We start from the raw sequence: 144,179 nt of genomic DNA on the forward strand, positions 1-144,179 counted from the left end.
ACAGTGTCAGATTTTATTTTCCTGGGCTCTAGAATTAATGGACAGTGACTGAAGCCATGAAATTAAAAGACACTTGCTCCTTGGAAGAATAGATATGGCAAACCTAGACAGCATATTATAAAGCAGAGACATTATTTTGTTGACAAAGGTCTGTCTGGTCAAAGCTATTTTTCCAGTAGTCATGTATGGATGTAATAGTTGGACCATAAAGAAGGCCGAGCACCAAAGAACTGATACTTTTGAACTCTGATGCTAGAGAAGACTCTTGAAAGTCCCTTGGAGAGCAAGGAGATCAAACCAGTCAATCCTAAAGGAAATCAACCTTGAATACTCATTGGAAGTACTGATGCTGAAGCTCCAATACTTTGCCTACCTGATGTGAACCAACAATTCATTGAAAAAGACCCTGATGCTGGGAAAGATTAAGGGCAAGAGGAAATGGGGATGACAGGGGAGGAAATGGTTGAATGGGAAACCTGGCGTGCTGCAGTTCATGGGGTCAAAAAGTGTTGGACATGACTTAGGGACTGAACAACAACATATCAATTGAGCAGTGGTTGTTAAAAGCTAAGCACTCAATATAGATAATATATAGTGCCCCCTCTGAAAGGGCCACTTATGCAGAATAGGTTAACAGACAAGTCCATAGATAAATATATTTCAGTATTATGTGGATAAAAATGTAGGGGCCCCAAAGTGATAAGCAGTCACTTCCACCTGGGAACCATGAGGGATTAAAAGAATCTTGACAAATATGGTTCTTAAACTCAACATTAAACTATAAATATGTATTCAGCTAGTGGTGGAGGGGAAAGAAACCTAGTAAAAGCATAGGAATATAAACAGTACTGCATAGTTAGGTGGTTTAGCATGGGTTGAGCTTAGGGTAAAGGGGAAAATAAATAGGGGCTGATGCCTGGAGAGAATAGAGAGGTTATACCATAAAAGATATTTTGAATGTCTTTCAAAATAAATGAAATGAGTTTCGAATGAATTCTCTAGGTTAAGGACACTATTGGAAGAATTTATCAGAGGAGTTAAATGATCAAATTTCAGTCTCTAAGCTCATTCTGGAGCAAATAAGGATGTGGGATTGTAGGAGTGATCAACCAGAGGTGGGAAACCAGCTCTATGATTATTTCAGGCAAGATCACAGCTAGAATTTAGAAGTAGAGGAAATAATGCTACAGGTGAAAAAGCCATAAAATATGATTATCTGCTTGTGAAACAAATTAACAAGTAACTTTCCATATCCAAATATTAAGCATTAATATACATGACATTAAATAACTCTTTCAAAACCAACGGCTCCTTTTACTGAATTTTTGTTCCTGAAATGTCTAGAGCATGCTTTATATTCTCCCTTGGTAAACAAGGAAATATTCAGTATTTGGTCATGAAAAATACACTCCAAGCTTGGTCTATTTTATATATTATTATTTTACAGCTTCACAGAACTTAAAACACCAAATGACAGTAAGATAAATTACTTTCCACAATTCAAAATCTACAGTTATACTTGCTGACAAACATTCAAAACTTTCTCATTCTTTTGGAGATATATGTAAAACTAACCAGTATGTATTACTGGAAAATGACAGTACTCTCTGCTTATTTTTACTGTGTAAACATAAATGAATTATCCCAACCGAATGGCTACCACTATGTGAATAACTAATGCCTGTCTTTGCTACTTTGTCTTGTCTGAAGCTGTTTTTCCACACAAGGGAACAAAAACTTGAATACCTAAAGCTACAGATGGAGTCCAAATGACTCAATAGACAAGAAAAAAGTTCCAGTCCTCTTTCAACAAATTCTATTACAGTAAGTAGTACTATAAAATTTACATGTAATTGGATACACACACATACAAAGACCTGTGAATATTATTCAGTATTTTAGCTTACTTTGATATAAAATCATGAAACACTGATTCAAAGTTTACATAGCAATACAAGCAAATACCACAAAGAAATATCTAAGTGAATGTTATAGATTTCAGAAGATAAATACATTATGGTGACCTAAAATGATTATTCTAATGACTACATATCCTATAAAAAGCATATTCTGTATACTGTACATATATCATATATATTAAATAATAAATAATTATATGTAATAATATATAATTATAATTATATTAAAATGTTACAATTATTAAGCTTCTAAGAATAAAATTTTAAGAAAGGGTAAGATATAAATGGATCTGTAAAAGCTATAGAGAAATTGATCACAGAAGAAAGTGAGAAATAATTTATAGCAGAAAGAATAGTCTTAGCAAAAGGACTTTACATAGGCTGATGATAAATAAAATGTTCATTATGTAAATGATGTTTTGCTCTTTCCAGTGATACCAAAGCTAAAATCATTTTGATAAACTGTAGTAAAACCCATAAAATATGACAGAGTTCATTTTAACAAGAAGACTACTGGTACTGGAAATGGCATGGATGGCTAGAGAGTAATCCAAGAAGTATTAATGGGTCTTGGCCTAAATATTAGTTTACAGTGGCTGCTTCTGTAAGTTTGGTGGTCACCAGAAACATGTCTATATAGAGATGCTTCATAATTGCATACATTTCCTATAATGGAAGAACTAAAGAAAATGTAAGTGACATCTCTAGTATGGTATTCCTGATTACATAAGAATGTCTAAGATATTACAATGCTATAGATATACTGAATGGTCTAGTGGTTTTCCCTACTTTCTTAAATTTCAGTCTGAATTTGGCAATAAGGAGTTCATGATCTGAGCCACAGTCAGTTCCCGGTCTTGTTTTTGCTGACTGTATAGAACTTCTCCATCTTTGGCTTCAAAGAACATAATCTTTCTAATTTCAGTGTTGGCCATCTGGTGATGTCCATATGTAGAGTCTTCTTTTGTGTTGTTGGAAGAGGGTGTTTGCTATGACCAGTGCATTCTCTTGGCAAAACTCTTAGCCTCTGCCCTGCTTCATTCTGTACTCCAAGGCCAAATTTGCCTGTTACTCCAGGTGTTTCTTGACTTCCTACTTTTGCATTCCAGTCCCCTATAATGAAAAGGACATCTTTTTTGGGTGTTAGTTCTAAAAGGCCTTCATAGAAACATTTAACTTCAGCTTCTTCAGTGTTACTGGTCAGGGCATAGACTTAGATTACCGTGATATTGAATGATTTGCTTGGAAACGAACAGATAGATCATTCTGTCATTTTTGAGACTGCATCCAAGTACTGCATTTTGGACTCTTTTGTTGACTATGATGGCTACTCCATTTCCTCTAAGGGATTCCTGCCCACAGTAGTAGATATAATGGTCATCTGAGTTAAATTCATCCATTCCAGTCCATTTTAGTTCACTGATTCCTAGAAGGTTGATGTTCACTCCTGTATGACCACTTCCAATTTGCCTTGATTCATGGACCTAACATTTCAGTTTCCTATGCGATATTGTTCTTTACAGTATCGGACTTTGCTTTTATCACCAGTCCCACCCACAACTGGGTGTTGTTTTTGCTTTGGCTCTATCCCTTCATTCTTTTTGGAGTTATTTCTCCACTGATTTCCAATAGTATATTGGGCACCTATCCATCTGGGGAGTTCATCTTTCAGTGTCATACCTTTCTGCCTTTTCATATTGTTCAAGGGGTTCTCAAGGCAAGAATAATGAAGTGCTTTGCCATTGCACTCATCTCATACGCTAGCAAAAAAATGCTCAAAATTCTCCAAGCCAGGCTTCAACAATACGTGAACTGTGAACTTCCAGATGTTTAAGCTGGATTTAGAAAAGGAAGAGGAACCAGATCAAATTGCCAACATCTGCTGGATCATAGAAAAAGCAAGAGTGTTCCAGAAAAACATCTATTTCTGATTTATTGACTATGCCAAAGCCTTTGACTGTGTGGATCACAACAAACTGTGGAAAATTCTGAAAGAGGTGCGAATACCAGACCACTTGACTTGCCTCTTGAGAAACCTGTATGCAGGTCAGGAAGCAATAGTTAGAATTCGACATGGAACAACAGACTAGTTCCAAATAGGGAAAGGAGTACATCAAGTTTGTATATTGTCACCCTGCTTATTTAACTTATATGCAGAGTACATCATGAGAAATGCTGGGCTGGAAGAAGCACAAGCCTCAATCAAGATTATCGGGAGAATTATCAATAACCTCAGATATGCAAATGACCCTACCCTTATGGCAGAAGGTGTTCAAAAACTAAAGAGTCTTTTGATGAAAGTGAAAGAGGAGAGTGAAAAAGTTGGCTAAAACTCAACATTCAGAAAACTAAGATTATGGCATCTGGCCCCATCACTTAATGGCAAATATATGGGGAAACAGTGGCTGACTTTATTTTTCTGGGCTCCAAAATCACTGTAGATGGTGATTGCAGCCATGAAATTAAAAGACACTTACTCCTTGGAATGAAAGTTATGACCAACCTAGACAGGATATTAAAAAGCAGAGACACTGCTTTGCCAACAAAGGTCCATCTAGTCAAGGCTATGGTTTTTCCAGTAGTCATGTATGGATGGATGTGAGAGCTGGACTGTAGAGAAAGCTGAGCACTGAAGGATTGATGCTTTTGAACTGTGGTGTTGGGGAAGACTCTTGAGAGTTCCCTGGACTGCAAGGAGATCCAACCAGTCCATCCTAAAGAAGATAAGTCCTGGGTATTCACTGGAAGGACTGACGCTGAAGCTGAAACTCCAGTACTCTGGCCACCTGATGCAAAGAACTGAATTATCTGAAAAGACCTTGATGCTGGGAAAGATTGAGGACAGGAGGAGAAGGGGACGGCGGAGGGTGAGATGGTTTTATGGCATCACCAACTCAATGGACATGAATTTGGGTAAACTCCAGGAGTTGGTGTTGGACAGGGAGGCCTGGCGTGCTGTAGTCCATGGGGTCACAAAGAATGAGACATGACTGAGTGACTGTCTGTACTGAACGATAGATATACTTGTGCCATAAATTATCCTTGCTTACTAACAATAATGTATGTATTGTTCTCAGCTCAGCTCAGTTCAGTTCAGTCACTCAATTGTGTCCCACTTTTTGCAACACCATGGACACCAGGCTTCTTTTTAACATGCTGTTTAGGTTGGTCATAGCTTTTTTTTCCTCAACAGATTTGCAAAGCACTTTTCAAGTGTATTAACTCAAATGATTCTCATAGCAACTCTCTGAAGCAAGTATAGTTGTTACTCACAATCATCACCATCACTATTTACCACTGATAAACAGTTGCCCAGAAAAGTAGAAATATAAATTTTGTAAAATATATTCATATATTTTGTAAACTGAAGAGACAGAACTCCAGTTTAAGTTTTCACACAGTAAGTCTTATGTCTTTATTATGTCATGAATTTTAATAATTTACTAAAATTTAATTGAAAAAATCCTGAAATATAAACACACACACTGGCTATCTAGGGAATAATTGTTTTCTCATATATGATAATCAAGCTCCATGGATTACTATATATGGTCGAAAGCACAGAAATTTGGAAGACAGGAAATCAAATTAATGTTGAGAATAAGCATTCAGATTTTCTGAACGCAGGATATTTTAGAAATCTTGGAGTTTTAAAAATACATCTATAAATAAGTCAGATTGAAACTAACATGCATGTACCTCTGCTATTCATTTTCATTTCACAATAAGCTTATTAACTGTGATATATTATTGAACTGTACAACATTCTGATGATCATGTAGTAAGTGCCTAATTTGATTAAGAAAACAGATATGTGATAATATTTGATTAATAAAATTAAAGATTATGTAATTTATACTCAGAAATTTTAGAACACCTGCCTAATATTTCACAGTTAGGCCTTAAAAGAACCTCAGCCTTGGAGGAAAGGCTGAGCCAAAGGACCCAGCAAAACCATGCACAGATTCCTGACCCAGAGAAGCTGTGAAAAAAATGTGTTGGTTAACTACTAAGTTTTGGAGTAATTCATTACAAAGCAATACAAAAGTAATAAATAAGATATAATAAAAGCTTGGATAAATGTTTAAATCATAAAGTATATGTTCTAAGGTCAAAGTGGAAATAAAGCAGATCAATAACAGAAAAACAGCTAGAAGTCACCAAAGTTTGGAAAATAAACAACAAACTTATAACCAAGCCTCCAGTCAGAGCAGAAAAAAGAATAAAAATTAGAAACACATTAAAAACAGCAGCAGCAGCAGCAAAAACATTAAAGGTTTGCATGGTATCAACCCATCAGATTTGGATGCCAAGCTCTCCCTATGTAAGTGACAGAAATGTGCTTGTTTGTGCCTGAAAATACGCACTAGTAATATTTGGAAAATTTGTGGACAATCTCATTTAAATTACCTGGAGTGGGCCTGGTACCAAGGGAAATAATGCATACACCCAGCCTGACCCTATTTACTCTTCTTATGAGGCAATATGTCTTTGACTCAATGTTGATTTTATTGTCATTTATTAAATAATACTTCTTTTTTTGCCATTTACAAAGAGGAACCAAAAAGAAGATAAGTATAACTAATAAGAGGACTGACAGACAGGTCATTACTACAGGTACACAAAGATGTAAAAGCTACTATTAGGAACCTATGCAAATAAAGAACTGGTTTAAAATGTTCCCCTAGGGAAAACATCAGGCACAGATGGCTTTCAGACTACATCTACAAAATTTTCACAGAACATATTGCTCCAATATTACACAAACTCTTCCAATCAATAGAAAAAAATGGAACATTACCTCAGTCATGCTGCATTTTTATCAAGATCAGAACTAATCAAAGACATAAGAATAAAACTTAAAGTCTATTTTATCTATCAATATAGATACAAACATCTTTTAATAATTTGCAAACTAGTGAGCTAAATAATGGATATAGATGTGTATATGTATCTTAAATACATATATAAAACATATATACATATATATATTTCTAATACTTGGCTTATATACATATTTCTAACATGCAACCAAAGGGACAGTATTTTACATCAAAATACAAATTGAAAATATTTATAAATATCCACATTTGCCAACATGCAAACTAAACATCTGTGGTCAAGTCATAAACACCCACATATATTTTTTTATATTTGGCAAAGTGTCTGGAACCATTAGAAAAAAAAAATAACACTGAGATTTAAATTATGTCATTATTAATGCTGGTATAAATATAAATTTGAAATTATTATTTATAAATACATCTAAACAACCTCAAAAGTCATTTTAATATTAACATTTCATAACATTTAAAAGATATATTAAAACCAAAAATTTAATTATAGCACCAAATAATAATCTATTAGCTACTTATAAAAAGTAGATATTACTGATAATGAAATCTACCAAAAACTTAAGAAAGCCAAGATTTTTTTACTTTATCTCTAGACTTTGTCTCACTTTTTTGTTGAGAACAGCCCTTAATAAGAACAATGGAACACCAATTTTCCAGTACTGATAAAACATTTGTGTATAGCACAAGTTGAAAGTGCTGACCATATGTATAGATCAGTCTTTGGGACTCTGTGGGAGAGGGTGAGGGTGGGATGATTTGGGAGAATGTCATTGAAACACATATGTTGCCATATGTGAAATGAATCACTAGTTCAGGGTCAATGCATGTTATAGGATGCTTGGGGCAGGCATGCGGGGATGACCCAGAGGGAGGATAAAGGGAGGAGGGAGGTGAGAGGGGGGTTCAGGAGGGGGAACTTATGTAAAACCGGGGCGAATTCATGTCAATATATGGTAAAACCAACCAATACAATATTGTAAAATAATTTGCCTCCAATAAAAAATAAATTAATTACAAAAAAAAAATCAAGGTTAAGAGGAGAAATAAGTGGAATGAGTTCAACTAGTGCACCAAGTTTCAAATAGTAAGAAAACAATTTGTCATTAAAAGGTTTGAAAATATTCCTTCAAATACCTAAAAAAAAAAGAAAAGAATGTACAAAACAAGTTATTGAGTTTCTATTAAATATTTAAAATTTTAAAACAGTAATAGAAATATCAAATAGACATTGCAAAATATTTACAGTTTCTGAAGCCCATGAAAGTCTAAAAGAGACAATATTATTTCAAAAAAAAAAAGAAAGTGCTGACATAAAATCTTGATAACAGTATATATTTCTGAAATGATACCTCTGTACTTCCAAAAAATATTATTATAAAGCATCTTAATATAAAGAAAATAATAATAATTAATTGGTAAATATTTTTTGAAATTTTAATCAATTAAAAATATGAACAGACAGATCTTGGAGACACCACAGGTTGTTTCAGACCCAGTAAAACAAATATTGCAAGAAGTGAGTCACATGAATGTTTTTGTTTCCCAGTGCAGATAAAAGTTATGTTTATACTACATCATAGTCTATTAAGCGTGCAATAACATTATGTCTAGAAAAAGTACATACCGTAAAGAATATCTTATTGCTATATAATGCCAAAATAATTATAATAGTAACATCAAAGGCCACTACTCACAAACAATAACAAGTCTAATAACTAACAGAAAAGTTTGAAATATGCAAGAAATAAAATGTGAGACTGAAAGTGAACAGACACTGTTGCAAAAAATGGTGCTGATTGACTTGCTAGATGCAGGGTTGCCAAAAATCTTCAGTTTGTAAAAAAAAAAAAAAAAATGCAGTTATCTGTAAATCTCAGTAGAGTGAGGTTCAAATAAACAAGGTATACCAGTACATGATCGTTAATCTGCTGAAATTATAGGCAGTCGAATAGAAAGCTCCATTCTCTTGGGGAAACAATGAGGATTTGGTCTCTGTTGAGTGCTTCCCAGTTTTACAGTGGCACAGCTTAAAGAAAGCACCCAGTTCCTTCCCTGCCACCACCCACCATCTCGAGGAAGGGAAGAAGTTTGCCCTATGCTTGAGAGAGTTTAAGGACTCCTGCTAGACTATATTTTTAAGAATCTTCTAGTTTTAAAACGCCTACACAAGACTCTTCTGCTTGTGTCCTCTGTTTTTCCCTTGATGTGATATTCTCAGACTCTTTCTTCCTAATCAGAAATGAAAGATACAGAGGCTGAGATATGGGTGAGAAATTAGAGAGAAAGCATAAAAGATAATGCTTGGTCTATTTTAGTTGTAGGCCTTAGGCCCACTTTCTAACCCTGAGCTCAACTGAAAACTGCTTTAGGTTCTACAGAGCAAAAACAGTCAATAAATAACATATCTCTTTGTATAGCTTTACCCTCTATACATATATCCCTTCGAGAAAGTCCTGAATTGTAGGCAGACAACCATTTCAGGAGAGGATTCAAACATTAAGGGTTTTTATATCCCAGAAATATCCCACTTAATCTTCCCACGTACTTTCGTAGCAAGAGACAAGTGTGTATAAATAAAAAGTGCCATTCAGAATAAGGGTCAATATAAGGACAGATTATAAAGTTAAGAGGAGCATCTTAAAAGAGATGATAGTCTGTATAACCCAACAGAAGCACCAAATGTTGCCATGTGATAGCAGTATCTAACTTGATTCACCTATTGGTAATTCATTTGTTTCTAGAGCCAAATGAAATAAGACTTTGTGGGATAATGTGGGGTTTGAAGGGGGAGATGAGGCATACCAAGAGGAAGGCAGTAGAATTAGAGTGTGTGTGTGTGTGTGTGTGTGTGTGTGCGCGTGTGTGTGTGTATCACTTTGTGATATGTTAGCATGGGAGTTAATTTGTCTCAGCGTTTCTTTTTTTATAATGAGTTAATCTACTTGTTTACAAAACTATGAATGATGACTCTAATAGCTCCATACCTGACCCTGCTTCCCCTTGCCCCTTGTCCCTGAAAGAACTCTGGGAAAGCAGTTGCTTGCACTGCTACCCTTCCTGTTACACCTGAATCTATTCCAACATCATCCATCCCCATGTCTATAATGCTTCTCCCAGTGAGAGCCACTAGCAACATTCATGCTGCCAAATCCAATGAAAAGTTTTCAGCTTTTATTATTCTCAATTCTTCAACAGACTGTGACACAGTTGCTCACTTCTTGAAAATATATTCCTCACTCCCCATCCTATTTCTTCTAAATGCTTTGGCAACTGCTTTTCAGTTTCTAGTTCTAGATACAGCACTTTTGGCTAACTCTAAATGTTGGTGAATCCAGGCTTCTGGGATCTTTTTCTTTATTTCTGCACTCACTCTGTTGGTACATGCATACCAACCTCTGGGGTCTAAACACCATCTATATGCTGACATTTCCCAAGTTTATGACTTTTCCTGACCTCTCTCCTATGCCAGTTTATAGAAATATTTTTAAATGGATACTTAAATAGAAACCTGAAGCTTGTGTTGTTGTTCAGTCACTAAGCTGTGTCTGACTCTTTGCAACCCCATGGACTGCAGCACACCAGACTTCCCTGTCCTTCCCTATCTCCAAGAGTTTGCTCAGATTCATATCCACTGAGTCAGTGATGCTACCGAGCCATCTCATCCTCTGCTGCCTGCTTCTTTTGCCTTCAATCTTTCCCATCACAGGGTCTTTTCCAATGAGTCAGCTCTTTGCATCAGGTGGCCAAAGTATTGGAACTTCAGCATCAGTCCTTCCAATGAGTATTCAGGGTTGATTAGGACTGACTGGTTTGATCTCTTTGAAGTCCAAGGGATTCTCAAGAGTCTTTTCCAGCACCACAATTTGAAAGTCTCAATTCTTCGATGCTCAACCTGAAAAATGATATGTCAAAACTGATCTTCATTTCTATGACATCACCTCCCCACAAGAAAATGTTGTCTAGTATTGTCCATTTTGAATAATGGACTCACACAGTTGCCCAGGCCTAGAATCTTGACTTTCTTCTGTTCATTTTTTATGAGTGCCAGTAAGTCACAGAAAAGGTGCTCCCTAAATAGCTGTAGTACGAGTGATTGAAAGACTTGCAGGGAATCATTTTTAAATATTTTGAAAACTTCTGTAAATACACAAAAGTTAAAAGTACAACAAATGTCCATTTACCCTTAATCAGGCTTAAAGAACTGTCAACATTTTGGAGAGAGTCATTAAAAATAGACATCTATTATTTTAATTACAGTTCATTTTATCAACTTTATTTAATGTGAGCAAATAGTCTGTAGAACAGACCAAAAAAAAAATCATGTGGCAAAATGGCCTACATTGCATTAATATAAAAAATCTATATAAACAAAATAACTTCAGCCATTATAAAACACTATATGTAAGTATACTAAAGCATTCTTAGATTCTGCCATGTCAACAACAAATAAAACAGCAGATTAAACACAGTTCAAAAAATTTCTCCTGACTTGCTATCCTTCTTTTTTTGCATGCATTCATTCTACTTACTTCAAGGCAGTAAGTACTTTTATCTTCATCCTTTTCAATTTCTCATATCTCTATGGCGTTCTGTTCAAAGGCCTCCTGGTACCTGCCTCTTTGGGACTATTTCTGCCTAAACAGTTTGACCTTTAGTTCTCAGCTTTTTTAGTTTATCTTATCAGCTAAGCTTGTGCCTCAATGAAACCCTTTCATAATTGGTCTAGGGACTATCAATTTTTTACAGTCATGCCCTCTCATGTTTTAAAACATTTTTTGCAGCTTTAAAATATAATGCACAGAAAGAATATATAAATGGTACTCTCTTTTTGCCTGCGTGGTCGTGGAGGTGCTTCAAGAATGAACTTATCTACTACAGTACCTTCTCTTGTTTACAAAATTATGTTGAAATAATGTCTATATTTCAGATATTCCTACCCAGTATTTCTGAATGACATTAAGCTCAGGGACCCTAGTAATAATTTGCTTTGGTCAACAAATATTTATTCAATTTGCATTTGTGCCAAGCATTATTCTAAGCAACAGAGATATAATGGAAAAGAGAGCAAACAAGGTCCTTGACTCATATTCCAACAGATTATCGTGTAATTTCACCAAAGTTAAGTAACTAGCCTCAACAGCCTGTCCTGTTACCTAAAACACTAGCCATATATTTCTTAAAATATTTTGCTTGGTCCTTCAAATGGGTATGAATGAAGGAAAAAGCAAATTCTTTCATCTTTACATATCAAATTGCTATCATTTATTGCTGGCCATAAAGAAGTGTTATTGGGAAATCCATACCAGACTATTTTCTTTGTTCTAAAACAGTCAATTAGACTGAGATTTAAGAACTTAGGTTTGAGTTGGGAGGGAAAAAAAACAACAACTAACCACCACAGAGTTTCTAGTCATTGCAATAAGACGAGAAATAATAAACAAAAGTATACAGAGTAGAAAGGAATGAAGAATGTTCTTATTTGTATGTAAGACTGTGCTGATAAAGGATTTGAAGAAATCCATTAAAAGTTACTAGAACATGTGAACTGAATTTAAAGAAGTTCAAAATTATAAAGTATATATAAAACAATCATATTTCTATATATTAATCAAAAACTGTTGAAAATTGAAATTTTAAATATCAAAAACATGGAATAATTATATTTAACAAAGTATAGGGGTAAGATCTGAAATAAAAATAAACTACAAAATATTGCTAGCAGAAATAATTTTTTTTATATGAAGCATAGATTTATTAGAGGAAGAAATAGGAGGGAAGCTCATGGATGGGGAATTGGGAAAGGGAATGAGACAGAAGCTCATGTCCCCACGAGTCAAGGTAGAAGACCCAGAATCAGCCCAGATATATTTCTTGCTTTAGCACATGGATGGGGCCATGGCTGTGGCCAAACTGGAAGCTGGAGAAGCTCGGACCTCACTCATGCTCATCTAGGAGAGAGTCGGAGTGGGGAATAGAAGAATACTGGGAGCAAGGGGATGTGTGAGACAAGGGCTTCCATGGGAAGAAATCCTGACAATGCATCCTTGGACCCTGAGTAGGATAAGGTGGGAGAGGAGGGCAAATCCCGGAGCTGAGGATCAGAAAAGGAGCAGGGGGAAGAGAAGGCTGCCTCTGGTAGCCTGGTTGGCGGGCAGGTATTTCTCAGTCCATTCTTACTTCTATTTACTCTTGGGGGCTTTCTGGGTTGCAGGACACTTCTGCAGGGCTGGGATTGCTGTGTCCTTGGGCATTGCTTCTTGGCCTGGGGAACACATGGATCCTTGGTTTTAGGTGCACACGCCTCTTGACATTTGCCAGGGGGTGGCTGACAGGGCTGCTTGTCATCCGGGGCAGGCACTGCTGCTGCTGGGAAGACATGACTTCAGGAACAGGTGAGCCAGAGGCACAGCCAGACCCTAGGAGATTCAGCTGAGCACAGGTTCCAAGAAAGAAATTTTAAAGCCTGTAATAAATGGAGAAATACACCAAGTTTATGAATTGGAAAACTAAATATTGTTAAGGTATCCAGTCTCCCAAGGCTGATCTATAGATTCAATGCAATGTGCAGCATAATTTCAAAAGGGATTTGTTTGAGGGGAGGAAGTATAAATTGACAATCTGATACTAATACACACACACACACACACAGAAATGCAAAGAACAAGAATAGTCAAAACAACTCTTAAAAAAAAACAGATTTAGAAAACATATACCCACCTGATCTGAACTTATTATAAATCAAGCCAGTGTAGTATAGGTGTAAAGACAGACATACGTATCAAAACAGAGCACCCAGAAGTAGATACGTCTGTATGTGGTCAGCTGTTTTCTGACAGAGGTGCCAAGGCAATTTCATGGTAAAGAGTGGCTTTTCCATATTTCAAATGTTGCTGGATCAACTATTTATTTGATTTTTTTTATTCACATGAAAAAAAAAAAAGAGGCCTCAATCCTTATCTTAAATTAAACACGTTATCCCAAAATAGATCACAAACCTAAATATAAAATCTAAAACTTCAGAATTTCTAGGACCAAGTTCAATTTTGCTACACCAATAGATATCTGACAATATCTAGAGAAAATCCCAACTTAGAACATCTGGCCCAAAATGTCAGGGAGGTTGATGCTGAGAATCTCAGGTCTGGAAAGAAAATAATAGAAAAAAGTGTTTGTGATCTTAGGCATAGAAAGTTACTGCTTACATATCACACACAGAAATCATTACACAAAAAATAATGACAATCAAAATCAAACACTCTGGTCATTAAAAGAAACTGCTAAGAAAATAAAAATACAAGTCAAACAGATTCACAGAAATCTTTAATATATCATCCAAACGTATGTATCCCCAATACACAATATGAGTAACTTCTACAGATCAATGGATATAAGATTTGAACAGATATTTCAAAAACAAAATATATGAAGGTCCAATAGCATATTAAAGCAAGATTGATAATATTAAATATTAAAGGTATATAAATTAAAATAATAATGTAATATCAATAGACACACATCAAAATACCTAAAATTTTAAAACTGACCATATGAATTACTGGTGAGGATATGCAGCAACTAGAATACTCACTGGTAGCTCAGTCGGTAAAGAATCTGCTTCCAGTGCAGGAGACCTGGGTTCAATCCCTGGTTCAGGAAAATCCCCTAGGGAAGGAACTGGCAACCCAGTCCAGTATTCTGCCTGAAAAATCCCATGGAGAGAGGAGACAGGTGGGCTACAGTCCATAGGGTCACAAGAATTGGACATGACTTAGAGACTAAACCACCACAGAATACTCACACTTTGGTGGTGGGATATAAAACAAGGCAGCCACTTTCCAGAACAGTGTATGAGTTTCTTATACATTTAAACAAACTTTTTTTTTTAACTACAAGACAGTTATTTATACAAGGCAAATAAAAACATATACCCACACAAAGACTTTAAAAAATATACATAGCAACTTTATTCACAGTAACTCAAAACTAGAAACCAAACTGTCTATCGATAGGAAAGTGAAAAGTGAAAGTGAAAGTCGCTCAGTCATGTCTTACTCTTTGCAACCTCATGGATTATACAGACCATGGAACTCTCCACGCCTGAATACTGGAGTGGGTAGCCGTTCCCTTCTTTGGGGGATATTCCCAACCCAGGGATCTAACCCAGGTCTCTCACACTGCAGGTGGATTCCTTACCAGCTGAGCCACCAGGGAAGCCCTATCTATAGGAGAATGGATAAATAGCTCTGGTATGATCTATACAATGATATTATTCAGCAATAAAGGAAAAACTCCTAATCTACATATCAGTATATGTACGTAAAGAAAACTGTAGTGAGTAAATACCCTATCTCAAAAGAATGCATAGTATATGAATGTGTTAACATAAAGTCCTAGAAAAACAAGCAAACAAAGTTTAATGAAAGAAGGTGGGTCAGAACTTGCCTCATGCCACGTTCTAAAGGAGGCTACTGTTTTTAAAAAAGAATTTTGGGGAATGATAGGCATGTGTTCACAGCAGAAGCAAGTATCACACTTATCAAAATTATTTTTACATTTTAAATGTTTATGTTTCATTGATTATAAATAAGATCTCAATAAAATTCATTTTCAAACTCCTAGGCAGTATAGATCAATCTGAGACAGACAGGAGTACCCGGCCACCGGAAAAGAATATATAGAACCATGCAAAACTCAGTAGGACAAAGGAATTAGGGGGAAAATCAGAAGAGTTAGTAGGACTGGACCTGCCCTGAGCAGTTGGGGGAACTGAAGCAGGGGTCTGATCCCCACATTGGGGCAACTGTTTGGGTTAAAAGACAAATATTTGAGGCTGTGAGTGAAGCAGCTGATCTGTGGCAGCCTAAATGGAATAAGAATCACACAGACAATGCCGGCTATAGCCACAAGTACCTGGGGACAGGGACATGGGTCCCCTAGAAGGCACAGCAGCTGGGATCTGGAGCACAAGGATTGTGGCGCAATCCCAGGGCGAGGTCTGCTGTTGACTGTGGGGAGATGGCCCAAGGGGACTTGAGGGAGGAGACTGCAGTGGGAAATGCCGGTGGAGGAAAACCAGGAAGCCATGGAAGCAAGGCGATACTGCTGAGTCATGCGTAGGAGGTGGAGCCATCACCACAGCCTATCTCCCCACATGCCAGCACCCAGCATCTGAACAATAGTGAGGCTGGCCCTTCAAACACCTGACATGCAGGACAACAGAGAAGCCCCAGTCAGGGCACCCCTTTAAGTGCCTGACACACCAAAAAACAGAGAAGGACCCCAGCCAGGGGGAGCCCTTTTAGTGCCTCATGCACAAACCAAAAACAAAGGATCCCTCTAAGTGCATGAATGGGCAAAGCAAGGAGAAGGACTAGCCAAAGAGGCCTTCTAATCACCAGCTGCCAGAGGCTAGAAAAAGACTCTGATAGGGCCATAACTCCTGCAGCTGAGGCAGTCCATGCCCCTGCACACTTGGCACCACCAGGGTCCCAGCAACCCAAGCAGCTGTACCACATTCATGCTCAATCCTCCCTGGGACAGAGCTTCAAAAGGCTAGAAAAACACCTGCGTCTGAGAACATGGGGTTGTTTCCATTGTATGCAACTCTTTGAGACCCTGTAGACTGGTCTGCTGGATTTTCTGTCTGGGGGATTCTCCAGGCAAGAATACTGGAGTGGGTTGCCATACCCTTCTAGAGCACCATATTTCCTGCTACCCTAACTGCCATCTCCCCTGAATACCTGGTGCTGCGAGGGCCCCTGCCACCAAAGCAACTGTACCACCTTCATATCTGGCACTCACTGGGGCAGACCCAAGTCCTGCAGGGCCTCAGGAGCAAACCCCAGTGGAAGACCCACATGCAGAAGTGGAGATAAAATCACAGCTGAAACCCAGGGGCAGTATGCTAAGGAAGACGACCCAAAACTTCGCACCAGATTAAATCCACACAATCAACTAGGCAGACTCTGTGTCTATGGAATATATAAAAGGACATTGAGAGTGCTCACCAAAGAAAACACACTAGTTCTGACATCTGTGGATATTGGAGGAAAGAACACACAGGAGTAGGACCAGATTATAGTCAGAGTTGCCCCCACAGCATATCCAGAGACCAGCACGGTGTGAGAGAGCATCCTAGGGAGGCAAGGTGGAATGTAACTCCCAACAAGGGAAAGATGTTGACAGAAGAGACTTAAGAAAGACATTTATTATTCTTACATTTTGACTTGTTCTGTAGTTCCTCCTGGATTTATTTCTCATTTTTCTTTTTTTACCTTATTTCCCCCTCTGTTGTAGTTCTCGATTAGTACTATTTAAGCTTTTGAGAAAATTTTTTCACACACTTTTTATTTCTGTTATAAATGTCTGCCTCTTCATTGGCCTTTTGCAGTTCTGTGGAGTTTTCTTTTTTATTTTCTCAGTATTTTTTTTAATTTATTATTATTTTTTCTACATTTATTCCTTTGTTTGCTTTTCCTACTGGTCTTTTCCCTTCACAGTTAATCTTTAATATATATAAATTTCTTTATCTACCTCTATTTAACTTTGCATTTCTATTCTTTCCTTTCTGTTCTTTCTTTTTCTCACCATATTAGTTTGTTTTTGTTGTTGTTGCTTTATTCCCCAGTTGGCACTTTGCTTTAGTTTTGTATTCCAGTTTGTGCTTTAGTTAGTTTTGTTCTTAACTGGTGGATGTAATTTTTGGTTTCCTTTGTTTACCAGTTCAATCTATTGTACATTTTTTTTTTTTGGACTGCCTTGATTTTGATTATGGAGTATATGTGTACATTCCATTATTTTAGGTATTATTTATCTGATATTCTAATTGCCATTTGTCTGGGTGCATCTTTTGTTTCTGCTTTTGGGTATTTCTTTTAATCCCATTTAATGCCATAACAAACCACCTGTGAATCTCCACTGGTGCCAGAGATCAAGGTCTGAGCCTTTGGAGTGTGAGTGCTGACTCCAAGACCCTAGATTACCAGAGAACTACTAACCCTAGAGAATATCAAATGGTGAGAATTCCCACAAAGGCAACCACTTGCATAAAAGACACAGCATCACCAACTTCCCAGTAGTACCCTGTGCAAGATGCCTCATCCAAACAACAAACAAGAAAAAAATACAAACACAATCATCAGCAGACAGTATTACCACCTCACCCAGCCCTGCCCATCAGAGGAAAACAAGAACAACTCAACTCAACTCAGTTCCTCCCACCAGAATGCAAGCACGAGTCACATCCTACACAAAGCTTACACAAACCTTAGGAGGGCAGAAACCAAACAGAAGAAAGAATCCAACTTTGAAACCTGGGAAAAGGAGGCCTCAAACACAGTAAGTTAAAAAAAAAAAAAAAATGAAAAGGCCGAGAAATACTGCGCAGACAAAGGAACAACCAAGAAACACAAGTCCAAATAAATAAAAAGGAGATAGACAAACTACCTGAAAAAGAATTCAGAATGATAGTAAAGATAATCCAAAACCTTGAAAATGGAATGGAGAAAATGCAGGAATCAATTAACAAAGACCTAAAGAATTAAAGAATAAACATACAGAGACAAACAACACAATTACTGAAATTAAAAATACTCTAGAAGGAATAAATAGCAGACTATCTGACGCAGAATAAAGGATCAGTGAGCTGGAAGACAGAATAGCAGAAATAACTGCTGAAGAGAAGAATAAAATAAAAAGAATGAAAAGAACTGAGGATAGTCTCAGAGACCTCTGGGACAATATTAAACGCATCAACATTCAAATTATAGGGGTCCCAGAAGAAGAAGAGAAAAAGAAATGGTATGAGAAAAGTTTTGAAGAGATTATAGTTGAAAATTTCCCCAGCATGGAAAAGGAAATAGTCAATCAAGTGCAAGAAACACAAAGAGTCCCATATAGGAAAAAACCCAAGGAGAAACAGGCCAATACACATACTCTGCTGCTGCTGCTGCTAAGTCACTTCAGTTGTGTCCGACTCTGTGCGACCCCATAGACGGAAGCCCACCAGGCTCCCCCACCTGTGGGATTCTCCAGGCAAGAACACTGGAGTGGGTTGCCATTTCCTGCTCCAGGGCATGAAAGTGAAAAGTGAAAGTGAAGTCGCTCAGTCGTGTCCAACTCAGCGACCCCATGGACTGCAGCCTACCAGGCTCCTCCGTCCAAGGTATTTTCCAGGCAAGAGTACTGGAGTGGGGTGCCATTGCCTTCTCCACTAATCAAACTAACAAAGATTAAACACAAAGAAAGAATATTAAAAGCAGCAAGGGAAAAGCAATAAGTAACATACAAGGGAACCCCATACGTTTAATAGGTGATCCTGCAGCCAGAAACTCTGCAGGTCAGAAAGTAATGGCAAGATATATTGAAAGTACTGAAAGGGAAAAATCTACAAACAAAATTACTCTCCCTGGCAAGGATCTCATTCTAAATTGAGGGAGAAATCAAAAGTTTTACAGACAAGCAAAAATTAAGAGAATTTAGTACTACCAAACCAGCTTTACAACAAATGTTAAAGGGATTTCTGTAGTCAGGAAATAAACGAGAAGAAAAATATCTACAAAACAAAAAAGCACAGTCAACTCAGAAAATGGCAATAGGATCATCAGTTCAGTTCAGTTCTGTAGGTCAGTCATGTCCAACTCTTTGCAACCCCATAGAATGCAGCATGCCCTACTTCCTTGTCCATTATCAACTCCCAGAACATGCTCAAACTCATGTTAGTTGAGTCAGTGATGCCACCCAATGAGCTCACCTTTTGTCCCTTTCACCTTCTACCTTCAATCTTCCCCAGCATCAGTGTCTTTTCTAAGACTCAGTTTCACATCCAGTGGCCAAAGTATTGGAACTTCAGCTTCAGCATTGGTCTTTCCAGTGCATAATTCAGGAATGATTTCAATTAAAATTGACTAGTTTGACCCCCTTGCAATACAAGGGACTCTCAAGAGACTTCTCCAACACCACAATGGAAAAGCATCAATTCCTTGGTGCTCAGCTTTCTTTATGATTCAACTCTCATACCCATACATGACTACTAGAAAAACCATAGCTTTGACTATACAGACCTTTCTCAGCAAAGTAAGGTTTCTGCTTTTTAATACCCTGTCTAGGTTTCTCATAGCTTCTCTTCCAAGGAGTAAGCATCTTATAATTTCATGGCTGTAGCCACTGTCTGAAGTGATTCCGGAGCCCAAGAAACTAAAGTCTGTCACTGTTCCCATTGTTTCTCCATCTATGTGCCATGAAGTGATGGGACCAGATGCTGTGATCTTTCTTTTTAGAATGTCAAGTTTTAAGCCAGTTTTTACACTCTCCACTTACACTTTGATCAAGAGAATATTTAGTTCCTTTTTGCTTTCTGTCATAAGGCTAGTGTTACCTGTATATATGAGGTTATTGATATTTTTCCCAGCAATCCTGAGTCCAGCTTGTGCTTCATCCAGCCTGGCATTTCGCACAATGTACTCTGTATATAAGTTAAATAAGCAGGGTGACAATATGCAGCCTTGATGGACTCCTATTGCAATTTGCAACCAGTCCGTTGTTCCATGTCCAGTTCTAACTGTTGCTTTTGACTGGCATACAAGTTTCTCAGGAGGCAGATAAGTGGTCTAGTATTGCCATCTCTTTAAGAATTTTCCACAGTTTGTTGTGATCCACACAGTCAAAGGCTTTAGTGTAGCCAATAAAGCAGAAGTAGATGTATGTCTGGAACTCTCTTGCTTTTTCTATGATCCAACAGACATTGGCAATTTGATCTCTGCCTTTTCTAAATCCAGCTTGAACATCTGGAAGATCTGATTCATATACTACTGAAGCTAAGTTTGGAAAATTTTCAGCATTACCTTGCTAGCATGTGAGATGAGGGCAATTGTGCAGTATTTTAAAAATTATTTGGCATTGCATTTCTTTGGGATTGGAATGAAAACTGATCATTTCCAGTCCTGTGGCCAGTGCAGAGTTTTCCAGATTTGCTGGCAAATTGAGGGCAGCAATTTCACAGAATTATCTTTTAGAATTTGAAATAGCTCAGCTCAAATTTCATCATCTCCATTACCTTTGTTAGTGATGCTTCATAAGGCCCACTTGACTTCACAATAGGTATGTATATACATCAATAATTACTTTAAATCTAATTGGATTAAATGCTCCAACTAAAAGACACAGATTGGCTGAATGGATATAAAAACAAGAGCCATATATATGCTGTCTACAAGAAACCTACTTCAGACCTAAAGACACACATAGACTGAAAGTGAGAGGATGGAAAAAGATATTCCATGCTAATAGAAATCAAAAGAAACCTGGAGTAGCAATTCTCATCTCAGACAAAATAGACCATAAAATAAAGAATATTACAAGAGATAAGTAAGGACACTACATAATGATCTAGTGATCAATCCAAGAGTAAGACATAGTAAATATCCATGCACCCAACATAAGGAGCACTTCAATACATAAGATAAACACTAACAGACATAAAAGGAGAAATTGATAGTAATACAATAATAGTAGAAGACTTTTACACCCCATTTATACAAATGGATAGATCATCAAAGCAGAAAATAAATAAGGAAATACAAGTCTAAATGACATATTAGACCAGATGGATCTCACTGATATCTTCAGGACATCCTATCCAATTGCAGAAGAATACCTTTTTTTTCAAGTGCACATGGAACATTCTTCAGGATAGACCACATCTTGGGTCACAAATCAAACCTCAGTATATTTAAGAAAATTGAAATCATATCAAACAACTTTTCTGACCACAATGCTATGAGACAAGATATAAATTACAAGATAAATAATGTAAAAAATACAAACACAGAGAGATTAAACAATACATTTCTAAATAACAAACAAGTTACTGAAGAAATCAAAAGGGAAATTAAAAAATTCCTAGAAACAAATGACAATGAAAACACAACAACTCAAAACCTATGGGGTGCATCAAAAAACAGTTCTAAGAGTGAAGTTTAGCAATACAAGCCTACTTCAAGAAACAAGAAAAACATCAAATAGACAACCTAATTTTACACCCATAACAACTGGAAAAAGAAGAACCCCAAAAACGGCAGAAGGAAAGAAATCATAAAGACCAGAGCAGAATTAAATGAATAAGAAATGAAAGAAACAATATTAAGCATTAACAAAACTAAAAGCTGCTTTTTTGAGAAGAAAATTGACAAAATTTAGCCAGACACATCAAGAAAAAAAGAGAGAAGAATCAAATCAACATAATTAGAAATGAAAAAGGAGAGGTTACAACAGACAATGCAGAAATACAAAGGATCATAAGAGATTATTATGAGAAACTATATGGCAATAAAATGGATAACAGGAAAGAAATGTAGATTCTTAGGAAAATTCAATCTTCCAAGACTGAATCAGAAAGAAATAGAAATTATGAACAACCCAATTTCAAAGACTGAATCAAAACTGTAATCAAAAATCTCTCAAAAAACAAAAGCCCAGGACCAGATGGCTTCACAGGGGAATTCTATCAAACATTAGAGACAAGCTAAAGCCTGTCCTTCTAAAACTCTTTCAAAAATTTGCAGAGGAAGAAACATCACCCTTATACCAAAACCAGACAAAGACAACACAAAAAAAGAAAATACAGGCCAATATTACTGATGAACATAGCAGAAAAATTCTCAACAAAATTCTGGCAAACACAATTCAACAACACATTAAAAAACTCACACACCATGATCAAGTTGGGTTTATTCCAGGTATGCAAGGATTCTTCAGTATACACAAATCAATAAATGTGTTATACAATACTAACAAATTAAAGACAGAAACCATATGATAATAGAGGCAAAAAATCCCTTGACAAAATTCAGCACCCATTTATGATTAAAACTCTTCAAAAAATAGGCGTAGAAGGAATCTACCTGAATATACTAAAGTCATATATGATAAACCTACAGCAAACATTACTCTCAAATGATCAAAGACTGAAAGCATTCCCTCTAAGATCAGGAACATGACAAGTGTGGCCACTCTCACCACTATTATTCAACACACTTTTGGAAGTCCTAGATATGGCAATCAGAGAAGAAAAAGAAATAAAAGGAATCCACATGGGAACAGAAGAAGTAAAGCTCTCACTGTTTGCAATGACATGATACTATACATAGAAAACCCTAAAGACACTATCAGAAAATTGCTCTGGTTAATCTGTGTCCGACTATTTATGACCCTATGGACTACAGCAGGTCAGGCTTCCGTGTCCATCACCAACTCCCGGAGCTTGTTCAAATTTATGTTCATCAAGTGGGTGATGCCATTCAACCATTTTATCCTCTGTCTCCACTTCTTCTCCTGCCTGCAGTCCCTCCCAGCATCAGGGTCTTTTCCAATGAGTCAGTTCTTTACATCAGGTAGCCAAAGTATTGGAGTTTCAGCTTCAGCATCAGTTCTTCCAATGAATATTTGGACCAATTTCCTCTAGGATTGACTGGTTTGATCTCCTGGTGGTCCAAGGGACTTCTAAGAGTCTTCTCCAACTCTATAGTTCAAAAGCATCAATTCTTCTGTGTTCAGCTTTCTTTATACTCCAACTCTCAAATTCATACATGACTACTGGAAAAAATATAGCTTTGACTAGAAGGATCTTTGTTGGCAAAGTAACATCTCTGCTTTTTAATATGCTGTCGAGGATGGTCATAGCTTTTCTTCCAAGGAGCAAGCATCTTTTAATTTCCTGGTTGCAGTCACCAATTGCAGTAATTTTGGAGCTGAAGGAAATAAAGTCTGTCACTGTTGCCATTGTTTCCCCATCTACTTGCCATGAAGTGATGGGACTGGAGGTAATGAATTAGCTTTGTGAATGTTGAATGTTAAGCCCACCTTTTCAGTCTCCTCTTTCTCTTTCATCAAGAGGCTCATTAGTTCTTCTTCAATTTCTACCATAAAAGTGGTGTCATCTGTATATCTGAGGTTATTGATATTTCTCCTGGAAATCTTGATTCATGCTTGTACTTCATCCAGCTCAGCATTTCACACAATGTACTCTGCATATAAGTTAAATAAGCAGGGTGACAATATACAGCCTTGATGTACTCCTTTCCTGATTTGGAACCAGTCCATTGTTCCATGTCTTGTTCTAACTGTTACTTCTTGACAGGCATACAGATTTCTCAGGAGGCAGGTCAGGTGATCTGGTATCCCCATCCCTTGCAGAATTTTCCAGTTTGTTGTGATCCACACTGGAGAAGGCAATGGCAACCCACTCCAGTACTCTTACCTGGAAAACCCCATGAGGAGCCTGGCAGGCTGCTGTCTATGGGGTTGCTAAGAGTCAGATGCGACTCAGCGACTTCACTTTCACTTTTCATTTCATGCACTGGAGAAGGAAATGGCAACCCACTCCAGTGTTCTTGCCTGGAGAATCCCAGGGATGGCAGAGCCTGGTGGGCTGCCGTCTATGGGGTCACACAGAGTTGGACACGACTGAAGCGACTTATCAGAAGCAGTGATCCACACAGTGAAACGCTTTGGCATAGTCAATAAAGCTGAAGTAGATTTTTTCCTGGAATTCTCTTGCTTCTACTAGGATCCAATGAATGCTGGCAATCTGATCCGAGTCCCCTGCCTTTTCTAAATCCAGCTTGAACATATGGAAGTTCACAGTTCACATACTATTGAAGCCTGGCTTGGAGAATTTTGAGCACTGCTTTGCTAGCATGTGAGATGAGTGCAACTGTGTGGTAGTTTGAACACTCTTTGGCATTGTGTTTCTTTGGGATAAGAATGAAAACTGACGTTTTCCAGTCCTGTGGCCACTGCTGAGTTTTCCAAATTTGCTGGCATATTGAGTGCAGCACTTTCACAGCATCATCTTTTAGGGTTTGTAATAGTTCCACTGGAAAACCATCACCTCCACTAGCTTTGTTTATAGTGATGCTACCTAAGACCCACTTGACTTCACATTCCATGATGTCTGGCTCTAGGTGAGTGATCACATCATCGTGTTTATCTGGGTCATGAAGATCTTTTTTGTATAGTTCTTCTGTGTATTCTTGCCACCTCTTCTTAATATCTTCTGCTTCTGTTAGGTCGATACCATTTCTGTCCTTTATTGTGCCCATCTTTGCATGATATTTTCCCCTGGTATCTCTAATTTTCTTGAAGAGATCTCCTGTCTTTCCCATTCTCTTGTTTTCCTCTATTTCTTTGCATTGATTCCTAGGAAAGCTTTCTTATCTCTCCTTGCTATTCTTTGGAACTCTGCATTCAAATAGGTACATTTTTCTTTTTCCCCTTTGCCTTTTTTGTTTCTCTTCTTTTCTTTGCCTTTAGTAAGGCCTCCTCAGACAACCATTTTGCATTTTTGCATTTCTTTTTCTTCGGAATGGTCTTGATCACTGTACAATGTCACCAACCTCTGTCCATAGTTCCTCAGGCACTCTATCATATCTAATCCCTTGAATCTATGTGTCACTTCTACTGTATAATCATAAGGGATTTGAGTTATGTCATACCAAATGGTCTAGTGGTTTTCTTCACTTTCTTCAACTGAAGTCTGAATTTGGCAATAAGGTGTTCATGATCTAAGCCACAGTCAGCTCCCAGTCTTGCTTTTGCTGACTGTATAGAGCATCTCCTTCTTCGGCTGCAAAGCATTTAATCAATCTGATTTCTGTATTGACCATCTGGTGATGTCCAAGTGCAGAACTTCTCTTTTATTGTTGGAAGAGTGTGTTTGTTATGACCAGTGCATTTTCTTGGCAAAACTCTTTTAGCCTTTGCCCTGCTTCATTCTGTATTCCAAGGCCAAATTTGCGTGTTACTCCAGGTATTTCTTGACTTCCTATTTTTTCATTCCAGTCCCCTATAATGAAAAGGACATTTTTTTCTGGGTGTTTGTTCTGGAAGATCTTGTAGGTCTTCATAGAATCATTCAACTTCAGCTTTTCAGCATTACCTGTTGGGGCATAGATTTGGATTACTGTGACATTGAATGATTTACCTTGGAAACGTACAGAGATCATTGTGTCATTTTTAAGATTGCACCCAAGTACTGCATTTGAGACTCTTTTGTTGACTTTGATGGCTACTCCATTTCTTCTAAAGGATTTTTGCCTACAGAAGTAGATATAATGGTCATCTAAATTAAATTCACCCATTCCCATCGATTTTAGCTCCCTGATTCCTAAAATATTAATGTTCACTCTTACCATCTCCTGTTTGACCACTTCCAGGTCATGGACATAACATTTATTCATGGACATAACATTCCAGGTTCCTAAGCAATATTGTTCTTTAGAGCATCGTAATTTACTTCCATCAACAGTCACATCCATAACTTGGCATTGTTTTCACTCTGGCTCTATCTCTTCATTCTTCCTGGAGTTATTTCTCCACTCTTCTACAGTAGCATATTGGGCACCTACCAACTTGGGGAGTTCATCTTTCAGTGTCATGTATTTTTGCCCTTTCATACTGTTCACGTGGTTCTCAAGGCAAGAATATTGAAGTGGTTTGCCATTCCTTACTTTTGTGGACCACATTTTTGTCAGAATCTCCACCATGACCCATCCATTTTGGGTGGCCCTACAGGGCATGGCTCATAGTTTCACTGAGTTAGACAAGGCTGTGTTCCATGTGGTCAGTTAGATTAGTTTTCTGTGATTGTGGTTTTCATAAGGTCTGCCCTCTGAAGGATAAGGGTAAGAGGCTTATGGAAGCTTCCAGATGGGATAGACTGACTGTGGGGGAAACTGGGTCTTGTTCTGATGGGCAGGGCCATGATAAGTAAACCTTTAATTCAATTTTCCACTGATGGGTAGGGCTGTGTTCCCTCCCTGATTTTTGACCTAAGACCAAACTATGGTCAAGGTAATGAAGATAATGGCGACCTCCTTCAAAAAGTCCCATGTAAGCACTGCCACACTCAGTGCCCCAGACCCTGCAGCAGGCCCCTGCCCACCTACATCTTCACTGGAGACTCCTGGACACTCGCAGGCAAGTCTGGGTCAGTCTCTTCTGGGATCACTGCTCCTTTCTCCTGGGTCCTGGTGCTTACAAAGTTTTGTTTGTGCCTTCCAAGAGTCTGTTTCTCCAGTCCTGTGTAAGTTCTGTAATCAAATCCCACTGCCCACCAAAGTCAAATTCCCTCGGGGGTCGCAGTCCCTTTGCCAGATCCCCAGATTGGGAAATCTGTTGGAATATTACTCAGCCATAAAAAGGAATACATTTGAGTCAGTTCTAATGAGGTTGATGAAACTAGAGCCTATTATTCAGAGTGAAGGAAGTCAGAAAGAGAAAGATAACTATCATATATTAATGCATATATGTGGAATCTAGAAAAACGATACTGATGAATTTATTTTCAGGGCAGCTATGGAGAAACAGACACAGAGAACAGACTTATGGACATGGGCTGTGGGGAAGAGGAGGGTGGGATGTATCGAAAGAGTAATGTGGAAACTTACAGCACCATATGTAAAATCTATAGTCAATGGGAATGTGCTGTATGACTTAGGGAACTCAAACAAGGGTTTTGTATCAACCTAGAAGGGTGGGATGGGGAGGGAGATGGAAGGGAGGTCCATGAGGGAGGGAATATATTTACATATGACTGATTCATTTTGATATTTGACAGAAAACAACAAAATACTGTAAAGCAATTATCCTTCAATTAAAAAATAAATAATTTTTTAAAGTTATGCTGACAATACAAGGGAAACTCTAGGCATTTAATTAGCTTTTAGTATGAGAAGATAAGCAGAATTATTTTGTATAAGTTTATACATTAGTACATTTATAATCAGTATAATAACTACACATTTCATGCATTTTTATTTTGGCTTATGTGTTTATCCTTTTATATATTTAAGCTGAACTTGTCCTGATTCAACTTCTCCAGGATACAATAAGAAACCTTTGTGTACAAGTAAGTTTGAGAATCAGATCCTTGTAATAAAACATACCTACACTTTTTGAAACTTTATCTTTGTTGTTTTTTGTTATTCCTCATCAAAAATATTTTTGTTCCAATTTAAGTAGAAAGACCTGTGGTTCTGTGACAGGCAGCTGAAGTATATATGCTTCTAATCTTATTTATTCTCTGTACTATATGCATTAAGGTACAGTACATGCATTAGAGTAGTGGATTTAGGATTTATGGAAGAAATAATTTGACCTCAGTAAAAATGCCCACATCAGGGATACTAGCAAGTAATAAATATGAAGCACCAAAATAATTTTATAAAATTGTTAATTCATTAATTTGAATTGCACCTTGTCTTCAAAAACATTGATGGCTTAAAAACACAAAATAATGTATAACTTAACAGAATAAATTAGAAGTAGGTAAAATAATGAAAAAAACAAATGTAGGAATATAAGGGACAGATAAGAATCATCACATCATCAAATCCCTCACTCTCACTATTGGGGGAATCCACAAATTGGATTCTGATTTCCAACTGTCAAAAAAGAAGTTATTGATCAGATGCATGATTCACAGTGGGTTTGCAACAAGTCTCAAATCATGTTTTCAAAAGAAGACAATTATTCCCAAATTTAAAAATTAAAAACATTAAAGAATACTGCAACAAGGAAAACTGAAATGAGTACAATGGACAACACGCATGCACTAGGCCTCTTAGGAGGGCATTAAGGTGATCCTCACTATCTTTATACCAAAGAGCAATGTGCTAGCAGCAAGAATATACTCCAAAGTGCAATGCTTATTCCTCAATCCATATTCTACAGAAATACTGTAAGATGATTAGTCAAAAGGTATTATGTAGTATTATTGGCTTTGAAGATATGGTCCCTGACCAGTAAGAACTCAGCATCCAAGTATTCTTAATGCTTGTAGAAGCTTATGACTCGTGTTTTAAGTGGCTATGAATGTGGGGTACATGCTGCTTTTTCCTTAGAAACTTTGTGGGGCAGTAAATAAACAGGTTATCTCCAGCAGAAGAAAGGAAAGAGATAGGAGAAGGAATCCCTATGGATGGTCTGACCCTTTGGGAAGCATAGGCCTAATACAACCCTCTTTATCTCGTTATCAGTGGAGGGTAAATCCCTCCAAATCTCACATAATCTCATCAATTCAATTTTAAGTAATTGTAGGGGCCTGCTGATAACATAAGATACTACAACTTGATTTACCTAATATCACACATTTGTAATCTTACAAGAACTGAATCAAATTATTTATAATTTTATGGCCATGGAGTCCTAAAAAATAAATTTTCTAGGGTAGAATCCAACTGCTATTTACACTCAGAGAAAACAGTTTGATTATTTCATTACATCCATTAAAATTTTATTGTTACTCTCTAAGTCTGCCTTGCTAATTTTCAGATATCACTAGTTGAGTGTTGATTTTAATTGAATTCAAAATCTCTATATAATTGCTCTACATAGCTCTTTCTATTGCTCACATTTTTCAATTTTGTTAGTTATAAAATATAAATTGATACTCTTTTCTAGTAATACATCTAATCACAGCAGGACCAATGAAAGCAGCCTACTAAATATCATTAATCTTTATTACTGAAAATCATAAATACTGTAAGAAATATGAACTACTTCCACAAGAAGCCAATTCTAATATTTTCTGAACTACAGAAGTACCTGAGTTTAAAAACTGAGGCATATATTTAATAATATATATTATTAAATATATATATATTACATATAGCTATATGACCATATGTATAGCAGATAATTAAAAAATCACCTTACTCATAACAACAATAGGCTTTATTTATTTACAATTACCTGCTAGACTTTATATTAAAGAAGAAAAAATGAAAATTAGATAGCAAAAAAAGGCAGAGAAAATGAAAATTAGATAGCAAATTTTCTAAGAACAAAATAGTATTTATTCAGACTTCAGTGCAAGTAGATTTTTAGACACAGTTTAAAAATATAGACCAAGTGATTTAAATAAGAGTTAGGGGTAAATTCTATGGTTTTTAATTTCTAGTGCATTATTTCTCTATTAAATGTTTGTGTGCAATTTGCTTATTCATTCACTGATTCGTTTCTTGTTAATTACTTTCTCAAGAAACATTTATGGAGTACCTTCTATTTTTTTCCAAAAAACTGTGTGGGGAAATTAACTGATGACTGATTGGAAGTGCCAAATAAGTAAAGAGGCAAGCATGACTTCTTCAACAAACACAAGACTGTTGGGAGCAGTTAGAACACTTGTGTTACTCTGGACAGTACCCAGGATGGTGCTATTTTCCTATTGGTATGAAAGATGAAAACCACATGTGATAGGAAAGGAGCAACTTGTACTTGGCAACACGGAAAGGCAGTGAGAAGTTGGGAAGTTTGGTTCCTTATAGGCAAAAAAATGAGCTTTCCTGGTGGCTCCATGGTACACAATCCACCTGACAATGCAGGAGACTAGGGTTCAATCCCTGGGTCAAGAAGACCCCCTGGAGAAGAAAATGGCAACCCACTCCAGTATTCTTGCCTGGAGAATCCCATGGACAGGGAAGACTGCTGGGCTACAGTCCCTGGAATTGCAAAAGAGCAGCACATAACTTAGCAGCTAAACAACAAAGGCAAAGAAATGCATGGTAATATTGAAACATAAGAGGCTCAGTCAGTATGGATGGATTAGAGATGGATTTAAGGAGGGATAATGAGGTATATTAAAAGATGCTTACTCCTTGGAAAGAAAGTTATGACCAACTTAGATAGCATATTAAAAAGCAGAGATATTACTTTGACAACAAAGGTCTGTCTAGTCAAGGCTATGGTTTTTCCAGTGGTCATATATGGATGTAAGAGTTGGACTGTGAAGAAAGCTGAGTGCCAAAGAATTGATGGTTTTGAACTGTGGTGCTGGAGAAGACTCTAGAGAGTCCCTTGGACTGCAAGGAGATCCAACCAGTCCATCCTGAAGGAGCCCAGTCCTGGGTGTTCATTGAAAGGACTGATGCTAAAGCTGAAGCTCCAATACTTTGGCCACCTCATGCAAAGAGTTGACTCACTGGAAAAGACTCTGATGCTGGGAGGAATTGGGGGCTGGAGGAGAAGGGGATGACAGAGGATGAGATGGCTGGATGGCATCACCGACTCAATGGACATGAGTTTGAGTAAATCCCAGGAGTTCATAATGGACAGGGAGGCCTGGCGTGCTGCAGTCCGTGGGGTTGCAGAGTCATACATGACTGAACGACTGAACTGAACTGAACTGCACTGAATGAGGTATATGTCTGGAAAAAGTAAATAAAGAACAGATCGGTCATTATTAAACTTTATGTTTAGGATGTTTCAGTTCAGTTCAATTTCGTAGCTCAGTTGTGTCCGACTCTTTGAGACCCCATGGACTGCAGCACACCAGGCCTCCCTGTCCATCACCAACTCCCAGAGTTTACTCAAACTCAAGTCCGTCGAGTCGGTGATGCCACCCAACCATTTCATCCTCTGTCATCCCCTTCTCCTTCCACCTTCAATCGTTCCCATCATCAGGATCTTTTCAAATAAGTCAGTTCTTTGAATCAGGTGGCCAAATTACTGGAGTTTCAGCTTCAGCAATAGTCTTTCCAATGAATATTCAGGACTGATTTCCTTTAGGATGGATTGGTTGGATCTAGTAGGATGTTCAGTTACATCCTAAAATTTTGAAAAGATATGTACAGCTCATATATTTTTAGATGGCCATCTAAAACTTCTAATCAAATTTAAAAAGATACAAAGCAAATACTTTCTTGTGAATATAAATTATGATGTTTTGAAACAAAATAGTAGTACCTAACAGAATCTAAATATCAGGGTGAATCATCATCTATTTAGAAAACACATGAATAAGCCCTTCTTATGGGAAGTCAGACATCATTCTATTTTTCTCCTTGAAGTTGTTTTTCATTTACTCTGTTCACAGATTTTCTATTTAATATAATAGTTTTTATGTTCAAGGATTTCTGTTGATCATCTACCATATTTTTCTGAAATAAATATGAAATCAATTAAAATTATTCTAAATTGTTTCTTACTGTGATTACAAGACTACTATAGGAAATACAGTTTTTGGATATATATAATTATCACAAATTTATGAAAATAGTAAATATTTTATTTAATTTTTAAAAAGAACTAAAATTTAATTAAAATTAGTTTAATGTTGTAAAGTATAAATTTGCTCAATTCACTTTCTCTAAGTGAATTTTATTGAATGCTAGAATGAGATAGAAAATCAAGTCTATTTATCAATTAATAAAAGTGGATATGAGGCATTTTGCATATTTTAATTTATTCAAAAAATATGAGAACTAAGAGTTTGTTAAATTTTAATACATTATTACCAATAAAATAATTGTTGATAAAATGCCTTAATCTTATTGGGCAGTTTAATTGACAAACCACTAGCCAGACTCATCAAGAAACAAAGGGAGAAAAACCAAATCAATAAAATTAGAAATGAAAAGGGAGAGATCACAACAGATAACACAGAAATACAAAGGATCATAAGAGACTACTATCAGCAATTATATGCCAATAAAATGGACAACTTGGAAGAAATGGACAAATTCTTAGAAAAGTACAACTTTCCAAAACTGAACCAGGAAGAAATAGAAAATCTTAACAGACTTATCACAAGCACGGAAACTGAAACTGTAATCAGAAATCTTCCAGCAAACAAAAGCCCAGGTCCAGACGGCTTCACAGCCGAATTCTACCAAAAATTTAGAGAAGAGCTAACACCTATCCTACTCAAACTCTTCCATAAAATTGCAGAGGAAGGTAAACTTCCAAACTCATTCTATGAGGCTACCATCACCCTAATCCCCAAACCTGGTAAAGATCCCACAAAAAAAGAGAACTACAGGCCAATATCACTGATGAACATAGATGCAAAAATCCTTAACAAAATTCTAGCAATCAGAATCCAACAACACATTAAAAAGATCATACATCATGACCAAGTGGGCTTTATCCCAGGGATGCAAGGATTCAATATCTGCAAATCAATCAATGTAATACACCACATTAACAAAATGAAAAATAAAAACCATATGATTATCTCAATAGATGCAGAGAAAACCTTTGACAGAATTCAACATCCATTTATGATCAAAACCCTCCAGAAGGCGGGAATAGAAGGAACATTCCTCAACATAATAAAAGCTATATATGACAAACCCACAGCAAACATTATCCTCAACGGTGAAAAATTGAAAACGTTTCCCCTAAAGTCAAGAACAAGACAAGGGTGCCCACTCTCACCACTCCTATTCAACATAGTTTTGGAAGCTTTGGCCACGGCAATCAGAGCAGAAAAAGACATAAAAGGAATCCAAATTGGAAAAGAAGAAGTAAAACTCTCACTGTTTGCAAATGACATGATCCTCTACACAGAAAACCCTAAAGACTCTACCAGAAAATTACTAGAGACTCTGTGGACATGAGTTTGAGTGTACTCCGAGAGTTGGTGATGGACAGCGAGGCCTGGCGTGCTGTGATTCATGGGGTCGCGGAGAGTCGGACACGACTGAGCGACTGAACTGAACTGAACTGAACTGAATCAAAGAATATAGTAAAGTTGCAAGATATAAAATCAACACACAGAAATCCCTTGCATTCCTATACACTAATAATGAGAAAATAGAGAAATTAAGGAAACAACTCCATTCACCATTGCATCGAAAAGAATTAAATACTTAAGAATGTATCCACCTAAAGAAACAAAAGACCTATATATAGAAAACTATAAAACACTGGTGAAAGAAATCAGGGAGGAAACTAATAGATGGAGAAAGATACCATGTTTATGGATTGGAAGAATAAATATTGTGAAAATGAATATATTACCCAAAGTAATTTATAAGTTCAATGCAATCCCTATCAAGCGACCAACGGTGTTTGTTACAGAGCTAGAACAAATAATTTCACAATTTGTATGGAAATACAAAACACCTCGAATAGCCAAAGCAATCTGAGAAAGAAGAATGGAACTGGGAAAATCAACCTGCCAGACTGCAGGCTCTACTACAAAGCCACAGTCATCAAGACAGTATGGTACTGGCATAAAGACAGAAATATAGATCAATGGAACAAAATAGAAAGCCCAGAGATAAATCCAAGCACCTATGGACTCCTTATCTTTGACAAGGGAGGCAAGAATATTCAATGGAGAAAAGACAAACTCTTTAACAAGTGGTGCTGGTAAAACTGGTCAACCACTTGTAAAAGAGTGAAATTAGAACACTCCCTAACAACATACACAAAAATAAACTCAAAATGGATTAAAAATCTAAATGTAAGACCAGAAATGATAAAACTCCTAGAGGAGAACATAGGCAAAACACTCTCCGACATAAATTACAGCAGGATCCTCACAGACCCACCTCACAGAATTTTGGAAATCAAAGCAAATATAAACAAATGGGACCTAATTAAAATTAAAACTTCTGCACAGCAAAGGAAACTATAAGCAAGGTGAAAAGACAGCCTTCAGAATGGGAGAAAATAATAGCAAATGAAGCAACTGATAAAGGATTAATCTTCAAAATATACAAGCAACACCTGCAGCTCAATTCCAGAAAAATAAATGACCCAATCAAAAAATGGGCCAAAGAACTAAACAGACATTTCTCCAAAGAAGACATACAGATGGCTAACAAACACATGAAAAGATGCTCGACATCGCTCATAATCAGAGAAATGCAAATCAAAACCACAGTGAGGTACCATTTCACGCTAGTCAGAATGGCTGCTATCCAAACGTCTACAAGCAATAAATCCTGGAGAGGGTGTGGAGAAAAGGGAACCCTCTTACACTGTTGGTGGGAATGCAAACTAGTACAGCCACTATGGAGAACAGTGTGGAGATTCCTCAAAAAACTGGAAATAGAACTACCATATGACCCAGCAATCACACTCCTGGGCATACACACTGAGGAAACCAGAATTGAAAGAGACACATGTACTCTAATGTTCACTGAAGCACTGTTTATAATAGCCAGGATATGGAAGCAACCTAGATGTCCATCTGCAGACGAATGGATAAGAAAGCTTTGGTACATTTACACAATGGAGTATTACTCAGCCATTAAAAAGAATACATTTGAATCAGTTCTAATGAGGTGGATGAAACTGGAGCCTACTATACAGAGTGAAGTAAGCCAGAAAGAAAACCACCAATACAGTATACTAACGCATATATATGGAATTTAGAAAGATGATAAACATAAACCTGTATATGAGACAGCAAAAGAGACTCAGATGTATAGACCTGTCTTTTGGACTCTGTGGGAGAGGGCAAACGTGGGATGATTTGAGAGAATGGCATTGAAACATGTATATTATCATATGTGAAACAAATCACCAGTCCAAGTTCAATGCATGATACAGGATGCTTGGGCGGGGCTGGTGCACTGGGATGAACCAGAGGGATGGGATGGGATGGGGAGGGAGGTGGACGGGGGGTTCAAGATGGGGAACATATGTACTCCTGGGGCAGATTCATGTCAATGTATGGCAAAGCCAATACAATATTGTAGTAATTAGCCTCCAATTAAATAAATTGAAAAAAAAGAGTCAGACACAACTAAAACAACATAGCACGCACATGGATAGATATATAGATAGATAGACTGGATGAAAGATTTTTAAAATAGCATTCCTAACTTCAAGTAATAACCAATTAAAACAATACAAAGCATGTGTGGAAAGACCTCATTCACATGACAAAATGAAATAATCAACAGAAAAAAATAAACAAATATAATATTGTCAACAACTTTGGAGCTTCATAATCAGTTCTTTCAATGTACATATAATATCTGACATATAAATTAAGTAGCAAAAGCAGTCCTCCAATACATAAATTAGTTAAATCAGATTTCCATCAAAAAAGCATAACCTCATGTTTCAATTCAAATATATTTTACAAGTTCTTTCAGTTCAGTTCAGTTTAGTTCAGTCGCTCGGTCGTGTCCGACTCTTTGTGACCCCATGAATCACAGCACACCAGGCCTCCCTGTCCATCACCAACTCACGGAGTTCACTCAAACTCATGTCCATCGAGTCGGTGATGCCATCCAGTCATCTCATTCTCTGTCGTCCCCTTCTCCTCCCGCTCCCAATCCCTCCCAGCATCAGAGTCTTTTCCAGTGAGTCAACTCATCACATGAGGTGGTCAAAGTATTGCAGTTTCAGCTTTAGCATCAGTCCTTCCAATGAACACCCAGGATTGATCTCCTTTAGAATGGACTGGTTGGATCTCCCTGCAGTCCAAGGGACTCTCAAGAGTCTTCTCCAACACCACAGTTCAAAAAAATCAATTCTTCAGCGATCAGCTTTCTTCACAGTCCAACTCTCAGATCCATACACGACCATGGGAAAAACCATAGCCTTGACTAGACGGACCTTGGTTGGCAAAGTAATGTCTCTGCTTTTCAATATGCTATCTAGGTTGGTCATAACTTTCCTTCAAAGGAGTAAGCGTCTTTTAATTTTAAGGCTGCAATCAACATATGCAGTGATTTTGGAGCCCGGAAAAATAAAGTCAGCGACTGTTTCCACTGTTTTTCCATCTATTTCCCATGAAGTGATGGGACCAGATTCCATGATCTTAGTTTTCTGAATGTTGAGCTTCAAGCCAACGCTTTCACTCTCCTCTTTCACTTTCATCAAGAGGCTTTTTAGTTCCTCTTCATTTTCTGCCATAAGGGTGGTGTCATCTGCATATCTGAGGTTATTGATATTTCTCCCAGCAATCTTCATTCCAGCTTCTGCTTCTTCCAGCCCAGCAACTTTAGGGTATTACAAATGTAATGAAAAAAAAAAATGAAATACTCTTATAAGGATATATTGCAAAAATCAATCAAATCAAGATTAAAACAATATGCTGCTGCTGCTACTAAGTCAATTCAGTCATGTCGGACAGTGTGACCCCATAGACAGCAGCCCACCAGCCTCCACTGTCCCTGGGATTCTCCAGGCAAGAACACTGGAGTGGGTTGCCATTTCCTTCTCCAATACAAAAAGAGATAATAATATTTATTCTATATGCTATTTCTTACTGCTTATTTGCAAAAAGCAATATAATACACAGCTAAAATCATTTTATATACAATAGGAGAAGTCTGACAAAAAGGCACTTTTGGTAAAAGTGTGTGTATACTGAATTCTATACATAATTTTAAAGAAAATTAAGTAAGAACCATGGATGCAACAGAGGATGAGATGGTTGGATGCCATCACCAACTTGATGAACATGAATTTGAGAAAGTTCTCAGAGTTGGTGATGGACAGAGAAGCCTGGCATGCTGTAGTCCATGGGGTCACAAAGATTCAAACATGACTGAGTGACTGAACTGAACTGAAAATATTCATAATTAATTTATTTAATGCTTTATGACTAGACTTTTCCATAAGCTTAATAAACCAAATATATATATATACTATTAAAAGTAAGTTATCCAAACTAATTAAACTTAAAGGCCTCTTCACAACAAAGGAAACTATAAGCAAGGTGAAAAGACAGCCTTCAGAATGGGAGAAAATAATAGCAAATGAAGCAACTGATAAAGAATTAATCTCAAGAATATACAAGCAACTCCTGCAGCTCAATTCCAGAAAACTACACGACCCAATCAAAAAATGGCCCAGGAACTAAACAGACTTCTTCTCCAAAGAAGACATACAGATGGCTAACAAGCACATGAAACGAAGCTCAACATCACTCATAATCAGAGAAATGCAAATCAAAACCACAATGAGGTACCATTTCACGCCAGTCAGAATGGCTGCTATCCAAATGTCTACAAGCAATACATGCTGGAGAGGGTGTGGAGAAAAGGGGACCCTCTTACACTGTTGGTGGGAATGCAAACTAGTACAGCCACTATGGAGAACACTGTGGAGATTCCTTAAAAACCTGGAAATAGAACTGCCATAAGACCTAGCAAGCCCACTGCTGGGCATACATACTGAGTAAAAAAGGATTGCAAAGAGACACGTGTACCCCAATGTTCATTGCAGCACTGTTTATAATAGCCATGACATGGAAGCAACCTAGATGTCCATCTGCAGACGAAAGGATAAGAAAGCTGTGGTACATTTACACAATGGAGTATTACTCAGCCATTAAAAAGAATACATTTGAATCAGTTCTAATGAGGTGGATGAAACTGGAGCCTATTATACAGAGGGAAGTAAGTCAGAAAGAAAACCACCAATACAGTATACTAACGCATATATATGGAATTTAGAAAGATGGTAATGATAACCCTGTATGCGAGACAATAAAAGAGACACAGATGTATAGAACAGTCTTTTGGTTCTGTGGGAGAGGGTGAGGGCGGGATGATATGGTAGAATGGCACTGAAGCATGTAAATTATCATATGTGAAACGAATCACCAGTCAAGGTTCGATGCATGATACAGGATGCTTGGGCGGGGCTGATGCACTGGGATGACCCAGAGGGATGGGATGGGGAGGGAGGTGGGAGGGGGGTTCAAGATGGGGAACACATGTACACCTGGGGCAGATTCATGTCAGTGTATGGCAAAACCAATACAATATTGTAAAGTACTTATCCTCCAATTAAAATTAAATAAATAAAAAGTAAATTATCCAACATTTAATACATAACTTTAGTTTTGATAACAGGTGTAAGAAAATATCAATTACTTAAATCTAATATTAATCACTTGAGAGTCCCTTGGACTGCAAGGAGATCCAACCAGTCCATTCTAAAGGAGATCAATTCTGGGTGTTCATTGGAAGGACTGATTCTAAAGCTGAAACTCCAATATTTTGGCCACCTCATGCGACGAGTTGACTCACTGGAAGAGTCTGATGCTGGGAGGGATTGGGGGTGGGAGACGGGGACGACAGAGAATGAGATGGCTGGATGGCATCACCAACTCGATGGACATGAGTTCGAGTGAACTCCGGGAGTTGGTGATGGACAGGGAGGCCTGGCGTGCTGTGATTCATGGGGTCGCAAAGAGTCGGACACGACTGAGCTACTGAACTGAACTGAAGGCTAACAAGAGGAGAGTGAAAAGGTTGGCTTGAAGCTCAACATTTAGAAAACAAAGATCATGGAATCTGGTCCCATCACTTCATGGGAAATAGATGGGGAAACAGTGTCAGACTTTGATTTTTTGGGCTCCAAAATCACTGCGGATGCTGATTGCAGCCATGACATTAAAAGACGCTTAGTCCTTGGAAGGAAAGTTATGACCAACCTAGATAGTATATTAAAAAGCAGGGACATTACTTTGCCAACCAAGGTCCGTCTAATCAAGGCTATGGTTTTTCCCGTGGTCATGTATGGATGTGAGAGTTGGACTGTGAAGAAAGCTGATTGCCGAAGAATGGATGCTTTTGAACTGTGGTATTGGAGAACTCTTGAGAGTCCCTTGTACTGCAAGGAGATCCAACCAGTCCATTCTAAAGGAGATCAATCCTGGGTGTTCATTGGAAGGACTGATGCTAAAGCTGAAACTCCAATACTTTGGCCACCTCATGTGAAGAGTTGACTCACTGGAAAACACTCTGATGCTGGGAAGGATTGGGGGCAGGAGAAGAAGAGGACAACAGAGAATGAGATGGCTTGATGGCATCACTGACTCAATGGACATGAGTCTGAGTGAACTCCGTGAGTTGGTGATGGACAGGGAAGCCTGGCGTGCTGTGATTCATGGGGTCGCAAAGAGTCGGTCACGACTGAGTGACTGAACTGAACTGAAGGCTAATAAAATGATGACAATAGTAGAATAAGATGTCATGATATGCTTGACAAAATAGGCTCTTAGCTGACTGTATTTAGTGAAGCTTCAACAAGGAAATAGAAGCTTTAGAAGTAATGTCAGAATGAGGAAGTTACTTATGTAAATGTGGGATAAGTATTGAAAATGAGGGTTTGGAAGTGAAGAGTCAGAGGTCAAGATTAGAGAAACCTTCACTAACCAGCCCTCCTAAAGAACTAAGTGGGTGGACAGGTCCGAGCTTCCTGGAAATCCAAAAACCTGAGATGCGTGACTGCCTGAGTGGTCCTGTGAAGGGGCAGCTGATGGAGACACCCATGAAAACTGCCATCCTGGGGAACTGTTGTGTCTGTGCAGTAGCTCCCTGGGCTGCCCGGTCCGGGCACCTCCGTGTGGGCTGGGCTGCTGGTGGTTGGCAGAGCCAGCAGTGGAGGTGCTGAGCAGAGGAGAGCAAGGACAAGGTGAGGCTCTGGGGGTCTTTCTCTCACCTTGTCAGGCTAACAACCTTCCAAGAGCAACAGTGTCTGCTTCACTTCAGCCTTTAGATTTGTGCACAGGTTCCTCTTTTCGCCAATCTTACCTTGAAATATACTGTGAGGGATTTCCTGAAAATCTAGTTCCCAGCCTTACCCAAGCAGGCATTTCACAATTCAGGATACTGCCCACTTGTAAGAACGCACACTGAATTGACAAAAAAACATGCATTCTAATATTTTAGTCTGTGAATCTTCTCCAGTAGTAAGTTGAAAATTCTTGCAGTCCCTGAAAGCTTTCCAGTTACTCTGAAATACATCAACGCCAATAACATGTACTTCATGATCTATTTGAAGATATTTTCCTTTACAATTAAAGCACATCTTACAGGTATGAATATATTCAAAATAAGCTGCATATATATGATAGGTGGGAGAAAGGCCATTTTCTCATTTAATTTTTTGAAGCAAATACTCCTTTTGATTTGTCTCATCAAACTCTCCTCATAAGATCTCTGCCTCTTTTTCAAATTCCAAGATAAGAAGAGACAGTAAGTCTCTGATGGGGAAAAATCTTCCATTTTTAAGTGCCCTAGAATATTTTACACAACTAAGGAATGCACCATAATAAAATCTGACATGAGTGAATTATATGCATTGTTCCTAAAAGTAGGAAATGAGTAATTATGAAATGGAAGGTGAAAAACAAAAATTTACATGAAGTTAGTAAAGAACGTATATGCAATTTGAGGATCAGGAAGCTGATTCTTTTAAAATTATTAATGCTCACATACCTTTTGAAAATCCTTTAAAGAGTTTCAAAAAGAAAAGCAGAGTTCAAGAAACACAGGATATAGATGAAAAATAGTGTGTACAGCAAGATGCAGACTCCTTTAAAAAGTGCTTGTCAGAGCATATGAGAACTACATGGTGCCTACCTGAGGTAGATTTCTGTAGTTTCTCTCTCTTCTTCTCATTTTTTCTTAACCTGGAACAAGACAGGCACATTGTCACGTTAAAAGCTTTACTGAGAACACATGAATGGACATGATACAAAAAGATAGGCAGGTGGTCAACCAAGAGATCAAGATGCCTCATTATGTCTCTCTACCAACTGTACCTAGAAACAGCAAGAGAAGGAAAGAAATTCTTATCTTTCTGTGGCCTTTGTCTCTATAGCTTCATATTTAACATCATCAGTACTGACACCGGCAGTGGCCACACACACATACACACACATACATATGCACACACCCCAGGATAATGATGTCCTAAGGCTGTGGCCACAGACCCCACTTGAAGGAAAACTTGCTTAAAGAGTTACTCTTTTTACTTCTAATGACACACTTAGCACCCACTTCTGGTAGTATTGATGACAAACCGTCCTTACTGTGAATTCCACCATCTAAGTCCACGATGTTAGTTGAGGCCCCTCAGTCCACATGGCACAGGCATGACATAACGAAGGACGGCAGTAGAGGATGAAATAGGATCCTAGAAAACTCAAAAGGTAATTTTAAAGACATATTTCTAGCAGTTAACGATCTTGCTTCCATAAATTTGCTTCCTTTGTGTCTACAAAAACATGAATATGCTTGCAATTTTAAATATATTTCAAAATCATCTTAATCACAAATTTACAATTTTCAGTCCCATTTATAGTGGTTTAATTTTCTGTTTTTCTTTATAATTCTTTTCCCCTCAAAAAAATGTGTAATATAGCAAAGACACAGAGTACATCCGATTTATATGAATAGTGAACGACCAACCTGGATTAGGATGGTCTTTCCAAATAAGTGTAACAGAGTACACATGACATCGACAGTATCTTACGTCTGCTGCAGTAATCACATTAACAAAAAATATGACAATAAGATTTTTTAAAAAGACTCACAAAAGAATTTCATTCACTACTGAACTTCATTAAACCACTAAGGATTTTACGGGAAAGATCATTTGAAAAATTTTGGATTGTATTTTGAGACAATGGGTTTCTATGGACCCACTAACCAAGAGACTGATAACATTCCACAGTGCGAAGGATGAAGCAGAGTGTTCAAATGCACAAGAATGTGGATGCTTTAATAAGACATTTATGTAATCCAAAATAAGAGAGAATGGTGAAGGTGATAGCTTATGGTCAACAATCTCAGATTCATGATCTCTGAAGAAAAAGAGTTAGCTTTGGGACCAGGGACCAGGTTTGATCACTCAAGAGCTGTTGTGTAGCAGAGTTTTACTGAAGTATGAAAGGGACAGAGAAATCTTCTGACATAGACATCAGAAGAGGGACAGAGAGTTTCCCCTCACTAGCCTTAGCAAGGGGGCTATATACTTTTTAAATTGTTTATTACAATAAATCAAAATAACGTCTCAAGGTTACAAAGATCTTACTAGACCCACTTCCACAATTTACATTTTAAGAGGACAGAATTAGAATTAACAACAGAAAGATCTTACCAGACCCACTACCATAATATACATTTTAAGATCACAGGATTAGTCAGAAGGTTCTCAAGAAGGAGAAACATGTCCTCAAGGATAAATTGTTATTATATAATCACTGGTACAGAGTTTAAGGAAAAACCTATCCTTGAGCAAGATGAGTTGTTTTGTTGTTTAATCATCAGCTCTAGGATTAAAGAAAAAAACATTTGTCCTTTTCTCCTCCTTGAGAACCCCAGCCCCTCTCTCTCCTGCTCGGGGACCCCAGGCTTCTTATCAACCTACCTAGGAACTGACTCTCTCAAAGGGAAGAGGCAGAGGACAAAGAGTAGAGTAAATACACAAATTCACATTTGTGATGTGCAAGTTAAGATTTGGTAGCTGATTTAATGTATCAATTAAGTGAAGTATCATAGACAATTCTAAATTTCTGTCTTAGGCAACTGAATAAGTAATGCCAACCACTAATCACTCATAGAAAACAGAAAAAATGGCTCATAAAATGCTAAGATAGAGACCACTGGGCTGTGACAAATGGTATATATTGGTTCTTGTCATCCAGCTGCATATTTGCAGGTTTCAGGGGGATCCATATGTCCCAGGAACAATACTGTAAAAATATGTCGATTAAAATGGCTGCCAAAGAACAGCTGAAAGACAAGCATCAAAAGGGGTCTTTTTTAAAGTACAGATTTTTGTTTTTAGTAAATCTGCTACAGAAACCTGAAAATCTACGAATTATTTTCTAACATAGCTGGATGTGGAAACCATGGCACTGAGATAACCAATTAAAGAGTTTTCTGACTGGTGCAGCTGAAGTTTACCTTCTCAGCCTTTGTTTATTAAATGGGAATTCGTGGTGATCAATCTCTGGGGAGAACTTTTAATACCTGGTGGAAGTCGAGGCAGGCTTCTTTCCCAGCTCAATGTGCAGTTCTGTCTCTCTTTGAATGATCTATGCTGAAATTCAAAACATAATCAAGTTAGGCCAAGTCTTGCCTCTTTTATGGAAAGTATTTCATAGAAAAAGTTGTCAAGACTCTCTTTATTATGTCATATCCACATACTACTTCAAATTTAATACTTTGGTATGAGTTTTGCTGTATACTGCAAGGATACTTAACTTTTCACTAATGTTCAGGATGGCTGCTACCGTGATTCTTATAAATGATTGTGTCAGGTACCATTGTTTCTTCTCTTACTGGTGAGTAGGAACACCAGTGAATTGTATTAAGATCTTACACCCTAAATTATCTGGAAACTATATTGAGAACTAGTGGGAAACAGGAAAAGGTTATATATTAGGCCCTCCTGTGCTTAAACTGTGCTATGTCCTAATTATTCCTAGTTTTTCCACAAAGAAAGTTTCATAGGCAAGAGAATGTGTGGATCTACTGCTCAAAGGAATGGGTTAATATTTAACTATAAAAATGGTTTCATGATAGACGAAATCCTAGGATTTCAAGAAAGACTGTTTCAGACTGAGTATCTGTGTTCCTCCAAAATTTATATGCTGAAATCCTAATCCTGAAAGTAATGATATGAGGAGTTGGGGCCCTTGGGAGGTAATCAGATCCTGAGGGTAGAGCCTTCATAAATAGGATTAGTGCCCTTACAGAATAGACCTCTGAAAGAGCTCTTGCCCCTTCTGCCACATGAGGACACAATGAAAAGATAGCCATCTAGAATGAGGGCTTTTGCCAGACACCTTGATCTGTTGACACCTTGATCTTGGACTTGCCAGCCTCCAGAACTGTGAGAAATAAATGTCTGTGGTTCACAAGCCACTCAGTTTGTATTTTTATTACAGCAGCTCAAACAAGCTAAGACAAGCAACAAAGGAAGCAGCAGCAGAGAAAGAAGGCCCAGAATTAAAATTATTAAGTATTAGTCGCTCAATCATGTCTGACTCTTGGTGACCCTGTGTACAGTAGCTCACAAGGCTCCTCCATCCATGGGATTTTTCCAGGCCAGAATACGGATTGAGTTGCCATTGCCTTCTCCAGGGGATCTTCCCAATCCAGGGATTGAACCCTGGTCTCCCACACTGCAGGCAGACCCTACCGTCTAAGCCATATACATTTAAGGAATGGGCAGGGGAGACATACACGTGATATCGAGACATGTTGGAGGAAGACAAGGAGAACATGATCCAATGAGAGGCAAAGACGAAAGAGTTTTAATAAGGTTTGCCTAATTTAAGGAAAAGCTTATTATCAATATATGTAGCAACTAAATGGGATCTATTATCTTGACTGAAGCATGTTCAGTGCAATAGTGACAGTATAAATCAATTTCACATTTTTCTTTTGTTTTAAGAAGTAAAACTACAAAAGTAAAAGCAGTTAGTGTTTTAACCCTGCAAAAATATTTGCAAGTTTACATTGAGAAGACATATAATAGCTAAACATATGGGCTATGGGTAGGTTCCTGTGGCAGCATTATTGCTGTTTCCTGATAAAGAAAGACTTGAGTTCTGTTAAGACATGCTAATACAAAAGAACCAGTGATAAATACACTGCATGCTCAGAAGAGGAAGCATAATTAATGGGGTGATTTTCTGAGGAGAAACTAAACAAGTTGTGAGAATTTGATATTTATTTCACACGTGACAGAATTATAATGAGTTACTAATCTGTTATTACCTCTCCCTCTCTCATCTCACATGTGTCTCAGTGGCTATTTTCATCTCCTCCAGCCCAAAGCAGAAATAAACACTCAAAAACCCATGGGCCAAAAGGCTCTGGATGCATGCTTACACGGCAAGATTTTTTGCTTTGCATTTTTGTTTTCACAACTATTAGGCAGCCTGAGTCTGGAGAAAAGAAAAGGAAACCAGGACTTGAGAGAATCTTTTATACCAAGACTTCGGGCCATTGAAGTGATTAAAAGAAAGAAAAAAGAAAAAACACTTTTTTTTTTTTTCTTCTCAAATTCCTGGGAAAGGAGTATAAAGAACTCAGTACTTTTGAGCTTAGATCAAACATGAAACATGCTAAGCTACCATTTGTGGACCACTACCACCCAACAGACTTGGACACTTGGAATCTCTTAACTAACGGGGTCAGGGAAATGGTGGGAAAGCACAATTAAGGAAAGACGTTGCTCTTGACCAAGGTGAAACTGTCAGGGGGAGCACACTGATTGAAACCGCCCACCCTGGCCAGGCACCATAGTACCATTTGCATGAGTTATTTTAGGACAGGAGGTCCTGGTAAGGAACAGGGAACTAATAAGCCTTCACCAACTTGAAGAGTTCGGGAAAGGTCAAAAGGAGACACCACATGTCCGACCACCTCCCAGAATCTTCTCTCTGGCAACTATCTTGGCTGAACAAGGCATGCACCACCAGGAGGACTCAGTCAGAATGACTGGCTGAAGACAACCCAGAAACTAATCCCATCACCATAAAACCCGAGAGCTGTTCTCCTGGCTTTCCTTACCCTACTTCACTCCACCTGGGTGCCCTTTCCCAACAAAATCTCTTGCTTTGTCAGCACATGTGTCTCCTCGGACAATTCATTTCTGAGTGTTAGACAAGAACCTAGTTTTGGGCCCTGGAAGGGGTCCCCCTTCCTGCAACAAAATTATACCAAATCAATTGGGTTATGAGCTACAGCAATGGTGAGACACACCATTACCCACAAGGAGATTTAAGCAAATGAGATCTAATATAACAGCAGAGACTGCTGGTTCACAGAAAAGGCAAACAAAGAAAACCCTAGGGTATCTGTGAAGTGAGTTCATCAACATTTTTGAAAGAACTTAATATTTCAAGTAGAGAACTGGAAGAATTTCTGCAGCATTGAAGTCTTATTATGAGTCAAGACCATGAAGTTGTGGAAACTCTAACAATAATCAGTAGCATGTTAGTGCAGGAGAGGAAAGGGAAGTACCAGCATAATTAAGTACTATAATACCTTACCTCTACTTGATCCAAATAAGCCCTAAATAGACAACCTCAATCATCATGTCCCATTCTTTTTGTTGGAGACTGCCTTAGATAAGGTCAGAGAGATGTGAAGGAACTGAGGTGATGCAGAGTGTTGGGCATCTGAGAATGTTTCTTAATTTTTAAGAAGAGAAAAATGATGCTTGTCTTTCTGCTCTTTTTAGCTGTATCTGCAGGTGATACCTAAAACCACAGTCACTGTTTTGTGACTAGAAGAATATGCTGAAGTTGACAAAGAAAAAGGATAAATGGGGCCATATCTTTGATGAATCACTAAGCCACTGAATTAATCAACTCTCCAGTCCCTCTTTCTTCGGATAGCTAGTTATGTGAGATAAGACAGTCTCATTCCTTAAGCCACTTGGGCTTTTCATTTTCTCACAGAGGAAAACATCCTAGAAAAGTCATTTTTCCAACATTTTTTTTTCATCATGGCTTTAAAACACTATGACTAAAAACACTATTATGTAAGGAGATTAAAAAATCATCTCTGGCTATGATTTAAGCACTCAATGTTTTTAGAGAACTTTATTGTGAATTTATTAGCAACTCTTCCAAACAGAGGTATGATAAGGTCAATGTTCTCATAATTTTAACTACTAAGAAGCCAAGATGAAGAGAGATAAATGGTTGATTTCAAGTGGCCCAGCACATCTGGGGAGTAATTTTCAACTCCCAGGCAAGAACTCTCAGAACCAAGCTGCCTTGCCTCTTTTTCTTGCTCTGGTTCACCTGAGTGTTAATGGCCGTGCAGCAGACAATGTGTCTCCTCTCACAATTAGTAATTTGGGCTAAAATCAAAAAGGTGCCAAAATCACATTTATAATTCAGTGTATCCCTAGGCTGAACACTCTGAGGAATCAGCCAGTGCCTTAGTCTGGGTGAGCTTAATGCCCCTGTTTAACATTTATATGATTCTAATTACTGGAACACCCCCACCCCCACCCCACCCCTGCCTCGCACTTCTGCTGACATTTTGACTTGAGTTTAAATGGATCTGTGAGGGATTATTTCAGCTCTGATGAAAAGACAAAGAATTCCACTAACTGTAGAGGTATTTTAAATATAGTTTTAGCATTGTACTCTCTTAATACTTTCAAAGCTGTCATTAAAAAGAAAAAATTCCAAAAGATTATGTAAATAATCTTTTTTTATGTTTGTTAATACTGCATTAAAACAGGTTATGCAATTTTATCCTTAGGTTATCCCCTCATGAGTTAGATTATTTCTCTTTTTAGTTCCTCTCTAATATTTTTATATTTCTGTCATTTTAGGACATTTAGCATCTTTGCCTACTTTATTTTTTTCATTTGTAATTTATTTTTATAAATTATGGAACCAAGCAGAACCCTTTAGCCTCCTCCCCGTCATCCCAAATACAAAACCAAACAATTAATGGTTAGGACAGTATAGTCACAGACTCAGTGTCCGATGCACATTACTGAGTCATTTTACTGATGCCCTAACTGCCATGGGGGGTGGGGTGGGAACTGACTGCATAATGACCAGACTGTAGCCCTGACATAAACTGCTCCAATTTGAGCAACACTTAATCTATGGCTAGCACCAGTTCTAAGAACTGGTTCAAAAGAATGGGATTAGTATTACTGCTCATAATAATATGCATCCTTAATGCCCATTTCTCTCCCCCTCAGAGCTTCAAAGAACCTAATGATAGGAATGAAATCACTAGTTAATGTAACCAAACTCCTGAGTTATGCTCTCCTGAATGTACACCATGCCTTGTCTAACCTGAGGATCCTTTTTCTAGATAAAAACAAGTTAAAATGAAGAATTAAAGAATGATTAGCTCTCCCTCCCCAAAGGCCTCCTAAGGAATCCTGCAGGCAGATCACACAAGTAAGATAACAATACCTGAAGAAACAGTCAGCCAGTCTGCTCTCTGCTCACAAGGGAGGACAATGCAGAACCCAACCTCCTGCCTCAATGATTCACTGAGACTCTTCCTCCCATTTTTCCCTCTAAGAGCAGAATCATCAGAGCTGGTCTCTGGATACAAGTCCACCTTCTACCCAGATGGCCAGCTTTTATGATTAAAGCACTTTTCCTTTCTACTGACACTTGCCTCTTGAATGAGTGGCTTCTGAGCTCAAATAGCCAAACCTAGGTTTGGCAACAATTACATCCTGATAAAACTTAAGGCTTTCTTATGTGAAATATTTCTCTTTAACAATTTATAAGTTAAACAAATGCAAATCACAATAGATTTTTGTTGCTGTTTAAATAGGGTATTTTTATGATTTCACTACTATACAAATTTAAGACCACAGTCAGAAATAAGTTTAGGGAATAGCCTTACAAAAGACTAGGAATGAGTAGTAAAAAACCAAAACAATAAAAGCCCATGCAGGACTGCTATATAGTAATAAGGATCCCTCCATGCTTCTTCAGGTAATCAGCTTTGGGGAAGAGTTCATCATTGATCAATCTTTGGCTACTTTAAATGGATTCAACTAATTTAAATACTCAGTTTAAATCTAAATTATGAAAACTCCATTAGAAGTACTGCTAGTTAATGTTTATTTTCACCAATAAGCATTTAAAGGAAAAATCAAATTGTAAACATTTTAAAGTAAATTCCAGTAAAACATTAAATAAACTATTTTTAACTGACTAAGAAAATGGGATAGAGAGGATTATCTTAATAGAGATTGGGTGAAATACATCACTTTAGCGCTGCAAAAATACAAATGCATCAAGAATATCTAAAAAGAATACTGTACAAGCTGATCTCTAGAGTCTAGACTTGTTATTATGAAAAAAAAAGGAAGAATTCATTGTTAATTTGAGCCCACATCTACATTTTAAAGCAAACTAAGTGCAAATAACCCACGAGAAATTTATCTTTTTCTGAAGTAATTCAGATGATGAGGGGATTCCACAAAATATATTGTGTGATAGTTTTATCATTTACTTTTATCTACTGGTGGTAAAAATATCTACAGTTAGTTTAATTATCTTAGTGTAGCACTGTGATTAGTCTTTTACCTAAGTCTCTCATTCCTTCTGTGATTTTAAATTTCAACAGGATATTATTACATATTTTCACTATTTTTCTGTATACAGCTTAATTTCTTTTTGAGAATCAGTTCAGTTCAGTCACTCAGTCATGTCCAACTCTTTGCAAGCCCATGGACTGCAGCACACCAGGCTTCCCTGTCCATCACCAACTCCCAGAGCTTGCTCAAACTCATGTCCATCAAGTCGGTGATGCCATCCAACCATCTCATCCTCTGTCATCTCCTTCTCCTCCTGCCTTCAATCTTTTCCAGCATCAGGGTCTTTTCCAGTGAATCAGTTCTTTGCATCAAGTGGCCAAAGTACTGGAGTTTCAGCTTCAGCATCAGTCCTTCCAATAAAGTGCAGCTATAATTGGATTTACAGATTATATTTTAATAAGGAGCATCAATACATTGTAATTATAATTGGAGGACAGTTGTTATTTTTCTACAACTGTAAATATAATTTGAGACAATTATTACATCAGTTTTTCTATTTTTATAAACTCCTATATGGTCCAAAACCTTACATGAAGATGGTGTTCAATAAATGCTTACTAAACAAATTAAGAATAATAATTATAGTTATTTTTGATTAAATAAACATGCACTTTAGGAGAACTTGTTTTTGAACAGTAGCACATTAAAGAGAAAATTTGTTTTGAATTCAGACAAGCCCTGGCAGAGTCTTATGCTTGCCAATTGTCATCTATGTGATCTCAGGCGAGTTGTATCACCTCTATGTACTCAGTGCTCTCATTTACAAAAAGTGCTGTGAAATCACTAATGAACATGTATATAAAGCACCCAATGCATGTCCAGGACATGGTAGACATTCATCAAATAGTAGCAATTTTATTATTATTTTTTTAACTTTCTGAAAATATAGGATTTTATAATAGTCAAGCCTGATATATGACAGGCAAATTTTCATAATAGGTAAGATTAATTTTTGGCCTCTTGTACTACTCCTTTACTTCTTCTATACTCTTTTTACTTCTTCCTGCCAGTAATCAATACACTCATGATAGTGTACTATCGGTGTGGCTAGTCTAACACGCATGGATTTTCCCAGCCTCCATACCAGATTTGTTTCAATGACTCCATATTCATGTTTCATCTCCTCTCTCCTTTAAGTTGGGTCCAAATTCAAGAGATTTAAGCATTTCGAAGGCATCATGGGGAAACTGGAATGTTTGATTTTCTGATGCATTTGTCCTTGCTGGTATCCATTGAAACATCGAGTTTCTTATCTTTTGACACTCGAAACTAAAGAATTCCCTTTTTATCACTTTCTGTTGCTGTGACATAATTTTCTAAGAGTACTGGCCACGAAGGGCCTGGCTGGGATGGAAGTGTTTATATGTAAAAAAAAAAAAAAAAATCCTGAAAAATAAAAGTTAATACTTCAAATATATTAAACTCCTATATACATTTAAAAAAACAAGGAATATTCAAACAACAATGAATAAAATGTTGTTATTAGCTGAAGGAGAATCTTAGAGTCAGAGAAGAGTCTCCTACTGGTACAGGAACTAAAATCAGACTTTGATACATCAAAGTCAAGTCAGGAAAGAACACAGCAGTTTGAAGGGCTCGGCTATATCACTGTTGCCTGGTAACCAAGGGCAAGAATGAGGTCACACAATATCCTGACCAGGCAGCATCTGTTACAAGGTGAGGGACAGGTTTTATCCAGCTCTGAAGCAAAAATGGGTTAGGGGGAAAAAAAAAAATTAAGCTCTCCCTGGAAACAAAACATTACCTGAAAAACATATAAATTTTACTTTTGTATTGCTTACATATTATTTGCAGCATTAAAAACCCAAATTTAACCAAGGAAATTTGAAGATAAAATTGGTTTTATTAAATGACTGAGGAATTAGCATTCTATCTAGCAACTAAAAGGGTTCTTAAGGGGTTGTACAAAACGGAAGGGTTCATATGCAGGAGGATAGGGCAAGAAGGTATTAATAAAAAGAAAGCAGGCAACTTTTGAGCCAGGGCTACTTCTTTTTAGGGGGAAAGAAATCACAAGATTTTATCATGAAGATTGCCTCTTCTTCCTCTGGGTGGATGAAGAGGGCTCATATGATAGATTATCTCACTGGTGTTGACCAGAAATTTTCAGTCTGGTTAATTAAAATTATATTTTTGGGAAAGAGAGAAATTGCAATTAGATCAGGTATTAAAGTTAGGATTTGTACCATGGGCTTTAGCATCAGTGATGTCATTTTGCGTCTGTGGTTTTATTTTAACAGTAGCTTAGTGAAGACAAATTAGGTGATGAGTATATATTATGTAGTATAATCTATTGGAGATATATATTATTCTTAAGTCATACTATTGTGAGTTTTTTAAAGAAAATTACAATACAAAGTATTTCTAGTATCTCAAAAGACACTCAGGCAAAAGTTAACATCAAGATTTAAACAAATTCTTTAATAAACCAACTACAAATAGAGAAGTTAAAATATACTGATATTTATTTTTATCCAGTTCTGATCCCAAAAGTCACACTTTGCTACTGATGGTCCTGTTGTAAAATGAAGCTTGGTTATCAGGAAAGTTAGGAATGTAGAGGGGGGATAAAAGTGCAGAACCAGGAAGAGATAGGAGATGAGGACTTAGGATAGACATTGTAACAACAAATCCTATCTAAATATAGCACATTAATCTGATTAAGAACTAGGCATCAGAGTTCTATCAGGAAAGCAAACACAGAAAAAGTGATCTGAATACTGATATACAATATTATAGGAGTGAGACCACAAGCTACTGTGAGCTGGTAGATCAATCTATGCAAGTTACTGTCTGTTGCTCTGGCTATAAGTCAGCCAGACTAGCAGTTAGGAAATAAACTGGAAAAGCTAAGGCCTGCAGGAACAAATCAGAATCCATCAGGAACATACAAGGACAAAGCAGAATTTATGGCATCTCTCACTATCTACAACCCTGATGCCATGATGGCTGCAGGAGAGCAAGGCTTCCTTTAACAGGTACTTGGCTCTGTGCTTGGCCTGTAACTCAAGGAAGCAGGAGATGTGGGAGTAGAAGAGACTGAGGGTACCCTGTCACCCCACTCTATCAAAGTGAGCTAGGAGAACAGAAACAAGATAAACGAGTTTCCACACTGATTGGGGGCCTACATCAATCTTCAGAGCTTAAGATCTGCCTCCCAGATCTTGTATAAAATGTCTTGTGCCCAATGCCCACAGGGAAGGGAATTCTGGAAAATGTACTTCCAGCTTAGGTAGGCAGGCACAGGAAAAAGTAACTACAGATAATTAACAGTGAACAGTTACTTTAATTATGAATGAGTATAATTTATAACTTGTTCTGAATCACTCTGATATTTTTAAACTATTAAAAAGTTAGTTTATTTCATAATTTGAAGAATACCAATGGTAGATTGTATGATAGCAAAGCATATGCCTAGGACACCAGCAATGTGGAGGGACCAAAATTAATTATTTTGAATCAATGTGAAATAATTTGATATTTCTACAAATGTGCCAGACATTTGGATGTTATTGTTATTTTATATTCTGGTTTTGTTGTATGTAGAGCTGTGTATTACTGGATGGACAGTAGGTACATATCATAATATCATTAGTTCTTAAGATCTCCAAAGGATTTAAACTAGTTTTGAGTTCCACAACTGTCAAAGAATAACTGGGCTGTTTACATAAATTCCCAAAACAAACAAGTCCTTTTAGGATCTAAAAAGTAAATTTTTAACAGACTAAGTCCAACTAACGCTTTATGTAATCTTCCTGGTAGTGCATCTGAAATACCCACTCAGCAGTGCTCCATGTAAAATGAAGTCTCAGGAGGTGCCATTCTCTAACTGTTCTGAATTTTTCATATATTTAATAGAACTTATCGGAGAAGGCAATGGCAAGCCACTCCAGTACTATTGCCTAGAAAATCCCATGGATGGAGGAGCCTGGTAGGCTGCAGTCCATGGGGTTGCTAAGGGTCGGACACGACTGAGCGACTTCACTTTCACTTTTCACTTTCACTCACTGGAGAAGGAAATGGCAACCCACTCCAGTGTTCTTGCCTGGAGAATCCCAGGGACGGGGGAGCCTGGTGGGCTTCCGTCTGTGGGGTCGCACAGAGTCGGACACAACTGAAGTGACTTAGCAGCATAGAACTTATGGTTTACTTTATATTACTCAGTAACAAAGCATATCAAAATGAACTTCCATAGAAAATGCAAAGTTTACTGATACCTTTTAATTTATGAGTAAATAAAACTAAGTGGTAAAATGCCATCTATCACAATTGCATTCAGACCTCAAAACTGAATTGTGAAAATTTAAAGATTTCAAATTCCTTGTATATATAATCCCCTTTCTTTTATGTTGTGTGTCCTCACAGAAATTAATGGTAATTCTACATAAGAAACTGAAAGAACTCCTACACTAAGATTGTCAAACAAAATACAGGACAACCAGTTCAATTTAACTTTCATATAAATGATACTTTTTTAGTGTAAATACTATAGAGGCCATATTTAATACTAAAAAAATAAAGTACATCTGTTATCAGAAATTCAAATTGAACTGCGTACCCTCTATTTTCATTTGATTTATCTGGCAACTCCACCCTAAGCATATGGTAGAAAACTAATATGCAAAAAGTTTACCTGAAATGTATGAATGATATGTACAGGGGATTATCAGAACAGCTGTCAGAAGGCTGGAAAGAAATCTTCTTGGAGATCATGTGCAAGTGTTCATGATGAGAGAAAGTCTCCTGCCTCCTCCCCATCTCTGCTCCATCCCAGAGAACATGTTGTCTCCCATCCATTTTAGCCAGAGGGGCCTGCTTGAGTCACTAAAAATGAATTAAATTGACTGTGTAGCTCCCCTATCCCCCAAGAAAGTGTTTATCATTGTTATCATCTTCCTATTTCCTCTCAATGCTTCTTGGTAACAATCTCTGCTGCTAATGTCAAAAAGGAACAGAAAATATTTCACTGTCATAAAGTGCTTCTAACATTTATTACACTCCATGGCCATGCAACTAGCTTAAAAAGTAACCTTTCAAACCACCATGAGAGGAAGGCAGGGCTGTTGATACCCCCAAAGACAAAAATAGAATGTTAAAACTTCAACTGATCCCATTCTGATTCTTTTAACAGCTTCTTTCCTCTTTTAGAGTTTTGAAAGCATACATTTAAAGACGTCTCTGAGAGAGGACTGAACAAAGGCTTAAGACAAAGCAAGTCTATTCTACAAAACAGATGAATAAAAAATAAGAAACAAATATCAAACAAATAAGTTGCTTTTAAGCACTGTCCCCTCTCCATGCCCTGTAAATAATTAATCATAAAATATATAAAATGAAAGCTATCTGAATTATTCCAAAGGTCTATTGTCAACTTTTTTAAGTGATTTTTCCAACTATATTGTGTCGACACTAATAGTTTTAATAACAGAAAGATGAAACTAGGAGATTTTAGGATAAAATAAGTATAATATAGCACTTAGAAGAACAGCTTTTATAATTAGATAGGTTGAAATCAAATATGGATTCTGCTTCTTTCTAGCTAGAGGATGATCAGATAAGCTACTTAACCTTCTGAAGCTCTAGTCTGGTTTCCATTTGTAAAATGGTGTTATTAATGGTACCTTTCTTACAGGGGTCTGTGCAATTATTAGGTGAGATAATGTTTATAAAGTTCTTGGAAGAGAATCCACCAAATAATTTGTTCTAAAATAAGTATTGCTTATGATACAGCTCATTATTTTCTGATAATTTCATTTTATAAAGTGTCACAAAGAAGCACATGAAGTTTTGTTTTGAAGCTGGTTAAAGGCTTCTCTGGGGGCTCATATGGCAAAGAATCCGCCTACAATGTGAGAGACCTAGGTTCCATCCCTGGGTTGGGGAGATCCCCTTGGAGGAGGGCATGGCACCCCACTCCAGTATTCTTGCCAAGAAAATCCAATGGTGGGCTACAGTCCGTGGGGTCACAAAGAGTTGGACAGGACTGAGCAGCTGAGCACAAGTGATGCTGAAGGAACACTGAACTTCAGGGTGGGGAATGCGCAGAGGAAAAAGACTGGTTCATTCGTTCATTTATCCAACAAAACGATATTGAGTACCTACCAGGTACCAAGTACCATGGGACACAAAGGTTACAGAGTGGAATAAAAATTCCCTTTCCTCAGAGACCATACAGTCTAATGAGGGAGGCAGGTGGTGGCACTTCTACTGTGTTGACTGCAGTGATGCAAACACTCCTAGAGAGAAAGGCACTTACCAAGGCCGGGGGTGAACAGAGAGGAGTCGTCCTTGAGGACAAATGTTTCTGTTTGGTCATGAAAGATATATGTAAATTAATCGTATAACAACAGGAGGATAATTTAAAAGTAGATTTTTATAATATAACCACAACTTGAAGATTCACTGTAGCATATTACAGGAGCTACAAGAGCCACAGGGAGTTTTAATATGAAGTTTAAAACAGGAGTGTATCAGGACACTAATCTACAGTGGAAGGTCTCATACAGCAGAGTTAGGTGTTTAGATTTTTACCATGAAAGTAGGAAGGGACTCTGGGAGGACTTTAATCAAGGTAGAGATATAATCAGAGTTTTCCTATTTAAAAGATCACCCTAGAAGCAAGAAAATATTATACTGGAGAGAAATGTGTACAGAAGCAAGAAGATCACATCTGCTGTAGCAATCAAGGTGAGATTTTGATTAAGAAAATGGAAATTGCAGTAGAAATAAGAGAGGAAGGAAAGGAATCAAGAAACATTCAGGGGAAGAATTAGAAGTCTTAGCACTGAGGAAAAAGGATAATCCACAATGACTCCTAATGTCTGCTACAGGACAACAAGTGAGAGTGTGTTGGCTGGAAGAAGGGCAGGACATTAAGTTTCTTTAGTCACTAAGTAATTGACTACATCAGCCAGATAACCTATCTGAAGCAGTTTAACTGATATTAGAACAACATCATTTTAACATGTCCTTACATGTCAAGCTTTAAATTTTTTCCAAAAGTATACAAGTAGTGTATTCTAGTTTTAAAGTGAAAGTGAAAGTCACTCAGTCGTGTCAGACTCTTTGCGATCTGTATAGTCCATGGGATTCTCCAGGCTAGAATACTGGAGTGGGTAGCCTTTCCCTTCTCCGGGGATCTTCCCAACCCAGGGATCGAACCTGAGCCTCCTGCATTGCAGGTGGATTCTTTACCAACTGAGGTATCAGGGAAACCCTCTGGTTTGAAAATTCTTGGCAAATACAGAGCTTATGTTCAATCAGCCCTTTTGTATTTCTAAGGAGAGTTTCAAGTGACAACTTGCTTTCTTGTAATAAAAAGAAGAAAAAAGAAAGCATTCAGGGAAAGGAGACACTTGTTAAATTTTACCTTTTTTGGACAGCAATGCATATGCCATCAGTTAAGTTCAGTCACTCAGTCATCTCTGACTCTTTGTGACCCCATGGACCGCAGCACTCCAGGCCTCCCTGTCCATCATCAACTCCCAGAGCTTGGTCAAATTCATGTCCATCAAGTCGGTGATGCCATCCAACTATCTCATCCTTTTCAACAGAGTGAAAAGGCATATACCATAAACCCACACATACAAGGAGTTACTAAAAAAAAAAACCAGATATTTCTAAAGCATTTTACCCTAAGAGTTCTAGTAAAACCAGATTTAAATACGGAAATGGGGTCAAAACATAGAAGAGAAATCTGCATAAGAGGAAAGCAACAGTAAAAAGCATGAAATATAAATAAAATCTAATGGGTTTCCAAATGATTAGACTTAGGAGAGTCTTTATCTCCAGGAAGTCTAACACTCGCCATACCATACAAGTTTTATAATAACATCAATATTATTTATTAGAATAAGGGTTTTTATGAGACACTGGTGGAATATATTAGAATGGCAGATTAATGTGAAGTCCCAATTTTCAGTAGTTTATAACTTTGGCAGTATATTTAATTTCAAATGGAACTTGGCATGAGTTTACTTTGTCAGACTTTAGCCCTTGCCAAGTTTGACAAGCATCCAGTTCAGCTGTTTTGGGCTAATGTGAATGCCAAAGTAAAGACTTTTTTTTTCTGCATTCAACAACATTTTTCATTATAAAAAGCAAAAATGAGTAAATGAGTGTTTATTGTTGGGCTTCTTAATTAATGTAAAACAATTCTCACACAAAGCAAAAATGCAAAGTGATTCAATGAGCAAAGTAATGGACTGAGGACTCCACAGAAGTAAATTTTAGTTTTGTGACTGACTCACTATGTAAAGTTGGATAAGTAACGTTGCCTCTTTATGCCTAAACTTATTCCACAGTAAGATTAGGAGATTAATACAAAGATGCATAATCATAATGAAATGACAGTAAAGCAGTTTTCAAGTTTAAACATATAACTTCCCTTTTCAATACCTTTTCACTATAGGGATTTTTAAGGAAATAAATAAATTTGGGCATGTAATGATGACCTATCTAAACTTGTATAAAAAGCTAGTCTATTAATATAAGTATACCCTGGGGATTAATTAGGATCTCTGGGAAGCTATTTGTTCTTTTAGGTAACTGAGTATCATTTAGTGAATTAATGATTTGGTTCACCATTTTGGAAATTACTGTTTCATTACATAAAACAATGCCCAAGTGGCTTGAAGAAGTTAGTACAGTCTACTCCAAAAAACAACTAATTTTCTATTAAAGATAGTTTAGGCACTAGAACAAAAATACAAACTAGCTTGATAAATCCGTGAAAAGGATGTAAGTTTTTTCTATGTGTAATGAGTGAAATCACTATTTTCTTGGTCACATTGAGGACTGATTAGTAGGCACTTTTAAATGTCACAGTCAACTGAATTACAGCTTGAATTGCCTCTTAAGTCAACCTAAAATACCAGAGTAATCCAATAATTTTAATTCTATAGACATACAAAAGATTATATCCAATGTGTCTTCCATTCAGTCATGCTTGGATTGCATAGGGCCACACACATTAAAGAAAAGAAACAATAATTACATATTTACAAATGTCTAGGTATTAACTTTTCTGTAAGAATAAACACAGAGAGTGACAGAAGAGGAGACCCCAGCCTCCATTCCCTGATAAAGATCAATAATTAAAAGTTACACAACTATCCACAAACAAAAACAGCCTTGGGAGAGCTCTGGAGTTCATGTAAGAAACTGCAACGATTTGGTGGAACAAAAACCTTGGAATTTTTGGTGAGGATAACTGCACCAAAAAAAGAAGAAAAAGCAATTTCAATTTGCCTGCATCATCAAATCCCCCAAGTTATCAGTGCTCAGTGCCAAGAGGAAATTATGCTGCTAGAAACATTTCTCCTCACAGAGTTAGGAAGAATGGGATGAGTGACCAGTTGCCCCAGCCTTCTGAGCACCATGGAAAGGCCCTGCTTTGGATTCACTCCGTTAAGAGATAAGCAAAGCTGAGATACATAGTGATAGTTGGAAACAAAGAAGAAAAGCGGAGACTACCAATATCAGCCATGGAGCATAAGCAACCACAGTTCCAATGAGCTTGTTTAAGACTTTAGCATCTTTGTCTCTGAGAAATTGATGGTGAGCACAAGTGCCATGAACTTCTGCAGATGTTGCCTGCTTTTGCCCCACAGGTATTTGTGTTTCCTGATGCCAAGTACCTGATTCCCTGCCTGCTCCCTAACCTCTCGTATCCCTGTCAGAGCCCAGGACCTACACTAGCAGCTGCCCCAGGTCTCCGCAGCTACACAAGTGCAAGATGACAGTCTAGATCCCCACAGTTGATGCCCCACTGCCATGCAGGCACACAGAACTCAAACTTCTAGCTGTGCATGTGTACACAGCTGGACTTAGGCCCATCACCAACCTCCACTCTCAAGCATTTATTGCAAAACCCAGCAGTGACAGCAGTTTATGTTCACAGAAAGGACCCCTGTGGCCATGAGTGCACCCAGAGTCGGCTCCAGCCTTTGCTGCTTGCTCTGGCCCCCATTACTGTATCTATTTGCAATCAGCCTCTACCACTATACAGACACTTGCAGCTGGTTTCTGCAGCTGGGTTTCTGCACACCACAGGTTCCAGTCACTTATGTGGTTTTCCCTAGACCATAGACCCTTAACAGCCCTTTGAGTATCTTCAGACCCCCTGCAGCAAAACTATGTAGCAGTTGATGCTGTGAACCACAATGCCCTAAGCCAATAAGCCACAACAGCTCCCACTCCAGATCTAATGCAGTCATATGCTCCCACACTTGATACCCTTCACCACTAGACTCAGAGGTCATACTGTGCTCCAGCATGCCCCCACTCACAGGTCAAAGTATTCCATTACAAGAATCAGTCAATAGAGCCTACAGGAACTGACTGCTTCTTCAAATCTGCAAACACCTGCACAAAGCTACAGGGATCACAAAGAATCAGAGAGACATAACTAACCAAGGAAATACAGCAAATCTCCAGTAACTGGTTCCAAAGAAATGGAGATTCAAAAACTGCCTGACAAAAAAAAATCCAATAATCCTTCTAGAAATGTTCAGGAAGTTAGAAAAGGACACAAATACATAACTAAACAATATTAAAGAAACAATACAAAAACAAAATGAAAAGTTTAACAAAGAGATAACAAAAACTGAAGGAATCAAACAGAAATTTTGGAGCTGAAAAATATAATGACTGAACTGAAGGATTAAATAAAAAGCTCCACTATAGACTAGAATAAGCTGAAGGAAGCATCAGTGAACTTGAAGACAGATGATTCACAAGGTCAGAGGAAATGTTTTCAATTTTTGCCATTGAGGATAATGTTTGCTGTGGGTTTGTCATTTATGGCTTTTATTATGATGAAGTATGTTCCTTCTATGCCTGCTTTCTGGGGATTTTTTTTTATCATAAATGGGTGTTGAATTGTCAAAGGCTTTCTCTGCATTTTTGAGATAATCATACGGTTTTTCTCTTTCAATTTGTTAATATGGTGTATCACATTGATTTGCAAATATTGAAGAATCCTTGCATCCCTGGGATGTCATGATGTATGATCTTTTTAAGATGTTATTGGATTCTGTTTGCTAGAATTTTGTTAAGCATTTTTGCACCCATGTACATCAGTGATACTGGCCTGTGGTTTTCTTTTTTTTGTGGCATCTTTGTCTGGATTTGGTATTAGGGTGATGGTGGACTCACAGAATGAGTTTGGGAGTTTACCTTCCTCTGCAATTTTCTGAAAGACTTTGAGGAGGACAGATTTAGCTCTTCTTTAAATTTTTGGTAGAATTCACCTGTGAAGCCATCTGATCCCAGGCTTTTGTTTGTTGAAAGATTTTTGATTACAGCTTCAATTTCCATGCTTGTGATGGGTCTGTTAATATTTTCTATTTTTTCCTGGTTCAGTTTTGGAAGGTTATGCTTTTCTAAGAATTGTCCATTTTTCCAAGTTGTCCATTTTACTGGCTCAGAGTAGGCTCTTATGATCTTTTCCATTTCTGTGTTACCGGTTGTGATTTCTCAGTTTTCATTTCTAATTTTAATGATGTGATTCTTCTCCCTTTTTTTCTTGATGAGTCTGGCAAACAGTCTGTCTACTTTACTTACCTTCTCAAAGAACCAGTTTTTAGTTTTGTTGATTTCTGTTAAGGTATCCTTTATTTCTTTTTCATTTATTTCTGCTCTAATTTTTATGATTCTTTTCCTTCTACTAACTTTGGGATTCTTTTCCTAGTTGCTTTAAGTATATGGATAGGTTGTTTATTTGATGTTACTCTTGTTTCTTGAAGTAGGCTTGTATTGCTGTGAACCTCCCTCTTAGCACTGCTTTTACCAAATTCAATAGGTTTTAGGTGCTTGTGTTTTCATTTTCATTTGTTTCTATGCACATTTCTGTTTTCTTTTTTATTTCTTCCATGATCTGTTGATTATTCATAAGCATGTTGTTCACCTCCATTTCATTTACAATCAGGAACAAGACAAGGGTGTGCACTCTCACCACTACTATTCAACATCATTTTGGAAGTCCCAGCCACAGCAATCAGAGAAAGAAAAGAAATAAAGAAAATGCAGCCTGGAAAAAAAGAAGTAAAACTCACTGTTTGCAGATGACATGATACTCTATGTAGAAAATCCTAAAGAGACCACCAGAAAATTTCTAGAACTAATCAATGAATATAGTAAAGTTGCAGCATAAAACTAATACACAGAAATCCCTTGCATTCCTATACACTAACAATGAGAAAACAGAAAGAGAAATTAAGGAAACAATCCCATTAACCACTGCAATGAAAATATTTAAGAATAAATTTACCTAAAGAAACAAAAGACCTATATATAGAAAACTATAATAAACTGATGAAAGAAATCAAAGATGACACAAATAGAGGGAGAAATATACCATGTTCATGGACCAGAAGAATCAATATGGTGAAAATCAGTATATTACCCAAACCAATCTATAGATTCAATGCAATCCCTATCAAGCTACCAACAGTATCTTTCAGAGAACTAGAACAAATAATTTCACAATTTGTATGGAAATACAAAACACCTCGAATAGCCAAAGCAATCTTAAGAAAGAAGAATGGAACTGGGGGAATCAACATGCCTGACTTCAGGCTAAACTACAAAGCTGTAGTCATCAAAACAGTATGGTACTGGCACAAAGACAGAAATATAGATCAATGGAACAAAATAGAAAGCCCAAGATAAATCCATGCACCTATGGACACCTTATCTTTGACAAAGGAGGCAAGAATATACAATGGAGAAAAGATGACTTCTTTAACAAGTGGTGCTGGGAAAACTGGTCAACCACTTGTAAAAGAATGAAACTAGAACAGCTTCTAATACCATACACAAAAATAAACTCAAAATGATTAAAGATCTAAATGTAAGACCAGAAACTATAAAAGTCCTAGAGGAAAACATAGGCAAAACACTCCCTGACATAAATCATAGCAGGATCCTCTATGACCCACCTCCCAGAATAATGGAAATAAAAGCAAAAATAAACTAATGGGACCTAATTAAACTTAAAAGCTTTTGTACAACCAAGGATACTAAAAGAAATGTGAAAAGACAGCTTTCAGAATGGGAGAAAATAATAGCAACCAAAACAGCTGACAAAGAATTAATCTCCAAAATATATAAGCAGCTCATGCAGCTCAATGCCAGAAAAATAAATGACCGAATCAAAAAATGGGTTCAAGAACTAAACAGACATTTCTCCAAAGAAGACATACAGATGGCTAACAAACGCATGAAAAGATGCTCAACATCACTCATTATCGGATAAATGCAAATCAAAACCACAATGAGTACCATTTCATGCTAGTCAGAATGGCTGCTATCCAAAAGTCTATAAGCAATAAATGCTGGAGAGGGTGTGGAGAAAAGGGAACCCTCTTACACTGTTGGTGGGAATGCAAACTAGTACAGCCACTATGGAGAATAGTATGGAAATTCCTTAAAAAACTGGAAATAGAAGTGCCATACAACTGAGCGATCCCACTGCTCGGCATACACACTGAGGAAACCAGAATTGAAAGAGACACATGTACCCCAAGTGTTCACTGAAGCACAGTTTACAATAGCTACAACATGTTAGCAACCTAGATGTCCATCAGCAGATGAATGGAAAAGGAAGTTGTGGTACATATACATAATGGATTATTACTCGGGTATAAAAATGAACGCATTTAAGTCAGTTCTAATGAGGTGGATGAAACTGGAGCCTAATATACATAGTGAAGTAGGCCAGAAAGAGAAACACCAATACAGTATACTAACATACATATATGGAATTTAGAAAGATGGTAACAGAAACCCTATATGCAAGACAGGAAAAGAGACATAGATGTAAAGAATAGACCTTTGGACTATGTGGAAAAAGGCGAGGGTTGGCCGATTTGAGAGAATAACATTGATACATGTAGATTACCATATGTTAAATAGAGTTCAATGCAGTTCAATGCATGAAGCACAGCACTCAAAGCTGGTGCTCTGGGACAACCAAGAGGGATGCAGAGGGGAGTGAGATGGGAGGGTGGTTCAGGATGTTGGGACACATATACATCCGTGGCTGATTCATGCTGGCGTATGCAAAAACCACCACAATATTGTTAAGCAATTAGATTCCAATTGAAATTAAATAATTAATTTTTTAAAAAGTCAGAGGAGGGCAAGGCCACCCACTCCAGTATTCTTGCCTGTTCCATGGACAGGGGATCCTGGTGGGTTGCAGTACATGCTGTCACAAAGAGTTGAACATGACTGAGCAACTAACACACACACATACACACACACACGGAACAAAAATAAAAAAGAATAAAAAGTAATGAAACAAATCTGCAACTCCTATGCAGCACAATTAAGAAACAAAGTTTGTGTCATGGGATTCTGAGGGAGAAAACGTAAAAAGCTTATTTAAAGAAATAATGGCTGAAATCTTCCAACCTAGGGTACAATTTGTACATCCAAAGTTATGAAGTTAATACATCATCTCAAAATTATAATTAAAATTTCTTCTCTTCAAGATACATTATCACAAAAATGTCTGAACTGAATTTAATGAAGCAAAAGATTAAAAAATTATCTAAATGATATTACTTTGCCAACAAAAGTCCATCTAGTCAAGGCTATGGGTTTTCCAGTGGTCATGTATGGATGTGAGAAAACTGTGAAGAAAGCTGATCGCTGAAGAATTGATACTTTTGAACTGTGGTGTTGGAGAAGACTCTTCAGAGTCCCTTGGACTGCAAGGAGATCCAACCAATCCATTCTAAAGGAGATCAGTCCTGGGTGTTCATTGGAAGGACTGATGCTAAAGCTAAAACTCCAATACTTTGGCCACCTCACGCGAAGAGTTGACTCACTGGAAAAGACTCTGATGCTGGGAGGGATTGGGGGCAGGAGGAGAAGGGGACAACAGAGAATGAGATGGCTGGATGGCATCACTGACTCGATGGACATGAGTTAGAGTGAACTCCGGGAGTTGGGATGGACATGGAGGCCTGGCGTGCTGTGATTCATGGGGTCGCAAAGACTCAGACACGACTAAGTGACTGAACTGAACTGAACAGAAATGAATACAAGGGAAGCTCCTTAAAGCTTTCAATGGATTTCTCAGTAGAGACTCATGCCAGGAGAGATTAGGAGGATCTATGCAGGGAGTTTAAAGAAAAAAACTGCCAACCAACAACATTTCACCCAGCAAAGTTGTTTAAAAATGATGGCAAACTAAAGACTTGTCCAAACAAACAAAAGCTAAAGAAATCTATTATCATCAGACCACCTAAGGAATGCTTAAAAAGGGTTCTTTAAGCCGAAATGAAAGAATGCTAAATAGTGACATGACAACATACGAACATTAAAAATACACTGGTAAAGGCAAGTATATAGTCATATCCGAATACTATACTACAATAATATGGTGGTGTATTAATGGTGGTGTTTTCTAATATAAATTTAAAAGGACAAGAGCATTAAAAATAAGTTACCTATAATCATTTGTTAATGAATATACAACTCAAAAAGATAGATAGTGTAACATCAAATATGAATAAATGTGTGAAGGAAAAAAAAAGGTAGAGTTTAATTACTATCAGCTTTAAAAGAACATATTTCAAGTAAGTTTCTGGGTAACTATGAAGTGAAAGCTTTCAGTAGACACACACAAGATAAACAGAAGAATGTACAACTATTGTTGTTGCTTAGTCACTCAGTCATATCCGACTCTTTGTGACCCCAGCACACCAGGCTTCCCGGTCCATCACCAACTCCTGGAGCTTGTTCAAAATCATGTCCATTGAGTCGGTGACGCCATCTAACCATTTCATCCCCTGCCGTCCCCTTCTCCCTCCACCTTCAATCTTTCCCAGCATCAGGGTCTTTTCTAATGAGTCAGCTCTTCTCATCAGGTGGCCAAAGTATTGGAGCTTCAACTTCAGCATCAGTCATTCTGATGAATATTCAGGACAGATTTCCTTTAGGACTGACTAGTTTGATCCCCTTGAAGTTCAAGGGACTCTCAAGAGTCTTCTCCAAAACCACAGTTCAAAAGCATCATTTCTCCACTGTTCAGCCTTCTTTATGGTCCAGCTCTCACATCCATGCACGACTACTGGAAAAACCACAGCTTTGACTAGAGAGACCTTTGTCGGCAAAGTAATGTCTCTGCTTTCTAACATACTCTCTATGTTGGTCATAGCTTTCCTTCCAAGGAGCAAGTGTCTTTAATTTCATGGTTGCAGTCACCACCTGCAGTGATTTTGGAGCCCAAGAAAATAAAGTCTGTCACTGTTTCCATTCTTTCCCAATCTGTTTACCATGAAGTGATGGTGCCGGATGCCATGATCTTTGTTTTTTGGATGTCAAGTTTTAAGACAGCTTTGTCAGTATAAAAGTCATCATTCACAAAATATTACAGCAAGAAAGGAAGAGGGACATCACAAAACAGCCAGAAACAATTACTTAGATGGTAGTAGCAAGTCCTTCAGTTCAGTTCAGTTCAGTTCAGTCACTCAGTTGTGTCCGACTCTTTGCGACCCCATGAATCACAGCACACCAGGCCTCCCTGTCCATCCCAAATCCCGGAGTTCACTCAAACTCATGTCCATCGAGTCGGTGATGCCATCCAGCCATCTCATTCTCTGTTGTCCCCTTCTCCTCCCGCCCCCAATCCCTCCCAGCATCAGAGTCTCTTCCAATGAGTCAGCTCTTCACATGAGGTCGCCAAAGTACTGGAGTTTCAGTTTCAGAATCAGTCCTTCCAATGAACACCCAGGAATGATCTCCTTTAGAATGGACTGGTTGGATTCCTTGCAGTCCAAGGGACTCTCAAGAGTCTTCTCCAACACCATAGTTCAAAAGCATCAATTCTTCGGTGATCAGCTTTCTTCACAGTCCAACTCTCATATCCATACATGACCACTGGAAAAACCATAGCCTTGACTAGATGGACCTTGGTTGGCAAGGTAATGTCTCTGCTTTTTAATATGCTATCTAGGTTGGTCATAACTTTCCTTCCAAGGAGTAAGCGTCTTTTAATTTCATGGCTGCAATCAGCATCCTCAATGATTTTGGAGCCCAAAAAAATAAAGTCTGACACTGTTTCCACTGTTTCCCCATCTATTTCCCATGAAGTGATGGGACCAGATGCCATGATCTTTGTTTTCTGAATGTTGAGCTTCAAGCCAACCTTTTCACTCTCCTCTTTCACTTTCATCAAGAGGCTTTTGAGTTCCTCTTCACTTTCTGCCATAAGGGTGGTGTCATCTGCATATCTGAGGTTATTGATATTTCTCCATGCAATCTTGATTCCAGCTTGTGCTTCTTCCAGCCCAGCGTTCCTCATGATGTATTCTGCATATAAGTTATATAAGCAGGGTGACAATATACAGCCTTAACGTACTCCTTTTCCTATCTGGAGCCAGTCTGTTGTTCCATGGCCAGTTCTAACTGTTGCTTCCTGACCTGGATATAGATTTCTCAAGAGGCAGTTCAGGTGGTCTGGTATTCCCATCTCTTTCAGAATTTTCCACAGTTTATTGTGATCCACACTCAGTCATAAAAAGGGAATAGAATTAGTTGTAGAGACCTGGATGGAACCAAAATCTGTCATATAGAGTGAAGTAAATCAGAAAGAGAAAAACAAATATTGTGTATCAACACATATATGTGGAAACAAGAGAAATGGTAGAAATGAACCTTGTTCTAAGGCTGGAATAGAGACACAGACATAGAGAATGGAAATTTTGACATGCAAAGGGGCAGGGCGGGAATAGGAGGGTAGGAGAAACTGGGAGATTAGAATTGACACACATACACTTCCATGTGTAAAACAGATAGCTAATGGGATCCTGCTACAAAGCACAGAAGCTCAGCTCAATGCTTCCTGATGACCCAGAGGGGTGGGATGGGGGTGGAATGGGAAGGAGGTCCAAGAGGGAGGGAATATATCTATACATACAGCTGATTCACTTCACTGTACAGCAGAGACCAACACAAGCAACTATCCTCCAATTAACAATAATGTTTTTAAAAGGCTTGGCAGGTGCTGCCTACAAGTACTTGCTTCAGTTTCAAGGACATATAGAGGATCAAACTAAATGGGTAGAAAAATAAATTCTATGTGAATAAAAATGAAAACAGAGCAGGAACAGCTATACTTGCACCAAACAAGATGTAGTTTATTCAAATATATCAAAGTTTTGATATAACTATATATCAAAAATATAACTATTTTATTCAAAACATATTAAAAAACTATAACAAGAGATAAAGAAGGTCAGTTTATAATTATAAAAGAGTCATATATGGATGTAAGAGCTGGACCATAATTAAGGTTTAGCACAGAAGAATTGATGGCTTTGAACTGTGGGTGTTGGAGAAGACTTTTGAGAGTCCCTCAGACTGCAAGGAGAACAAACAAGTCAATCCTAAAATAAGTCAACCCTGAATATTCAATAAAAGGACTGACATTGAAGCTGAAGCTCAAATACTTTGTTCACCTGGTACGCAGAGCCAACTCACTGTAAAAGAAACTGATACTGGGAAAAACTGAGGGCAGGAGGAGACAGAGGCAACAATGAGGATGAGTTGGTTGGATGGCATCAGTGACTCAGTGGATATGAGTTTAAGCAGACTCCAAGAGATGGTGAAGCACCGGGAAGCCTGGCATACTGTTGTCATTGGATCACAGAGAGTTGGACATGACTGAGTGATTCAAAAACAATAATTTATTAAGAAGAAACAATAATTATAAATATATATGCACCTAACATCATAACATCAGTGTACTAAAAATATTAAGAACTAATAACATATTTGAAGGAAGTGATAGACAAAAATAAAATAATGTAGGAAACTACATACTCACTTAAAACAGTGTATATATATCCAGACAGAAAATTCATAAAATAAAAACTGAATTTGTACTATATTTAGATCAAACTGATCTGAGACACATATGTAGAATATTCCACCCAATGGGAGCAGAATTTATAATTTTCTGAAACACACATGAAGCACTCTTCAGCATAGAATATATCTTTGGTCATAAAACAAGTCTTAGCAAATTTTAAAAGACTAACATTTTACTAAGGATCTTTTCCAACCATATAGTATAAAATTAGAAATAGATAACAAGAGAAAAACTGAAAACTTCACAGATTTGTAAAGATTAAACACTATAATCTTGAATAGCAAATGGATCAAAGATGAAATCAAAAGGGAAATTAAAAAATATAATGAAACAAATAAAAATGGAAACACAACATACCAAACCTTATGAGATTCAGCAAAAGCATTGCTAAGAGAAAACTTTATAGTGATAAATTGCTACATTTAGAAAAAGAAATATATCAAATAAACAACCTTTCATTTCAAGAAATAAGAAAAACAAGAATGAACTAAGCTCAATTTTAGAAGGAAAGAGATAATTAAGAACAGAGCAGAAATAAAATAGGGACCAGAAAAAGCAGAAAAGTAAAAGAAAAGATAAACAAAATTGATGAATCTTTATCTAGACTTACCAAGAAAAAGAAAGGACTCAAATGAAATTATAAATATCAGTAATAAGGGACACATTACAACTGATACCATGGAACTACAAAGAGCCACACATGACTACCATGAACAATTAAACACCAAAAAATTGACCAGACTAGAAGAAATGGATAAACTCCTATATATATACAAACTACCAAAACTGAAGGTAGTTTGTTCCTTCCATTCATGAAGGAACAGAAAATATGAATAAACCGGTAACAAGAAAGGAGACTGTATTAGTAATCAAAAACTTCCCAACAAAGAAAAGTTCAGGACCAGATGGCTTCGTAGGAGAATTCTACCAAACATTTAAAGAAGTGGTGGTGGTGGTGATTTAGTTGCTAAGTCGTGTGCTACTCTTGTGACCCCACGAACAGTGACCCACCAGGCTCCTCATTTAAAGAAGTAATGCCAATTCTTCTCAAACTTTTTCCCCCCAAAAATGAAGAGGACATTACACTTCTAAACTCCTTTTATAAGGCTAGCATTATCCTAACATCAAAGCCAGATAGGAGAAAATAAAATCTATAAACCAACGCTGCAGCTGCTGCTGCTGCTGCTAAGTCACTTCAGTCGTGTCTGACTCTGTGTGCCCCCATAGACGGCAGCCCACCAGGCTCCCCCATCCCTGGGATTCTCCAGGCAAGAACACTGGAGTGGGTTGCCATAAACCAATAACCCTGATAAATAGAGATGCAAAAATTCTCAACAAAATATTAGCAAATCCAATTTAACAACACATTAAAAGGATTATTCATTATCACATGGGATTTACTGTTGGGATGCAAGGATGATTCGTCATTTATAAAACATGCTGCTGCTGCTACTAAGTCACTTCATCGTGTTCAACTCTGTGCGACCCCATAGACAGAAGCCCACCAGGCTCCCCCATCCCTGGGATTCTCCAGGCAAGAACACTGGAGTGGGTTGCCATTTCCTTCTCCAGTAAAACATGCTACACCACATTAATAGAATAAAAGACAAAAATCATATAGTCATCTCAATAGATTCAGAAAAAATCATTTGACAAGAGTATAACATCATTTCATGACAAAAATTCAAGAAACTGGGTAGAGAAGCAACATATCTCAACATAACAAAAGCCATATATGACAAACCCTCAGTCAGCATCACATACAATGGTGAAAAGCTGAAAACTGCAACCAGAAACAAGACAAAGATATCCATTTCCACCAATCTTATACAATATAGCATTGGAAGTCCTAGTTAGAGGAATTAAATCAGACGAAGAACTACAAGGCATCTGAATCAGAAAGGAAGTAAAAATATCTCTGGTTGCTGGTGACCTAATTTTGAAAATACAAATTCTCAAGACAAGACCAAAAATAGACCTAAAAGCAAATTCACTAAAGACTCAGAATACATGCATAAAAACAGACACAGAGACCAACAGAAAAGAATCAAATGTCTAAAACTAAGTCAAAAACTTTTGCGTTGGTCTGAAAAGTGTGTTTGGGCTTTTCCATAAGATGTTATGGTAAAACCCAACCAAACTCTCTGGCCAACCCAATACAGGATCAATAAACATTCGACAAGATAGCCAAGAATATTCAGCAGAGAAGGGCTGCTGCTGCTGCTGCTAAGTCACTTCAGTCGTGTCCGACTCTGTGTGACCCCATAGACGGAAGCCCACCAGGCTCCCCCATCCCTGGGATTCTCCAGACAAGAACATTAGAGTGGGTTGCCATTTCTTTCTCCAATGTGTGAAAGTGAAAAGTGGAAGTGAAGTCGCTCAGTCGTATCTGACCCTTAGCGACCCCACGGACTGCAGCCTACCAGGCTCCTCCATCCAGTGTTTTCAATAAGTGGATTTGGGAAAAGAATATTTACATGCCAAAGAATGAAACTAAAACCCTAATTTATGTCACTTACAAAAATTAACTCAAAATGGATTAAGGACTTAAAGGGAAGACCTGAAACTGTAAAACTCTTAGAAGAAAACAAAGGAAGAAAACTCTTTATTAAAGGTATTGATAATGATTTTTTTTAACTATGACACCAAAAGAACAAACAATAAAAGCAAAAATCAACAAGTGAGACTACATCAAAACAGTAAACTTCCGTACAGCAAAAGAAACCATCAAAATGGCAACCTTCTGAATGAGAAAATATATCCAACATACATAAGGAACTCATAAAACTCAGTAACAAAAACCTAACAATCAGATTAAAAAATGGGCAGAGCACTTGAAGAGACATTTTCCCAAAGAAAACAAAGAAATGGTCAATGAGTACAAGAAGAAGAAGAACTGCTCAGTATCAATAATTGTCAAGGAATTGCAGACCAAAACCACAATGAGATTTTAATCTCATACCTCTTAGAATGGCTATTATCAAAGCAAGAGATAACAAATGCTAGCTGGGATGTGAAGAAAAGGGAAACTTGGTGACTTGTTGGTAGGAATATAAATCAGTACAGCCATTATGGAAAACAGTATGGAAGTTCCCCAAAAAGTTAAAAATAGAGTTACCATATGATCCATCATTCCCCCTTTTGGTTGTATATCTGAAAAAGATGAAATCACCATATTGAAGAGAGAGCTGCATCCCCATGTTCACTGAAGCATTATTTACAATAATCAACACATGAAAATAAGTCAAGCACCCACTAGCAGATGAATGGATAATGAAAATGTGAGATGCACACAAGCATGCAGACTGGCACACACACATTGAAATGTTCAGTCGCTCAGTCGTGTCCGACTCTTTGCAACCCCATGCATCACAGCACACCAGGCCTCCCTGTCCATCACCAACTCCCAAAGTTCACTCAAACTCATGTCCATAGAGTCGGTGATGCCATCCAGCCATCTCATTCTCTGTCGTCCCCTTCTCCTCCCGCCCCCAACCTTTCCCAGCATCAAATGTTATACTTCCATAAAAAAGAAGAAAATCCTGTCATTTGTGTCAACATGGATGAACCTTGAGGGCATCATGCTAAGTAATAATAAGTCAAACAGGAAATACAACTACTATATGACCTCACTCATATACAGAATCTAAAAACATCAGACTCGCAGAAACAAAGATTTGAATGATTATTGGCAGAGGCTGAAAGGTGGGGTAAACTGGGACATGTTAGTCAAAGAATACAAACATTCAGTTATAAGATGATTAAGTTCAAGAGATATAATGTTCAGCATGGTAACTATACTTAACAATATAGTATTGTATAACACAAAATTTGTTATGAGAGTAGAGTTTAAATGTCTCACCATAACAGCAGCTACAAAATGGTAAATATGTGAAATGAAGGATATGTTAACCAACTTTACTGCAGTAAACATTTCACAATTTGACACATGTAAACATGTTAAATCACATTTACATGATACATGTAAACATGCTAAATCATGTTTAACATATTCATACAACATGTTAAATCATTTCAGTCGTGTCCAACCCTATGAACTTACGGACAGTGGCCAGGCTCCTCTGTCCATGAGATTCTCCAGGCATAAATACTGGAGTGGGGTGCCATGCATTTCTCCAGGAGATCTTCCTGACCCATGGATCAAACCTGTATCTCATAAATCTCCTGCATTGGCAGGCAGGTTTTTTACCACTAGCACTGAAACGAGAACCTAAGTTCTTGTTTGTGGAGTCGAAGAATGAACTTCATGAACACACAAACACCCACAGGTCAGTTCAGTTCAGTCGCTCAGTCCTGTCCGACACTCCGCGACCCCATGAATCATAGCACGCCAGGCCTCCCTGTCCATCACCAACTCCCGGAATACACTCAAACTCATGTCCACAGAGTCGGTGATGCCATCCAGCCATCTCATTCTCTGTCGTCCCCTTCACCTCCTGTCCCCAACCCTTCCCAGCATCAGAGTCTTTTCCAGAGAGTCAACTCGTCGCATGAAGTGGCCAAAGTATTGCAGTTTCAGCTTTAGCATCAGCCCTTCCATTGAACACCCAGGATTGATCTCCCTTAAAATGGACTGATTAGATTTCCTTGCAGTACAAGGGACTCTCAAGAGTCTTCTCCAACACCACGGTTCAAATGCATCAATTCTTCAGCGATCAGCTTTCTCCACAGTCCAACTCTCAAATCCATACATGACCACGGGGAAAACCATAGCCTTGACTAGACGACCTTGTTTGGCAAAGTAATGTCTTCGCTTTTGAATATACTATCAAGGTTGGTCATAACTTTCCTTCCAAGGAGTAAGCGTCTTTTAATTTCACGGCTGCAATCAGCATCTGCAGTGATTTTGGAGCCCCCCAAAAATAAAGTCTGACACTGTTTCCACTGTTTTTCCATATATTTCCCATGAAGTGATGGGACCAGATGCCATGATCTTTGTTTTCTGAATGTTGAGCTTCAAGCCAACCTTTTCACTCTCATCAAGAGGCTTTTGAGTTCCTCTTCACTTTCTGCCATAAGGGTGGTGTCATCTGCATATCTGAGGTTATTGATATTTCTCCCAGCAATCTTGATTCCAGCTTGTGCTTCTTCCAGCCCAGCGTTCCTCATGATGTACTCTGCATAGAAGTTAAATAAGCAAGGTGACAATATACAGCCTTGACGTACTCCTTTTCCTATTTGGAACCAGTCTGTTGTTCCATGTACAGTTCTGACTGTTGCTTCCTGACCGGCATACAGGTTTCTCAAGAGGCAGGTCAGGTGGTCTGGCATGCCCATCTCTTTCAGAATGTTCCACAGTTTATTGTGATCCACACAGTCAAAGGCTTTGGCATAGTCAATGAAGCAGAAATAGATGTTTTTCTGGAACTCTCTTGCTTTCTCCATGATCCAGCGGATGTTGGCAATTTGATCTCTGGTGCCTCTGCCTTTTCTAAAACCTGCTTGAACATCTGGGAGTTCACGGTTCACATATTGCTGAAGCCTGGCTTGGAGAATTTTGAGCATGACTTTACTAGCGTGTGAGATGAGTGCAATTGTGCGCTAGTTTGAGCAATATTTGGCATTGCCTTTCTTTGGGATTGGAATGAAGAATGACCTTTCCCATCCTGTGCCCACTGCTGAGTTTTCCAAATTTGCTGGCATATTGAATGCAGCACATTCACAGCATCATCTTTCAAGATTTGAAATAGATCAACTGGAATTCCATCACCTCCACTAGCTTTGTTCGTAGTGATGCTTTCTAAGGCCCACTTGACTTCACATTCCAAGATGTCTGGCTCTAGGTCAGTGATCACGTTATCGTGATTATCTCGGTCGTGAAGAACTTTTCTGTACAGTTCTTCTGTGTATTCTTGCCACCTCTTCTTAATATCTTCTGCTTCTGTTAGGTCCATACCATTTCTGTCCTTTATCGAGCCCATCTTTGCATGAAATGTTCCCTTGGAATCTCTAATCTTCTTGAAGAGGTCAATTATTTTTCCTATTCTGTTGTTTTCCTCTATTTCTTTGCAATGATCACTGAGGAAGGCTTTCTTATCTCTCCTTGCTATTCTTTGGAACTCTGCATTCAGATGCTTATATCTTTCCTTTTCTCCTTTGCTTTTCACTTCTCTTCTTTTCACAGCTATTTGTAAGGCCTCCTCAGACAGCCATTTTGTATTTTGCATTTCTTTTCCATGGGTATTGTCTTGGTCCCTGTCTCCTATACAATGTCACGAACCTCCTTCCAGAGTTCATCAGGCACTCTATCTATCAGATCTAGTCCTTAAATCTATTTCTCACTTCCACTGTATAATCATAAGGGATTTGATTTAGGTCATACCTGAATGATCTAGTGGTTTTCCCTACTTTCTTCAATTTAAGTCTGAATTTGGCAATAAGGAGTTCATGATCTGAGCCACAGTCAGCTCCTGGTCTTGTTTTTGCTAACTGTATAGAGCTTCTCCATCTTTGGCTGCAAAGAATATAATCAATCTGATTTCAGTGTTGACCATCTGGTGATGTCCATGTGTAGAGTCTTCTCTTGTGTTGTTGGAAGAGGGTGTTTGCTATGACCAGTGCGTTCTCTTGACAAAACTCTATTAGCCTTTGCCCTGCTTCATTCCGTGCTCCAAGGCCAAATTTGCCTGTTACTCCAGGTGTTTCTTGACTTCCTACTTTTGTATTCCAGTCCCCTATAACGAAAAGAACACCTTTTTTGGGTGTTAGTTCTAAAAGGTCTTGTAGGTCTTCATAGAACCGTTCAACTTCGGCTTCTTCAGCATTACTGGTTGGGGCATAGGCCTGGATTACTGTAATATTGAATGGTTTGCCTTGGAAACGAACAGAAATCATTCTGTCATTTTTAAGATTGAATCCAAGTACTGCATTTAGGACTCTTTTGTTGACCATGATGGCTACTCCATTTCTTCTAAAGGATTCCTACCCACAGTAGTAGATATAATGGTCATCTGAGTTAAATTCACACATTCCAGTCCATTTTAATTCACTGATTCCTAGAATGTCTATGTTCCCTCTTGCCATCTCCTGTTTGACCACTTCCAATTTGCCTTGATTCATGGACCTAACATTCCAGGTTCCTATGCAATACTGCTCTTTACAGCACCGGACCTTGCTTCTATCACCAGTCACATCCACAACTGGGTATTCGTTTTGCTCCATCCCTTCTAGAGTTATTTCTCCACTGAGCTCCAGTAGCATACTGGGCACCTACCGACCTGGGGAATTCCTCATTCAGTAGCCTATCATTTTGCCCTTTGATACTGCTCATGGGGTTCTCAAGGCAAGTATACTGAAGTGGTTTGCCATTCCCTTCTCCAGTGGACCACACTGGGCTGTGGTCCATATGATCAGATCGACTAGTTTCCTGTGATTATGATTTCAGTGTGTCTGCCCTCTGATGCCCCCTCACAATACCTACTGTCTTATTTGGGTTTCTCTTAGCTTGGGAGTGGGATATCTCTTCACAGCTGCTCCAAGAAAGCGCAGCCACTGCACCTTACCTTGGATGACGGGTATCTCCTCAAGGCCGCCCCTCCTGACCTTGAACGTGGAGTAGCTCCTCTCGGCCCTCCTGCACCAGCGCAGCCACCGCCTATTGGACGTGGGGTAGCTCCTCTCGGCCGCCGGCCCTGGCCTCAGTCATGGGGTAGCGCCTCACAGCCACGCCTCTTTGCGTGGTCGGTTGCGCCGGGGTCGGCGTCTCTCGCGTCTGCGCGGCCGGGGCTGGCAGTAGCAAGCAAATAAGAGTTATTTTAAAGAACAGCACAAAGCTCTCAGCATAGACACTAAGACAAGGTGAAGTGTCTCTGAAAAGGTGGGACTTACAGCACTTTCTATCTTTACTATGATTGATCTGTACATTTTTGGTTGGCTCCTGTCCTTGATATATGTTATTTCTAACCGAGCAGTTTAAAATATTTAACTTGACATTTTTATGGCTTCTTTTGATCCCCTTTTTCTAAGTTTCCTCAGACATTGAGTCGTTATCCTGTGACTGGATCTTATGACACCCTGGCCATTTTACAAAGGACCAGATATGGGCCAAAAGTTGATGGTCTGTAAGTTGTTTTGCTTTTAGATAAGAAGGCAAGAAGTTAATGGTTATCCTGTCCTTGATCTGGGTGTTTTATGATCTACCAGACCAAGGATTCATTCCTCTGAAAGTCAGGAATAAAGGGTATCAGTTCAGTTCAGTCGCTCAGTCGTGTCCGACTCTTTGCGACCCCATGAATCACAGCACGCCAGGCCTCCCTGTCCATCACCAACTCCCGGAGTTCACTCAAACTCATGTCCATCGAGTCGGTGATGCCATCAAGCCATCTCATTCTCTGTCGTCCCCGTCTCCTCCCTCCCCCAATCCCTCCTAGCATCAGAGTCTTTTCCAGTGAGTCAATTCGTCACATGAGGTGGCCAAAGTATTGGAGTTTCAGCTTTAGCATCAGTCCTTCCAATGAACACCCAGGATTGATCTCCTTTAGAATGGACTGGTTGGATCTCCTTGCAGTCCAAGGGACTCTCAAGAGTCTTCAAGCTCTAGGTTAATGGAACGAGATGTTTATTGATAAAAAAAAATTGAGGTCTCAGAGTCCTAACCTGACTGCCTAGCAATTTCTATCTCAAGACCACCTGGGAAGCTCATCTCCTAAAGTAGATTAATTTAATTTAAAACTCAGAACGAAATGTCCCACTAGTACTTTTTGGTCATCTCCCTGGGTTGATGACACAAGAAGCAATATTTGTAAGACTAATTGTGAAGCACAATCTTTCCTTTCTTCAGAGAAGCTGACATTTTTCATAGTTTAACCCTGCGAACTCTTTTTGGGGTTTGGTTTTTTGTTTTGATTTTTTTTGGCTTAAAAATAAATTCCATGCTTTAAGAAAGATTTCTATAATGATGATCCACTTAGAATTTTTTTCAGCTCCTCTTCTAGTAAAATCTACACACAGTCTTGTAGAATAAATCTATATCAATCACTCCCTTTGTGACTGAACCAAACTTTGGTCTACTCAGCCACATGCAATAAAGCCAAGCTACTGACCCAGGAACATGGTAAACAAAAGTGCAGTGTTTACTGTAGGCTCCAAAAGACTCAGACTTTCTAGTGGGCTTCAGGGAAGAGTTCAGTTCAGTTCAGTTCAGTCGCTCAGTCGTGTCCAACTCTCCGCGACCCCATGAATCACAGCACGCCAGGCCTCCCTGTCCATCACCAACTCCCGGAGTTCACTCAAACTCATGTCCACAGAGTCGGTGATGCCATCCAGCCATCTCATTCTCGGTCGTCCCCTTCTCCTCCTGCCCCCCAACCTTTCCCAGCATCAGAGTCTTTTCCAGTGAGTCAACTCGTCGCATGAGGTGGCCAAAGTATTGCAGTTTCAGCTTTAGCGTCAGTCCTTCCAATCTGTCTAAAATACAGAGTACCTGCTTTTTGTTTATTGATTGTAAAATCAGGAGATAAAATTATATCGGAAAATGTTTCATCAGCCATAGAATCAGAATTAATGGGTTTTATCTTGTAGGACAATATAAGTAAATGAGGACATTAGTTTCATGAATTAACCTTCCCTGTTTTAAGGATGTTTCTACATTGTTGAGTGGTGATTAACAAAAGGAGCCGCACCTCAGTTTAAAGAATATGTATGAGTAGCTTCTCATACTTTTATTCTCCTTCTTTTCTGAATTCATGCATAACTTCAACCTTACATCAGTGATGTGTTCTGACATTTTGTAGATGTTCGTTAACTCCTATCAACTACATTTTGATTAATTTTTAAGAACTGACAGACTTTCTCTGCATAAACCTAGTGTTTAATAAGTGGCCTCTTGTTGTTATTTTTATTTTGCTCAATTTATGTTGTTTTCATCAATTTTTATTACAGAGAATGATTTTTACCGAGTTTACTCACAAAATCTGAACTCATATTCTGTTTAGAGCCAATAGCTCTCTATTTCTCTGATGACAATTAAGATTTTGTACCTCTAAAAGCCTCACTCTGCTTTGCCTGTAAATACCATCTCAGGAAAGCTTATCTAAGATAGTTACTTTTGAGGAAAGTAATAGGATACCAACAATATAAGATTGGGAAATGCCAATACATGTCTGAGGCATAAAAACTTTTCTTTTTTCTTAAAAAAATGGTTTTCTTGGAAGTGAAACATGTTCAGGCAAGCAAATTATTAGCCTTGAGAACAGAAATTTAAAAAGAAACAAAATTAATGACCTTCATGTTTACTGTTTCAACTTTAAATATTAGCTAGAGAGAAATTATTGGCCTTAAGGATAAATGTTAAATGAGATACCATTTCTTTTCAAGGATTATGAATGCTGCAAATTGTCCCATATAAAATTCAATAAATTTGTAATATTTACATTATTAAAGTGAGGGTGGAAGCCAAATAAGCAAAACATAAACCATCATTTTAAATATAGCCATACTAATTTTAAAATAAGTTAAACTCCTACTAGATTTGGTAATCTTACAGCAAAGCATATTTTGCATATTTTTATACTTCTTTCTATTCCAAGAACAGAGTCAGCAACCTAAAACAATTCAAAAGCCCTTAAACAAATCTTTTAGATTCTCAGCATTTAAATTTTGGACTCAATGCATTGCTATAAGGCTTTGCTGTTTATCTCTTAATCCTTTATTGTTTAATAATCTTTCTTCACAGATGGTGACATGCAAATTATATTTTCCCAATGTAAATAGTGCTGGGAATGCAGATTTAAACCTGAATAAATCAGATTTGTTTTAGGTGGCAATGACAATGAAGAGAAGGACACGTGGAGATGCCAAACAAACTTCTTGTCTCATTCCACTCCTTATGGCCTTTTGGTTCCTAAGCAGGTGGGAAATCATCCAAACAGATTGTATCTCAGTATTAACTCAATCTTATCAACTGCTGACATTAAATTAAGAGTGGATACTTGTCAATTCACATAATTACTTTAAGATGTCTATGCCTACACTGCTGTGAGTGAAAGGAAAACTGTTCAAATGTTGGCAGTTACATACTATATTTTAAAAAAATCATTCTTAATGAACCATCAGCTCCTTTCCACTGCCAGGAGACACAGGTAACTCCCTTCCCACCATAATTTGGAATTCCTCCTGAGTTATAGTACCATCAAAGAAAAGCTATTCTCATTAATTCAGTGATCATATCCAAATCATGCATACAATGGAAGGCGAGGATACAAAGTACCTGTTTAAAAAAATAAGAGACAAGAGGAGGGTTTGGCAAACTCATAGAACCAATGCAGCTATAAAATACATATACAGCTCCTAAAGCAGTTACGGTGTAAATATCCTAAACAGCATTAAAAAGAATATACTTGGCACCTCAACCCACATTTCCACTCAAACGACCCTTTCAAATACTGTTTTGGCTTAATGAGCATTGACAGGTGATTTTAAAGCTGATTTGGAAGCATGTTCTGAGTTAGAAGCAGAAAACTATCTCTCCTTAATTTCCCAAACATATTTTCAGCATAATGACTGAGATACTTTTTCTCTACATCATTTTTGGTATTCAAGGAACATGGGTTAAATATAATCAGAGGCCCAAATAAAATATTTGATAGTGGTTTTCTAGACAGTTTTACATTCAAAGAATACGTTTTCTATAGAATCAGCACGTGCCAAATCAGGAAAACACTAGTTGTACCCCTTCAATAATTCCAGTTAGACAGACTTGGTTGGATAAGATCAGCAGGTAGAAAGACTCAAAATTAGTCACAAAGAAGTAGGTAAAAACTTCTCAGGTGTGCAAAAGCTACAACCTAAGCAAATAATTATCATCAAATATGGAGAATGGCAGAAGTCAAAGAGAGAAAGAAGAAATGCATAAACACAGAACAGAGGAAAAAGAGATTTGATGTTAGATCAACATTCAAAGCCACGATGCTACAGCATGTTTTCAATTCAGTACATTTGGCAGGAAAGGATGGTCACCTGAAAGGTACCAATTCTCAGACTTTGTATTTTGATTAATTATTCAGCAGCAGTATTCCATTTCCATATCTTGTAAGCTCCCTAGGTAATTTTAAATTGCAATTAAATGATAAATGTATATACTAGATCTGATAAATGTATATACTAGTTATCATCACCACAATCAATATATAGTATATTTCCATAATCTCAGATTTCACAACCTATGTACCACTTTCCATTCAGTCAACCTACTCTGTGGGCAACTCGCTCATTTCCATCACCACAGATTAACTTTGTTGTTCTTGAACAAGGAATCTATAGTATATACTTCATGATGTCTGGATTCTTTCATCAAGTTTCATGTTTTTAAAAATCATCTTTGTTTCTGTGTGTATCAGCAGTTCATTCTTTCCGTAACTAAGGATAAGTATACTATGATCTGCCCATTCACTTCTTGGTGGACTTCTAACAAATTTCCAGTCTTGGGCTGTTATGAACAAAGCTGGTCTAAACATTCTTCAATAAGTCATTTTGTGGGCTTATACTCAAAATTCACTGGGTAAAATAAAAGTGAATGCAATTATTGAGCACAGATAGGTGAATATCTAACTAAATAAATTTCCAAATAGTTTTCCAAAGGAATTTACTACTTATACCCCAACAATGGAGGAGAACTGTCCCAGTTGCTCCACAACACCAACATCCACATCAGTCTTTCATTTTAGCCATTCTAGACAGTGAAAATAGTGTTTAACTGTTGTTTTAATTTGCTTTCCTCAATGACCAATGTTGACAAGCAGAGTTTCTAAAAATGTTATTCCTGGACTAGCAATATCAGAATCATTAAGAAACATGTTAGAAAAGCAAAACTTATACTCCACCGTAGGCCTAAAGATTCCAAAGCTCTGAAGCTGGAGCTCAGAAATATTTTAACGAAACCTCCAGGTGATTCTGGGCTTCCCAGGTGGTTCATTGGGTGAAGAACCTGCCTGTAAATGCAGGAGATGCCAGAGATGTGGGTTTGATTCCAGGGTTGGGAAGATCCCCTGGAGGGCACAGCAACCTCCTTCAGTATTCTTGCCTGGAGAATCCCATGGACAGAGGAGCCTGGCAGGCTACAGTCCACAGGTTGCAGAGTCAGACACAACTGAAGCAACTGAACACAGCACAGCACCAGGTATTGTGGTCCATGATTTAATTAAATTGCTTAGGTGGTTTTTGGTTTCAAACTCTATAGTATAAAATATAGGTAAAAGTTAAATATCTTAATTTGATATTAATAAGAATGATTTAAAATGATAGAAAATGGTTGTCCTTATCTAGATTATTCCTATAAACAATACTGAAATACACCAATCTGAATGTATTCAAAAATCTAATACCCATGTAAGTAGAATTCGTAAACATAAATCTCAAATAACTCCTTTGAAGTCAAAGAATAAATTAAGGATGAAATTTTAAGAATATTACAACATCTCAAATACCGAGAGCCCTGAAAATACTACTATTTCTTCTACTTTAATGTTTTTCTCCCCAATTAAAATCTATTTCTTTCTATTACACTATTATACAAAATATTTAGAAATCTGCACCTACAATAACTTTCAAGTGTCTTATGTATATGAGAATGTAGCACAATAGTAGGCATATTACAACTTCTGCATTTACTTGAACGATTTTAAATCAGTCATGCATTGTTTCCATTGTATTTTAGTATTTTAATAAAAGTTTGCAAAAGCCATTTAATTCATGTTTTGCAGAAAAGTCTAATTTCTTCGTGGTTTCCCCAAATGCACAAGGTCTTGGGTTCTTACTGTTAAATGGCATCACATGTTATTTTATCTACCCTATTCTTGAATTCATTTTTGTTCTACAACTCTTAAATACATGCCAATCTATATGTGGAATTCATTTAACTGATTTTCCTAAAAACCATTTGCAGCAGCTGATTTACGTGTATGACAAGTTTAGTGAAGCTTTATAGGAATGAACTGCTCAAGGTAATTGATACTCCTAGATAATAGACACTCTTACTCTGGAAAGTTTCTTACCCATGCCCAAACTGGAACTCTCTCAGCACCCACAATTCTCCAAAAAAACACCAGCCTCCTATTTTGTTGCAAGGCCTTTGTTTCTCCTTCACATCTTAAAATTATATTCATGTATCTGTACAATATATAATTACTGTGTAAGTACTCAATGAGATACACCAGCGTGCATGCAAAAAAAGTCACTTCAACCAAGTCCAACTCTGTGTGACCCTATGGACTGGGACCTCCCAGGATCCTCTGTCCATGGGATTCTGCAGGCAAGAATACTGGAGTGGATTGTCATGCCCTCCTCCTGGGGATCTTCCCAACCCAGGGATAGAACCCACATCTCTTACATCTGTCGCATTTGCAGCAGGTTCTTTACCACTAGCACCACCTGGGAAGTCCTGATACACCAGCAGCTTATTCCTGTTTGAGAGATGAGGTAACTAATAATCAGAGGAGTAAAATCATTTGTCTAAAATTATCATACAGTAAACAGGAGAGCAAGAACTATGGACAGAGGTTCGTACATTGTACAGGAGACAGGGATCAAGACCATCCCCAAGAAAAAGAAATGCAAAAAAGAAAAATGGCTGTCTGAGGAGGCCTAGCAAACAGCTGTGAAAAGCAAAAAAGCAAAGGAGAAAAGTAAAGACATACCCATTTGAATACAGAGTTTCAAAGAATAGTAAGGAGAGATAAGAAAGCCTTCCTCGGTGATCAGTGCAGAGTAATAGAGGAAAACAATAGAATGGGAAAGATTAGATATATCTTCAAGAAAATCAGAGATACAAAGGGAACATTTCATGAAAAGATGGGAACAATATAGAATAGAAATGGTATAGACCTAAAAGAAGCAGAAGATATGAAGAAGAGGTGGTAAGAATTCACAGAAGAACCATACAAAAAAATCTTCATGACCCAGATAATCACGATGGTGTGATCACTCACCTAGAGACAGACATCCTAGAATGTGAAGTCAAGTGAGCCTTGGGAAGCATCACTATGAACAAAGCTAGTGGAGGTGATGGTTTTCCAGTGGAACTATTACAAATACTAAAAGATGATGCTGTGAAAGTGCTGCACTCAATATGCCAGCAAATTTGGAAAACTCAGCAGTGGCCTCAGGACTGGAAAAAGTCAGTTTTCTTTCCAATCCCCCCAAAAAAGGCAATGCCAAATAATGCTCAAACTACCGCACAATTGCATTCACCTCACATGCTAGTAAAGTAGTGCTCAAAATTTTTCAAGCCAGGCTTCAACAGTACGTGAACCGTGAACTTCCAGATGTTCAAGTTGGATTTAGAAAAGGCAGAGGAACCAGAGATCAAATTGCCAATATCTGTTGGATCATTGAAACAGCAAGAGAGCTAGAAAAACATCTATTTCTGCTTTATTGATGATGCCAAAGCCTTTGACTGTGTGGATCACAAAGAACTGTGGAAAATTCTTCAAGAGATGGGAATCCCAGACCACCTGACCTGCCTCCTGAGAAATCTGTATGCAGGTCAAGAAGGAACAGCTAGAACAAGACACGGAACAACAGACTGGTTCTAAATCGGGAAAGAAGTACGTCAAGGCTGTATATTGTCACCCTGCTTATTTAACTTACATGCAGAGTACATCATGAGGAATGCTGGGCTGGATGAAGCACAAGCTGGAATCAAGATTGTCAGGGGAAATATCAATAATCTCAGATATGCAGATGACACCACCCTAATGAAAGTTAAAGAGGAGACAGAAAAAGTTGGCTTAAAACTCAACATTCAGAAAACTAAGAGCATGATATCTGATCCCATCACTTTATGGCAAATAGATTGGGAAACAGTGGAAACAGTCCAAGACTTTATTTTGGGGGGCTCCAAAATCACTGCAGATGGTGATTTTCTGATTTTTCACTGCCATGAAATTAAAATACACTTACTTCTTGGAAGAAAAGTTATGACCAACCTAGAGAGCACGTTAAAAAGCAGAGACATTACTTTGCCAGCAAAGGTCTGGTATAGTCAAAGCTATAGTTTTACCAGTAGTCATGTATGGATATGAGAGTTGGACTATAAGGAAAGCTGAGCACCGAAGAATGGATGCTTTTGAACTGTGGTGCTGCAGAAGACTCTTGAGAGTCCCTTGGACTGCAAAGAGATCCAACCAGTCCATCCTAAAGAAAATCAGTCCTGAATATACATTACAAGGACTGATGCTGAAGCTGAAACTCCAATACTTTGGCCACTTGATGGGAAGAGCTGACTCATTTGTAAAGACTCTGATGCTGGGAAAGATTGAAGGCAGGAGGAGAAGGGGATGACAAAGGATGAGATGGTTGGATGGCATCACCGATTCAATGGACATGAGTTTGAGTAAATTCCGGGAGTTGGTGATGGACAGGGAGGCCTGGCATGCAGCAGCCCATGGGGTCGCAAAGAGTCGGACAGGACCAAGCTATTGAACTGAACGGGCCAAACTAGAAATTGCCCCTCTACCACCATCAAACATACTCACCTGTAGGACCAGCCACATAACTGACATAAGAAAGAAAGAAAGTGAAGTCGCTCAGTCGTGTCCAACTCTTTGCGACCCCATGGACTGTAGCCTACCAGGATTCTCCATGGGATTTTCCAGGCAAGAGTAGTGGTGTGGGTTGCCATTTCCTTCTCCAGGGGATCTTCCCAACCCAGGGATCAAACCCAGGTCTCCTGCATTGTAGGCAGACACTTACTGTCTGAGCCAGCAGGGAAGTCACATAGGTCAGTGCTAAATGAAATAGGGGCCCTTTGTCCCAAAATAAAGACTTGCAAGACAGAAATACCAAAGCATTAAAGAAAGCCCAAGGACTTTCAAGACATGTGGCCTGTGTAACTGAAGCTGGCTCTGCTCCTGAATCATCCACCTGGGAACCCACTCTTTTGACTGATTGATATTTTATTGATACTATTCTATGGAATATCAATTTTCCATGCATTTTTCAACTCCATCTTCAGAGATTTTCCATTTGCTTATGTTAGTTTCTGGTATTCACTAACTTTGTACATGCTCTCTGTATTTGGTTCATCACACAGTTCTAACTTGACATGTTTTCTGTCTTATTTACCTCATGAATTCCCATGAATTTCCCCTACTTTTTTCAAATAACAAAATATCTGAAGCCACTCCCCCACCTCTGGCAGCAGTTTAACAAAATAAATGTATCACCTTTACTGTATTTCACATAAAGTAAACTAGACCTGTCCAACTCTGAAGCTATTATAAAACCTTGTTCCATGTACATGGATCCATATAAAACTGTGCTGAAATGCAACTAGTGGTTTAGTCCAAACTCCTGCTAATTCTGTGGAGAATCTCGCTCACTTACTTCACTATAAATTCAATAATAGCTTTTGGGGGAGAAAAATACTGTTTTTAACCTTTGGTAGTCAATAATTCATAATTTTTAATCATACGATGATCTACTACTTTTCCCTTTAAACATCACAATAGAAGTTTAAACCAAAGACATTTTTTAACAGTTTAGAACCTAACCATTCAGCTGAATCACTATGGGGCTAAGTGTTCTGCAGTGAATAATTTTGAACAGCTTTTCATAAAGTACATGCATGCTATTGGAATAGCTTAGCTGCTTCAGAATTGACTATATAATTTTGAGGCATAAAAATAAAGACAGAGTTTTATCTGTACTTCCTATTTGGCTAAATTTATAGTCTAATGCTTTCCCCTTTAATCAATTTATACTATTTCAATTTTTATAAATCAATAAATAGCATCCTTTTCTCTGCTTGAGTTCTGACCCAATTAACAATAAAAATTAATGCAACACAAATAACTCTTATAATGAAGGCTAGCCTGGAGCATATGACACATAATTCCAATCAAGAGATCCTCCTCTAGCTTCACATTGTGCAAACAGACTGACACATCTCCAAAGCAAGTCTTGACATGGGGGTTTCCAGTTATCTGATGTGCTGTAAGAATATTACCCCAAAACTTTGAAAAGTGAAACAATAAATTCATATGGTCACAGGAGACAGGCTATGGTTCTTTCAACCCAAGGTATCCATCCATCTATAGAGTTGTGGTCTACATTCCCATCACCTGCGAAATGAAATAAATAATTTCTTGCAAAGTCTAGTACCAATATTATGACTACTCCTCTAATGCTAATCACTTTTTCTTTAGGAATTCTCTTGGAGCTACTGATGGACAGATCAGATTAACTACTAGATGTCTCTGAAATAAGTCAGAATAGAATTTAAAAATAAGGCAAAACTCCAAGCCACTTTATTTTATTACTTATTTCAAATTTTTATATTTCCTGTCATCTGATATAATTTACTATCTATTCTCAAGGAGATCAAATGACAAGATTAAAATTTTCCAATAATAAAATATCACCTTGATAGAGATGGTCAAAATTTACATATAAGCCTACTTCCATTATCAAATTCCATTCTCTCTAATACTCATAACCTCTCCCTAGCCCTTACTCTGTCCTGGAGATGAGAAAGAAAAATCCACGAATCAAACCTTTTTATAAGTTAGAGTTTAAAATAATTAGAAAAATCAAAATCTCTTTCCCTGATGAGTTAAGTATACAAAGAAATTAAAGCCAAAAACATCTTCTTGCATTTCACACTTTATTCACTCTTAGCCAGAAGACCCTCACATGTTTGTGTAGATTTGTTAGGCTATCTTTCACTAGAATACGATTTACTATGAAATTTTTATGACCTCACAAATTGAATTAATCTCATGTCAAGTATCTGATGTACCTCAATTTTAAAGAACACTCAAAGATGACAGCATATGCAAAATTAAAATAGAATTAGTCCCATATTCACCAAATTTAAAAGCAAGCCAACCCTTTTCCCAAAAGCAGTTCCTCAGGCAAAATAATGTTCCAACAATTTAGCACCCAGTATTTCCAAAAACTAGCGTAGAATCTCAGTAGATTCTGAGGGAAAGAGGCTTAGGAGACTAAAGTATCAGATCAATTCTCTGTAGGATGTTTTCAAGATCATGATACTTGTGAACATAAATTTGATTGGGAGAAATATCTCAACAGAATTTTAATTTTGCCAGTGTGCAAAATCATCTCTAGAAGGAAAAGCCTAATTCTGCATAATGTCTTCTCTCTAAATGATTGAATGCGACTGACTTCTTGCAAAGCTTAAAAAACAGAATCACGGCAGCTGTGTCATCAGGTTTAAGGACAGCTTTCCTTTAAGCAGAGTCTACGATGTGGATTCCTGTCCAGGGATTAGTTTGAGGGTATGCTGTCTGGCAAAACTTGAAAGGGTATGAGGAAAGCTGAATAAATCAGGAGAAGAAATTAGGAAAAACTGTGGGTTCAGCTGAAGTTTACATTTAGCTTGACCCATCAGGGTGCTCTGGAATGTAACAGCAGAGAGGTACACCTGGGAGCTATAGCAGCAGATATTCTCAGCAGCAAGAGAATCTGATAAAAGGGGTCTGGATGGGGCACCAAAAGCATCCACCTCAAAGGGTAAACACAAGTTAGAAGCTTGAAAGAACAGAGTTTCTAATGATTATTAAAGTCATGTGCCATAAACAGCAATTTTCTATGCAGCAGCTGATCATTTTGATTTTGCAAACCTGTGGAAAGCTATCACTAAACATCTTAAAATGTTGATAGCATATTTTGAATTTTATTTGATATCAAATGAAGATACATGAATAGGAAATTAATGAATCCAGAGTCCATCTCCTCTCCAGGAAGTAACTGAAATATAACTATGACTTTGCAGAACAAATCGGTGGACCTGGCTACGACAGACGAATTTTAAAAGTACTGCATTACTTGTTTCTTCTTGAATGAAAGTTAAAATGAATATCAAAGCTTGCTGAAATTGCTTCAAAATCTCTTCTTCCCTTCCTATTAACATACGTATACGAAACTGGTTCCTTCACCATGAGAGTTAAAAGCAAGGAGAATGAAAAACAAAACATAGATACAGTTTAGATATCACTTCTTGTTGCTGTTGATCTGTTGTGTCCAGCTCTTTGAAACCATGGACTGCAGCATGCCAGGCCCATCTGTCCCTCACCATCTCCCAGAGTTTGATCAAATTCATGTCCATTGAGTCAGTGATGCCATCCAACCACCTTGTCCTCTGTCGTAACCTTCTCCTCCTGCCTTCAATCTTTCTCAGCATCAGGGTCTTTTCTAATGAGTTGGCTTTTCACATCAGATGGCCAAAGTATTGGAGTTTCAGCTTTAGAATCAGTCCTTCCAATGAATTTTCAGATTTGATTTCCTTTAGGATGGAATGGTTTGATCTCCTTTCAGTCCAAGGGACTCTCAAGATTATTCTACAACACCACAGTTAAAAAACAACAGTTCTTCAGCACTCAGCCTTCTTTATGGTCCAACTCTCACATCCATACATGATTACTGGAAAAACAATAGCTTTGACTATACAGACCTTTGTTGGCAAAGTAATGTCTCTGTTTTTTTAATACACTGTCTATTTTTGTCAAAGCTTTTCTTTCAAGGAGCAAGCAGCTTTTAATTTCATGGCTGCATTCACCATCTGCAATGATTTTGGAGCCCCAGAAAATAAAGTCGCTCACCATTGCCATTGTTTCTCCATCTATTTGCCATGAACTGATGGGACTGGATGCCATGATCTTCGTTTTTTGAATGTTGAGTTTTAAGCCAGATTTATCACTCTCCTCTTTCAGTTTCATCAAGAGTTCCTTTAGTTACTCTTTGCTTTTGCCATAAGGATGGTATCATTTGCATATCTGAGGTTGTTGATATTTTTCCCAGCAATATCCATTCTAGTTTGTGCTTCCTCCAGCCCAGAATTTCTCATGATGTACTCTGCATATAAATAAGCAGGGTGACAATATACAGCCTTGACATACTCCTTCCCCAATTTTGAACCAGTCCATTGTTCCATGTTGAGTTCTAACCATTGCTTCTTGACCTGCATACATTATATATCATTATCCTCTGTAAATGAAATCCCTTACAATTATTCAGTGGAAGTAACAAATAGATTCAAGGAATTAGATCTGACAGAGTACCTGAAGAACTATGGACAGAGGTTCATAACACTGTACAGTATGTGGTGATCAAAACCATCCCCAGGAAAAAGAAATGCAGAAAGGCAAAATGGCTGTCTGAGGAGGCCTTACAAATAGCTGAGAAAAGAAGAGAAGTGAAAAGCAAAGGAAAAAAAAAAAGATACATCCATCTAAATGCAGAGTTCCAAAGAATAGCAAGGAGAGATAAAAAAAGGCTTCCTAAGTGAACAAGTCATCAAAATAGAGTAAAATAATAGAATAGGAAAGACTAGAGATCTCTTCATGAAAATTAGAGATACCAAGGGAATATTTCATGCAAAGATGGGCACAATAAACAACGGGAATAATATAGATCTAACAAAAGCAGAAGATAGTAAGAAGAGTGGCAAAAATACACAGAAGAACTATACTAAAAGATCTCAATAAACTCAGATAACCACAATGGTGTGATCACTCACCTAGAGCCAGACATCTTGGAGTGCGAAGCTAAGTGGGCCTTAGGAGTATCACTAAAAACAAAGCTAGTGAATGTGATGGAATTCTAGGTGAGCTAATCCTAGAAGATGATGCTATTAAAGCGCTACACTCAATATGTCAGCAAATATGGAAAACTAAGAACTGGCCAAAGGATTGGAAAAGGTCAGTTTTGATTCCAACCCCAGAGAAGGGCAATGCCAAAGAATGTTCAAACTACCACTGCTGCTGCTACTGCTAAGTCACTTCAGTCGTGTCCGACTCTGTGTGACCCCATAGACAGAAGCCCACCAAGCTCCCCCGTCCCTAGGACTCTCCAGGCAAGAACACTACCACACAAATGCACTTATTTCACATGCTAGCAAAGTAATGCTCATAATTCTCCAAGCTGGCTTAAAAAGTACGTGAACTGAGAACTTCCAGATGTTCAAGTTCGATTCAGAAAAGGTAGAGGAACCAGAGATCAAACTGTCAACATTAATTGGATCATAGAAAAAGCAAGGGAATTCCAGAAAAACATCTACTTCTGCTTCACTGACTATGCTAAAGCCTTTGACTATGTGAAAGTGAAAGTCAGTCATGTCTGACTCTTTGCAACCCCATAGACTGTAATCTTCCAGGCTCCTCCATCCATGGGATTTTCCAAGCAAGAATACTGGAGTGGATCTTCAGGGGATCTTTCCCACCCAGGGGTTGAACCAGTCTCCTGCACTGCAGGCAGACTCTTTACTTTCTGAGCTACCAGGGGACCCCTTTGACTATGTGGATCACAACAAACTGTGGAAAATTCTTCAAAACACAGGAATATTAGACAACTTTGCTGCCTCCTGAGAAATCTGTATGAAGGTTGAGAAGCAACAGTTAGAACCGGACATGGAACAACAGACTGGTTCCAAATTAGAAAAGGAGTACCTCAAGGCTGTATATTGACACCCTGCTTATTTAACTTATATGCAGAGTATATCATGCAAAATGCCAAGCTGGAGGAAGCACAAGCTGGAATCAAGATTGCCGTGAGAAATATCAACAGTCACTTATATGCAGATAACACCACCCTTATGGCAGAAATTGAAGAGGAACTAAAGAGCCTCTTGATGAAATGGAAAAAGGAAAGTGAAAAAGCTGGCTTAAAACTCAACATTCAAAAAATGAAGATCATCATCTCTGGTCCCATCACTTCATGGCAAATACATGGGGAAACAATGGAAACAGTGAGAGACTTTATATTCTGTGGCTCCAAAATCATTGCAGATGGTGACTGCAGCCATGAAATTAAAAGATGCTTGCTCCTTGGAAGAAAAGCTACAACAAACCTAGACAGCATATTAAAAAGCAAAGACATCACTTTGCCAGCAAAGGTCTGTATAGTCAAAGCTGTGGTTTTTCCAGTAGTCATGTATGGATGTGAGAGTTGGCCCATAAAGAAGGCTGAGTATTGAAGAATTGATGTTTTTTATCTGGAGTGTTGAGAAGACTCTTGAGAGTCCCTTGGACTGAAAGGAGATCAAACCAGTCCACCCTAAAGGAAACCAAATCTGAATATTCATTGGAAGGACTGATGCTAAAGCTGAAATTCCAATACTTTGGCCACTTGATGCAAAGAGCCAACTCATTAGAAAAGACCCTGATGCTGGGAAAGATTGAAGGCAGGAAGATAAGGTTATGACAGAGGATGAGATGGTTGGATGGCATCATTGACTCAATGGACATGAATTTGAACAAGTTCTGAGAGATGGTGAAGGACATGGAAGCTTGGCGTTCTGCAGTCCATAGGGTTGCAAAGAGACGGACATGACTGAGTAACTGAACAACAATATCCTGTAAGAATCATTCATTCAACCTATATTAGATAAGTTAGCAAGCAAAAAGAAAAAGAAGTTCATTTGTAACTATAAAACTCTTAAATACCGATATACATAGATTGGGTCCAAGAATGATTTTTAGGTGCTTTATATGGGAATCACTATTTCATATGTAAGCTTTATTGATTCACAACTGAAGAACATAAAGTCAAGATGAAGTTGAGATCTTCTATATTAATCACATATACAAATAGTTTCAATCAATGTTTAAATTGGTAATTTTTTATTTTTCACGGTTTTATGTCTATTCAGATTAGATTACTTGGAGTCATACATATTTTTTCTGTGGAAAGGATAATCAAATATTAAGTCTTGCATTTTATATGAATTTTCATTCAACTTTGTAAAATAGTTTATTTGCATTATATTTTACAAAAGGGTCAGCCCAAGACAACTTGTAGTTCAAAAAAATAAAAACAAAAGCCAAATGTTTACCAAAGCTACTTTGAGAAGCATCATTCGATGCAATGTGTGAGGATCAGCTTCCTTGAAGCTGAAAAGCAGCTCTCTGCTTCAACTCTTTCTATAAAGTTCAAGTTTCAGCTGCAGCAACTAGTATTCTGAAGCCAACCAAATCTAACAAAAATCTGTGCTTTTGCTTAGGCCAGCATCAGGCTAAGCACTTCCCACCCTTACGGTAAGCAACCAGCTGAGATCCAACCACCACTACCACCAAGCAATGTACTTTTTCAGATGCCTCATTGATCATGCTTTCAGTTCAGTTCAGTTCAGTTGCTCAGTCGTGTCCGACTCTTTGAGACCCCATGAATCACAGCACGCCAGGCCTCCCTGTCCATCACCAACTCCGGGGGTTCACTCAAACTCATGTCCACCGAGTCGGTGATGCAATCCAGCCATCTCATCCTCCATCGACCCCTTCTCCTCCTGCCCCCAATCCCTCCCAGCGAGTCTTCTCCAGTGAGTCAACTCTTCGCATGAGGTGGCCAAAGTATTGGAGCTTCAGCTTTAGCATCAGTCCTTCCAAAGAACACCCAGGACAGATCCTCCTTTAGAATGGACTGGCTGGATCATGCTTTAGCTGAAGCTTAAATTTTAAATCCCAGCATCAGAACTGAGAACAATGTAACCTTTACTGAGAAAGCTACTTTTTCTTTTTCCCCCTCATCAAAAGCCCATTCCTCACTCTAAATTGGTTATCCTACTTTTCTTTTTCTTGAAAAAAATTAAAGGAATTCGGAATAGGGCCATCTGTATATTTCCACCACAAATTCAAAAACCCAACTTTTTTTCTCTTCAAAAATGGTGAACTTTTTGTAAGACCAATTCTTTTCGTATATACAAAAGTTCCATCCATTTTCTCCTCTCAATCACATTTTGTTATATATAATTATGCCTGTCTCTTATCTCTTGAATTTTCCTCACTTTCTTGGATTATTTACAGCTACACTATCATGCTTCACTCCTTAATATGGCTCCTCTATTCCTCTTCATCCAGCCCATGCCCATTTCCCTGCTCCATTTTCTCTAAAATGGAATTAAATTCAGCTTTCCTCCCCACCAGTCCAAAGTCACTGCCTCAGTAGATGGGCTTCATCTAGACAAATCTTGTGCTTTCCTCTTGGTTCTTATCTTAAATGACCTCGAGGACCATTGATCTCTTTCACTGAAGCACTTCTTTTACTTGGAATTTCAGACTTGCCACTCTCCCAGTTTTCATCTACTCCACTGACACTTTCTTTTTAAACTTCTTTGCTAGAAAATCCCATGGACGGAGGAGCCTGGTAGGCTGCAGTCCGTGGGGTCGCTACCAGTCAGACATGACTGAGTGACTTCACTTTCCCTTTTCACTTTCACACATTGGAGAAGGAAATGGCAACCCACTCCAGTGTTCTTGCCTGGAGAATCCCAGGGACGGGGGGGGCCTGGTGGGCTGCCGTCTATGGGGTCACACAGAGTCGGACACGACTGAAGTGACTTAGCAGCAGCAGCAGCAGCAGCCAAATTCTCCAAACTTATTTCTAAATGGTGGAATGCCCCAGAATTCTGACTTTGGCCCTTTTTTCTTGCCTAGCTGTGTATAATGCCACAATGAACTAAACTGGGTTCTGTGACTTTAAATATCTTCCATTTCCTGATGGCTCCTAAATTTATTCCACCAACACTGGGACTACCCCGAAAGCCCAGACTTGTACGTACAACAACTTAATTAACATCTCCACTTGACTGTCTCTTAAGGATCTCACACTTGGTATTGTAAATTGAACACTTGGATCCCTACACTCTCCAAAATCACTTGATCTCAGTCAGCATTTCTCATTTAATTAAACGGTGCTATAATTCACTCAGTAGTTCTGACCAACAATTGTGCAGTTGCATTTGACTGATCTCTTTCTCTTACAACCTAATGAAGTGTAGGCAAAAGCCGTGAACATCACCTACGGGCCTGGATCATTAAAAACAGTAGCAGGATTTTCTACTCTTTGTCTTTCCCTAGTGAACCAAGCTAGAGGCCTTACAGTGTCACAAAGAAAATTGAAGATACCTAGCTCTATGAAAACCAACTTGGTCGAAAGCATTCCAATACTACAAACATTAGGCTCTTATGTGAATGAGAAACAAACATATGTTGGGTTAAACTACTGAAATTTTGGAATTGTGACAGCAGTGATCTGTTTTTACTAGTACAGAAGTTCCAACCTAGAAGGATGGTATTACTTAACAACAAAAGCAAAATTTATCATGTGCTACTACTGATGTAGTGGTTAGGAAGCAGGAGACAAATGAACTTAAAAAAAAAAACAAGCTTGAAGGGGGGGGTGAGTCATACTATTTTGTGGTAAAACATTTAGTAAAAATTCATCTGCAATAACTTAAAATGAAGACCACATACTTACTGAGCCAACAATTTTAAGACAGTGCCTGGAAGAGTCGGAGTGATATTATCTATCAGCTATTATGAGTTTCTTTTTAGAAGTCATTACAAGAAAGGGAGCTGCCAATTTAAAAAGCTGCTGATTTTCAGAGAGAGAGCAAAGGGAATGGAGAAAGTCCACCAATCAAGGACATTATATGTTTTGAAAAGGTGATTGCTCTGGATCATAAATAGAAAGAGATAAAGCATTAAAAAAAGCCTTGAAAAACAAAAGTCCAAGGAAGCTTTTAAATTAAGTGACTCAGTTTTGCAGGGAAAAAAATTCAGATTAAGAATATTATCTAAGACTCTTAGTGTCTGCAGCCTCAAGGTGGCTGCGGTTAATCAGAGAGCATGTGGATGGAGATAATATAGGAAAAAGTCAAACTTGGGAAATAATTTTAGGTAGAAACATGTGTTTATTGCCACATGGAACTGTCTGGAAGCAAACAGATAAAAACCTTCCTAAGTTTTTGAATAAACTGTATTGCCAAAGAAATGGCAAGCCTAGTCTAAAAACAGTCTATGACTGCTTGTTGAGTCTTAAAACCCTGTACTGAAAAAACCCAAGGGTATTTGATGAATCTCCGACAAGAAGCAGGTGTCACAGTTTTATTTCCCCAAAGAGGAAACATCCCCTCTCATACAGGTTAGCTTTGGCCATCGGGGATAACAGATGGAAAAATACTTCCTAAAGAACAGAGGAAGAAACCACGACAAATTTTAAGGGAGTGTTACTAGAGAACAAAATCAGAGTCAAAGGACCTTTTTCTCTCCCCCAATTAGGAGGTTTTCATAATGTGTGCCCAGTAGACTCCAGTAACTTCTATGGAGTAGTGATTGCTCTGGATGGTTTATTCTGCCCTTTCTGGACAACTTTTATTGTAATTATCATGTCTTCACTTTATCATTATATACTGGGTATGGAGATGCACATAATTTTTAATAACATCTGTTTTCAGTTCATACCATAAGCAACCTCTAGATCGGACAGAATTGCTGGTAACATGGAGCACATGTGCCAGCAGTTGACTTGGGTCAGTGGATAGGATTTTTGAGTCACCTGACTTAGGAAGAATGTGTCCTGTTTACATAGGAAGAGTACAATTGATGGACTTCCCTGGTGTTTCAGATGGTAAAGAATCTGCCTTCCATGCAGAAGAAGAATAAATTGTCGGGAAGATCCCCTGGAGAAGGGAATGGTTACCCACTCCACTATTCTTGCCTGGAGAATTGCATAGACAGAGAAGTCTGGCAGGCTAAAGTCCATCTGGTTGCAAAGAGTTGGACACAACTAAGCAACTAACACTTTCACTTTCAGTGCAATGGATATTTGGTGGTCAAACAGGCATGAAGTGGCAGAGACTGGCTAGATTTTAAATCTTTATCTCTTTTTTCTGTCTACCAAGCTTGACTATATATCAGTTTTGCCTTTTGGAGTAATGAAATTAAGTTCCAGACCAATGGAATAAAGATGGAAGTAACACACACCCTTCTAGTCCTAATTAAAAGTATACCCCATGCAATCCCGTTTCTCCCTTTCCTTGTCAGGGGCTTCAGTGAAAGGGTTCCGAGGTTCTTTAACAGAATCAAAGGATGGAAGAAACTTAAAGTACTATTGACAAACAGGAACTGGAGAATACAAGCTCTCCATATTCAGAAGACTTGCCTAATCAGAAACTGGGCTACTACTGAAATAAGAAAGAAAATGCTATTATGCTTGCTATTGAAATGCTGTATTTATTTGTCAGAGCAATTATCTTCTCCACTAATAGGGTATGAGTTCCTATTATTTGTTATTATTATTTTATACTCCATTTATTATGTTTTCAACCACCACTTGACTGGAAGCTGCTGCTGATAAGTCACTTCAGTCATGTCCTACTCTGTGCAACTCCATAGATGGCAGCCCACCAGGCTTCCCCGTCCCTGGGATTCTCCAGGCAAGAACACTGGAGTGGGTTGCCATTTCCTTCTCCAATGCATGAAAGTGAAAAGTGAAAGTGAAGTCACTTGGTCGTGTCCGACTCTTAGCAACCCCATGGACTGCAGCCCACCAGGCTCCTCCGTCCATGAGATTTTCCAGGCAAGAGTACTGGAATAGGGTGCCATTGCCTTCTCCAGACTGGAAGTTCAGTTCAGTTCAGTCGTTCAGTCATGTCCGAATCTTTGCGACCCCATGAATCACAGCACGCCAGGCCTCCCTGATGGACTGGAAGTTACTGGAGGGCAAAACAGAGGCTTACGACTTACCCTGATAACTCATTAAACTTTCCTCCAAAACATACTCACTGGGACCTAACCTCTTAAAGCAATAACATATTCTATACCCTGTTATGTTGATGGGGGTAAATTCAGAGGCATTAGAAGATTGAAATCTGATATGAGAGAACATTTATAACTGTTTTATAGATTTTAGAAAAGTGCCAAAAAACAGTACTGTCTGCCCACTATTTGGGCAAAATTTCTTAGATTTTGGTGTGATGGTGGCTTGGGAAAAACAAAGAAAAAGACAAACCTGAAGATGAAGGTATTATCAGGTGAAACAGAGATAAAAACAATTTCAATTTATTTAATTGAAGTCGTTAGCATAATTCTCATCCCAAAGGGATATAAAAGCATTAAATCCTATTGATAAATCTTGAGCTTAGCTGTTAGGACTAAAAATTAAATTAAATTTTGCCATCATGTATTTATTGTAGCAGTCCCCATTCGTATAGTGCTACTGCATGCATGATGAATTCCTGTGTCATATTCATTCAGCAGTTCTTGTTGAATTATCTGATTTCTATAAAAGAAGCCAAACTATAATTAACTTCTGTGTTTAAAGAGCTTTCACATATACTTCCAAACCTATGTTACTATTATCATTTTGAATAATTTCTGAAAATATCTTCTACAAAAATGTTTTAAACAAGCTACATGTTTAGAACACTCAAATATTTTATATGAGAAAGGCATGAATTTATTACAGGTGATCTGCCATTAATGACATGGCATTTCACCGTCAATGACATTTCACCTAATTGAGAAATCTGCCTAAAATAATATTTTATTGTAGTGAAAATAGAAGCTGGAAAACAAAGAGAAATCCTGAGTCAATTATTATGAACTATATACTTTCTTTTCTGTGGGCTATAATTCTCCATTCAAATCAAAAGTATAAGATGAAATAACTCTCAAATTCTTTCATACAACTAATTCCACAAAGATGAATTTTGGGGATACATAATACAAGTAATTTGTGCTTTCAAATTTAGTGTGAAAGAGAAGTGTCTGGAAATCTAGTGGACAGATTCTGAAGGCAGTGGAGATGCAGTCATGTGGTCACTGGAACTGGGGACTACAATCAGCAAGAGTCTACCTGGGCCACTTGAGATCATGGCATTCAGCCCACAGGTAATGTCTAATTCTTATGCAGTTGGTTGGGAAATGTTGAACTTCATTTCCAAAACACTTCCTTTAACTTCTCTTAGACCCAATAAAAATTATCTTGGAATCTAATCGAACACTGTAGTAAATGAGTAAAAACTGTCAGTTTCAAGGAAGTCAAGTGAAATTATGGGTATAAACTTTCTCTTAAGTATAATTGAATGAATAAAGTTAGTATCTACACTTCAAATACCCAGTGACTATGAAGATTTTGCTCTATTCTACTGGTAGGTAGTGTCATCCAAATCTGGTGTTAAAAACTAAGAAATATACTGGATGATATTTAATCAAGCCAGGTACAGGAGGGGATGGTTAATCTCCTCATCCAAGCACAGACGTGGTCAGTAATAAACATGCTTAATGCCAAGTGATCAGAGGAGAAGCTAGGCTAGAATTTGTTCGGAAGACCAGGGACCCAGATGGTGGAAAGGAAGTGGGTGTCAGACAAGTCCTTTAGATCAAAACGGTACCTGGAGTTGAGTATGGCAATCAGCCTGGGGTAGAAATTGAGATGCTGATAAAACACCGCTGGGCACGATCAGAAACAACACTAGCCAAAACTCATCTCTCTGAGAACAGGGGCTAGCCCTGCTTCATCTTTATGTCCCCAGAGCATTAGGAATTGTCAACATGCCTGTGAATGAACTAAGAAGAAAAAATTAGTATCTCAGGAGAAATATGCAAAGACAAAGCATTTAAACTTGGGCTTTCACTGGTAGCTTCAATCTGCCAGGAAATCCGATTTGATCTTCAAAAGATCTCTCCTGACAGCAGAATTTTAGTTTCAATGGAGTAATATCTATATTTCATTCTCAGAAACCAAGGGTTTTCTTATCATGCAAATATTTATGAAAAGTCAGAAGAAATGATCACTTTTCAAGGAAAATTAAATTATGCCATGTAATCCTTTTAAATAAAGATGAGTCAAGGCCTGGGTAGTAATCATGCAACAGATTTACAGGAAGAACACAGGGGGCAATGTTTCCACAACCACTGGCTTTCTGTCTCTCCCTCTCTCAAGCATCACTATGAACATAGCTAATGAAGGTGATGGAATTCCAGTTGAGCTATTCAGTTCAGTTCAGTTCAGTCGCTCAGTCGTGTCCGACTCTCTGCAACCCCATGAATCACAGCACGCCAGGCCTCCCTGTCCATCACCAACTCCCGGAGTTCACTCAAACTCATGTCCACAGAGTTGGTGACGCCATCCAGCCATCTCATTCTCTGTCGTCCCCTTCTCCTCCCACCCTCAACCTTTCCCAGCATCAGAGTCTTCTCCAGTAAGTCAACTCGTCGCATGAGGTGGCCAAAGTATTGCAGTTTCAGCTTTAGCATCAGTCCTTCCAATGAACACCCAGGATCGATCTCCCTTAGAATGGACTGGTTGGATCTCCTTGCGGTACAAGGGACTCTCAAAAGTCTTCTCCAACCCTGCAGTTCAAAAGCATCAATTCTTCGGTGATCAGCTTTCTTCACAATCCAACTCTCACATCCATACATGACCACGGGAAAAACCATAGCCTTGACTAGACGCACCTTGGTTGGCAAAGTAATGTCTCTGCTTTTTAATATGCTATCTAGGTTGGTCATAACTTTCCTTCCAAGGAGTAAGCGTCTTTTAATTTCATGGCTGCAATCAGCATCCTCAATGATTTTGGAGCCCAAAAAAATAAAGTCTGACACTGTTTCCACTGTTTCCCCATCTATTTCCCATGACTTAATGGGACCAGATGCCATGATCTTTGTTTTCTGAATGTTGAGCTTCAAGCCAACCTTTTCACTCTCCTCTTTCACTTTCATCAAGAGGCTTTTTAGTTCCGCTTCACTTTCTGCCATAAGGGTGGTATCATCTGCATATCTGAGGTTATTGATATTTCTCCCAGCAATCTTGATTTTAGCTTGTGCTTCTTCCAGCCCAGCGTTCCTCATGATGTACTCTGCATATACACGCTCTACCAACAATACAAGACTCTACACATGGACATCACCAGATGGTCAACACCGAAATCAGATTGATTATATTCTTTGTAGCCAAAGATGGAGAAGCTCTATACAGTTAGCAAAAACAAGACCAGGAGCTGACTGTGGCTCAGATCATGAACTCCTTATTGCCAAATTCAGACTGAAATTGAAGAAAGTAGGGCAAACCACTAGACCATTCAGATATGATCTAAATCAAATCCCTTATGATTATACAGTGGAAGTGAGAAATAGATTTAAGGGACTAGATCTGATAGATAGAGTGCCTGATGAACTCTGGACGGAGGTTCGTGACATTGTACAGGAGACAGGGACCAAGACCATCCCCATGGAAAAGAAATGCAAAAAAGCAAAATGGCTATCTGAGGAGGCCTTAGAAATAGCTGTGAAAAGAAGAGAAGTGAAAAGCAAAGGAGAAAGGGAAAGATATAAGCATCTTAATGCAGAGTTCCAAAGAATAGCAAGGAGAGATAAGAAAGCCTTCCTCAGCGATCAATGCAAAGAAATAGAGGAAAACAACAGAATAGGAAAAACAAGAGACCTCTTCAAGAAGATTAGAGATTTCAAGGGAACATTTCATGCAAAGATGGGCTCGATAAAGGACAGAAGTGGTATGGACCTAACAGAAGCAGAAGATATTAAGAAGAGGTGGCAAGAATACACAGAAGAACTGTACAAAAAAGATCTTCATGAGCAAGATAGTCACGATAACGTGATCACTGACCTAGAGCCAGACATCTTGGAATGTGAAGTCAAGTGGGCCTTAGAAAGCATCACTACAAACAAAGCTAGTGGAGGTGATGGAATTCCAGTTGAGCTATTTCAAATCTTGAAAGATGATGCTGTGAAAGTGCTGCACTCAATATGCCAGCAAATTTGGTAAACTCAGCAGTGGCCAAAGGACTGGGAAAGGTCAGTTTTCATTCCAATCCCAAAGAAAGGCAATGCCAAAGAATGCTCAACCTACCACACAATTGCACTCATCTCACATGCTAGCAAAGCAGTGCTCAAAGTTCTCCAAGCCAGGCTTCAATAGTACATGAACTAAGAACTTCCAGATATTCAAGTTGCATTTAGAAAAGGCAGAGGAACCAGAGATCAAATTGCAAACATTCGCTGGATCATAGAAAGAGCAAGAGAATTCCAGAAAAACATCTGCTTTATTGACTCTGCCAAAGCCTTTGACAATGTGGATCATAACAAACTGTGGAAAATTCTTAAAGAGACAGGAATACCAGATCACCTGATCTGCCTCCTGAGAAATCTACATACAAGTCAAGAAGTAACAGTTAGAACCAGACATGGAACAACGGACTGGTTTCAAATCAGGAAAGGAGTACATCAAGGCTGTATACTGTCACACTGCTTTTTTAACTTATACGCAGAGTACCTCATGTGAAATGCTGGGCTGGATGAAACACAAGCTGGAATTAAAACTGCCAGGAGAAATATCAACAATCTCAGATAGGCAGATGACACCATCCTTATGGCAGAAAGAAAAGAGAAACCAAGGAGCCTCATGATAAAAGTGAAAGAGGAGAGTGAAAAAGCTGGCTTAAAGCTCAACATTCAGAAAACTAAGATCATGGCATCCAGTTACATCACTTCATAGCAAACAGATGGGAAAACAATGCAAACAGTAACAGATTTTATTTTTCTGGCCTCCAAAATCACTACAGATGGTGACTGCAGCCATGAAATTAAAAGACACTTGCTCCTTAAAAAAAAAAAGTTGTGACCAACCTAGACAGCACATTCAAAAGCAGAGACATTACTTTGTCAACAAAGGTCCATCTAGTAAAAGGTATGGTTTTTCCAATAGTCATGTATGGATGCGAGAGTTGGACCTTAAAGAAAGCTGAGTGCCAAAAAATTGATGCTTTTGAACTGTAGTGTTGGAGAAGACTCTTGAGAGTCCCTTGGACTGCAAGGACATCAAAACAGCCAATCCTAAAGGAAATCAACCCTGAATATTCAATGGAAGAACTCATGCTGAAGCTGAAGCTCCATTACTTTGGTCAACTGACACAAAGAACTGAATCACTGGAAAAGACCCTGATGCTGGGAAAAATTGAAGGCGGGAAGAGGAGACGACAGAGGATGAGATGGTTGGATGACATCACCGACTTGATGGACATGAGTTTGAGCAGGCTCCGGGAGTTGGTGATGGACAGGGAAGCTTGGCATGCTACAGTCCATGGAGTTCCAAAGAGTTGGACATAATTGAACAACTGAATAGAACTCCCTCTCTCATCTTGTACCTCTGTATGCATGTGCTTGGAGTTAACATTGGAGTTTGTTAAATGCATTTTTGTTGGGTTTTTTTTTTTTTTGGCTAGGATTCTTGAAAGCTAGTGGTAAATAAGCCACTAACCAATGCAGGAGACTTAAGAGACACGGGTTCAATCTTGGGGTTGGGAAGAGTTTCTTAGAGAAGGGCATGGCAACCCACTTCAGTATTCTTGCCTGGAGAATCCCAGACAGAGAGAAGGCTGGCGGGCTATAGTCCATAGTGTCACAAAGAGTTGGACATGACTGAAGGAACTTAGCACACAGCACACTTGAAGGACACATCAGATAGAGAACAAGTAAGAGTGATAAATAAAATTTAGAAATCTTCAGGATATAAATTGCCTGATTATATATTTTCTGATATATCCTATTACAGACAATACTAAATATACTTAGCAAAATTTAAACATCTGTAGACTAAAAATTACATCTACAAAAGCAAACAAATCCTTCCTATAATAAAATATGTTCTTTGAAGACCAGATTATGGGCATAGGATAGTAGCATATTACTAATAAGTTAAAAGGGAAAAGATATTAGTAAATTGAATAAAGAATTACTAAACTCATGTTGGAACTAACCATGCAGAAGACTGATACACAGTATGAGTATCATCTAATTTATTATAAAGGTGACAGATAAAACAAGTCAATCTGTCAATTATTACAAGGATTATTCTTCTGTTTCCATGTGTACACACATAGTAATATTACTTAGTATCAACCTTTAAAAATATAAATCCTTACAAAAAATCTGCCACGTTAATCTAGTTTTCTAAAACAAAATTGCCTAGTAGTTAAAGAATACATTTTGTATCGCTTTCCAAATCTTTCAAACTAAAGTCTAAGTCCTATCTTTCTCAATTTTGATTAAAACTGAGAGAGCTTAAAGCTGCCCTTCATTTGTTCTTCACTAAGATAAAACTGGAAAAAAATTAGCGGGTAAATTAAATTTCATAAAAGTCACAAACAGTTGCTGATGCATCATCTTATATTAGGAGCAGTGAACAATGCATAGATATTTCTAAATTCAAAGCTAACAAATTAAATTGTGAAGTTTAACTTAATATTGTCCAACTGTTACACATTTACCTGGAGAAGCAGAAGTCTCACCTTTTATTTGGAAATGTACAGTTTGCAAAAATGCAGACAAAACATCTGAAGGAAGAGTGAAAAATAGTATATCCAATCATCCATTTATTCTAGTTACTCATAGAAATAGTAATATATCTAGAAGTTCAGATATTAAAAAAAAGGAGAGGTAAATATAAGAACATTCTACATATTTTATGCTAGCTATATCAAACATTTATTTTTAGACACTTAAACTTGCAAATTTCCAGGTGGAATTCTCAGTTTTATTCAAATACTTAGACAGTCAAATTTTATTAGCCCTGAAAAACAGGTAGCAAGTTAATCTACAAAGTCAGAAAAATTTCCCCATTTGTTAGCGAAAACTGCCTTACTATGTAAAAGACACCTATAATCCTTTATATCTTTATTTTAAAAAACATTCTCAATTTTTCATTTGTTTGCTGTTCATTAAAAAAATTCCTTTGGCTTCCATGACATCATCCTCTCATTTGTTGTCTACTGTTTTCACTGTTTATCCTCACACATCTGCATTTCCTTTTTTTCTCTGCCTGTGTAATTTATTTTTTCAGCATTTTTCTCTTGGCTACATTGATTTTTCTCACTCTGTGTCAGTCAGTCAGTTGTTCGCAATAAAAATGGTACATTTTGAAATTTATTGGTTGTCCCAAAACTAGAAGTATGTTTAATTGGCAGGGACCAGTCTGTCCTGCTGTCAATGGGGTAGTCCTTGAAACAGAAGATGGCTCAGAGCCTGAACAACTTTAAAAAGTTTCACCAGACACTCATGGTAGTAAACATGCTTTTATATTCTGGGGTGAGCATCTAACTCCAGTTTATACATAAAGTCCAGTTGATGCTTAACCTAGGATACAACTGTAATTTCTTTTGTTTGGAACAATAACCTGAAATACCTGAAGTCTCCTTCCTTTTCCTCTTTTGCTCCCTGCAAAGCAAGTCTGACACTAAATACACAGAGTTGGGTCAAACTTCACTAACTAAAAGCATGTGTGTGTATGTGCTCCAGTCATTCAGTCATGTCCAACTCTTTTGCAACCCCAGGACTGTGGTCCCCCAGGCTCCTCTGTCCATGGGATTCTCCAGGCAAGAATATTGAAGTGGGTTGCCATTTTCTTCTCCAGGGGATCTTCCTGACCCAGGGATCCTACCCAGGTCTCCCAGGTTTGGAAATGCAGGCATATTCTTTACTGTCTGAGCCACCAGAGAAGCCCCCACTACCCCTAGTTCCAATAATTCTCTAGAAAAACTCACAGAACTCAGGAATGTGCAATACTTCCAACTACAGTTTTTATTGTAACAGAAAAGTATACAAGTCAGAGCCAGCTAAAGGGGAGATGCGTAAGATGAGGTCTGGGTGGGTCCCAAACACTAATACATCACCATCTTGTCACACTGATGTGTGACAGTACACTCAGAGTGCGGTTAACTGGAAGCTCACCCAAGCCTCCCAGTCTAGACTTGTTATTGGGATTTCATCACACAGGCACACCGGACTGAATTATTGGCCAGGTAGTTAACTCAGCGTCCTGCCCTCTCCCTCCCTGATGTCAGTCAGACATCAAATAGCTCAAAACCCTCTAATTACAAGGCTGGGTCGTTCTAATATGGTCATCCTCATCCTAAGTCATCTCATTAACATATATTATGCCCCCCACCTTATTAGCATAAACTCAGGACTGGCCTGAGTGTACACTGGGGCAAAACTAAGGCACTCTTGTCATTCTTGAAACCAAGAATTTGGAGGCTCTGTCCCAGAACCAGGGGCAAAGACTAGACAATTCTTTATTACACAACACTCCTTATTATCTTTCCTTATGTCAGACTTTCATCATCTTTCCAAAGTGTTGTTTTCATTTAAATTATGCTCCTACCTCCAACTTGGTTCTGCTTCATATCTGTGGTCTGCAATCCTGCCAGAGTAATCAGGCTAAAAAGGAATCTGGATGATGTCATTCCTCTCTTTAACGTCCTTTAATGGTGCCCTGAATTTAACAAAGAAATCTAGGCTCCTTGTGTAGCACACAACACTCTCTGAGAGCTTAACTGCCAAGTTCTCTAGTCTTATACACATCTCAAACTACTTTATCCACTTAAAACAACTCATCTACTAAAGTAAATGACATTGTATATCCCTACTAAAGTAACTGACATTCCTCTCTTGGGTGCTGTTGCTTATTCTATGTTCATTTTTAGAAGACCTCTCCCTCCCTCCACTCCTAACTGTCTGCATAACTCCTTATTAAGTAAGACTCAGATTAGGTGAAATTAAATCTTTCTTGTTCTACTCACTTTGGGTGAATTTCCATTATTTTTTGTTTGCTTGAGGCTCTGTACATTTTTTTGGCAAATTATTTTCTTGTAAAAATTATTTATGCAAATATCCACACTGAAAAATGCCCTTGTGGGTTTGTAAGAGGAACCCACATTTTTTTTAATTTATTTATTTTAATTGGAGGCTAATTACTTTACAATATTGTATTGGTTTTGCCATACATTGACATGAATCTGCCACTATCTTGGCAGAACATGTGTTCCCCATCTTGACCCCCCTCCCATCTCCCTCCCCATACCATCCCTCTGGTTCATCCCAGTGCACCAGCCCCAAGCATCCTGTATCATGCATCAAACCTGGACTGGCGATTAGTTTCACATATGATAATATACATGTTTCAATTCCATTCTCCCAAATCATCCCACCCTCGCCCTCTCCCACAGAGTCCAAAAGACTGTTTTATACATCTGTGTCTCTTTTGCTGTCTCGTATACAGGGTTATCATTACCATCTTTCTAAATTCCATATATATGCGTTAGTATACTGTATTGGTATTTTTCTTTCTGGCTTACTTCACTCTGTATAATAGGCTCCAGTTTCATCCACCTCATGAGAACTGATTCAAATGTATTCTTTTTAATTGCTGAGTAATACTCCATTGTGTATATGTACCACAGTTTTCTTATCCATTCGTCTGCAGATGGACATCTAGGTTGCTTCCATGTCCTGGCTATTATAAATAGTGCTGCAATGAACATTGGAGTACATGTGTCTCTTGCAATTCTGGTTTCCTCGGTGTGTATGCCCAGGAGTGCGGTTGCTGGGTCGTATGGCAGTTCTATTCCCAGGAACCCACATATTCAAGTGAGCATTATGGCTTCCAGCCTACATCAAAGGTGGTCATATTACATGTTTAAGTTTTGATCTAAGAAATATAAAAAGTGTTACATAAGACTTCTAAGCAGTGTCCTCAGTATGATGATCCCATCCTCTACCTTCTTTTCTCTGGTTAAAGTGAAAATATGCAGACTGGAACCAAAGGTACCATAAAGTGGAAGTCATGTGTAAAGGAAGGTGACATGACCAACAAAAGGAATTATGTACTGGATAATTACTGTATTTATCATCTTTGGACTAACTACTTGATATATATATATTTTCTCTCATAAGAGAGAAATAAAAGTCTATCTTGTTGAACAGCTATTATTTGCGTCACTTCAGCCAAATTGAATACTGATTGCTATTCTCAAGAAGTACAAGCTCTTATTATCATCTTATTTTCCAGGAACAAGAAGGATAGCTAGAACAGTATATACTCAATAACTGTTCACTGAAATGAAACAAAATATAGATGTAAAAGCAATTGATTTCTATTCATAAGGAGAGACAATGAAGTACTTGCCCAATTCTTTATAATAGATTAAGTCCACTGAAATAGGTGTTTGGATAATGACAATTTTAGGTTTCAAATATGTAAAATAAATACATAAAATTGGCCAAATAAGTAACAATCTGTTAGACAAAAATTACACATTTGGAAAGCTGATCAAGATACTCAAAGGGCAAAACTGATTATAAAATTAATAACATATTTGTATATTTCATTAGAAGTGGGTAATTTAGTATTGGAAAGCTTAAGATAAAAACACTATTAATCAATATTCACGGAGAAGGCAATGGCAAGCCACTCCAGTACTCTTGCCTAGAAAATCCCATGGATGGAGGAGCCTGGTAGGCTGCAGTCCATGGGGTCGCTAAGGGTCGGACACGACTGAGCAACTTCACTTTCACTTTTCACTTTCATGCATTGGAGAAGGAAATGGCAACCCACTCCAGTGTTCTTGCCTGGAGAATCCCAGGGACGGGGGAGCCTGGTGGGCTTCCGTCTATGGGGTCACACAGAGTCGGACACGACTGAAGTGACTTAGCAGCAGCAGCAACAGCAATCAATATTCAAAGTAGAGAAAAAATACTTCTGTTTATTTATTTTGTTTGCACTCAGTGTGGTATATCTTTGCCAATGTCAAATCCAATGTTTACTTCTTTGGCTTCTGCTCTATCACTCCCTCTTGGTTTTCCTCCACTTCACAAACTCTCTTCTCAGGCTTGATTGCTGGTTCTTCTGTTTCTGCTCAAACCCAAGTGCTGGAGTACCGTAGGTCCTTCCTATTACACCCACATTCCTGGGAATCTCACATGGGCCCACAGCATTAGCTATCATTCATCTGTAAGTATGTATCTGCTAAATGGGTGTTTCCACCCTGGACCTAATCTGAAATTCTAGATTTGTCTACCTAAATTGCTACTTTAATACCCAGCAGTCATCTAAGACTTACCATGTTCAAAAGAGAATTACTGAAATGCTACAGAAACTGCCTTCCCCAAACAAATCTGCTTTTACACTCATGTTACTTTTCAGTAGACATTCATTCAGTAGCCCATGTCAGAAACCAGAGCATGTTCCTGATGTGCTTTAGTCATCATATCCATTTATACTTCATGCAAGATTTAACTTTAAAAAATATCTACATTTCTTAAATATATCCAGTTCTTTAAATCTAACCTATAATTATTATAAATTAAACCAACATCTCACTCACCTGAACCACTAAAATAGGATCTTACATAAAGTCATCTTTTATTTTATTCTAGGACTCCTGTTCTACCTTACAAACCATTCTCTATATGTCAGTCAACATTATGGTTTTTAAATGTATAAAAGAACATGCCATTTCTCTACTTAAAATCAGACATTTATTAAATGTTGCAGAAGAATAAATCTGAGTGGGAAAATTTCAAGTGAATATAACAAGTGTAGCAGGTTTGAACTGGGTCAGATTTGAGCAAAATGCTAACTTGGTATCAGACAACTGCTCATTTTATGAAGTACAACCACAGAGAAAGTATTTCATCTCATTAAAATGTCTTCTCTTATTGGGTATACAAGATAATAGAAGTGAAAGTGTTAATCTCTCAGTCGTGTCCAATTCTTTACAACCTCACGGACTATAGCTGGTCAGGATGGGTAGCCATTCCTTTCTCCAGCAGATCTTCCCGACTCAGGAATTAAAACTGAGTCTTCTGCACTGCAGGAAGATTCTTTAAGATGATACTGAATAAATGCACCAACATCACACTTTCCAGAGCAAGAAACTATTCACAGATCTCATAAAGTGTGAAAGATTAAGTTGGCTATAAAAATCAAATATAATGTCTATTTCTTAATAACACGAAACACATTATTACAAATAGAGTGATTATTCTAGTCTTAATAAAAGGAAGATGAAAATTATAAAACAGCTGAATTAAAAAACATTAAAAATTCCTTATATATCACTCATATATATTTACAAAATATTACTTCAATACCAGCAATAAAGTCATATACCTTATTCATATCAATGAATGAAGTTGGTGAATTGAGGAACATTATCACACACAAAAACAATCCATCAAATATAGTCTGTAAAAGGACAATAATCTTATGCTAACATTGAATCATATGCTAACAATGAATAAAACTGATGACTTGGTTTCTCATTTATTGCTTACTTATTAGCTTGACCTATTTCTCATTCAAATCTAGTAATAAAAATTATTTTTCGTGGATTTTTTTCTAATGAAAAGCTGTAATAAATAAAAAGAATCTCTTAAATATAGAACAATGGAAATTTAACTTTCATTTTGCTTCATATTCTCTAGATGCAGTATGCTTCTTCTTCCCAAATTATCAGGTGATCCCTGGAAAATCAAAGAATCTTCATAAAAAAAGTTATCTAGCCTTCAATTTCTAGGTCAACTTCTTATTACTGAAAATTCACTTTGCTCCCCACTATATTAGCTTCCATTTGCTGTGCCTAGTTGCTCAGTCGTGTCCAACTCTGCAACCCCATAGACTGTAGCCCACAAGGCTCCTCTGTCCATGGGGATTCTCCAGGCAAGAATACTGGAGTGGGTTGCCATGCTCTCCTCCAGGGGATCTTGCCACTGAAACATTTTACCACAAACTTAATGGCTTAAAACAAATTTCTCATCTTGCCATTCTAGAGCTCAAAAGATTAAGTCTTACTGAGCTAAAAAGAGGGTGTCAGCAGGGTGTCATTCCTTCTGGAAACAATAGGAAACACTTTGTTTCCTTGTCTCGTCCTGCTCCAATGACACCTGCTTCCCTTGGCTTCTGTCCTCTTCCTTCCATCATCACAGCCAGAGCCATCTGGCTAAGTGCTTTTCAGGCGGCCACCTCCCTGTTCTCTCTTCTGTCTCCCACTTTCACTGTTAAGGTCCTCTGTGATTACACTGAGCCTGCCTTAATCTGTTTGGGCTACAACAGCAAAATACCAGAGACTGGGTGGCTTATAAACAACATTAATTTGTTTCTCACAGTTCTGGACCCTGTGAAGTCTAAGATCAAGTCTGTGGCAGTTTGCAATTTTTTCACTGTAGCTTCACTTGGCAGAAGGGGCAAGGAGTTCTCTAGGACTCTATGATTAAGGCACCAATTCCAATTCTGAGAGCTCTGACCTCATGCCCTAATTACCTCCCAAAGGCCACCTCCACTTCAACACCACCACAGCGAGCATCAGGATTCAACAGATGAATCTGGGAGTGAGGGGCACAATCATCCAGCTCATAGCAGGCCCAACAGGATAATCCAGAACAAACACCCTCATTCAAGTTCAGCTCAGAAGCAACCTCAATGCCATCTACTGCCTTAATTACCCTTTCTCACATAACCCAGTGTATTCACAGCCTTCTAGTATTGGGACTTGGACATCTTTGAGGAGCTGTTTGGGAGCTACCCCACGTCTGAGGACAGGGGCGGCGGCTGAGAGGAGCAACCCCACGTCCAAGGAGTGGTGCTGCGCGGGCACAGGAGGGCAGAGAGGAGCTACTTCATGTTCAAGGTCAGGAGGGTCGGCCGTGAGGAGATACTCCTTGTCCAAGGTAAGGAGCAGCGGCTGCGCTTTGCTGGAGCAGCCGTGAAGAGATACCCCACGTCCAAGGTAAGAGAAACCTTGGACTGTGTGGATCACAATAAACTGTGGAAAATTCTGAAAGAGATGGGAATACCAGACCACCTGACCTGCCTCTTGAGAAACCTATATCCAGGTCAGGAAGCAACAGTTAGAATTGGACATGGAACAACAGACTGGTTCCAAATAGGAAAAGGAGTACGTCAAGGCTGTATATTGTCACCCTGCTTATTTAGCTTAGATGCAGAGTACATCATGAGGAACACTGGGCTGGAAGAAGCACAAGCTGGAATCAAGATTGCTGGGAGAAACATCAATAACCTCAGATATGCAGATGACATTACCCTTATGGCAGAAAGTGAAGAGGAACTCAAAAGCCTCTTGATAAAGCGGAAGAGGAGAGTGAAAAGGTTGGCTTGAAGCTCAACATTCAGAAAACGAAGATCATGGCATCTGGTCCCATCACTTCATGGGAAATAGATGGGGAAACAGTGGAAACAGTGTCAGACTTTATTTTTTGGGGCTCCAAAATCACTGCAGATGCTGATTGCAGCCAGGAAATTAAAAGATGCTTACTCCTTGGAAGGAACGTTATCACCAACCTAGGTAGCATATTAAAAAGCAGAGACATTACTTTGCCAACCAAGGTCCATCTAGTCAAGGCTATGGTCTTTCCAGTGGTCATGTATGGATGTGAGAGTTGGACTGTGAAGAAAGCTGAGCGCCGTAGAATTGATGCTTTTGAACTGTGATGTTGGAGAAGACTCTTGGGAGTCCCTTGGACTGCAAGGAGATTCAACCAGTCCATCCTAAAGTAGATCAGTCCTGGGTGTTCATTGGAAGGACTGATGCTAAAGCTGAAACTCCAATACTTTGGCCACCTCAGGTGAAGAGTTGACTCATTGGAAAAGACTGTGATGCTGGGAGGGATTGGGGGCAAGAGGAGAAGGGGATGACAGAGAATGAGATGGCTGGATGGCATCATTGACTTGATGGACATGAGTTTGGGTGAACTCCGGGAGTTGGTGATGATCAGGGTGGCCTGGTGTGCTGCTAGTCATGGAGTCGCAAAGAGTCAGACACGACTGAGTGACTGAGCTGAACTAAACTAAGGAGCTGTTATTCTACCTATTACAATCACAAACTTGGTATATGACCTCCACTGGGTTGTCAAGAGATGTAGAGAGATATATTTTAGAGCTTCAGTTCTATTTCCCATGAAGCGATGGGACCAGATGCCATGATCTTCGTTTTCTGAATGTTGAGCTTTAAGCCAACTTTTTCACTCTCCTCTTTCACTTTCATCAAGAGGCTCTTTAGATTTTCTTCACTTTCTGCCATTAGGGTAGTGTCATCTGCATATCTGAGGTTATTGATATTTCTCCCGGCAATCTTGATTCCAGCTTGTGCTTCTTCCAGCCCAGCATTCCTCATGATTTACTCTGCGTATTAGTTAAATAAGCAAGGTGACAATATATAGCCTTGACATACTCCTTTTCCTATTTGGAACCAGTCTGTTGTTCCATGTCCAATTCTAACTGTTGCTTCCTGACCTGCATATAGCTTTCTCAAGAGGCAGGTCAGGTGATCTGGTATTCCCATCTCTTTCAGAACTTTCCACTTAATTAACCTTAAAAAGTATAAGTGGCATGTTGAAAATTAATTTTCCCTCTCCCAGATAAAACACATTTTTATTCATCCAACACTCACTCATCAAAACATTTATTAGGTACCCACTGTATCCACAACACTGAGGATTACTCACAAAACCAGACAGACAAACTCCTCATTTTGATGATGTTTCAAGGGGAAGGTACACTGGAATTGAAGTGACTGTTACAGAGTTATGTCCTAAATTATGGGATTTACTAGAACTCCCCACATAGTTAGCAGTGGTCGGTTCATTAAAAGAGATGGAAAATGATTTCTGCTAAAAGAACCATCTCCCACCAGTGAAACACTGGATACTGAGGCAAATGGAGACATTATCTGGATCCTTCTAGTACAGTTCAAATCACATCATGTAAAAACTCAGTCTGGTTTTAGCATGCTTTGAGGTAAAACTCAATTTTTTGAAGTCACTGGGATGTTTGTTTTAACCATAGCAGGTAAACACTCAGATTGTTACACTAGTGATCAGATTGTTATAAGACACATCAAAGACATGAAGAAAAGAGTAATGGTGGTTTTTACTACAATAACAAAGCAGTATAGTGTATAACCAATCTAGGGAGAACATTAAGCTCTGTGGGAGCAGTGCTACAGTTTGAAGCTGTTTTCATTGTTACTATAGAAACAGCAAAATGTCAACTATTTTTAGAGCTTTGTTCTAAGATTCAACCAGCCATGCTAGTTATCAGTATGTTTAAGGATGCCAGAAACATATGCCAAGTAATATAGCTAGAAATTTAAGTTTGTAAGGTAATTTATTTCTTCTAGAACATTTTAATAATATGCAAGGCCCCTACATATAATGCTATTTATGCAATTAAATGTCCACACTTTATAAGAAATTATATAAACAACTATTTTTATATAGACATAGTTAATAAGTTACCTCCACATATGGTTTTTCAAGGGTGAGTGTAACATTATAGTGTTCACAGCTATAAACACTATAATTAACTTGGTACACAGACACCCAATTAGTTGGCCTGTTATCACTTAGCTAATTTCTTTCACCTTCAATAAACAGCTATTGAAAGCCAGACACCCCACTAGGTTCTGGAAACATAAGGATGACAAAAGTGCCATATTTCCCGCCAAGTATACATTTCTAAACATGAATTTGACCTTAAGATGCATTATATTATAAAACCTGACAAAAATTTTAGGACAAACAAATGTTAATTAAGGAGATTGTCTCCAAAAATAAAATGTCTCCAAGAAGCAAAAATGAAGAATGGATTCATGTTTAACTGTGCAATTTCCTTTATGTTTGATGCTTAATGAAGCTCCTCTGGCAAACAGGAATCTAAAACCCATCTGTGCAGTATACTTTACATATTTGTATGTAATGGAAAATTAGTAACTTTTATGATTTTATGGGCAAGACATAAAGCACGCAATTAGTAAAAATGATGCAGTTATAGAAATTTTGAATTACTAAAAGTAGTGCTCACTCATTACTATGTATGCATAAAATGTTTATTATTCATGACCTTCATCTTCTCTATACACATTTTGGGGTTTTACAGACAAATGTAATTATTGAAAGCAATTTGAGAAAAAGTGATCTGGCTAATTATTCTCACACAGATTTACCTTCTTAGATTACCACTGAGGCCTCCTGAGTTCTGTAGATAGAGACAACTAATTGAGAATAACACAGTTGAAAGATATTTTGCAGGAAAAACACTCTCTCACTTGGAGTAACTTAGACACATTATGCAATCTTGACTGACAAGTTAAAAGTCAAGTTATTAGACAAATGTATCTAATTTAAACAGATCAATACAGTTGACCCTTGAACAACTTGAGAGTGTTAATCCCCATATAATTTACAGCTGGCCCTCCCCATCCAGGGTTCTCCTGCATTAGCAGATTCAAGCAACTGAGGACCATGTAGTGCTGCAGTATTTATTACTGAGAAGTATCTGTAGAAGTGGATCTGGACAGTTCAAAGCCATGTTGTTCAAAGGTCAACTATATTTTGAAATCAAGATGATAAATGATTGTGCTTATTAGTTAGTTAAAATTGCGATCCATTGGTTAAGAGGTGATAGACAAGCTTTGATAGCAAAAAAAGAAAAAAAAAGGTATATACGTGTGGTGTGGGGAAGGATGGTGCTGAAATGAGTTCAAATTGCTCTCTCTCTGAAATATTAACATGCAAAAAGCATTTTACAGGATTTGAAAAATCTCATACAGATACCTACATATTTTAAAATGACATTTACTGTTACTTTTAATGAGAGTCACATTACCTAATTAAAGTATTTAAAAACAGTTAATAAAATTATCCAGATAATTGCACTTCAATCTCCAGCAGAAAATAATGTCCTCTCTGGGAGCTGCCCTCTGTGGAAGACCATTGCCCCCACCCGCAGTTATACGCACTCACTGGGGCAACTTGCTTGTGGTAACCCGGGATATACAAAGGCCTCATCCTTATTAATATCTCAATCAATTTCCTATATATTTCCTATAGTACCTCATATTAATTTACATGACAGGTACAAAGCTTTCTTTGGGATCAACTGATTGTTGCTTTTGTTGTTTAGTTGCTAAGCTGTGGCCAACTCTTTGCAACCCCAAGAACTGTAGCCCATCAGGCTCCTCCATCTATGGGATTTCCCAGGCAAGAATACTAGAGTGGATTGCCATTTCCTTCTCCAAGGGATCGTCCCAACCCAGGGGTCAAACTCAGCTCTTCTGCACTGTAAGCAGATTCTTTACTGGCTGAGCTAGCAGGGATGCCTGGAATCAACTGATGCCTCTGTTAAAATGAATTGTTGTTCAGTTTCTCCCTTTGCTGAATCTTTGTTCCTCACACCCTTACAGGGAATTTCTCCTGGAGCCTTTTTCCTGTAATCCTTTTACACTCAAATCTCCCATCACAGGGACTGCCCTGGTGGTCTAGTGGCTAAGACTCTGAGCTACCAACACAGGGCACCAGGGTTCGATCCCTGATCAGGGAACTAGATTCCACCAGATTCCACATGTTGCAACTAAGACTTGGCACAGTCAAATAAATTTTTTTAAAATTTCCATCACAAGAGTCTGTTTCCAGGGAACCTTAATAAATCCCTATCTGGAGAGCTGGAGACAGGCTATATAACAAAACAAGCAGAGGGCTGAAAAAAGTAGGTTTTCAGCCCCTATTTATGTTCTTATTACTGATTAATACTTATAGATCTCACATACTGCCTGTCTGCTTTAATAAGGATTATCCATGAAAATTAATATATTCTTTTGCATACCTGTTGCTACTAAAATAAGAAATGTGTAGCCAAACTCACATTCTTGAGCTTATTTTTTTGCATTGATTATCAATGTCAGTGGCATCATGGTAATGCCTTAGTTGGTAGTGTTTCACTTTATTTTGTAATATACAAAGTATATATAACATAATTTGTGCATTACAGAGTCAAGAATGTCCCTCAGGAAATAATTTACATTTTTTCTTTAATAATAAAAAATCTGTTTACAAAATATGAGTTAAAGGTGTACACACTATCCTTATTGTATAATTTCTGTTATCACCACTACAAGAGACCATACATTTCTGCATCCTCATATATTTCCTCGGTGCCTAGCACAAAGTACAATTACAATAAATGAATGAACTGATGAATAATAGTCAGATGGTTTTTATACTGAGCTACCATATTTATTAACACCAACAAACAGTATTAACGGAAGTTCAACTAACATTTATGTATTACTTTCTATATGCTACTTCTTATGGTGGTAAATGGAGCAGATTGGTATATAGGAAAGAATCTAGTTACAAGCTCAGATTAAGCTGAGTTCATACCTCAACCTGGTCATTTACTGACATGACTTTTTTAAGTTAATGAACTACTTCATTTATTTTCATCATAATTTTTTGTTTTATTTATTTCTTATTCTTCCCCCTTCCTTCATCCCCTACTTCTGGCTTCCTTCCTTAACCAATGTTAATTAGGGTCTATCCACTATACCAACCACTATGTGGGTGTTACAAATATGACTGTGAGCAACATAAGTTTTTAACCTCAAACTTATTGTTGTCTGTAACTAAATCTAAGAGTGTCTGCAGAAGATTTCCCAGGACAGACCTTCTCAAAGACAAGTTCAAAAATATGATTGAGGTGTCATTTTGCTAAGATGTGGAGACAGTGCCTGAAGAAGAGGGAGAAATTCCTGGCAGAGGTTATCAATAAGGGATTGTGCAGAGGTATGGAGACAACTGAACCCAGAGTACCATGGAAACTCAGTGCATCATAATTTTCTGAGAATCATGTATTATGAGTAAAAGATACACACTCAAGTCTAACAAAGAAAGAGGGATATGTGATAATAATCCAGGGGTGTCTAACAGAATTCAAGAGAAGAAAGGCAGCCAGGTATATGAGCGACTGGAATCCATCACCGGCAAGCCATCCTGAGCAGACGGCCCATTTCTTTGAGACCACATAGTGTTTTATCTCTGCTTCACTTGGTATCTCTGTTTCAGTCTTTCTCGCAGTTCATATTTTGCTTTTTCTCTCCAATATATATATTTTTCTCTCAAATATATAGTGGAAACATTACTTTGCCAGACCCACATCTACACCACTACTCACATTTCAGAGACTCGGCAGAATCTGATGAGAGGCTCTTTCCCCTAAATACAGGTTACTGCAAGTAAAAGTTCCCATGGGATCAGATGCCTTTCCTAAGTCCAGCCCTACTCTAAGTGACCTGGACAGGGGTGATAGTTTGGATAATGTGGCCCAACCTGAGGGCTTGTTTCTATGGAAAATGGTTATTAAAGGAGGATTGCCTCTGTGACTAGAGCACAGAGGATGACCATTGGGTGAAGGACGGAATGGGATTGGGCAGGAGAGACATAAAACATTCATTATCTTCTAAATTATAGGGAGGACTTTGTACTTTCTGCTGGAGGTGGGGAAACAGCACCCTATATGGAACAACTGACTGAGTTACAATTGAGGAAGGAATTTGTCAAGGCTGTCTATTGTCCCCCTGTTAATTTGACTTATATGCAGAGCACATCATTAGAAATGCCAGGCTGGATGAGTTACAAGATGGAATCAAGACTGCCGAGAGAAACATCAACAACCTCAGATATGAGCATGTGAAAGTCACTTAGTCATGTCCAACTCTTGGCAATCCCACGGACTCTACAGTCCATGGAATTTTCCAGGCCAGAATACTGGAGCGGGTAGCTTTCCCTTCTCCAGGGGATCTTCCCAACCCAGGGACAGAACCCAGGTCTCCCACATTGCAGGTGGATTTTCTACCAGCTGAGCCACAAGGAAAGCCCAAGAATACTGGAGTGGGTAGCCTATCCCTCCAGTGGATCTTCCTGACACAGGAATTGAACCAGGGTCTTCTTCATTGCAAGCAGATTCTTTACCAACTGAGCTATCAGGGATACCACCGTAATGGCAGAAAGTGAAGAGGAACTAAAGAGCCTGTTGATGAGGGTGAAAGAAGAGAGTGAAAAAAGTGGTTTAAAACTCAATATTTAAAAAACTAAGATCATGGTTTCTTTCCCATCACTTCATGGCAAATAGATGGGGAAAAGGTAGAAGCTGTGACAGATTTCCTCTTCTTGGACTCTAAAATCACTGCAGATGGTGACTGTAGCCATGAAATTAGAAGACAATTTGCTTCCTGGCAGGAATGCTATGACAAACCTACACAGTGTATTAAAAAGCAAAGACATCACTTTGCTGACAAAGGTCCACATAGTCAAGGCTATGGTATTTCCATTAGTCACATACAGTTGTGAGAGCTGGACCATAAAGAAGGTAGAACGCTGAAGAACTGATGCCTTCAAACTGTGGTGCTGGAGAAGACTCTTGAGAGTCCCTTGGACAGCAAGGAGATCAAACCAGTCAGTCCTAAAGGAAATCAACCCTGAATACTCATTGGAAGGGCTAAAGCTGAAGTTGAAGTTCCAATATTTGGTCACCTGATGTGACCAGCCAACTAATTGGAAAAGACCCTGATGCTGGCAAAGACTGAAGGCAGAAGGAGACGAGGGTGACAGAAGATGAGATGGTTGGATGGGATCACTGATGCAATGGACATGAACCTGAGCAAACTGCAGGATGTGGTGAGGGACAGGGATGCCTGACGCACTGCAGATCATGGGGTAACCAAGAGTTAAACATGATTTGGCAAGTGAACAACAATAAAACACAGAGATTTGAAAGTGACAAGATTTTTTTTTTAGAAAGCGTACCCTGTGTATCCAGCACAGTACAGGGAGATTTGAGTAGCCCGTATGAAATACACCTCACTAGTGGCCAAAGTTAAACAGTTTATGGAGACGAGAAATGAAAGCAGGTCACAAGGAAAATTGAAAAGAGCCTAAAGGATTTATGATGTCCTCAGGGTTACCATTAGTGTTTTTATCAGAGTCGATCCAGGATTTGGGAACCTAAAACACCAATAATTTGTGGATTACCTTTAATAAAAATACATTATAAAGATGAAATTAAGAATAATTGCAGATAAAACAGTGAACTCAGATATTTGCCCAAATCAACTTCCCCTTAACCAGATTCCACAAATGCTTGACACATCCCAGTCACCCAGCAGGGAGGAAACCATGACAGAGGAGAAGCTGACATAGAATTACACAGTAAAAATATCTTACCTTTGCAGAATTTAACATGCATAAGCTCATATGAACACAATGCTGGGTCCCTTCCAAAGACATTAAAGGGTAAAGGATGTTAAAGCTTAAACTTCACTAGTTTCACTCTACATTCACCTCCAGTTACTAAATATGACATAAAATCTCCTAGGAAAGCTAAAAATTCCAGTGTCCTTACAAAGCTAAAAATATATATGAATGAATCAATCTAATACAACAGGAAGAGAGTAATATCATTCCATAAGAGTTTGAATGCAGAGTTAGAATTCATTTAAGGCTATGCTCAATGACTTACCATTCTTCTATATACAGTCAGTTAAAAGAACATAATTTTAAATGCCCTTAAATTGAAAAAGCATTGTTTCTTGGAACGATCTGTTGTTTGAAAAACTTGAGGGTTCAAGTTTACCTAAAATAATCTATTTAGTTCTAAGGTACTTTTAATTATTTTTAATGTTTAATATCCTGACTACACTTCAGTTTAGTTCAGTTCAGTTCAGTTGCTCAGTCGTGTCCGACTCTCCGCGACCCCATGAATCACAGCACACCAGGCCTCCCTGTCCATCACCAACTCCCGGAGTACACTCAAACTCATGTCCACAGAGTCGGTGATGCCATCCAGCCATCTCATTGTCCGTCGTCCCCTTCTCCTTCCGCCCCCAACCTTTCCCAGCATCAGAGTCTTTTCCAGTGAGTCAACTCGTCGCATGAGGTGGCCAAAGTATTGCAGTTTCAGCTTTAGCATCAGTCCTTCCAATGAACACCCAGGACTTATCTCCTTCAGAATAGACTGGTTGGATCTCCTTGCAGTATAAGGGACTCTCAAGAGTCTTCTCCAACACCACAGTTCAAAAGCATCGATTCTTCGGCGATCAGCTTTCTTCACAGTCCAACTCTCACATCCATACATGACCACGGGAAAAACCATTGCCTTGACTAGACGCACCTTGGTTGGCAAAGTAATTCTCTGCTTCTTAATATACTATCAAGGTTGTTTTCTTTCAATTACTGTCGATGACTGAAACTGAGTAACTGTTCACTGGCTCTATTCATGCTCTCTGAAGGGGAAGCTTCCACATTTAAGAAAAATTATCCTAAAGCATTTGTTGTCCTTTGAAAATGTGCTTTCTAAATAGACACACCAGGAATCCTTGTTTTACAAGAGTACTCAAAACAGGCAACTATCGAAAATGAGTTAAAAGTTTATTTCCACTGAATGGATGAGAATGTCTTTGGGGTTAATTAAGGGAAAAGAGTCAAATTTCTTGAAATTGAAAATACTAGTTTATAATAAACATTATAACAAAAATTTTAATTTAAAAATAGATTTTATATCATCCTTTACTTTTTATTCATCCAGATACCAGAAAATTTCTCTGTTACACATTTCTGAGTAACATTACATCATTACTTGGCATCTTCATGCAGAGCATATCTTTTTATTTTTTGTAATTTGGAGTGACTGCTTATGAAAAGTGTCAGACTGACATCCCTAGATATCAAAGTCTTCAATTTGTGCCTTACATAAGCCTTAGGGAAACACAGCCTTCTCAATGATCCTAGCCAAAATAGTTACAACAGAGCAGTTTAAGCAATAACTGGATGGCTGAGGGCTTGGCCTCTTTGCTGAATCTGTCAGCCAATGCACCAATTAACTCAACTACAAATTTTATGAAAATTTCACTGAAAAGTGAATACATGGCTGTAGGTTTTACAGTTGCCTCAAGAAACAAAGAGCCTAAACTAATTGCAAAAGCTGTCACTACTGGCATTGAGCCGCTGAGTTTAAAAAAGTTTACTGAGCAATCTTTTATACTTTGCTTTGTACCTAAAGTCAATGATTATACCTAAATTAGACTATCTGCTTTGGAGCTAAACACAAAACAAGGATAAATTCATTAAATAATGATATAAATACATACCCTAAGTGCCATAAATTTTATCACAGCTATTGAACAACTTCATTCTTCTCAGTTATAATGCTTAATAAATTTATTTCTAAAAATCTTTCTTAAGCTACACTGTGCCTTCATGGAAATATAATTTCCAAGCTGTATACACATACTCGATGTAAGATTTGTTTTTGTGATTTGCAGATGATTCTTGAAAAGACTGAATGCGTGGTATCTGCCCTCTTTTGGTTACAAAACTCAGATAGTCTGGTGGATCTGTGAAACTAACACAAAAATGAGAAACCTGTAAGGAAACAGAAGAGTTGGTCTGAGGTGAATGTTGGGGTAGAGAAGAAGACGGCTGACAGATGGTTAAGAGTTAAGGAGAGTCTGGTTTCCTATGTAGAGTTGAGACTGAGAGAAAACCTGCATGTCCTTTCCTGCCTTGCATAGATCCATGGGTGTGCCACTGTCCACAACCCAATACTGGAGTCAGAATAGCAACAGAGTCAACTCAGATCTGGCTGAGATCAAAGAGCAAGCTGTCTGGAATGAGAACTGATAAAATATACCTAGAAGGACAAAACTTTTCCTATCCTGTCCCTTCACAGACTGGGCTAGAAGATTATAATTTGGAATTAAGACTTTGGGAAAAGAACAATACTCAAGCATGAAGCCTGAAGACTGTTTTGAAGGGCAAGGTCACCTGCAAAGTCATGTTCAATTGGGGTAGAGATCTTTGTCCTAAAGCGTTATTTTCCAAACTCATCCCTTGAATTCCAGGAAAAGAAACTAAACCCACACTATAGCATCTCTCTCCTCCGTATCTATGACAGCTGAAATTAAGCTTCAATTCAGTTCCGTTCAGTTCAGTCGCTCAGTTATGTCCGACTCTCCGCGACCCCATGAACCACAGCACGCCAGGCCTCCCTGTCCATCGCCAACTCCCGGAGTTCACTCAAACTCATGTCCATAGAGTCGGTGATGCCATCCAGCCATCTCCTTCTCTGTCTTCCCCATCTCCTCCTACTCTCAATCCCTCCCAGAATCAGACTCTTTTCCAGTGAGTCAACTCGTCGCATGAGGTGGCCAAAGTATTGCAGTTTCAGCGTCAGCATCAGTCCTTCCAATGAACACCCAGGATTGATCTCCTTTAGAATGGACTGGTTGGATCTCCTTGCAGTCCAAGGGACTCTCAAGAGTCTTCTCCAGCACCACAATTCAAAAGCATCAATTCTTCAGCGATCAGCTTTCTTCACAGTCCAACTCTCACATCCATACATGACCATGGGAAAAACCATAGCCTTGACTAGACGGACCTTGGTTGGCAAAGTAATGTCTCTGCTTTTTAATATGCTATCTAGGCTGGTCATAACTTTCCTTCCAAGGAGTAAGCGTCTTTTAATTTCATGGCTGCAATCAGCATCTGCAGTGATTTTGGAGCCCCAAAAAATAAAGTCTGACACTGTTTCCACTGTTTCCCCATCTATTTCCCATGAAGTGATGGGACCAGATGCCATGATCTTCGTTTTCTGAATGTTGAGCTTCAAGCCAACCTTTTCACTCTCCTCTTTCACTTTCATCAAGAGGCCTTTGAGTTCCTCTTCACTTTCTGCCATAAGGGTGGTGTCATCTACATATCTGAGGTTACTGATATTTCTCTGGGCAATCTTGATTCCAGCTTATGCTTCTTCCAGCCCAGTGTTCCTCATGATGTACTCTGTATAGAAGTTAAATAAGCAGGGTGACAATATACAACCTTGACGTACGCCTTTTCCTATTTGGAACCAGTCTGTTGTTCCATGTCCAGTTCTAACTGTTGCTTCCTGACCTGCATACAGGTTTCTCAAGAGGCAGGTCAGGTGGTCTGGGATTCCCATCTCTTTCCGAATGTTCCACAGTTTATTGTGATCCACACAGTCAAAGGCTTTGGCATAGTCAATGAAGCAGAAAGAGATGTTTTTCTGGAACTCTCTTGCTTTCTCCATGATCCAGCGTATGTTGGCAATTTGATCTCTGGTGCCTCTGCCTTTTCTAAAACCTGCTTGAACATCTGGAAGTTCACGATTAGCATATTGCTGAAGCCTAGCTTGGAGAATTTTGAGCATGACTTTACTAGCATGTGAGATGAGTGCAATTGTGCAGTAGTTTGAGCATTCTTTGGCATTCCCTTTTTTTGGTATTGGAATAAAGACTGACCTTTTCCAGTCCTGTGGCCATTGCTGAGTTTTCTAAATTTGCTGGCATATTGAGTGCAGCACTTTCACAGTATCATCTTTCAGGATTTGAAATAGCTCAATTGGAATTCCATCACCTCCACTAGTTTTGTTTGTCATGATGCTCTCTAAGGCCCACTTGACTTCACATTCCAGGATGTCTGGTTCCAGGTGAGTGATCACGCCATCGTGATTATCTTCATTGTGAAGATATTTCTTGTACAGTTCTTCTGTGTATTCTTGCTACCTCTTCTTAATATCTTTTGCCTCTGTTAGGCCCATACCATTTCTGTCCTTTATTGAGCCCATCTTTGCATGAAATATTTCCTCGATATCTCTAATTTTCTTGAAGAGATCTCTTGTTTTTCCTATTCTGTTGTTTTCCTCTATTTCTTTTCATTGATCGCTGAGGAAGGCTTTCTTATCTCTCCCTGCTATTCTTTGGAACTCTGCATTCAGATGCTTATATCTTTCCTTTCCTCCTTTGCTTTTCGCTTCTCTTCTTTTCACAGCTATTTGTAAGGCCTCTTCAGACAGCCATTTTGCTTTTTTGCATTTCTTTTCCATGGGCATGGTCTTGGTCCCTGTCTCCTGTACAATGTCATGAACTTCCATCCAGAGTTCATCAGGCACTCTATCTATCAGATCTAGACCCTTAAATCTATTTCTTACTTCCACTGTATAATCATAAGGGATTTGATTTAGGCCATATCTGAATGGTCTAGTGGTTTTCCCTACTTTCTTCAATTTTAGTCTGAATTTGGCAATAAGGAGTTCATGATCTGAGCCACAGTCAGCTACTGGTCTTGTTTTTGCTAACTGTATAGAGCTTCTCCATCTTTGGCTGCAAAGAATATAATCAATCTGATTTCGGTGTTGACCACCTGGTGACTAAGGAGGGAAATAACAAGAAATTGAACAAACAAAAATGCAAATTAAAACTCCAAACTAAGTAATTTATACCACATGAAACAGAATTAGTGTAACTGAGGTAAAAAATATATATACTATGTAGGACTAACGTACTCTGACAGCATTAAAGGCAAATAGTGGAAAGAGTAAGCAGAAACAGAGACATCTGTGGAATAGACATTTGAATTTTAAAAATTAGTAAAGAGCAGAATATATAGAACAGAAAATCATCTAAAGAAACTTTTCAAAAGAAAATAAAATGGATAGAATTAACTGGCGATGAAAAAGAAAAATTAAGACATGGAATTTGGTAGTAGGTTTATCATTATCCTTGTACTGAGGTTCTAGACACAAAAAAGTAGGGAGGGCAGGAAGCATTGAAAAAAAAAATGATCAAGAAGTAGTCCAAATACAACATAATCTCAAAACCATTCAAAAAATTTAAAAAACTAGTTATACATAAAAAGGAAACTCTAAAAGCTTCCTAAAAAAGATTATATATTCTCAAAACAAAACAAAAGCTCACCTGAATTAAATTGACATCAACCATTCCAGCACTGGATGAAAGAAGAATCTTTATAAAGTGTTTTCAAACTTAATACAATTTTATATTTAACCTGAATCAAATCATCACATTGTCATTTTGAAGCGAGAGGGAAGGGGGCAGGGCACAACCTCTGAAGGAATGACAAAGCCCAAGGACACGACATAAACTGATTAGAACCAAATGGGTTCAAGACAGTAGACAAGACCTTGAGCCCCAATACATACTCATCATAACATCCACAAGCTAACTGACACAATCACAGGCACTAAGATAGTTCCAAGGCCAATCAAAGACCAAAAAGTAAGTGGTGGCCCAATTTCAGGAAATCTCCACTCCTTCCCCAATATAGTTGGAACAATGCTCCCACTCACTAGCTTATGAAATCATCCACCCATAAAAGCTCCGTTCCGTCGCTCAGTCGTGTCCGACTCTATGCGACCCGTGGACTGTAGCCTACCAGGCTTCTCCGTCCATGGGATTCTCCAGGCAAGGATACTGGAGTGGGTTACCGTTTCCTTCTCCAGGGGATCTTCCCGACCCAAGGATCGAACCCGGGTCTCCCGCATTGGGGGCAGACGCTTTAACCTCTGAGCCAGCAGGGAAGCCCATAAAAGCTACCTACACCATATTTCTCAAGTCTTCTGAGATGACCCACACTCTTGTCTGTAGAATGTGTTTATCTAAATAAATGCATTTCTTACCTATCTCTCTGTCTCTCATGGAATTCTTTCTGCAATGAGACATCGTGAACTTGAGCTTCATTAAAACCCAAAGAGAGGTGTGTGATCTCAGCTAGAACACCATGGGTTTTGGCTGGGTTCAAATCATGGTTGTGTGAGTTCAAATTCAAATCTGAGGTGCATGATTTCAATTTCAAGGGTGAAATAGGACTGCACTGTCTGTAGAACTTTTCTATAACTTTTCAATAATCATACATAGATATTGACTACCATCTTAGAAAGAGCAATTCTCAGAACTCACCTTCAAATTTACTCTCAGAAAAACAACTCAAATAAGAGACTCCAATGGTGGTTCACTGGTTAAGATTCCTCCCTTCTACAACAGGGGATATGGGTTCAATCCCTGGTCTGGGACCTACGATCTCACATGCCACCCGGTACAGTCAAAAAGGAAAAGAAACAATAAAAGAGGGGGTGAATTTCTTGAGATTATTATAAGTATAAATAAATTAAAAGTTTATTCAGGTTTACAGTCATACAGAAAATAAAAGCCCAACAAACAAAATGAAAACCTATTAAAATCAGGACTAAATAACAAATAATATCAACATAACTGGGTAAACAAAGAAGAGAATGAAGTATAAGGAGACATGAACGCCATATTTAGGGAAAAGATATATGTATTTACGAGCTTATCAAATTGAAAAAGATAAAATATGTCTGCATTTAAACGTAAAATGTGTAACTCTTAAGAAAGCATAAAAGGTTGATTCAGCTAATAGAAGCCAAGAAAAAGAAAAGAAGAAAAAATGTGATAAATAGAAAACGCAAACATCAAAAATAATTCCTAACGTAGTACTTTTAATATAGTTGAGTTAAATTAATAAGTCAAAGAGACAAACTCTCAAATTATAAAAAAGCAATCTATCAATGCTTTATTTTGGAAGAGATAAATTAAAAGAACATACAGGCATTAAAAATAAGACATAAAAATACTAGAAATGAAAGCTTCAGAGAGAAGGGAATTCAATGGTATGTGTGAAACGAAAAAAGAGATGGCATCAAACAGATAAAAAAATAATAATAGATAGATATAGTAAACATATTAAAGAAATACAGAACATGGAACTATAAGGAAAATAGATATGTTAATATATTGTATTCTGAGATATTCATATTCATTTGAGAAATGTATCAAACTGGCAGAAAAAAATAACTGAAGGTACAAAAATCTTGAGGACTACATCAACTGCCTTGAAGTATGTGTGTGTGTGCAAACACGTATATACATATACCTTACATCTCAAAAACACATACTTACTTTGAGCATATTTTTAAAACAAACAAAACTGTGCAATAATTTCCCAAAAGGAAATTATAACAAATTTGGCAAAATCAACAACTTAGAAGTAATGTTTGCTGATGATGGTAACAATTGAAATCATTAAATGAGTTCATATTTAAATTATTTATATATAAATTATATGAAGATAAAATATAAATATATACTTCTACGCTTATGTGTATTCTGCTATTAAACATGTATCATTTAAGAAATAAAATTATAAAATTATTTTAAAATACTTAGAACCAAATGAAAACATTACATTTCAAAAGGAGAGGATACAGATGATAAAGTAGGACTAAAAAGGAAATAGACAAGTTTATATATATTTAGGCAAAAACAAGACAAATTATAAAAATATCAAAATAGTCCACTTTAAAAGTTGAAGAATGATCAAGAGAGCAAACCCAAGGGAGACAGAAGGAAGAAAATAATAACCATAAGAGTAGAGGTCAGTAATATAAACAATAATAACCAGAAGAAAAATAAAAAATATCAGCAGAAACAAAAACACAAACAACTGTTTTAGGAAAAAACAGTAATTCAGCTAATTTCAAGCTCAACAGAAGATTAATAGCCTAATAAAAAAACACAGTGGACATACAGCAACAAATTTGGAAACTTATGAAACTTAAAAACAAATAGCCTTTTATAGTTTTATATTTTCTAATTTTTCATTTACTTTACTTAACTTTGTTTTCTTTGTGGTACATAATTTTAAGATCTGCTTTAAAGTCTTTATCTGATAATTCAACATATGGGATATCTTACAACCATCATCTTTCCTATTTTCTTTCTTTTGGAAAGTAAGTTACATTTTCCTGGTTCTTTCAAAGTTGAGTAATTTTTTATTTTGACCATGTGTGTTTTTGTGCTAAGTCGCTTCAGTCATGTCCAACTCTTTGCGACCCCACGGACTGTAACCCTCCACGCTCCTTTGTCCATGGAATTCTCCAGGCAAGAATACTGCAGCGGGTTGCCATGCCTTCCTCTAGGGGATCTTCCCAACCCAGGGATTGAACCCAAGTCTCCTGCCTCACCTGCATTGCGGGTGGATTCTTTACTGCTGAGCCACCAGGGAAGCCTTGTACAAATATTATATATATACTCTAAGTTGTAAACTTCTGCAAAATACTGCAGCTCTTGTTTCAGAACCCAATCAATCCTATTATCTTACACTGGAAGTTCTGTGTCACCTTTATGTGCAGTAGAAGCAACTTCAGTTCAATTAGGGCAGGATATACATCTTTAGGGGCTTGTAACACTATGGATGGAGAAGGAAATGGCAACCCACTCCACTGTTCTTGCCTGGAGAATCCCAGGGACGGCGGAGCCTGGTCGCCTGCCGTCTATGGGGTCGCACAGAGTCGGACACGACTGAAGCGACTTAGCAGCAGCAGCAGCAGCAACACTGTGGATGTTAGTGGCAGAAAGGACAGTGGAAATCATTTACTTGAACAGTATTTTTCAGAGAAACCTCTTCAAATTGAGAGTTAAATGTCTTGTTCAGTTGATCATTTAAAGGAAGCTGAGGGTCAATATAATGTATTTATATCCAGAGATGTTAATACTGTGTGGCCCTATGCTCTAGTCATGGAATAATGCGGTCAACAATAAACTCAAAAGCACCAGTTATGTAAGTGACAAAGTTGATTTGATTTTGTGAAGTTTCAGAAGAGTAGCTTTTTCTCTTTATAATTTATGCTTAAATTCCCAATGGTAAAGTTAATGGACAAAACAGAAAATAGGAAAACTAGTAGAAAAGGCAAAGGGATAAAATCTGTGTCTGACTTAACTTAATTTGAAAAATAAGTCGCTTAAGTAGCTAACAATCTTTAAAAGGAGTAATATGTATAAAAAGTGCCTGGTAGGGAAACTCACACAATAAGTTCCCATTCAAGCAATTGTAGTTTTATTAGTTTAAAAACACAGCCACTGAGGTTATTCCTATAGTGTTCGTTAGAATGTGAAAGGCTGTTCTGAAACTAATGGTCTAGAAGCACTAAGGCACTGAACATTCCAAGGGAGACAAGACTTACCCAGGTGTGCAGTTATCACTTGAGGATAACTTTGTTATTTAACAAATTTCTTCCTGCAAATGAAACAAAGTAGTACCACTGATGAATTCACTATTTTCTCCAAAAGCATGTGTGTAATGCTTGAAGTAACCAGAATTTCTCCATGTAAGGGAACAAAATTTCACACTCTAAAATGTGTTTCTTTGGCGAGAGGAATAATTTAGGCTGAGCAGACAGGAAATTTTTCTCTCCCCTTAACTGCCTAAAAGAATTTAGATGGAGGCCTTGTTCCTGGAATAGAGCTATCACCACAGACACCTGCAAAGAATACAGGCCAGAAACGGTGGGGGTAAGGGCCTAAAAATCACCGTGTCCCCTTGTCTCTGCAAGGTCCAGCAACTCTTGTTTACCAAGCACTGCTTTTCCATCTCCTGTGAACTGCCTTCCTCTCAGGTCCCAAACACTATCCCCAGCAACCTCTTTTGTCTTGAGCTTAAGGTGGTATTTAAGACAAGCATTCCAGTCAATAAGATTCTCTGCTCCCCATGCAGGGGACCTAGGAAGATCTCACAGATCTCAACTAAGCCCACAGGACTCCACTAGAGAAGTCCATGCTCTGCAAAAAGAGCCTGCACTCAGCAATGAAAACCCAGTGCAGCCAAACACTTAAAAAAAAAGTTTTGACCATTTTTATGAGTTACTCAGTTCTCCTGGTCTCTCCCATGTAGTTGCTCTTGTTTAGTCACTAAGTCATTTCCAACTCTTTTGCGACCCCATAGATTGCAGTTTGCCAGGCTTCTCTGTCCGTGGGATTTCCCAGGCAAGAATACTGGAGTGGGTTTGCTGTTTCCTTCTCCAGGGTATCTTTCTGACCCAAGGATTGAACTTTCATCTCCTGCACTGGCAAGAAGATTCTTTACCACTGAGCCACCTAGGAAGTCCCTTTCTCATGTAGATATGTTATTAAACTTTTCTTTGATTTTTCTCCTGCTGCTCTGTCTCATGTTAACTTTGTTAATAAATTTTAGATCAGCCAGAAGAACATAGAAGGGTAGAGGATAATTTCCTCTTTCCCAACATCCGTAAGTGCTAGAAAATAAACTCATTGATCAAAATTGGATATATTTTCACTAAAATAGCCCAAAAGTAATGTAGAAATTTTGAAGATTAAGAAATGAGATAGTCTCACCTGTTGGTATAACTGAATCTGTCTTTATCTCTAACCTTTAACTAATATGAATGCTGTGATTATTCAAGAGAATCTTGATCCAATTATGTCAACGGTGAGATGAAGAGTAGTTAAGTTGAACTTCCTTTTATCATGATTTCAATAAATGTACATTACATTTACTGTTATCAAAACCACAGACACGTGAAAACAGCAATGAAGCATGAAAGTGCACTTAGTCTACCGAAGTTGCTCTGTCACACACCCATACCTGTCCAGTGAAGCATAACTCTGCTGCGAGGCTGGGCTAACTGCCATAACTCTATAATTATGAGACATGGAGGAACGTCTGTGCTGATAAAAAGACTAAACAAACAAAGAATAATAAGCTTTAACCCTGGTAATGACAGCATGCAACAGTCTGGGCATGAAAGGAAGTTTCACAAATCAGGTAGTAATTTGGGTTTGATGGGCCTCTTAGGGATCACATCTACTCTAAGAACCTACGATGGTGAAAATTTTTCAATGATGATATAAATTCCTGTTTGGCCCTTCAGAAAATCCTCATCCTCACAATCCTGCCCAAATCTCCTGATCTAGTCAGTGAAAGTGTTAGTTGTTCCGTCATCTCTGACTCTTTGTTACCCCGTGGACTCAGTAGCCTGCCAGGCTCCTCTGTCCATAGGATTTTCCAAGCAAGAATACTGGAGTAGGTTGCCATTTCCTATTCCAGGGGATCTGCCCGACCCAGGGATCGAACCTCGGTCTCCTGTATTGCAGGCAGATTCTTTAGCATCTATCTAGTTAAGCAGACATATTCTTTCTCTCCAAGCCTTATAAATGTACACTCAAAAAATCACAGAGCTTCTTTATACTGAGAATAAAGAAATTCTGACTTGTGAGCTCTCCTTGAGAGAATCTTTAGATATCAACTCTCCATGAGCATGACTCTTTTTCTTCAGCAGCTAACACATTCGCATGTATTATCAATAGCATCACGTGTTAGTCACAGAGCTAAATGACAAATAAAAAAGACAAACCCTGGCTGATTTAGGCAAGAAGGGAAAATACTGAGTAAATTTTAAGTAGTTTATAGAATTTCTGGGAGAGTTGGGGAGTTAGGGCACAAAAAAAGGGAAGCTATGCAGCCAGAACCAGAGCTAAAATCAGGCCAAAAAATGCCAATCCTGGGTTGGCATGGTTGCCTGCTACCACCACCAAGCACACTGGCAGCTAAAGCTGGTATAACTGACACTGCTGGCACCAACCCCCAGAGGCTTCCCCTGTCACTGCTAGCCTCCCACCCATGGAGATGGACATGGTTGCCTCTCCAGTCATTTCCAGGATCAATTCTTCACTCTGTTCATTTGAATCCATTTCTTCAGATTCAAAATCTCAGTAGATACATTTGATCAGCCACCCTTAGATCCTGTGCCTGTGCCTCAGGCTCCAAGGTGCTACAGGAAGGCAAAAGGATAAATAAAGACACGTTCCTCCTAGACACGTAAGTTCAAGACTTTCTTAGAAGTAGCCAGCCAAGGGAATTACAATAATAAAATGGTCCAACGAATAGCTGTAAAAAGGAATAGAGTCAAATATCGTTGGTAGCTTGATAAGGATTGCATTGGATGTATAAATTACTTTGGGTAGTATACTCATTTTTACAATATTTATTCTTCCAATCCATGAACATGGTACATTTCTCCATCTATTAGTGTCCTCTTTGATTACTTTCAGTAGTGTTTTATAGTTTTCTACGTACAAGTCTTTTGTTTCCTTCGGTAGATACATTCCTAAGTACTTAATTGTTTTCATTGCAACGGTGAATGGAATAGTTTCCTTAATTTCTCTATTTTCTCATTATTAGTGTATAGGAATGCAAGGGATTTCTGTGTGTTGATTTTATATCCTGCAACTTTACTGTAATCAAAAGAATGCATTTGAATCAGTTCTAATGAGGTGGATTAAACTGGAGCCTATTATACAGAGTGAAGTAAGCCAGAAAGAAAAACACCAATACAGTATACTAACACATATATATGGAATTTAGAAAGATGCAAATGATAACCCTGTATACAAGACGGCAAAAGAGACACAGATGTATAGAACAGTCTTTGGGACTCTGTGGGAGAGGGTGAGGGTGGGATGATTTGGGAGAACGGCATTGAAACATGTATGTTGCCATATGTGAAACGAATCACCAGTTCAGGGTCGATGCATGTTACAGGATGCTCGGGGCTGGCGTGCGGGGATGACCCAGAGGGAGGATAAAGGGAGGAGGGAGGTGGGAGGGGGGTTCAGGAGGGGGAACTCATGTACACCCGGGGCAAATTCATGTCAATGTATGGCAAAACCAACCAGTATAACACTGTAAAATAATTTGCCTCCAATAAAAAAACAATTAATTAAAAAAAAAAAGGAATAGAGTAATGAAGAAATGAATGAACATGGTCAACTTGCATCAAAAGAGCACTTCAAACAGAAAAGGCATTATCCAATTATGCAGAGATGCGGAGTCTATCATGAATACAAAACTTTCTTTTTTTAATAAGAAGATATCCACAATGAGTATCTTACTGTACAATTTAAATAAGCCAAGAGCAGTTAGCATGCTAAAGATTAGGAAAGAAAAGAGAGACAAGGGTGGGAGCATTAAGAACACTCCACTGAATCCACACCCTGCTCTATTAAATGTGCTTTAGAAATTTAGATCAAATCAAGACATAAAACTACAATCAGTGGCTGGTTTACTGATAGATTCAGGTTAGATGGGGCAACTAAGAGCAAGAGTCAAATGAATCTAATATCTCCCTATAGTCTCTCTGTCCCAAAGGAAGAAAAAGATGAAAGAAAACAAATACCCAATATCAAGAACATTCGCATGATTAAAACATAAGTCACTTTACTTCTATAGAAAGGAGTACGGCAAGAAGTTAAGATTACTTAAGGAAACATAGGATCAAGAGAAATTCATAAACAGGATTAACATTTATTAATCTTAAACTTTCATTATCAATTGCAAGGATTAACCATGGTCTTACCATTCCAGGTATGGGTTGAATTGTGTCTCCCCAAAATTTAAAGTCCTAATTCCCCAATACTTCAGAATGTCACTATATTTGAAAATAGGGTCATTGCAGAGATTATTAGGCAAAATGAGGTCATACTAAAATAGGTCAGTCCCCCACTGTAGTCAGGTGTCTTTTACAGAAAGGGTAAATTGGGACACAGAGTCACAGACAGAGAAAATGCTATACAGAGAAGAAGGCAGAAAACTAGGTGATTCTTCTATAAACCAAGAAAAGCAAAGATTGCCAAAAATCCACCAGAAGCAAGAGTACAGACATGGAACAGATTCTTTCTCACAACCCTCAAAAGGAACCGAGGCTGCCAACACCTTGATCTCAGGCTTATAGCTTCCAGAACCGTAAGATAACAAATTTCTATTATTAAAGCCACTTAGTTTGTGATACTCTTGTTATGGCAGACCTAGGAAATTCATAGACAGCTCTAGGGAGCTCAGCAAAAGTCACAAGAGTCTATTTCCTATTCACCAAAGATACTGCCAATTATAACCACTGCTGCCTTGAAGCTTCTCTCTAGTCTAAGATGTTCTTCTTTCTATTGTTTCATTTCTCCCGTTTTTTCAGGGCCAACCTACTTCAAAAGAAGTATGTACTTGTCTCTACTCTTTTTCATGCCAACTCTTCAAAATAAGGGCAATCTAACTTGTCACTCACCACTTCACCAATATTGCCTCCTTGAAGGTCATGAGTGACTCCTACTTTTAAATTAATTATATGATGTTTGGAACTCTTTTTGAGTGTTTCTTCTTCCAGTTTTATTGATTTTCAAAAATGATTGGATATTATACAATTTACCATAATCGATTTTTCAAATTATTGGCCACTATGATACATTCTCCAGAAATTTCATTTAGCTTTTATGGATTTGAGGACCCACAGTTATTCTTTTATTCTCCTTCTGGAAACTTTTGTGGAAGTGATCTTACAGACACTACCTCTCTACTGACTACATCAGAATGTACATCTTCAACTGTGATGTCTCTCATGTGTTCCAGACACATATTTCCAAGTTTCGGTGAACACCTCCACCTTACTGTTCATATGAATCTCACTTAACTCTGAACTGATTATCTTTACTGCTGTTGACATGGGCTCCTTACAAATTCTTCCACATATAATTTTACCAAAATCTATGCTCAAGCTTAGAAGTCTTCCATCACATTCCATATCCAGCAAGTCATTAAAACCAACAGACAAATTTTTCTCTTCTAAATACTTTGAGCTATAGCAAACATAGACTTCAACAGATTCAATTTGAGCAATATTTCTCTATCTCAAGATCAAGTGTGCATGTATCCTGTATCTTTCCTTAATTCCACTACTGACAGTATGGGAATTTTAAACTCCCTGTTCATTTTTCTATATATTTCCTCAGCTGTGAACTCCTCAAGAGTAAAAAGTGTTAATTCTATGGCTCAACAACTAGGACAGTGATTGCAAGGTTGATTGACTACATTTATTGAATAACTGAAAGCTACTAGTGTGTTTGGAAGCACTTGTTACTTCCAATGATATCAGATCTCTAAAGATGGGGGAGAGGGCGCGGAGAGAGAGAACTTTTACATCAGTTGACTGAACTTGAATTACTTCCTCAGAATGTCAGAATTCCCCAAAGAGTAAAATATCACTGACATAGGTAAAAGTGTACTACTTTATCCTTGGATTTCTTTTAAGATATGAAGTATCAAAATCTGAACTACAGCAGACCTCCCTTTTAGAAAGACACATATTTTAGGTTCTCTTTATCTGTGTATGTTACTGGAAAGAAAGCAAGTTAAGTCCCCAATAGGAAATCTAGGTGTTGCTTATGATAAAGACATTATGTTGGGGGAAAAAAAAAAGACAGAAATTTATCACATTCCTTTCCCATACATTCATTTCAGAAATCTGGTTTCTACAAAGGATTCTATTTCAGCAGAGGTCTCTACAGCTTAAAAAAAAATTTACTGTAACAACAAAAGTCACAAAGTGCAAAACATTAGATTATCTATTTCTCTGGCTCTGATTCTGGTTCTTTCTTGAACATATTTAGAAAACCAAGGTATACAACTGAAACAGAACAGGTCCTTGTGGGCCCCTTACAAATTCTTTCCGGTTCCATTTCTTGCTTGTAGGAAAAAGGCTTCAGCCTCTTAGACTTTCCTGAACACCTAAGGGCAGAGTCAAACAACTGCTATAATCAGGGAAGTGAACAAATGCAGAAACAGAGGAGCAATCAAGAAACAACAGTGCAGGGCCCTGGCTCCTTTTCAAGGGATATACATAACAATATTTCTTCTGGGGAACTAAGGTTCCCAATCAAGGGAAGGATGGTATCTTCAGGCTGAGCACAAGACTCCTGCAACACCCTCCTGTTACCTCCCCACTAACCAATCTGAAGAAAGTCACACATCCTGCATCTCTCACCCAAAATTTTGTCCATAAAAACTCATCCCTGAAAACCATCCAGGACTTTGTGTCTTCTGAGCATGAGCCACTTATTCTCCTTGTGTGGCCCTGAAGAAAACCTTTCTCTGCTACAAGCTCTAACATTTTGGTTTGTCTGGCCTCACTATGTGTTGGCGCTTGAACTTGCATTTAGTGACACACTGCCCACCCAAAACCCACCTTCCTAAAAACATTATTGCTCTAGCTGTACTAAAATAGTAGGCCCTCGACATTCCTGTCATTCATCAAAAATACCAAAGAACATTAATTAGAGTCTGGAGACAGGTTTTGTATGTAAACACTGCTATGTAGGAAAAATTTTTTCTCTGCCCTTGTAAGTTCTTCTGGCTGGTCTAAGAATTAAACTGATTATGAGACAAATTAACAGCAGAAAAATCACACTGAAGTTTCATAACATGTATACATGGGAGAGAACCAGCAAAACTGAATAACTCACCAAAATGGCCTGGGTGAGTGAGTGAAAGTCTCTCAGTCATGTCCGACTCTTTGCAACCCTATGAACTATACAATCCGTGGAATTCTCCAGGCCAGAATACTGGAGTGGGTAGCCTTTCCCTTCTCCAGGGGAATCTTTCCAACTCAGGGATCGAACCCAGGTCCCCAACATTGCAGATGGATTCTTTACCAACCAAGCCACCAGGGAAGACCCAAATGGCCTAAACCTTTACTTTCAAAACCATCTTCAGCTAAAAACAAGAACAGATTTTGAGGCTAATTGTTTAAGACTTCAAAGGGGAGAAAGGCAATTCACATGGAGCAAGTATTTTGTAAACAAATGTCTGGGCCATGTAAAGACAAAATGGGCTCTGATCTCTAGGCCCTGAAGTTTCCCCCACCATTCTTAGTCCATATTTCTTGAAAAGATCTCTGGTGTTAGTTCTATTCCAGAAACAGACTGTTTATCTAAATTCTTGGGAGGCAGCTAATGGAGAGGTTAAAAAAAGAAAAAGACTTCCTAAGTCTTATGTACTGCAAAAAATAATCAACCTAAAATAAACCTCAGACCAAAGAGATACATTACAGGTGGCAAATATTTCTCCCCTACAGCAATAGAGTAGTAAAATCCTATGCTTTCAAGGAAAGGACAAAAATTAATAAAAATATGAAATATCAGTACCTCTAAAAGTGACAGTCATTGGTCATTTCTAAAGAAAATAAAAGCTGATCCAAAGATTCCAGGTTTTATGAAATTATTTTCCAAGAGAAGCAATAAAAATATTTTAAACAAAAAATCCTCAGTATTTAAATAATGATTCATTCTTTTATAACATAGTGCAGGCAAAAACAAACCTATCTGCAGTTCTGGCTGCAGGCTGACAGTTTACCACCTCTGGTTTACAAAAGTCCTTGCAACTCTCCTTGATAAAAAGAGAAAAAAATTATGCTGTATTTTTTCACATAGGGATTTTAATTCATTAAACAGCTTAGTTTTTCATATTATATTATTTTGTAATGCTTTGTGGTCCCTCATGCATGGGTCACTTCTCTCCAGCTGCTGCTTCCTTGAGGGTAGAGATAAGCTTATATTTCTTTGTTTTCCGTCTCAGAAATAAATACACAGTAGGTACTCAGTACCTCCTTGCTGGTGGGATAATATAATAAGCATTCAGAGAAGCCTAGTTTAGCTTGGCTCTTCAAGTCCTTTGAACACATAACACAACCAGCAATGATATTTCAGAAAACATCCTGCTGGATATATGATTTAGCCTAACATTTGGCTTTTAAATCAGAAGTGAAAATGGTAAACTGATACCTCTGTAGCTCAACTTGTGTGTTTCATATTAAAAAGTCTGACTTGTGTTAAATGTAGGCTTCTGTTCGTTCAGTTCAGTTCAGTCGCTCAGTTGTGTCTGACTCTTTGCAACCCCATGAATCACAGCACGCCAGGCCTCCCTGTCCATCACCAACTCCCGGAGTTCACTCAAAGTCATGTCCATCAAGTCGGTGATTCCATCCAGCCATCTCATTCTCTGTCGCCCCCTTCTCCTCCTGCCCCCAATCCCTCCCAGCATCAGAGTCTCTTCCAGTGAAGCAACTCTTCACATGAGGTGGCCAAAGTATTGGAGTTTCAGCTTTAGCATCAGTCCTTCCAATGAACACCCAGGACTGATCTCCTTTAGAATGGACTAGTTGAATCTCCTTGCAGTCCCAAGGGACTCTCAAGAGTGTTCTCCAGCACCACAGTTCAAAAGCATCAATTCTTCGGCAATCAGCTTTCTTCACAGTCCAACTCTCACATCCATACATGACCACTGGAAAAACCTAGCCTTGACTAGACGGACCTTTGTTGGCAAAGTAATGTCTCTGCTTTTTAATATGCTATCTAGGTTGGTCATAAATTTCCTTCCAAGGAGTAAGCGTCTTTTAATTTCATGGCTGCTATCCGCATCCGCAGTGATTTTGGAGCCCCAAAAAATAAAGTCTGACACTGTTTCCCCATCTATTTCCCATGAAGTGATGGGACCAGATGCCATGATCTTTGTTTTCTGAATGTTGAGCTTCAAGCCAACTTTTTCACTCTCCTCTTTCACTTTCATCAAGAAGCTTTTGAGTTTGATTAAATTCAATTTCATTGATTCATTGAATCGAATTGTCTGCACTGAATTCCTACTGTCAGAGTCTTCTAGGGGCTGCAGACGAAGCAGTTAACAAAGCAAAGTTCCTGCCTTTACACCCAGGACATTATTGCAATGGGTTTTGCAAATTATATGTTTACAACAAAGTCTGTTTTTACTAGTCTTTATTCCAATCTTAGAAAATACTCAGTGTTTTTGTGAAAGATTAATTTTTTTGAAAATTTATTTAGAAATTTATTTAGAAAATTTACAGTTTCTTCTTAGGTGATACAAGAAGTCCTTTTACACACTTTTAAGTAATTATGCTCAATAATTAAATGATCAAGAAAGACCCATTCTATTTTGTTTAAATGACTCAAAGGGAATTGAAAGTAATGATCTATCTGGCAGACTTGTGTGTAATTATTTTCCATTAATATTTGCAACAGAACAGAAACTTAAGCTTGGAAATATACAGTGCTATCGGGGATATTACAGAAGAGTCTAGAAACTAAGCAGGCTTGTATATTGTACTAAGTAGCATTTTATTGTTGTTATATAAAATAACATATTGCTATTGCCATTAGTGCAGCTAGTCTGCAGATTCAGACCTTCAGGAATAAACCCTGATGGGTAATCACTGACAATGTTAACATTTTGCTCTCAGCAATACAGACTTGCAAACAAAACAGCACATATTTGTTGTGACCTTGGGGAAACTTCAGTTTCCTAAAGATAAAATGACCAACGCATATAAAAGGCACGCAAACCCAAGCTAATCCAACGTAAAACAACTTAAATAACTAGCATTCAGGAAATGAATGTAATAAAAAGGAACGCAGAATCATGTCTTTATCTCGAATCCTTTTTACAAAAGTTAGAAGGACAGATATTCCTTGCACAACACTTCAGTATCTTTTTTTTCCCTTAAGCTGTTCCAAGGCTTCAGCCCTCCCAGGAAGCAGCAAGTTCTACTGCCATTCTTTCTGATGCTGCCCTTCCATGTTTATCTCTGGGTGCATGTGGGAAAGGCCTGTGAAAGCAAGGGCTTCTTGGCAAGACTGATAAACGAAGAGCAATTAGCAGAGTTTCCTGCAAGGCCAGACTCAAGCAGCAGTGGGTGACTTTTTGATCTCTGGTTCAGGGCCTGCTTCTTCCCCTCGTAGCTCATCCCTGGCACAATCCTCCTGCTGCTTAAAGTGCATTCCTCCTTTCCAGTTCACCAGACACAACACTTTTGCAAACATGGTAGCAGGCAGTCAAACTTAATGAAACAACTTCTTATTTTTTAATATTGATAAATCACATAATGAACTAGATGTTCTTTAGTTCATAGAGTAAGACACTTCTTGAAAAACAAAGTGCACAGTACGGGAAATAAATTTGTTTAGGATGACTGTTGTTTAATTTCCAAAATGACTTATGTTGGGAATAATGCATACATTGAGAGATTTGGTGTTTAACATGGTTTGTGGGGGGGGGGGGGTAGCGACTGTAAAACAGAAACCAATAGAATTAGCTCCTGTGTCTCATTCTGTGTTCAGAACAGTCAAAAGACAAAAGAAATCATGTCTAGAAAGCCCCGGAAACCACCTATGTCAACTTCCTTAAATTTTGGAGAGCGGATCTTTTTGTCTTTTTGTGAAAATTGTGAGAGGCTCATAACTGTAATACTACATTATTGCAGTCACCTTCATTTATCATCAAGTTCTATGCAAAATCCACCCATTGGTTAGAGGTCTGCCTTTTAGAGTCACAAGGAGAAGCAGATTATATCTCCATATAAACTAAAGTAACACAGATTCTACACAGAAATATCTAGTAAAATATGGAGTAAAACAGTAAGTGGGAAATGACTGCATGGGAACTTTCAGTATGGAAGTACTAGGGAAGACATATATGAAGTTATGCTCAACACTGGGCACTAGAAACATCTGTTAAAATAAACTGTGTAAACAATACAACTTCTAAATATATATATTTGGCTGAAGTTCACAGTTTTTTCAAATATCACCCAGTTTTTTAAAATGGTATATGCCAATTTGTATTTCTTTGTATTTTATAATTGTATGATCAAGGTCAATAACCCTCAACCTTCTCAAAGCTGCACATCCAGACCTACCTCCAGCTACTCTCAGTTCAGTTCAGTTCAGTTCATTTCAGTCGCTCAGTCGCGTCCAACTCTCCGCGACCCGATGAATCACAGCACGCCAGGCCTCCCTGTCCATCACCAACTCCCAGAGTTCACTCAAACTCATGTCCACAGAGTCGGTGATGCCATCCAGCCATCTCATTCTCTGTCGTCCCCTTCTCCTCCCGCCCCCAACCTTTCCCAGCATCAGAGTCTTTTCCAGTGAGTCAACTCGTCGCATGAGGTGGCCAAAGTATTGCAGTTTCAGCTTTAGCATCAGTCCTTCCAATGAACACCCAGGATCGATCTCCCTTAGAATGGACTGGTTGGATCTCCTTGCAGTACAAGGGACTCTCAAGAGTCTTCTCCAACACCACAGTTCAAAAGCATCAATTCTTCGGCGATCAGCTTTCTTCACAGTCCAACTCTCACATCCATACATGACCACGGGAAAAACCATAGCCTTGACTAGACGGACCTTGGTTGGCAAAGTAATGTCTCTGCTTTTCAATATATTATCAAGGTTGGTCATAACTTTCCTTCCAAGGTTTAAGCGTCTTTTAATTTCATGGCTGCAATCAGCATCTGCAGTGATTTTGGAGCCCAAAAAAATAAAGTCTGACACTGTTTCCACTGTTTTTCCATCTATTTCCCATGAAGTGATGGGACCAGATGCCATGATCTTTGTTTTCTGAATGTTGAGCTTCAAGCCAACCTTTTCACTCTCCTCTTTCACTTTCATCAAGAGGCTTCTCTCAAGCACACACTATTTGTTCCAGGTGACCTGAGCTCATCATTCTTTTCCTAAACATCATTCGGGTTTTATTCAGCTATGATTCTGATTTCTTCCTTTGAATAGTTTCCTTTGTCCCTTGGAAAGATCTATTGCAATTCTACTTACATAACTTCTTATGAAGCTTTACTCTGACTGTAGTCAGAGACTATTCACAGCAAATTTACAAACAAATGGTTTTTCATATTCCATCTTAAGTACATACCCAACAAATGCCATTTCTAATTAAAGTTATCTTCTTATGGGGAGATAGATAAACTGGCAGTGTTTGGGCTATGCCTGGAGAAATGTGTGCTTCTCAATCTAAATGTCCTCCTAAAAGAAGCTCTGAGTTCAGCAGACCTACTACTTGATAAAGGAGACTCAAGAAGAAAAGAGAATATATTTCACAGAAGAGGAGGCTGGAATGAACTGTGAAGGAGAAAGTCACTTCAGAATAATAGTATGTATAAGCCTTATCTCTGGTTATGGTAATAACATAGAAATATGTCAAAAAAAATTAAGTCAGGACTCAAGACTGGAAGAATTATAAAAACACTGGAAACTTTGTAACTTTTGCATATATAACTTTTTTTAAGCGAATTTTTATTACTAGTTAACCAAAATGTATTTAATAACAAGCTGATGTCTTGACATTCAGTTCTCACTCTCCTGCCATCCTTCCCTTTCATTCCTACTAATGACCACAAGGAGATCCAACCAGTCCATTCTAAAGGAGATCGATCCTGGGTGTTCATTGGAAGGACTGATGCTAAAGCTGAAACTCTAATACTTTGGCCACCTCATGCGACGAGTTGACTCACTGGAAAAGACTCTGATGCTGGGAGGGATTGGGGGTGGGAGGAGAAGGGGACGACAGAGAATGAGATGGCTGGATGGCATCACCGACTCGATGGACATGAGTTTGAGTGAACTCCAGGAGTTGGTGATGGACAGGGAGGCCTGGCGTGCTGTGATTCATTAGGTTGCAAAGAGTCGGTCACGACTGAGCGACTGAACTGAACTGAACTGAATGACCACCAAAAATGTTCTATTAATGAAGGATTTTGATTTACTTTGATTAATGGAAAATTCCACTCTGGTCTTAGTCCTGCTGTCTCAGAACCCCATTCAATTGTTACTCAGGACACCTTGCTGAACATGCAAGTTTCAGTCAGAAAAGCCCACGTGGAGAAGTTCACCAGTGGCCACTGTCCTGGACTGCATTTGAGAACTAGCCTTATAAAAAGGCTAGTTCAACTAGCCTTATAAAAAGAAGGGAAGATGAGAGGCCTGGAAATATAGATTGCATACTTAGTAAAAGGTTGTTCAAGACCATCTAATGATGCCAAAGCTCACAGCTTCCCCATGGCAAAAGTTGCACCTGTCCAATACCGCTGTGAAAGGACATCAAATGCCTTGTTATAAAATATGAAAAAACTCATTTGTTTTCAAACATTTAACTATGATGACAAAAAAAGTGAAAATGAATAGCTGTAGGGGTTTTGAGGAGTTTGGGGGCATATCAAGGAAAGAAAAATAAGACCGTGAGAGGCGGTTACCACACGGGATGTGGATACTTAGTGATTGGGTGGCACTTGGACAGGGCTGAATGAGAGGCGAAGTCTCTCACAGCACGAGATGGTCCACAGACTTACAGTGAGGGGGCCGCCGTCCAGAAGGATATGACAGCAAAGGAATTCCCAGGGGGATCAGCAAGGAGGCTAGCAAGTCTAGGTGATGTCACAAAGCAGCACAGCTGGGAATGTCTGCGTCAGGGAGCTTCCAGAAGAGCAGCAGCAGTGGCCTGGGGCCCCTATGGCCTGGGACTATCTTATCTATTGCCAGCAGATGGGGAGTAAGATTCTGCAGGGGACACAAAGCAGGCAGGCCCTAACTGGTTAAAAATCTGCTTGTTTGGGCTATTTTTACATAATTAGATGTATAAACATTTGAGTTTGGCACTAGCAGGCTTTTGAGCAAATGGGTCTCAGCTTGTAGGAAAGATATAAGCAATATAGGGGCCAACAGAGAGGTCTTCTTTGGCTCATTGATAAAACAATAGGAAAAAGGGAAGATTGCACCACATTTCTGGTGACCATTTTAATAGGACACAGACCCAGCATGAGAACTCAGGACAAGTATAATCTAGGACAAGAAGGAAGAACAAAAGGAGTTCAGGGGGAATCTGAGAAACTAGCTGAAGGCTTAGTGGTGGAAAAGCCTTTAAGTTTCTGATAAAGGTCGGTAGTCTGAATCTTGTCCTGGGAACCAGTGATTCTCTGCATGTGTACTAGGTCACTTCTGTCATGTCCGACTCTTTGCAACCCTATGGACTGTAGCCTGCCAGGCTTCTCTGTCCATGGAATTCTCCAGGCAAGAATACTGGAGTGGGTTGCCATGCCCTCCTCCTGGGGATCTTCCCGACAGCGAAGAGCAAATCACCTATGCTTTCCAAAGCTCTCCCCCATTTCTTGTTATTTCAATAACACAGGTATAGTTCTTTTCCAACAAATATAAACCAATGTCAACAGCTGAAAACACTGTAATTTCTTTTGTCTTCTTTAAGCATTTCTGCAGATGTTAATCTTTATAACCAGTTCACATTTGATGTGCAAAATTATAAATTTAACCATTATAAGTTCTATCCAAAGTAAGGACTATAATTTTAGTCCCATATTTAGATTATAACCTTTAAAAGCATTTATTTAAAAAGTGCACTGTGTGTCAGTCTGTATTATGCCAGACCTTGGGAACAAGACTTGAGATAAAAAGACCCAGCTCCTGCATTTATGGGTCAGCTAGGACTCAGGTATGGAACTAGAATGTGTTTTTCTACACAGCTTGAGAGGATGGGGCTGTGTTAGTTAAGCCCCCAAAAGTCAGTTAATGCAGGAAGTCCAGTCATTCAGTGGCAGTAAACCCTTCCACGATTTTGGGTGTCTTCTAGGGTTTCATGTCCAGTCCGGGTCTCTTCTAGGTTGACTTGACTATAAGAAAGAGGATGCTAAATGCTGAGTGGTGTTCTGCAAAGAAAGAACCCCTTGGCAAAGTCCCCAGTTCCTACAAAGTCCACATGTGCTAAAGCAGATTCACTCCTTATACCAAGAAATTGTAAGGGAAAATTCTCCACTTCCCAGTGCAACCTTTCTGGAAGGATTCACGTTTAATTTGGATCTGTGAGTTAAAGACCTTTCATATTTCTGTTGCTTCACAGGTATGAGGTTGAAGAGATTCAGGCTGTAGGTTATCAGGGCCACTGATGCTGAAGAACTGCATCTTAAGTGCCTCAGGACGTGGCAGAGTGCTGTGGCATCTCCCCAGGAGGGCAACTGATGCCCACACTGATGAAGTCTTAGCAGTGTTAACTCTATGGTAGAGGAGTGCATAGGTGTGCTTAGGGCCATCAAAAAAGTACCACACTGGGTGGCATAAATAACAGAAATTTATTATTTCACTGTTCTGGAGGATAGAAGTCCAAGATCAAGATGTTGGGAGGGCTG

The 144,179-nt window shown here is 38.3% G+C and overlaps 1 pseudogene; it reads right to left on the minus strand.

Annotated features, from left to right (window-relative positions):
* Positions 1-12,530: 12,530 nt before the first annotated feature.
* Positions 12,531-13,153, minus strand: LOC148775195 (small proline-rich protein 4-like; annotated as a pseudogene).
* Positions 13,154-144,179: the final 131,026 nt, after the last annotated feature.

Source organism: Moschus berezovskii, chromosome 17, assembly GCF_049115385.1.
Source record: "Moschus berezovskii isolate FMDL1 chromosome 17, NW_MosBer_1.0, whole genome shotgun sequence".
Taxonomy (NCBI): domain Eukaryota; kingdom Metazoa; phylum Chordata; class Mammalia; order Artiodactyla; family Moschidae; genus Moschus; species Moschus berezovskii.